The sequence below is a fragment of the Peromyscus leucopus genome, chromosome 6 (assembly GCF_004664715.2).
Source record: "Peromyscus leucopus breed LL Stock chromosome 6, UCI_PerLeu_2.1, whole genome shotgun sequence".
Lineage (NCBI taxonomy): Eukaryota > Metazoa > Chordata > Mammalia > Rodentia > Cricetidae > Peromyscus > Peromyscus leucopus.
This window is the reverse complement of record NC_051068.1, coordinates 82,888,821-83,010,716: the sequence shown is the minus strand read 5'-3', so window position 1 is coordinate 83,010,716 and position 121,896 is coordinate 82,888,821. Positions and strand designations below refer to the sequence as shown.

The following is a 121,896-nucleotide window of genomic DNA, read 5'->3' as shown; positions in this document are numbered from 1 at the left end:
TGGTTCTCTTGGAGGCAGGGACTTATTTTTGTCTCGATTTCTGCAAAACCTATAAAGTGCCCAGCACATCATAAATACTGATAAATACTTTTTAAACAAATGAACATCAACAATGGTAGCTAGTTTTTGTTTTTGTTTTTAGAGACAGGGTTTCTCTGTGTAACAGCCTTGACTGTCCTGGAACTTGCTCTGTAGACCAGGCTGGCGTTGAACTCGCAGAGATCTGCCTGCCTCTGCCTTCTGAGTGCTGGGACTAAAGGTGTGCAACATCACTGCCCAGCTAGTCTTGATGTAATGCCTCATGTCAACTATTGTTGTAAACAGAAGTTCACTTAATCCAATAACCCTAGAAAGGACATACCATTTTAATGAAATTTTATACAGGAGAAACAATGTATGTGTCTAAACTAATGGCATGATCACTCCCAGGTATGTGAAGGTTTTATTGTAGATATGAGAGAGAGAATAGCATCTCAGAGGCATCTGCTAGAGTCCAGAGCAGAAAGAGAAAGCAGTAGACTGAATATAGCCAGCAGACTGGACCTGGCCGGTGCTAGGGAAGCAGGAGAGGGAAGAAAACTCGTGGAAATAGCAGGGGCAGGAACTGAAAAGAAGAACGGTAAAAACAGCCAGGGTTCAAGAAGGATGAGTGGAGCGCCGGGAGTCCAATTAGTGAGAAAGAGGAGGGTTTATATTAGCGAGAATTGTTGAAACCAAGGTTGGATAAAGCACAGGGACAAATAGCCAAACAAATGGAAACACATGAACTATGAACCAAAGGCTGAGGGGCCCCCGACTGGATCAGGCCCTCTGAATAGGTGAGACAGTTTACTGGATTGATCTGTTTGGGAGGCATCTAGGCAGTGGGACCAGGTCCTGGGCTCGTTGCATGAGTTAGCTGTTTGAAACCTGGGACTTATACAGGGATGCTTGGCTCAATCTGGGAGGAAGGGACTGGACCTGCCTGGACTGAGTCTATCAGGTCGATCCCAGTCCTCGGGGGAGACCTTGATCTGGAGAAGGTGGGAATGGGGGGTGGGCTGGGGGGAAGGGGAGGGGGGATAAAAATAATAATAAAACCAATTCTATTAAAAAAAAAAAGAAGAAGAAGGATGAGTCGCTGTCAGGAGGGAAGCTCTGAGCTGGTGGGAGTTTGAGCAGAGGAGCAGTGAGCAGGGCTAGGTTGCTAGTGTGGACTTGCAATGTGAAACAGGTCCTGTGACACTGAAGGAGCCTGGAGGCCAGCGTGCGCTTTGATCGCTAGGAAACGACTCCCTTTGATAGACAGTAACTGGCTTCACAAGTTCCTGAGGAATACTGGCTTTTATCTAGCTGCCAGAAATCCTCCTCTAGTCCAGGATGAGCTCATGTCTAGATATTTGGACTGCCTTTTGGAGTTCGGGGAACTGGAGTTTCCTTTGGACCTGACGTGTGTGTGTGTGTGTGTGTGTGTGTGTGTGTGTGTGTGTGTGTGTGTGTGTGTGTGTTACTTTTGTTAAGTCAGGGCTGTGTAGCCTTGGTTGGCCTAGAATTTGCTGTGTAGACCAGACTGGTCCTGAATTGACAAAGACTGCATTATCTGGCCACCATGCCCAGCTGGTGATGAGACAGAAAGCAGTCAGGTAGTCTTAGGGTGACAACCCTGGCTTAGTCAGTGTTCTGTTGCTGTGAAGAGACACCATGGCCACAGAAACTCTTTTAAAGGAAATATTTAATTGGAGGCTGGCTTACAGTTTTAGAGGGTTAGTCCATTCTCATCATGGTGAGAAGCATGGCAGAAGACAGGCATAGTGCTGGAGAAGTAACTAAGAGCAATGTCCTGATCCATACAGAGACTATGCTGGGGGGTATGACTGCTTTTTTTTTTTTTTTTTTTTTTTTTTTTTGGTTTTTCGAGACAGGGTTTCTCTGTGTAGCTTTGCACCTTTCTTGGAACTCACTTGGTAGCTCAGCCTGGCCTCGAACTTACAGAGATCCACCTGGCTCTGCCTCCTGAGTGCTGGGATTAAAGGCGTGTGCCACCACCGCCCCGGCTATAAGACTGCTTTTTAAACCTCAAAACCCACTCCCAGCGACACACTTCCTTCAAGAAGGCCAACAAGGACACCTCCCAATCCTTCTTAAATAGTGCCACTCCCTGATAACTAAGCATTCAAATATATAAGCCTACGGGGGCCACTCTTATTCAATCCACCACAGTCACCTAAAGCAAGTAGTTTTTCTCCAAGGTCCTGTTGGCAGTTCTGTCCTTGCCAGAGACCAGGGATATCAGAAGGGAGATGGGTTTCCACATTATGGCTCTTCTCTGAAATGAACGCCCCTGCTTTGGAAACTATACTTAAAGACCTGAATGAGACTGAGAAGAAATACCTGGACACTTTGTGGGTGTCTGGAGTGACTCCTTCTCGACACCTCACCCCAGTTTCATCCACCAGTCGTTACAGTCCCCCAGACTAGCAGCTCAGTGGTGGGCGTACCGCTTCTCAGGGGCCACCCTTGAGGTACGGGAGCTCTGCCTTCTTCCTCTCACGCTTCCTACAATAAAACTTGTAAAACTCACCCTCTGTGGACTGTGGATTTCATTTTTCAGATTCAAGGGAGAAGAACCTGAAGGCACTGATTCAGTGGGCTTCTGGCATCTAAGCTCTTGGATTGAAGCCCATCTGAGCAAGAGACAAAGCTTCCCTCAACTCAAGGACAGCACCATCCCGAATCATATGTCTATTGTTAACTTTTTAGAATATATAAATCTTTATTGTTAAGCAGGATATCAAATTATGACTTTTATAGAAAAGTAATAGTAGAGACTAGCAAGATACCTCAGAAGGTAAAGGAGCTTGCTGCCAAGGCGGACAACCTGAGTTTGGTCCCCAGGACCCACACAGTAGAAGGAAAAAAACTCAGTTGTCTTCTGATTTCTACACGTAAACACACACACATACACACACACATACACACACACACACACACACACACACACACACACACACACACGCTGAATAAATAAATGTAAAAAGAAAGTGATATTTTAAGCCATGGATAGTTCACCAATCAAATTAATAATGAGAAAAATGGATTTTGTTTATAGATGTATTAAGAAAAAGTGAGAAATAACTTCTGAGAATGGAAGGGATTTCAAGGGAGGAATGCCCCCTTTCTTTTCATTTTACATTTCTGGAGATTGACCCAGAACCTTGAATATACTAGGCATGTGTTCTGTCACTGAGCCACAGCCTTAGACCTTGTTTTTGAAATGAAGTCTCACTACATGGCCCAGGCTGACCTGGAACACATACACATACACATTCTCTCTCTCTCTCTCTCTCTCTCTCTCTCTCTCTCTCTCTCTCTCTCTCTCTCAAGTTGGCCTCCGACTTGACATCCTCCCACCTCAGACTGTTTTTGTTTTATTTTTATTTATGTGTGAGTAGTTCAATTGTGTGTGTGTGTGTGTGTGTGTGTGTGTGTGTACCACGAGCCTGCTCATGTGCCCACAGAGTCCAGAAGAGGGGTATAGGATAGATGTAAAAGAAACTTGAAGTAATAAAATTGATGTTATAAAGGATTTAGTAATAGATTTGCTTAGGAGACATTAAATCACACAAGTGGAATTATCTAAAGAAGCAATGCCTTGCGGGGCCGTGGCGGCGCACGCCTTTAATCCCAGCACTCGGGAGGCAGAGCCAAGCAGATCTCTGCGAGTTCAAGGCCAGCCTGGACTACCAAGTGAGCAAGTGAGTTCCAGGAAAGGCGCAAAGCTACATAGAGAAACCCTGTCTCAAAAAACCAAAAAAAAAAAAAAAAAAAAAAAAAAAGAGGAAGAAGAAGCAATGCCTTCAAAATACCAAAAGATAAGCTGCATGTTAGCCAGGCCTCTTAGACAAGTGAAATTTGGGATGCTAGGATGTAAATGTTTATTATTTATCAGGATTGACTAGCTGCCATTAGGTCATATCTGCCATTAGGCATACAGCTCAGAGAGTAGCTCACAAGGGCATCTTCAGGTCACAACCACCATCAAGTCCTGCTCTACAGTTAAGTCCCCTGTGTTCTTAACAGGAAAGACATGGTTTTGCCAGGTGGGCAAGAAGACCCTGGGTAACAGGCATTCGAAAAACGAACAACACCGGTATACTTAAAGTAATTCTGGCAACAGGTAATATTTTTGCTTTTAAATCTCTTATGTGCCTAAGTGGCCAGGCTTGTAGTATCTTGTCTATGTTTAAAATGATCGAAGTATAACCTGGGGCTGAGACCTGAAAGAGACTGAAGTATGGCACTGTGGGATGCATAAGCCTAACATGTATATGAGTTAGTAAAATCTGTCAAAGCCAACTCTAATTGAGGCATTAATCACAGTCTGACAGGCACTTTAGCACAGTGTAAAGGGACATTTCCTGTCTTGTCTCTCTGGGGTGAGAGCTCAGGCTTACTACTAGCTAACTCTTACACTTAAATCAACCCATAATTCTTATCTATGCTCAGCCACGTGGTACCTTTTCTCAGTCCAGCCTTCTCATCTTGCTTGTGTTTGCCCTCGACTCTCTGACTCCGCCCTTCCTCTTCCCAGAATTCTAGTCTCTCGTGCTCAATCTCTTCCTGCCCAGCTATCGGCCAATCAGCTTTTTATTAGCAAATGAGAGTAATACATATTCATAGTGTACAAAAAGATTGTTCTACAGAAGTAGAGAGCTTTCCTTCCTTCATCTCTAGGTGTGAGGAGGGATTTTTGACTAGGAAGGCATATTTCTGCAATAGTACCTCCTGAAACTCGACAGTTGTGAGCCATCATTTGGGTGCTGGAAACCTAACTCAGGTCTTCAGCAATAACAGCAAATGCTCTTAACCACTGAACCGTCCCTATGGTCCTGTTTTGGTTTGTGGAATGCCCTGTGTGTACGCCCATGCATATGTAATCGGAGTGATTGTCTGGCTTATATTAGTTTTTCCTCTGTATCTTTTATTTTTTGATGCTGTGATTTCTTAATTTCAGTATGTTTTCTCAAGGAGTCTTTCCTACATTAAACTTTGTTACAGCTGTTGTTGCCGGTGATGGTTTCTCCCCTCCTCCTGACTCTCATTCCAAACCTTCTCACAGTTCTCTTCTAGGTAACCAGGCAGTTCACAGCCAGCAGATGGCACTGTAGCAGGAATGGACAGAATTCTTAGGTTTTTGACAACCACGCTCTGGTGATTCAGGGCAGCACTTTTCACCCAGACTCTAATAAAGCAGACTGAATTGTCTACAATGAAAGCTTCCAGCTTACAAAGCAGAACCTAGCTTTGTCTCCTGGACCCCACTCCATCACTAGACGGATGCCTTTCATCATCTTGTCAAAATATCCTCAGAGAAGCCATGATAGGGCAGATTAGTGAAATAAAGTGCCTGAGGTGACCCCAGGATGATTTAAATGCAGGAGATAAAGCAAACTATCCTGATAGTTTAAGGAAAAGAAAAACCCATTCTAGCAAACAGGAAGTCATCTGAATGCTTCTGACAACGGACGGAAATATGTGGCTTTTGTTGTAAAGTTCCTTACTTGGTTTACAAAATTTAGACGCAGTTTGGCTAGATTTCCGCCAGAAGAAGCCACGCAGCAAGGGCAGTCGAAGAAGCCTGAATAACTACTGTTGCGTGCCCCGCCCGCCACGCCCTCATACTCTCGTTGGGTTTCAGATCTTACAGAACATAGTACTACTGCAGAGAGTAGAAGTAAAACAACAAACAAACCAAAAACTGTATCCCCAAGAAGACAGGTTCAACTGTCCTGACAGTGGGGCTGTTTTCAGCTTGCTATTGCCATCGATGAAGTGACCCTGCTGTAGTATACACACCTGAGTCACCACATACACACACACATACACACACACACACACACACACACACACACACACAGCAGCAGCAGCAGCAGCAGCAGCAGCAGCCACAGCCACAGCGCCGTAAGTCATCCGGCCTTTATTTTTCAAACACACGGCAGCCGTCCAGTCTGGGAGCCACACAGGCACAAGCTGCCGACACCTGGTTGCCATGACCACAAAAGAAGCCTCGCCGGCCACGCTCGCCCCGCGCTACGTCGTCGGGACGCAGACACTCACTACGCAGGTACGCAGACACGACGCTGGCAGGGTCCGTAGCTCGACGATCTGCTAATTACGTCTGATTGAGTTCGGCGTTCTTCTCTCGGCCCTTGCGCTTGCGTACTACGGCTCGTTCCCGTCACCGCGTCCCGGATCGGGAAGTGTCAAAGTGGGAGCTGGGATCCCCCGCCTTCGCCGCCGCTACTGCTGAACCCGCACCCTTCATCCCGGCCGGGCCCTACCGCCATGACGAACGGTGAGAGCTGGGGGCCGGAGCGGAGGATGGCGGTAGAGGATTGGGGGGGGGGGGAAACGTGGCGGGCGGGGCTTGACTGACGTGGCCGTTCCCCGCCCCCTCCCAGCCCAGCCCCCCTGGGCCTTGGGGAGCCCCTAGCTCCTGTCGGGGTTCTTCTCCCAGGTTCCCTCTCCTCACGTCCATCGGTGATCTCAAGCGCTGCCTAGTGCCCACACCTGACTTCTTTTTGGTTATTGCCCTTTCTCTCTTTTCTTTCCTAGAAGTTAGTTCTGGCCACTGGGGAGGTCGGTCACCATAGAATTAGTGCTGTTAGTCCCCAGGGAATAGAGGATGTCATCAAGTTCCCCAAAGTCTCATACTATTGGACAATAGGCTGCTTGAGAGGACCTAGGAATGGGATCAAACCCCCCACTTTGCGGGCAGGGTGAAAGGAGACTATCCCCAAAGTTTTTTTTTGTTTGTTTGTTTGGTTTGGTTTTACTTGTTTGGCTTTAAAAGTCCCAGCTGGGTGGTTCCATCCGGAACCTCTGGCTCATGTTGCCAAGGGTGGATTTAGGAGCCGCCGTTCGTTACTGATGGAGCATTTGCTCCCCCTGTTTATCGCACCTGTTTTTTCCAGGCTGCTTCAAACAATTTTATAGCCATGGTTTCCAAGTTCTAGAGGAGGAATGAAGACCTTTATAGTCAGTCTTACAGGAAAAGAAGTGAGAAAGCGTTTAAGGCACTGGGATTGGAGGGTCTCAGGAAAGCATTTCTCACAGACTTCCATAGACTCGACACTGAAGAGTCAAATGTCACGTCCTTGTGAAGTTTGGCATTATCTACAAGAACTTATAGGAGCAAAAGAGTAGCACATGAAGGTGTCCATGAAAACTGTGAGTGTACTGGTGTACTGGAACTAGCTGTGAAATAGTTCCACTGGAGAAAGATAGTGTGGTCCAGAACTGGGAGGAACTGGCAGACACTGGGTGTGTGTAATATCCATTTGAAGCATTCTGGGTAGTCAGTCTTACCATAGTACAGAGAATTAGAAAAGGAGCATCACCCAGAGGAAGACATACTGTGAACTAGGAAATAGAACATTCTAGTGTAGTGGATAAATTTTACCTTTATATAATTCATTTTGCTTACCTATATAACACATGAAACAGAATTAATAGCTTTCCGTGGTGTCTAAGCATCAGACACATTTTTGTTTTGTTCTTTTTGAGACTGGACTTTGTATGATGTGTGTGACACACCTCTAAGCCTGGCGTGGGGAAGAGGGAGGGAGGCAGCCAGACCACACATTTAAGGTCAGCCCTGCCTCCATAGCAGGACCCTGTTTCAAAAACAGAAATAGGACCTAGCCTCCCTTTGTAGCTTAGGCAGAGCTTTGCTAATGCCATTGTTAAAGGAGTGCATCATTATGGATGCACTTTTTGGATATCAGTATTTCCTATCTCTTTTCCCATATGCACACTTTGTGTTCTGGCAGGAATCTGGTTTGTAAGAGGTGACTCATGCTTGAAGTATCAACTGAACATAGCGAAAGTGTAGCCATATGAAGCCTAACTCCTGGAATTTCCATTAAGCTTTTTGGTCTGCCTAACATGCTTTATCAACAGATGCAGATCTGAAAAACTTGGCTGAAGATTGAGCTTTCCTTCATCAGATGAGTGATTTATACCAAGAACATATGTAAATCTTTATGCTCAGACTTTCAAGATTCTTAAAACCTGGAACAAGCAGCACTTACTCCCGAGATGTAGGTCCACACAAGTCCACAGGTTTTCAGTTTGTGCTGAGGGCAGGCAGTGAAGTGGCGAAGGGGCCGTGTCCCCCCCCCCCCCCCCCCGGGGAGCAGTGCCAGCTCTTGGCCCCTTCCTGTGGAGAGCTGGCACTGCTGTTGAGGAGATCTTGGCCCTGAGCTCTGGGCAGGCTCACCTCTCCCAAGCTAGAGCAGCACCAAAGGCTTTCTCTTCCTCTTTGTGTGACAGTGTACTCCTTGGACGGCATTCTGGTCTTTGGTCTGCTCTTCGTATGCACCTGTGCCTACTTCAAGAAGGTACCTCGTCTCAAAACCTGGCTGCTCTCAGAGAAGAAGGGCGTTTGGGGCGTGTTTTACAAAGGTAAGGTCTTCTTCTCTAGACCCAGAGAGGAGATAGATCTTTCTCGGCAGCGTGGTTCTCTAAACTACAAGGCAGGGGGCTGGGGTTGTATTTGGATTCACCTTTATGTGTGAGTGTGTGTGTGTGTGTGTGTGTGTGTGTGTGTGTGTGTGTGTGTGTGATGTGATGGTGTGTTTGCTGATTCACCTTTATATGTGAGTGTGTGTGTGTGTGTGTGTGTGTGTGTGTGTGTGTGTGATGTGATGGTGTGTTTGCTGATTCACCTTTATATGTGAGTGTGTGTGTGTGTGTGTGTGTGTGTGTGTGTGTGTGTGTGTGATGTGCTGTGGGTGTGTGTTTGCTGCCGCGCACACCTGGCTAGCTAGCCTCTGGGGGCCTCCAGGAGTTGCCCTGCCTACTTATCTTAGAGGTGCTGTGAGCACAGATGTGTGTGACGCTGGCCAGCTTTATGTGGCTTCTGGGTTTTAACTCAGGTCCTCACGCTTGTGTGGGAAGTGCTTTGCCAGCGTCCATTAGTAATGTACAATAGTCATTTCTAAAGTTGAGGGAGGAGGTACATTTAAATTTGCTGTTACTTAAGGCACACTTGTCTATTTGACTGTCTAGGTAACTTTGTATTCCAGGACTAAGTGACAGCACAATGGCAGATGTGGCCCATACTTATAGTCCCACTACTGGGGAGGCCAAGAAGCCAGCTTGGACAACATAGTAATACTCTGTATCCTGGGGTGAGGTGGGGAAATGTTACAAGTTATATAATTTTAGGCTGGCCTGACATTCCTCTTAGCAGGAGAATATTTTTCTACCTATTTTTTAAAAATTTTATTCATATGACTACTTTGTCTGCATGTATGTCTTGTACATCACATGCATGCCTGATGCCTGAGGAAGTGGTGAGCCTCCCTGTGGGTTCTGGGAATCAAACCCAGGTCCTTTGAAAGAACAACAGGTGCTCTTAACTACTGAGCCAAGTCTCCAGCCCATCCACTGACTTTTTTTTTTCTAACAGAACACATTGGGACCTTAATTTTAGTTTATTGAATTCATCTATCTGTCTAATCTCTCTATCCACATTAACTTGGTTATTTTGGGCACCCTTTTTTTGTTTGTTTGTTTGGTTTTTCGAGACAGGGTTTCTCTGTGTAGCTTTGTGCTTTTCTTGGAACTCACTCTGTAGTCCAGGCTCACAGAGTGCTGGGATTAAAGGCATGTGCCACCACCGCCCTTCAAAGATTTATTTATTTATTATGTATACAGCATGTATGCCTGCAGGCCAGAAGAGGGCACCAGATCTAATTACAGATGGTTGTGAGCCACCTTGTGGTTGCTGGGAATTGAACTCAGGACCTCTGGAAGAGCAGTCAGTGCTCTTAACCTCTAAGCTATCTCCAGCTATCTCCAGCCCCGGGCACTTTCATCAGGAATCCTATGTAACTATTTTCTTTTCAAAGTAGGGTAAAACAAGGATAGGCTTGGTGACACATACCTATAATCCTAGCCCTCGGGAGTTCAAGTCTGGCCTACATTGCATAGTGAGCTTTTGACTCCAAAAGGGTTAGGGAGGCTAGGCATGGCAGCACACGCCTTTAATCTCAGCACTTGGGAAGCAGAGGCAGACAAGCAGGTAGATCTCTGTGAGTTCAAGGACATCCTTGTTCTGCCTACAAATCCAGGCCAGCCAGGGCTGCAGAGTGATATTCCATCAAAAGGTAAGAAGGGGGAAGGGGATAAGCAATTCATGCAGAGCCTAGAGCGTAATGAACCATTTAAGAACATCCCCAGGTGCAGAGCCAGGCGGATCTCTGTGAGTTCGAGGCCAGCCTGGGCTACCAAGTGAGTCCCAAGAAAGGCGCAAAGCTACACAGAGAAACCCTGTCTCGAAATATCAAAAAAAAGAAAAAAAAGAAAAAAAAAAAGAACATCCCCAGACTCACCAGGCAGTGGTGGCACACACCTTTGATCCCGGCACTTAAGAGGCAGAGGCAGGCGGATCTCTGTGAGTTGGAGCCCAGCCTGGTCTACAAATCAAGTTCCAGGACAGCTAGGACTGTTACACAGAGAAACCCTGTCCTCAAAAAACAAAAAACATTCCCAGACTCTGGAAAGCTTTGGTCCTCTTTAGAGATTTCAGAACATGGCTTTGGAAGCAAGGGTTTTGTGAGGAGCCGGGTGTAACTTAACTTCTCTTCACTTTTGTCTCCTAGCTGCTGTGATTGGGACCCGGTTGCATGCTGCTGTTGCAATTGCCTGCATTGTAATGGCCTTTTATGTCCTGTTTATCAAATGAATTCCAAAGTATCCCACTCATCCACCGCCAACCAAGGGGATAAAGATGAAGAACTTGTCGGGAACCTGGACCAAGTGTAGGAGAGTTCAGCCAAACTCATCAGCGCCCCTAAGATGACACGGCAGCGTCTGCTGCCGTATGCGGCAAAACTCATGGTCACAAACATGATTTTTACTCCAGGGGACTCCAGAAAGCCACCTTCTTTGATCTCTGTGTTAATCAGCCCTCAGCAGCAAGCATATATCTCCAGATAAATCACACCCCTTGGTGATATGATTATGTACCTCCTGCTTAAAAACCTGGGCTGGGTGATAGCTCAGTAGTAGAGGATTTGCTTACTATTGTCAAGGTCCTGGGTTTGATCCCCAACACTGAAAAAAACAACCTGTAATTGGTCATCTATTTTGCTCTTCAGTCCCTCATCAGAACCTTTGAAAACTGAGGCTCATTAGGGAAGAATATAGGCTGTGTTCAGACTTCCTGGAAGGGAAGACCTTTTTGGTTTGGGATTTTTTTTTTTTTGAGATACAATCTCTGAATATCCCTGGTTGTCCTGGAGCTCTCTGTGTAGACCAGGCTGGCCTGTAACTCACAGAGATCTGCCTGCCTCTGCCTCCTGAGTGCTGGGATTAAAGGCATACATCAGAAGATAATTTAAGGCTTGACTTTATTGGCTAATTTGAATATGGTGAATTGGGGAGGGAGAGTGGGACTGAGTGGGAAATAGGAGTTATAAAAGGTCAAGAAATAGTTTGGCTTTTGAAATGTGTATTTTCTATGACCATCTGGGAGTTTAAGAGAGCATGGTTCTCAGTGTAGAGAGAACAGATTGCCATGTGCTGGTAGCTTGAGGGTTTTCCCAAGAGAACCCAAGAATGTGCATTCCAGGGTTGTTGGTTTGGAGACTAGGAGCAGTGAGTGAGACAGGAAGCATTTTCTGCTCACCAGTCTCCTCAAAGAAGATTCCACCTGACCAACTGATATGTAGAAAATGAACCAACTCTTACTATTTCCTAAAGCTTTTGTAATACTTTCTAAATTACTTAGTGCTAAATACTGTTACTCAGTTTTAAATACCAATGCTGGGGGAAGGAACTATTGAATAAATAATTGACTAATATATTTGAAGTTCTGCTAGAAGAGATAAGTAAATTAGTATATCAATTCATATACTAGTAAATTCATCTAGTATAAGAATTTATTGTAATGAAAGTATATATAGATGGGAATTCTGTCATGTTATAAAAGACACAACTTGTTCTTTAATCTGGGTTACAGCAATTTTTAATTGTGTCTCTGCAAACTCACTTTTCTTCATACTGCAGTATTTCACTGGTGTATTTTACTGTAAGACCATGAGAAATTGAAATGAGAGGAGGCACTGATATTACCATATTGGACAGCTCTCCATTAATAAAATGAGTGTGTTACTGAGTAAAGGAAAACAGAACTTCCAGCTGAGTATTCAGGGATTTTCCATGGAATGTGAGGACTTCTGGACAGATGATGTTAGATAACTCAACGTTTGCAGGGAAGATTTTTCCATTCCTTCCTCCTTATGCCTGCAAAAGAATCAGCTGTTAGGTGAAAAGTCTACAACAATCTAAAAAGAGAGAGAGAGAGAGAGAGAGAGAGAGAGAGAGAGAGAGAATCTAATACTAATAATACACAAGGGTATACACAGATGTTCCAGTTGAGTTGTCCATCATAAAGCCTGAGTGGACAAGCGCTGTGGCTCACTTGCAGGTGAAGTGAAGTTCTCTCGTCTGCACGTGCTGCAAGAACAAAGGCTGCTGGGAGGCTTTGGTTCCCATGCACCTGAGTCTTTGATTGCAGTGGTATAAAGCACTGCGTGTGTGAGCGTCTCTCTTCAGGAATTGGTCCGTAGGGTGAACGGCAGTGATTGCTGCTTTCCATGGTCATTCCTGAGGATTGTACACAGGAGAGAGAAATCTGATGGATCTACAGAGATCCTGGGAGTGAGTTAGGGACCTGTTGACCTCCTGGGTGTCCTGTGGGAAGCAGGTTCAGCACCAGTTACTTTGTATTTAATTTGTATTTACTGACTTGTTTTCAGATGGGGCTGATGGCTCCGACTTGGGTCTGCAGAGCACCTTCATTTCTTAAACAGCTTTTCATTCTGCAGCTTCCTTCAGGGCTCCTCTTGGCCTAAATGCCTGAGTTGGTAGATTTTAAGATGTTTTCTTAAGAGAATGTTCCAAAAAGTACATGAAGAAGCAAATGCCCTATTTCACTTCTTGACTCTTGACTTTATGTAAGCAGGTACATAGGAGCCTGGTGTACTCACTGTTTAGGCTGATGTGTCTCATTTTTGGCAAAGAAAAGAATGATAAATTTTTCCTCTAGGGGAAGTTCTTTAGGGGGTAGAAGTTGGAGGGTAGCAATATTGCTTCAGATTCAGGTTCATCACCATGAATCCTGCTCACCAGGGTCAAATGAAATCAGCTCCTTTTTATAGTTGAAATACCATTTTTTATTCACCATTGTTGGCACAGTCCTTGAAAATAAACCTTTTTCCCTGTGCTTGCTGCGTGCTTCGTCATGTGTGTTTATTGAACTTTTCAGTGCTCCCCTGGGTTCTACCCATAGCGTAGTATGTTGGCTCACCTGAGTGAATATTGTCATCTGATGAGTTCGCTGTGAAGGTTACAGAAGATACGATGGCCAAGCTTTTTCCTGGGGGAGCTGAATATGGGTCAAAAATGAAGTCTATTCAGTGAGGTAGGTCGCTCCTCTGATACATTTAACCAGCAGGCCCACTATTAAAGACAAATTATTGGTGAGCTTCATTTTAAAAGGTTCCCAGGTTAATCACCCAGGCCCTTAGAAAATAAATGAACCAGTGGGATTCTGGAGCATATGATGGGTACTTTCCTCCATGTCTGTTTATTGAAGGTGCCAAAAAGACTGGCATTAAGTACAAATTAAAGCTCCGGCCAGGCAGTGGTGGCACACACCTTTAATCCCAGCACTCAGGAGGCAGAGGCAGGCGGGTCTCTGTGAGTTCAAAGCTAGCCTGGTCTACAAAGTGAGATCCAGGACAGCCAGAGCTGTAACACAGAGGAACCCTGTCTCGGAAACAAAAACAAAAAAGTTACAGCTTCAGAAATAATTTTCTACTAATGGCTAAAATTCTTGTACTTTGCCACCCCCACCCCTTACTGAAAAAGGACAGAGAAGAGGATGAAATATTAATAAGATCTCCATGGTGAGAGGCACATCACCATACCCCCGGCTTTCCTGAAACTTAGTATATAGACTAGACTAGCCTTGAACTCAGATATCTGACCTGCTTCTGCCTTTCAGGTGCACCACAATGTCTGGCAAAAAATCAGATCTATTTTAACGGAATAAATGTAAATGAAGGCTCAGCATCAAGTTTTGGGCAGCCAGGAGACTCTGTAAGTGAGGCTAGGTATATACAGTCCTACATTCCTCCATTTTAAAGATGCCCCGTTTCTTTACTCAAATAGCCTTTGATTAAGTGTTTGGTTCAGTGGGTAAAGGCGCCTTCTACCAAAGGTGTCAGGCTGAACTTGATTTCAGGACTGGAATGGTACGAGGAGAAAATCTACTCCTTGAAAGAGGTCCTTGACCTTCACACATGCATCATGACACACTGCTCTCACTCTGCCAATAAATACATGTGATAAATGGTATTTATTGTCAGGGAGAAGGCTCGCCTGAAGAGTGTTGGTGTGATGCTCTTATTAGTAATAATCCAGGGTTGCTAAGCCCATGGTAAGTAAAATCATCCACATATAAATCTGAGACTGGATCATTTCATAGCTAGAAACTGGTGGTTTTTTTTTTTTTTTTTTTTTTTTCAAGACAGGGTTTCTCTGTGTAGCTTTGCACCTTTCCTGGGACTCACTTCGTAGTCCAGGCTGGCCTCGAACTCACAGAGATCCTCCTGCCTCTGCCTCCCGAGTGTTGGGATTAAAGGCGTGCGCCACCACCGCCCGGCGAAACTGGATATTTTTTAATGTAGGGCAAAAAAAATATCAAAGAAAAAGTAGACGGGGAGATGAACATTTACATTTTATATAAACTCATACATAGTAAAGGCTTTCTGCCTGCCTGTAATCGCAGCACCCAGAGGCTGAAGCGGAAGGATCTTGAGTTGGACACCAGGTTGAGGCACTTTGACTTTTTTTTTTTTTTTCCGTTTTTGTTTTTCGAGACAGGGTTTCTCTGTGTAGCTTTGCGCCTTTCCTGGAGCTCACTTGGTAGCCCAGGCTGGCCTCGAACTCACAGAGATCCGCCTGGCTCTGCCTCCCGAGTGCTGGGATTAAAGGCGTGCGCCACCACCGCCCGGCGGCACTTTGACTTTTAAACAAAACAAAGTGCAATTCTGTTTATGGAAATCGGTCCTTTTGTTCTGGGACCTCCCAGCCACACGGAGGCACAAGAGAGTGCTCTGGGTAAACACGCTGTGCGGAAGCCGCCTGACCACTCTGTGGTTCCTCCCAGAATCCTTTGGGACAGGACGGAGTATTTAAAAGAGGGTGCAACTTCCGCTTCCTCGCGAGTGGGAGCGCGGCCGGGGTCAAGGACGGAGCTGTTTGGGGTGGTGCTGCGTGCGTGGTGCGCGTGGGCTGAGTGTGAGTGTGGATGTGAGAGTGTTTGTGCGTGCGTGGGGCGTGCGAGGCGAGTGTGTGTGTCCGCCCCGCGCCCCTCCCCCGCCTACACCTTGATCTTATTTGATCGGGTCGTGACCCCCGCCCCGCCGGGCCGACCCGAGATGAAAAGCAGCCCTCCTGCGAAGCCCCCTCCGCGGGGCGCTGTGCAGCGAGGCCCCCTGGGCGGTGGCGGTGCCGCGGTTCCCGAGGTCTCGGGATCGGTCCTGCGGGCCCGGCGCTCAGAAGTGATGAATTGATCAGATAGACGAGGCCGGGTCTGTCCCGGCCGCTGATTACCGAGGCGATTCTGATCTGAGCCCGACCCCAGGACCCGATCGCCTAGCCCAGGACCCGGCAGCCTAGCCCGAGCTCTGGGGCCTCGTCTGCTGACGCGCGGAGACCCAGGGTGAAAGCGCCCAGAGCAGGCGTGAGGCCGCCGCCTGCAGATGGAGGCCTTTGTTCCCGCTGCGGTTTTCCATCCCCCCCTGTTTAGGCTGGGCTGGCTTGGTGACTTCTTTGTTATCAACAGCGTTTCACCGAGGGCTAAAAGGCACTATGCACTGTTCAGCCTCCGCTGAGGATTGTGTCCGTTAGAGGACGTAAACTTGAAAACTGCAGGATCCACGGGCTTACTCCATATAGTGAACTAGAATGGGATGTGTAAGATTCAAGGCTTATGGGTGGATGTTGTGTTTTGTATTAAGACAAAGTCTCTTATCTTTGTTTTTCAGGCTGGTGAACTTGGTTTGTAGCTGGAGAGGATCTTGAATCTCTGAACTGCCTACCTCCACCTCCCAGGCTCAGATTACAGCCACTTTGCTAACACATTTAGCTAAAAGAAAAAAAAAAATTATGTGTGTGTACCGTGAGATTATGGGTACTTGGTTGTATGTATGTGGCCTCCCCCGCTCCCGCACAATTGTGGGCGCTTGTGAAGGTCTGAAGTTGACTTCAGGTCTTCCTCAGTCATCCCCCATTTAATTTTCTGAGGCAGATCCTGTCCCTGTATGAGGAGCTTTGTCTTAACTAGCCATTTGTACACAGACACACACACACACACCCAGAATTACAGGTGCACTCACCGGCTTTTATGTGGATTTACAGACTCTGATCTTCACTCTTGTGGCAGATACTTTATCCACTGAACCACTGCCCTAGCCCTAAAGTAATTTTAATTGACATATACATTGTACTTATTTTATGGGTACCAGGACATTTGCACATTGTGTAATGTCTACATTAGGGTAAAAGTACCTGTCTCAAATATCGTGTGTGTGTGTCTGTCTGTCTGTCTGATGCGTGCGCACACTTTACATATAGGATACATTGTTGTTTGTTATCACCTCACCTTGTAATAGAACATCAGAACTTATTTCTCCCGATGGATAGCAATTAGCCAACCTTTCCCCCATCTGTCCATCACATTCTCCCTGGCCTCTGCTCATCACTGTTGTACTATCAACCTGTAGGAGAGCAGCTTGTTTACGAGTAAGATCCTGTGTGTGTGTGTGTGTGTGTGTGTGTGTGTGTGTGTGTGTGTGTGTGTCCTTTATTCAGTGTTCCCCACTTCCAGATACGTTGCATACCAGGATTCAATCCTTTCTCCATACTCTATTGTGCTGACTAGTTTTGTGTCAACCATACACAAGCTAGGGTCATCTGAGAGAAAGGAAACTCAAGCCAATCTTAGGGAGGCATTTTCTCAATTGGGCTTTTTTTTTTTTTTTTGAGACACGGTTTCTCTGTGCAGCTTTGGAGCCTGTCCTAGAATTCACTCTGTAGACCAGGCTGGCCTCGAACTCACAGAGATTCGCCTGGCTCTGCCTCCTGAGTGCTGGGATTAAAGGTGTGTGCCACCACCGCCCGGCTCAGTTAGGCATATTCTTAATCAGTGATTGATGGGGAGGGCCCACAATGCCCACCCTATTGTGGATGGGACACCTTAGGACTGGTGGTCCTGGGTTCTATAAGAAAGCAGGCTGAGTAAGCTATGAGAAGCCAGCCAGTAAACAGCACCCTCCATGGCCTTTGCATCAGCTCCTGCCTCTGGGTTCCTGCCCTGTTTGAAGTCCTGTATTAACTTCTTTCAGTAATGGACTACCATGTGGAAGTGTAAGCCAAATAAACCCTTTCCTCCCCAAGTTGCTTTGGCTGTGGTGATTCATCAAACAAATAGAAATCCTAATACAGTTGTGTACATATAATACATTTTGTTTGTTTGTTTTGTTTTTTGAGACAGGATTTCTCTGTGTAGTTTTGGTGCCTGTCCTGGATCTCGACTTGTAGACCAGGCTGGCCTCGAACTCACAGAGATCCGCCTGGCTCTGCCTCCTGAGTGCTGGGATTAAAGGCGTGTGCCACTGCCGCCCACCCATATAATACATTTTCTGCATCTCACTTGCAGACATTCTACCACTGAGCCATTCCTTTTTTATCTTAATTGTGCTGGTATGTGTGCACAAGTGCTCGTGGGCACGTGAAGGCCAGAGGATAGCTGTGGAAGTCATTGCTCCCCAGCGTGCAGGCTCCAGGACCAAGCTTAGGCTGCCAGGCTGGGCAGCAAGAACTGTCGCCCACTGGGGCATCTCAGCCCATATATGATGCCATCATTTATTCACTGATGGGCATTCAAGTGAATTCCATTTCTTAGCTATTGTGAATACTGCTGCCATAAACATAAGACTGTGGGAGTGCAGATACCTCCTCAAAATACTGACTTCACTTTCATTGATGCAGAACAAGTAGTACACTTGCTGGGAAGATCCTATGGTTTGGTTTGGTTTTGAGACAAGATCTCTCTGCCGCAGGGCTGAAGCAGTCAGTCCTGGCCCGGCATCCCAAGAGTAGCCAGGCCTACAAGCATGCCACCAGTCCTGGCTGGTAGTTGTATTCTTTCTTCTTTTATATTTTTGGAAGTGAATCTATTATAGTCTTGGCTGTTCTGCAGCTCACTACGTAGACCAAGCTGGCCCTGAACTCAGAAATGAGCTCGCCTCTGCCTTCCAAGTGATGGGATTAAAGGTGTGTACTGCCAAATGATCTGATTACAAGCATGCACATTTACTCGCCTAGTTTTTATTGAGTGCTGGGAAAATCCAGGGTTTTATGCATGCTGGACAAAGCACTCCACCAACCGAGCTACATCCCAGACCTTTTACCAGTACTTGCGATCTGTGGTTGTCTCAATCCCATCCTAACTACAGTGGGATGATACCTGATGGTGGACTTGATTTGCACTTCTAAGATGGTATCAATCTTCCATATACCCATCGGCCAATTGCATGCTGCCCTATTACTGCTTTCTATTGCTGTGATAAATTAGTGCTTTCTACTGCTGTGATAAACACCATGACCCAAAGCAGCTTGGGGAGGAGAGGGTTTATCTTACACTTCCAAATCACAGTTCATCACTGAGGAAAGTCACAGCAAGAGCTCAGGCAGAAACCTGACAGTAGGAACTGAAGTAGAGGCCATGGAAGGAGTGCTGTTAGCTTATTTTCCAGGCACACGTTCAGCCACCTTCTTAGACCTCCCAGGACCACCTGCCCAGAGGGGGCACTGCCCGAAATAGGCTGTGCCTTCCCATATCAGTAATCAAGAAAATGCCCTATGGGTCAGGCATGGTGGCCCATGCTTTTAATCCCACTCTCAGGAAGCAGAGTTAGGTGGATCCCTTTGAGTTCGAGGCCAGCCTGGTCTACACAGCAAGTTCCAGGACAGAGTTCCATGATGAAGAACTGTCTCAAAAAATAAAAAAATAAGAAAGAATAAAATACCCTACAGACTTATCTACAGGCCAATCCGATGGACGCATTTTTTTTCAGTAGAGGCTAAATGATTCTAGTTTGTGTCAAGTTGAGAAGAAATTAAGGTTCACATAGAGGTTTGTTTAATTTTTAAACAGGGTCTCATTCTGTAGTCCTGGCCTAGAACTCACAGAAGTCTGCCTGCCTCTGCCTCCTGAGTGCTGCGGTTAAAGTTGGGTACCACCACACTGGCTCCCATGTGCTTTCTTAGCAGCTTTCTTTGCTGAGGGTCAGTTGGCTAGATGTGGAAGCTTTATTTCTAAGCTTTTTACTCTGCCCCATTGGTCTAGGTATCTTTATGCCAATACATGCTGTTTCTATGGATACCTTTATGGTATACTTTTTGTTTTGTTTTGTTTTTTTGAGACAGGGTTTCTCTGTGTAGTTTTGGTGCCTGTTCTGGATCTCACTCTGTAGACCAGGCTGGCCTCAAACTCAAAGGGATCCACCTAACTCTGCCTCCTGAGTGCTGGGATTAAAGGCGTGGGCCACCGCTGCCCAACTATAGTGCATTCTTAATAGAGGTACCATAAGCTCAAGATTTGGCTATCGAGGACGGGAATGCATGTGTGCAGGTCCATGTTTGGGTGCATATGCACATAGATGTGGTGGCCAGAAGCACTGTCCACTCTTTGTTTTTTGTTTTGAGAAGGGTTCTCTGTGTAGTCCTGGCTATCCTGGAACTCACTCTGTAGACCAGGCCTCAAACTCAGAGATCCACCTGCCTCTGCCTTCCAAGTCTTGGAATTAAAGGCATGTGCCACCACAACCTGACTTTTTTTGTTTAAAATTTATTTTTATGTGTATGAGTGTTTTGCCTGCATGTATGTCTGTGTATCACATGTATGCATGGTGTCCACGGAGTCCAGGAGAGGGTGTCAGATACCCAGGAACTGGAGTTACAACTCTTGCTGCCATGTGGGGGCTGGGAATCAAACTCTGGTCCTCTCTACAAGAGCAGCCACTTGCTCTTAACCACTGGACCATCTCTCGAGCTCTCCCTCCCCAGCTTTTTGAATGTGAGTTCTGGGGATTGAACTCAGGTCCTTGATTTTGTAAGACAGTTTGCACCTGAGACATCTCATCCTCACTTGGAGTTTTTGTAGTTACATATGAATCATAGCCTTGTCTTTCCTAGGTCTGTGAAGAATGTTATTAGTGTTTTGAATGGGATTGCATTGACTCTGAAGAATGCTTGGACATTTTAACTGTTGATTCTTCCAATGCATGAACACAAGATGTGTGTCCGTCCTTTGCAATTTCTCTCAGTGTTTATAGTTTTCATTGTAGAGATCATTCACATCATGGTTTAAATTTATGACAAATATGATTGCTTTCTTGATTTCTTGTTTACATAATTTCCTAATGGTACACAGAAATGCTACTGTTTTTGTTTTTTTTTTTTCCTGTAATGAGGATTGAACATGCCTTGTACATGCTAGGTAATTGTTCTATCAATGAACTATATCCCTTACTCTTTTTATTTGAGACAAGATCTCATTAAATTTCCCAGGCTAGCCCGAACTCATTCTATAACCCAGGAAAGGCTTGGAATTATAATTCTTCTGCCTCAACCTCCCGAGTGGCTGGGATTACAAGCCTGGATGTTGATTTTTATCCTGAAACTGAATTGAACTTACTAGCGCTAATAGATTTTGGTGAAATTTTTAGGGCTGTCTACCTGTAAGACCATGCCATCTGCACCAGTGACAGTTGGATTTCCTCCCCTCCAGTTCAGATGCTCTTCAGTCCTCCTGGCTTTCTCTGGCTAGGACTTCAGCATCATACTGAATACAAGAGGTGAAAGTGGATGTCCTTGCCTACTCCCAGATCTTAGAGGGAAAGCTTTCAGCTGTCTCCCATTCAGTAACATGCTGGCTGTGGGCTTGTTGTATATGGACTTAATGGTGGGCTCATGTCCTTCTATACCTGATCTCTTTTGTTTTTACCCTGGAAGGATGCTGGATTTTATCAATAACTTTTTCCATCTGATGAGATGATCATATGGGTTTTATCTCTCAGTCTGTTGATGTGCTGTATCATGTTTATTGTTTTCTACATATTGACCTATCATCCTTGGCCTGAATCTCATGTGATCGCAGTAACAATCCTTTTAATGTGCTGTTGGGTCTGGTTAGTATCTGGTTGCATTTTTCTTTGTTTTTAATCACTGTTCTGTTGCTGTAAAGAGACGCCATGACCAAGTCAACTTTTTAGAGAAATCTTTTCATTGGAATATTGCTTACAGTTTCAGAGGGTGAGTCCACGACCATCACGGCAGGGAGCATGGCAACAGGCAGGCAGGCCTGGTGCTGGAGTGTGGCTGAGAGCTTACATCAGATCCGTAAGTCAGAGGCACACAGAGACATGAGACCAGGCCTGGCGTGGGCTTTTGAAACCTCAAAGCCCAGCCCCAGGGGTGCACCGCACCTCTTCAACAAGGCCAGACCTCCTAATCCTTTCAAAACAGTCCGCCAACTGGGAAGCATTCAAATATATGACCCTAGCCAGGGGAAGCAGTGCACACCTTCAACCCCAGTCCCTCTTCTTCAAACCACCATAACGCTCATTACAGATAGAAACTTTATTTTTTCTTTTTAAAAATGTGTGTGTGTGTTTGAGTGTGTTAAGTTGTGTGTGTGTATGAGTATATAAATGTATGTGTGTTTTATCTGGTATCAGGCTAATGCTGCCCTGAAAAATAAAATTGTGAGAATTCCTTCTTGTTCAAATTTTCAGAATGTTAAGTTTTTATTTTATTTGAGACAGAGCATCATACCAGAGATATCTTAGGCTATATAGCCAAGGATGGCCATAAGTTCCTGATATTCCTTCTTCAGCCTCCCAAGTACAGAAACTTCATATCTGAGGAGACTGGAAGGTTTGAATATAAAGGAAATATGGTAGTTCCTGGAAGAATTTCCCTTTGTGTTTGAATTATAAATGAAGCAATAGTGTCAGACTTAATTAGAAATGGAACTGTATAGTACACTATTTTTTTTTGTTTATTTAAAACACTTTTTGAGACGTTGTCTATGTAGCCCAGGCTGGCCTTGCACTAGCAATTCCTCTGTCTCTACCTGCTGAATGCTGGGATTATAGGCACATACCACTGTACATATCACATAGGACAATATTCAAAAAGTCATTGGGCCACTTTTTGCCCAATCTTTTTGTGACAACAGGTTCTTATGAGTGACTTGTATTGTGTGTGTATGTGCATATTTGTGCAGATTCATATGCCTCTGTGTGTGCACCCATGAGACCAGAGGTTGAAGTTGGGTGTCTTCCTCTATCTCCTGTGTGCCTATTGTTTGTTTGTTTGTTTGAGACAGGGTCCTCTGACATAACCAGGAATTTAGTTGATTCAGCCAGACTGGCTGCCTAGCAAGACCCTGGGACCTTCCTTTCTCCCCGACATGTTCTGGGGATCCAAACCTCAGGTCCTTCTCACGCCTGCACAGCAAGCAGTTTATCCACTGAGCCATTTCCCCAGCCCCATGACTTGTAAGATTAGAAACCATGTTATCGCATCAAACTTTAGGGACCTTGAAATTTCAGCATCAAGTGTTTGAACCATGCTTATGAAAACTGGCGATATATCGCCACAGGCAAAGTTAACACAGAAAAGAGAGTTGACTTCCAGGCAGCAGAGAGTCAGAAACTAGAGGATGGCAAGGAGCAGGACCAGGGGAAAGCGGATGACTAAACTCAAGAGATCTAAAGTCTGTTCATGCGACTTTAGCAGTTAGCCATGTGGCACATTTAGTATCGTAGTGATAACTTGCTCATTAAGAGAACAGGTCGGGGGCTGGAGAGATGGCTCAGAGGTTAAGAACACTGATTGCTCTTCCAGAGGACCTGAGTTCAATTCCCAGCAACCACATGGTGGCTCACAACCATCTGTAATGAGATCTGGTGCTCTCTACTGGCCTGCAGGCACACATGCAAGCAGAACACTGTATAATAAATAAATAAATAAATCTTAAAAAAAAAAAAGAGAGAGAGAGAGAACAGGTCATGTCTACTTCCTGTTTCCCTGACACTTAGAGCAGATGCCACTAATGTGGCTCTGGGTGGCTGTGACTTTACAAACTTGTGAACTAAATACTAGTGTCCCTTCCAAACTGGTGTTCTGTCCTAAATCCTTTTGGCAAAATGACTTTCCAAGTTGCAACAGGACTTGATTCTAGAATCAGGGGGTTTTCTTTTAAGAGCGATCAAAAGTGCCATGGGCAGCAGACACTCCAGGCTTCATTTTGAACAAACCTATTTAATGAAGAAGGGGCAGCCGGATGTCCCACCATGACGAAATTAACCCAGTTCTCACCACTAGGTGGAGAAGAAGCCACCATCATTTTTTCGGGAGTAACCTCCATTGGTGGCTGCCGTGTGAGGAGACACTGTGGAGAAAAGGGAATGGGGTGAGCTGGAATTTTAGACCCTTTGCCCCCACCCCCTTTTTTGAGTCCTTTAATCAAATGCATTTATTGGTACCGTGAGAAGATTCTTGTAAAGACGGGAAATTGGCATATGATGGACTGATGGAAGTTAAGATCTTCATTCCCAGATTCATGTCCTATGCCTGCCCTGCTCAAAATGTCACCTCGACAAAATCTGAACAGCTGAACTCCCTAGTTCTAGTATCAGCATGTCCCCTAGGAGTGCTCCGGTAGGTGACAACTTAATCACCAATTCCCGTCCCCTGTGGTCTCCGATCCTCCTGCCAGCCAGTCACCCCAAGCCTGGTCCCTGGAGGTTCAGTGACACAGTAGCACCCCCCATGTGCCACCCTGACTTCTAACCCTCACCTATGGATCCCTGGATGCTGTGGATGGATTCTTTCTTAGGGTTGATCCAGTGTCTGATGATGTTAGCCCGGGAAGTGATGGGGGCCGCAGGGGAGTGGAAACATTCTCCAGGAAACTGGATCTTGCTTTTGGAAAACGGTGGGAGGAGAACAGGGGAGAGTGACATCAGCCAGAAAGAAAACATGAGAGGGGAGATGATATCATAAGATTTCAAGTCCAAGGCCCTGTGTACCTTCTGGAATTATCATCTTTTTTTTTTTTTTTTTTTTTTTTTTTTTTTTTTTTGAGCTGAGGATCGAACCCAGGGCTTTGCGCTTGCTAGGCAAGTGCTCTACCACTGAGCTAAATCCCCAACCACCTTCTGGAATTATCAAAGCATTTGTTTGTTTATTCGGATGGACCTAACTGGATAGATGAACTATCCAGATGAGGATTTCTGCTCATTTTAGAAAATGAAATACAGAAATGAGGCCTAAGGATGTTGCTCGGGGGTACAGCACTTGCCTGGCATGCATATCCTAAGTTTGATTCCCAGCACATTTAAGCCAAAGACAAAAACAAACTATTCTGCCCATAAAACCCCAACTACGTACTTGTTCGTATTGCCACATGTCGTTTTGGCTTATGTCACTGATGGTAGCTTCCTTAGGGCGGAGAGGTTCTTCAGCACTTACCCATGCTTATCCTGAATGGTCTCCTGGTGCAACAGTATCTCAGTTTTGTTCTTGAATGCCCCAGTGTGGTGGTCATACAAGGCTGCTAAGCGGAAATCCAGATCATCCTTTGGCATCTACAGAGGAACCAGTCCTCCGACAGTTTACTTGGCTGTTTTGTGCCTTAACCCTAGTCAGATTGTATCCAAAAGAGCAGAAACCCACCAGCACCTAACACTGTGTTGTGCATGATGGTGACTTCGTAACTCTTGTCCACAGGAATGATCTCCTGGGGTTAGGCTAAGAGTGGTAAGCTCACTGGTGACATGGAAAAATGGTCTTTGCGTTTGATAAACCTTATCTCATTTATGGTTATATCTTTTTGTTTGTGTTTGTTTTCATTTTTCAAGACAGGGTTTCTCTATATAGCCCTGGCTATCCTAAAACTAATTCTGTAGACCAGGCTGGCCTCAAACTCAGAGAGATTGCCCCTGCCTCTGCCTCCCAAGTGCTGGGATTAAAGGTGTTCGCCACTACCACCCAGTTCAACCTTGGATTTACTACAGTGTGTGAGAAGAAATTTGATAAAAATGATTTGGAGCAAGCCTTGTGACTTAATAGGTTGGTTTTGGATTCGGTAAGACCTTGATTTGGAACAAAAGGAAAGATGCTGAGGCATTTCAGACTACCTTAGAAAAGGATATTGATGCTAAGTGTGCTGACATATGTCTGTGATCCCAGTACTCAGGGAGATTGAGAGTTCTGGGCCAGTTTGGGCTAAATACTAAGTTTGGGGTCAGCTTTGGCTATGTAGCAAGGTTCTATCTAAAAAGAAAATCAATTATTAATTAAAATAAAATAGAAGATATTTTTTGAGCCTGAAGTGGATACAAAAAAGAAGTAGTATTTCAATGCTATGTACCTTGGGATCAAAAAAGCAGGCGTCTCGCCTCATGGAGGTAAATGTGGGAGTTGAGTTGAGCCGACTCCAGGGTTCCTGCTGCTGAGCAAGGTGAGTTGGGTTCTTAAACGATGATTTCTGCAAAAGAGAAAAAACATGCAGGACTTGGTTACAGGAGGCCTTGCTGATGCAGCATGGGTCACGTTCATCACCGTGCTCCATCTGAGGCCTTCCTAATGCTTTGTGGGCCATGTTCATCACCGTGCTCCATCCCATGTTACTTGAATCTCAGGACAGCCACAAAGAGGAGTGATAACAGGGGAAGGCCTCTCTAAGCATTCTGAGTGAGAAATGACTGAAATGGACTGGGGACGGGAACACAGGAGAAGCTGGCAGGTCAGGATACTGAGAGGAGAGGAGAGGAGAGGAGAGGAGAGGAGAGGAGAGGAGAGGAGAGGAGAGGAGAGGAGAGGGCTCAGGGACATATCATCTTTTCAGATCAGAAAGATGATATGTTCATGTTTAGAAGTCCCAGGTTTGGAGAAAAGATGAAACTTCTAATTAAGAGAAAACTGGAAGAGCATGGCTTGCTGGAGAGCTAGAAACAATTGAGATAGATCAAGTTGTCCATATGCAGAAGTAGTTGAAGCCTGCAGAAAAAGAGCCTGACCAGAAGGGTCTATGGGGACAGTATTTTCACTCCGGCAATGGGAGACAAAGTCAGAAAGTGTGGTGTCTAGGTGAGAAAAAGACTGTGCAAGAAAAGATAAGTCATGGAAAGGAATGTCAGAAAGAGCTTAGTGAACACTACTCAGTTCTATAAACACCCCAGACATAAGTGAGAACAACACAAAGTTAGTTCGTGTATGAAACTGACCATTTTCACAACCTTATCTTCAGTTCCAAGCATGCTGACCTAATACACATAAAACTATGCCCTGATCAAACCAATGACTGATTCTAGTAAGCACTACCATCTAGCCTCATCTCCCTCCATGTAGCAAAGTACTGTGTGACTCAACTCAGTTCAATCTTCGAAGGTTGAACAGTAGGATCAGGCAAATATGTAAAATATGTACACACAGTGCAAACATAGGTTCAGCTATCCCTGCTGTGGCCCTGAGCAGCTCGGCCACTTCCCTCAAAGGCCATACAAGACTCACCATCTCCTCTACTGGCACAAGGGGATTGCCTTTCACTAAGGTTGAGTGGCAGAGGCAGGCGGATCTTTGTAAATTTGAGGCTAGCCTGGTCTACAGTACGAGTTCCAGGACAGCCAGGGCAACACAGAGAAACCTTGTCTTGAAAAAACCAAAAGTAGAAAAAAAGAAAAGAAAAGAAAGAAAACCAACTGTCAGTCACTGAGGCCAGCCTGCAGACCTCCTTCCTTTGGTCACAGGGAGAAGTCGTTCACTCAGAAGGAAGCGTCCCTGACCCAGCCCTTCCCTGTTCTTTGGACTTGGACCATTCCCCATGCCCTCATCTGGCCCAAACATCTCTACCATCCTTTTATCAAGGTGTGTCTGCCACATTGTCACTGTCTCCACAGATCCACACTTCTGAAAGGGTCAACCGCTACTGTCTCCCCTTCTCCACCCTTCAAGTCTCCAATCCTTTGTAGTCTGGCCTCTCTTCCAGTGCCCACTGAAACTGGCCTGGCTCTTGAGCAGCAATCTCTGTGGCTACTAGAAAGATCTTTGCTAGCCTTGACCTTATTTGATTCCTGAGATTTCTGGCATTGTAACTCTGAATCCCCACAAATACTTCTCCATCTTATGAGGCCAACTCCTTCTGGTTTAGCTTTGGTCTCTGGCTATTACACCTTCTTTCTCAGCTCAGTCTTTTCTCTGCTTCTGATAGTGTTCCTTCTTGTTTTATTAGCTCCCAGACATATGTCTTCAATCCCAACCTCTCAAGCCTGCCTACCACAAAATCATTTAAAGATTTCACAGGCACCACAGAAACATCCACCTGATTGATGCCAACATCTTTCTGCCCAAACCTGTTTCCTTTGGATGCTCCATCTCAGTGATGGTGCCAATTAAGCCCTCAGAAACTCAGGAGTCTATCTTATATTTATCCATTTTCTTTGGCCCATATCGAGTTATCAGATCCCACTGCCCTATCCCTTTCATCCTTCTCAAACATCCATCTTCTCGCCATGACACTGCTGTCCGGTATCCTTCTTCAGGATTGCTGCATCTGTTTCCAAGCTGAGCCATTTCTGCCTCACTCCATTGTACCCAGTCCACTTCTGTGTGTGATTTTTTTAAGAGCCAGAAGAGCCTGCATTCATTGATCACCAATTCTGTGACAGTCTCTGTACATTAGCAAATACAATCTTTTATTATCAGCACACACTAACCATATAAAACAGGATTCATCATATTTTTTGTACCTCCACAAAACTCTGACCATATTTGTCCCCCGTTATCCTTTCTTGTTCCTTTTCCAAACAGCCCCCTCTCTATTTTCATGTCCCTTTTCCCCCTTGCTGTGTTGGGGATCAAATTCATACTGGGCAAGCGTTCTACCATGCATCTACTCCAGTCTCATGTATTTAATCTTAAACTAGATTATGCATATGTCACATCTGCCTTTCTAAATCTGCCTTGTCTCCCTTGTTATGTTGCACCCATCTCCCCGAAACATATCTGTTCTTTATGACTGGACGGCACTTGGTCGTGTCTGTCTAGCAATAAAACCGGAAGCTTTTCTGCATCCTGCCTGGCCCTGCAGCCACTTATAAAATAATCACTCAGAGGCTTATATTAATTATAAATATTTGGCCAATGGTTCAGACTTATTACTAACTAGCTCTTACACTTAAATTAACCCATAATTCTTGTCTATGTTTAGCCATGTGGCTTGGTACCTTTTCTCAAAACGACAATCTCATTTTGCTTCCTCTGCATCTGGCTGGCTACTCCTGACTCCGCCCTTCCTTCTTCCCAGCATTCTCAGTTTGGCTTTCCCACCTAACTTCCTACCCAGATACCAGTGAATCAGTGTTTTATTAAACCAAGTGACGAATCTTTACAGTGTGCAAGAGCATTATCCCATAACATTTTCCCAAATACCTGGCAGCTGCTTCTTAAATAATTGACTCAGAAGCTTAATATTATTTAAGAAGGGGCTGCCAGGTATTTGGGAATAGGCAGGCAGGAGAGAAACTTCCACCTACATATCACAATTTCTTTATCTATTCATGTGGACAGTACCTAGACTGGTTCTTTAACTTGGGTATTGTGAATATCAGTGCCATAGTAAATGTGCACAGGCCACTATCTGTTGATTCAATTCCTTTAGGTATCTGGGAGTACCACAGCAAACTGTCTTGAGACTCTAAATTTTGCTTTCGATATGACTACACTCTATTCACATAATAATCAAGGATGTAACAAAAGTACATGTCTATCAACAATGACATATTTACAACTAACTCGTGGAGCTGAGCACATGATACTCTAAAGACCAGTCCTATAAATGTTAATGGCATATCCCCCCCCCGCCATCGATGAAGTTTACCCACATAGGCCACCAGTTTTGTTTTTTAGGACAGTGTCTGATATAATCTAGGCTGGTTTTGAACTTGCTATGTAGCTGAGGCTGTAGGCCCTCCATTTTGCTTATACTCATTTAACACACGTTTACTGAAGGGCATGCACATAACTGTGTATGATTCCTAACATACACTGATGGTGACACTCCAGTGCTTGAAATCCCATGATTCTGTTCCCAGCACCTCCAGGCTGATTTCTAGCCCGCTAACACAATGCTCACAATGCTCAGCCACCAAGGTCTGGTCTCTCAAACCCATCACCCTATGTCTTCTATTTCACACCAACAGTTAGCTTGTCTGGATTTTCAGTTCCCCAGGCCACTCTGTCTCTCCTTCCCAGGCATATGCATACCTACTGCTTCTTTTCCTGAGCTTTGATTTTTTTCTTTTTACACACACACACACACACACACACACACACACACACACACACACCACACACACACACACACACACACACACACACACACACACACACACACACGCACGCACCTTTCACCTGTCCCAGCTAACTCATCTAGACACACTCACCTCTGAGAAACCCTCCTTGAGGTTCCTATTCTCAGGACATCCCACCTGTGACTCCTTCACAATACTTGTGCCACTGCGGGTCGCACATTTTTGTGTTTGTTTGGTTTTGTGTTTGGAAACAGGTTCTCATAGCTCAGGCAGGCTTAGAATTCCTGGTTCTTCTGCCTTGACCTCCCAAGTGCTGGGATTACAGGCATATGCTTGGCTTGTCTACACATTTTTACTGATGCTTCCTTACTAAGCTAACTGGACATTAACTATATCTAATTTTAGACTATGTGCCCTCAGTGTTTAGCAGAGTGTCTGGCATATAAATAACAAATATAGACTGAAAGGAAGTGCTTTCGTATTGTTATCAAGCTCAGATTACCACTTAATTCACTTTATTGTGCACCTCTTCAAATATCCCAAATACTTACACTAGCACTGAACACAAATTAAACACACACATAGACAGATGCGTTCCTGCATCAACCAGAGGACAGAGGTATCGTGAAAGCTTGTTGAAGTATGACCTAGCGTCTTTCAGAACATTCTTTTCTCTGAAAAGTCCACATCTCATCTGTCTTTGGAGTACAGATTTCAAAACAAGAAAAAAATGGTAGCCGGGCAGTGGTGGTATACACCTTTAATCTCAGCACTTGGGAGGCAGAGGCAGGCAGATTTCTGTGAGTTCGAGGCCAGCCTGGGCTACCGAATAAGTTCCAGGAAAGGCTCCAAAGCTACACAGAGAATCCCTGTCTAGAAAAAAAGCAAAACAAACAATCAAAAAAGCCAAAAAAGAGAAAAAAAATGGTAACTTGGTGGAACCCAGCTTTCCCGTCACTTATATTAGTCACTGCTTTGATGGACCTTATTCTACAGTAGAGTTCACTTCCCTCTGCTCAAAACCACTTCTGAAACGTTAGCAGACCCAAATAGCAAGGAGACAGGCAGAAAACAGTTTTCTCTGGCATTCGGTGGTCTCACCAGAGTTAGGGTACCAGGAGTCTCCTGGAGACCCCACTGGGAATTTGCTGAGGAAACTTCAGTACCTTAGAAGCCCGCAGACTTCCCAAGTGTGAGTCTTCTTCACTTAAGGTAGGGTGCGAGAAAGATTCCTGAGAGTGAGGCATACTTAAAGGCCCAAAGACTCTGGCTTAGTCCCAGGAGATTAGCGCAGCCGCAGCACAGACCTGTCTCGTACAGGATCCCCGGTCCCAATTGTTTGGAACGCCCAGTTTTTGGTTGCCAGGCAACTACCCCTCCATTTATGACAGAGATGTATTTCCTTCGAGAGATGCGCCACCTGGCGGTTCAACTCAGAAGGCTCCTTGGGAGGAGGCTGTTGTGAATGCCGAGGAAAGGAGACCTGGATGTGAGCCCTAGTTGGAAAACGCTGGCCTCCCAACAGCTTGGGAATCCCGCAAAAGCTGACGAAGGAAGTCCTTTAGGATGACCCAGAGGTTTCCTTCTCACTCTCACCTAAAAGACAGCTTCTCCATTTTCAAAGCAATGAGAGTCCGAGAATGTCAAAACCCCCAAGATCTCACGTGTCCTGATTGGAAAAGTGTCGGTTAGGTCACTCTCCTTGCTGTTTAACTATGCAGACGTCAGCGTTGCTCATCGACCCGGCTGTAAAAACATGGATGGATTTGGCGGGGTGGGAGGATGGAAGTAGCTTTTGCAGTTAGTGCTGGGGCCACTCTAGGAGACAATCCCTCGAAGGTAGTGATGACGTATGTCTTCCCTTTATCATTTCACATGCCACGTTTACAAAATAAGAGATGATTAGAAATGACCTCTGGCCAGGAAGAGCAATAGGGGCGAAATGAACTGCCGCGGATGCTTGGAGGGTTCTTCTACCGCGTGCTTTACGTAAGCCTGTTGGGTTAGTTGCAAACCCTGGCGCGCGAACTCCCACGCCGCGCGCCAGCGGTGGCGGCTGCCATGGAGACCGGCAGGTGAGCGGCAGAGGCCCGCGTGGTCCCTGCCCCACCCGCGCTGAGCGAAGAGGATGCGGTTGTCAAGGCGACGTGGATAGGAGGAGGAAAGGACCGAGGGAGGAGGAAGGATGGGCGGCCTTGGCGTAGCCGCAGGGAGGTGACTGAAGCGAGTCCAGCCCCTTGCATCCTCCCCCTGTGTACCTCCCTCCTCTTTTTTTCCTCCTTCTGCCAGCATAAGCAGCTACCGCAGCACCTGAGCCGCTACAGCCGCTGGCTCAGGACAGCGCTATGGCTGAGCCTGGTCTCAACCCTCATCCCTCTGCCGGAGGCGGAGGAAGAACTGTAAGGCGCACATCTCGGCTTATGTGGCTGCTGCTCTGGGCTGGGACCACCGTCCAGGTGACCCTAGGAGCCGGACCCGAGCTTCACGCCTGCAAAGAGGTACTGTCCACTCCACCCCCTTGACCTGATCTCACTTTGGTCAAAAAAAGCTTCGCTCCAGATGGAGACCTTAGGGATCCAGGCATAGTTTCAGGGGCCACAGAGTTCAAATTTCTCTAGGAATGAGAAGTAGGGGTTGGGGGGAGGGAAGCAGGTTGGCGTTGTCATGGGGGAGGCCAGCCCATTGGAGGACTCCCAAAATAGATCACCCTCACAAGCTCTCAGCTCTGGCTCAGCAAGTAAGGTCCGAAGGAGTCGTCCCCAGAAAGAAAGAGAAAGAAGACAGGAGTTGGTTTCCAGATGGGATGAAATTACCTAAAAAGTGGTCGATAACGCTGAGAGGCCAAACAGAAAGAGGAAAGGGTGAGAGTAAAGTTGGGGAAAAGCAGGAGACGAGTCGGGAGCCTTGAGGTTTGAGGGTGGGAAGCTGGGGAGAGCGCCTTCTGGTGTTAACACCCAATTGCCCTCCAGCTGCCGACAGTGATCCTGCTCTTCCTGTTCCCCTGCACGCTTTGCTCAGTGTTTGGCATGTCCCACCTTTGAATTCTTTAACGTGTTTCCTCCCACTCTCTCTTCTGAACTTCTACTAACATATGCCATAAGTCTTTTTCAAGGTGTCTCTAAAACGTTAGCAAATAATTCAGACAGTAGGTAGTGAATGTCTTCTAACAAAAAAAAAAAAATGCTTTTTTGAAATTTGTTTTTTCTTGGGGGGGGGGATATGACATTAGGAATAGCAAAATTCAATAGTTTCTATATTAGTGAAATAATATTTGGTTTGTGCTCTAAGTGACTTAAAAACATATGGTAGAGGCAACAATAAAATATTTACAAGAGCTATATCGGGGAAGGCAGAATAAAATTTATCTATACAAAATGTAAGAGATTTGAAAACATGTTAAAAGACTAACATTGTAGGAGTAATGCTAAATGTCAAACCAGGCTAAAGTTTTGAGGGGTTAAAACAGTCCTTTTAAGTCACCAATGTTAATTAACAATGCTGATTCAGTTCCTTGAGGAGTACTAGTAGTATGTAGAGGTTCTAAGCACTAGCCTGTCTACAACATAACACACCATGAACGAACCAAGGGGGATTTTTACACGAATAAAGTTTGACTTAAAAGATTGATTAATATTCAAAGTAACCCATCGGGATGGAGAGATGGCTCAGTGGTTAAGAGAACTTGCTGTTTTTGTAGAGGATCTGGGTTCGGTTTCCAGCAACCACACGGTCATCTCTTAATTCCAGTTCCAGAGGATGTGACACTCTCTCTTGGTCTCTGAGGGCCCTGCTTGCATACGGTACACTCATAACATAAAATAAAAATATTTTTTTAAAAATGAAGTGACCCAGGGCTGGGATGTAATTACAAGGGTTATTTTAACCTCTCAAACCCTAGCTAGGTTTGACATTTAGCTCTCCCTCTTCAGTGCTAGACTTTTGACATGTTTTCAAACCTCTCACATTTTGCATAGTTTATAGAGTGCTTGCCTAGAGCACACGAAGCCCTTGGTTTGATTCTCCAACACTGAATAAACAAGACATGGAAGCCTATGTCTGTAATCTCAGCACTTGAGAGGTAGGGGCAGTGGGATCAGAAATTCAAGTTTATCCTCAGCTACATAGTGAGAGACAGGCTCCAGAGAGTCATCCTCTGGCCTTCATTTGGGACATGTATGCTCATATTAATACACATGTCATCAATATACACATTCCATTCTGGGGGAAACAGCGGTAACTGGAAAGTGACCCCAGGCAGTGGGCTTTTTAGAACATTTACTTGTCCCAATTATTATACCCTGGCTCTGGCCGTCTACATATTTACCAAGCCGCTTCATGATAGATTTTAAAAATAACCAAGAACATGATGATCTTCCCAGTGACATTGGTTCACTGGCCCTGGTGGCCTGTGGTCTAATTCCCTTACCTAAGAATCAAACACTGATATTTCCTTCGTGGAAATTAAGAATTCTACCATTCAATAGCAGATTATCATTAAGACCTTTGTCCACTATGGACCATATGAGACACTGAAGGCCTTGAACACTTATACCATCTTGGTTGAGAGGGAGGGACGAATATCAGCTTAAGAACTCTACTTTGTGAGCAAATGTTGCCTTTAGACCTATTTAAACAAGGAATGTTTGCCTAAGATGGAGTGAGCTGAAGGCAGTGGATAGGTGTCCAACATTCCACAGTTTGGGAATTGTGGAATAGACAGTCTGATAACACCAACCTCAGAGAAGACTGTCTTGAGGACGGAAAGAAAAAAAAATATATACCTCAAATACAAAATAGAATTACTTCATCCCTGCTTCTTGGCTCAGATGCTTTAGTTAGATCCACCCCTCTGGCCAGGATGAACTGGCTTTGGAGGCATGCTCATTGGCCGTGGGCATCAGCTGCCCTTGAGCGAACGGCCTCTAAACACCCTCGACTCTAAAATGATGAGGAAGACGGGAATGAGTCCATTATCATGGAGTTCTTCATGAGGCAATATGATCCAACTAGTTTGGGGGTTTCCAACACTAAAGGGTGAAAGTCCAGCTCAAGGGAGACTCACCCTTCCCCGTTCTTGATTATCACATGAATGTCTCTAGAGCCTCTTATCAAGCCAGGGCAGTAATGCTGTCTGTCACAGGCTCTCTAGAGAAGCTGAAGCAGGAAGAGGGGAGACTTGGCTTGAGGTTCTCTTGAGGTGGCATGGCGCTGGGAGCACAAGACGCTGGCTGTGCGCCCGGGGTTCGGCACGCCTGTCACAGGTTTACGACAATCGGGGTCACCAGTGGAACAAAACATCCTGGGTGATGTTTGTCCACATGAATCACTTCTTTAGCCCTGTGCCGGCCCAGGCTAAGTGCTGACTGAGAGCCAAACAAGGTTTTTTTTTTTTTTTTTTTTTTCTTAGTGCAACAAATCTAAATCAAAGGAGAGGGGCAGAAAACTGCCTTTGACATGATCTGCCTAGTCCTGAGGCTGCTGTGCTAATTGCTCCCAGAGGGACCCAATCCATACCGAAAGGCCCAGGGGGTCCTAGGAATCTGGCAGACACCAAATGGAATAAAATTTGTTGAGTGAGTGACGTCTGTGCCATTTAGTAAGGAATCAAGATCATTAATCCCCCCGACAGCTTCAGATTCCTGTCCTGTAAAACGAAGGGAGTCGTATCTCTCTCACAGGGCTGTTGTGAGGACTGAATTGAACTAGACAGCACATGTCAAATACCTAGTATGTACCCCCGGGATATCGTGGGCCCTCAAGAAACACTGGAGGCAAACACATCATGCACACAAATAATAACATGTAAACATTGACCTAAGGCTAACGTGTGGTCAGCAGGAGCGGTGAAAGAGAGGTGAGTGGACAAGACCCTCACCAGAACCACTGGCGCTTGGCCTGCCTCTGGAGGAACCAGTTGCACTCACTGGCAGACGTGGAGGCTGGGTGATTTCTAGGTGGAGGGAGGAGCCTGAGGAAAGTGGAACAGATGGAAGAAACAGAGGGAATTGCAAGTAGACCAGTTGGCTGAAACAGGGATCGATGTGGGGCTGGTAGGCAATAAGATCAGAATGTTAGAAACCAAATAGAAAACCCATTAGGATTTCTGGCCAGGATAATAGCCTGCTCAGGGGAATAAGCATGGATATGGTTGAGGGTTAGGGCTGTAGTTCACTTGCCGGAGTGTTTGCCTGACTTCAAAAAGCCCTAGGTTTTGTTTTTATGTTCAAGCTATCTGTGTATTATTTCTCCTGTAGTTGTACATAAAATGCTTTTACGTTTAAAAAAAGGACAAATACTATAGAATTGTATTACATGAAATGTATAGAATATACAAATTCATAGAGACAGAAAGATTAGACGTTATCTCAAGATGGAGAAGAAAGGAATACAGAGCAATGATTTCCCAAGCACAGAATTTCTGTTTTGTGTGATGGAAAAGCCCCACAAACGGACAGTAGTATCAGGACATAATATCATGAATGTAATAAATAAAATACAATTAATGTAATTAATGAATATTATAAATATAGTTATTGAATACTGTGAATGTAATCAATGAATACCACAAATGTAATAAATATCATGAGTGTAATTAATGAATATCATGATTGTAATTAATATCTTGATTGTAATTAATGCCACTGAAGTGTGAACTTAAAAATGGTTATAATTGCGAATATTATGTTCATTTAAAAAAATAAGGTGGAATGTAATCACCACACATTATATGTGTGTATGAAATTGAAGACAGCGATGTTCTAAAATAGAAAGTGGTGATGATGTCATGGGCTTATGAGGATGCTGGACTAAAAGTCTATCAAATTATGCAAACAGGCAAACTGTATACTATGTGAATTATTTGTCAGTAAAGATTTTATAAAACGTAAAAAAAATAAAAAATAAATAAATAAAAAAGCCCTAGGTTTGCCGGGCAGTGGTGGTGCCTTTAATCCGAGCACTCGGGAGGCAGAGCCAGGTTGATCTCTGTGAGTTCGAGGCCAGCCTGGGCTACAGAGTGAGTAGTTCCAGGAAAAGCTCCAAAGCTACACAGAGAAACCCTATCTCAAAGAACCAAAAACAAAAACAAAAAAAGCCCTAGGTTCAAACCCTAACATTATATAAACCAGGCATAGTGGCTCATACACTCTTGTAATTCATTTTTTAAAAAAATATGTGTGTTTTTGTGTGTCTGTGTGGGTGTGTAAGTACAGGTTCCCTTAGAGGCTAGGAGTGTCAGAGGCCCTGGAGCTGGAGTCATAGGGTGTTCCTGTGAACTGAGCTTGAGTCCCCTGTAAGAGCAGAATGTGCCCTTATCCAATGAGCCACCTCCCCAGTGCCAGCCCCTCCTGTCATTCTTAACACTCTGGAGGTGGAGAGGGGAGGAATTCAAGGTTATCCTGGGCTACACAGAAAATTCAAGACCAACCTGGGCTCCCTGAGACCTTGTTTAGAAAATAAAAGGAAGAAGAAAGAGAGAGAGAGAGAGAGAGAGAGAGAGAGAGAGAGAGAGAGAGAGAGAGAGAAGGCGATAAAAGGAACCGAGAAGAACGTGGTTGAGGTGGATAAAAGCTCAGCGCAGGAGGCAAAGCGAGGAAGCCAGTTCAGGGTTTACCTGAGCTATGGAAGGGACTGTGCCAGGTCAGTGTCAGTGTCATAAATGCAAAGGCCTAGAGAGGACAGACAGGCTGAAGGGAGAAGCTGGAGGGTGTAAATGGCCGAAGGTGTAGGCTACTGCTGAAGGGGTAAGGGCAATTTTTTTTTGTCAGGATTTTAGCGTAAGGGTTGGTAGTGGTTGCTCGCTGAACTGCAGAAAGAAGACAGCCTTGGTGAGCAGGGCGATTGGTCCTTTTCCTCAGTGCCCGGTTCCTAATCAGCTTCTACAGGGTTGAGTCTAGGGTCTTCACCACATTACTGCCCTACAGTAGGATTGAAGCTCCTGAGCTTTTATCTTTTCTCCTGGAGGCTAGAGCTCCGCAGGGCCGGGGGCAGATCTACAGAGTACCCAGCACCTCGGAGCTTTCAGGAAGTATTCCACAACAGTGGAAATGAGTGAACATGACTCCTGTGGCCCTCCATGGTAACACAGGCCTTTAATCCCAGCTCACTGGGGAGGCAGAGGCAGGTGGATCTCTGTGAGTTCAAGGCCAGCCTGGTCTACAGAGCTAGTTCCAGGATGGCCAGACTACATAGTGAGACCCTGTCTGGAAAAACAAAACAAAACAAAAAACCAACAACAACAACAAAAAGTGAAGAAAGCAAATGAGTCTTGAGGTTAGGAGCCACTGAGTCTGGATGTTTAGAGCACCTATCACTAGTGACCAAGAGAAGAATATTATCAGTGACTAAGGAACAGTATCTTGTTGGGATCTGGACATTTAAGAATCAATTTGTGATTTGCCTGACTCAAATCAAACTAGAATAATAATAATCAGACTTATTTAAGACATTTAAAAAGTGGTACATCTCGCCGGTCGGTGGTGGTGCACGCCTTTAATCCCAGCACTCGGGAGGCAGAGCCAGGCAGATCTCTGTGAGTTCGAGGCCAGCCTGGGCTACCAAGTGAGTCCCAGGAAAGAAAAAAAAAAAGTGGTACATCTCATGGGCACCTAACTTGGAATACACAGACAAGGAGGGAAAATAATAATGATAATAATAATAATAATAATAATAATAATAATAATAATAAATAATGTATCTGGAGTCCCATCACTCAAACTACCATCCTTGTGTGTCCCTGTGAGGGAGACAGAACAGTGGCATGGAGTGTGAGGTGTGGATCAAGCTCAGTTCAACTTCCCAGCTCTTCCACTCGTAGCTAGGAGGTTATTTGATCTCCTCATGCTTCAGCTACTTCTCTTAGATAAGGGGGTGTTGGGAGCCAGGGACACAGTTCAGTATAGGACACTTGTCTGGCTGTGTGAGACCCTGAGTTTGATCTCTAGCACTGAAAAAAAGAGATATTAGTAACACTCCTTTATTATGACAATTTAAGTGAGTTAATACATGTGAGGTGCTTAAGACAATTGTTTGCATAGTAAGTATTCAATAAATGTTAATGGGTACAGCCATGTTTTAGAGAAAGTAGAATCAGCACTGTCCTATAGTAATAAAGAATTAAGAGCCAGGGCTGGAGAGAGGGCTCAGTAGTTAAGAGCGCTGGCTGGTCTTCCAGAGGACTAGGGTTCAATTCCTAGCACCCACATGGTGGCTCACAACCATCTGTAACTCTAGTTGAAGGAGATCCAATGCCCTCTTCTGGCCTCCACAGGCACTGGGAACACACTTGATTCACAGACATACATGCAGGCAAAATGCCCATACACAGGAAAATAAAATAAAATCAAAATCACTAAGGACCTAAGGGTGATAGAAGTGGGTCGAATTGAAAGCTGAGTGTGGTGTCACACATCTTCAGTCCTGGGAAGCAGAGACAGGGGGGTTACAGAAAGTTTGAGACCCTGCCCCCAAGCCAAAAAAGCAATGAGTGTGGTGGGTATGTGGGTAACCCCAGTATGCGGGACAGAAGGGCTGCCTCAAGTTCCAAATGAGCCTGGGCCACATCGGGAGTCTCAGGGCACCTTGGCTACAGTTAAACCCTACCTGAAAACAGAACAAGCACATATAGAAAATCAGGAGAGGGAAATAGATGTGAAAGGTGTTCTGGGGAGAGTTGGCGGAGCTTGGCAAAGAGTCAGGATGACACAGAGAGTCAGGAGAGTCTGGGGCTATAGTCCTCTACTCGGGGGCCACCAGCTATGGGAGGCGACTGGCCACAGTATGTCTAGGAACCTGAGGAAGGAGATAATTAATTTTTTTTTCAGTAATTGAGTAAAACCAAAATTTATTATAAGCCACAGTCGTTCTAGGGTCCTCCATGATATATATATATATATATATATATATATAGCCTCCATGGTTCTGTGGGTTATAGTCTGATTGTTCTGTATTTTATATCTAGAATCCACTTATGAGTGAGTACATACCATGTTTGTCTTTCTATGTTTGGGTTACCTCACTCAGGATGATTTTTTCTAGTTCCATCCATTTGCCTGCAAATTTCATTGTTTTTCTCTGCTGAGTAGTACTCCATTGTGTATATGTACCACATTTTCTTCATCCATTCTTCAATTGACAGGCATCTAGGTTGTTTCCAGGTTCTGGCTATTACAAATAGTGCTGCTATGAACATAGTTGAGCATGTAGGAGATAATTAATTTTATTTCATTTTAATTCAGTGAAAGTTAAAATAGATATTCAACTACTGAAAAACCTTTAAACTTAGTTTAGGATAACTTAGGTAAATGAATGTATTTTCTTTTTTTAAATAATTTATTTTTATTTTAAGTGCATTGGTATTTTGTCTACATATATGTCTGTGTGAGAGTGTCAGGTCCCCTGGGAGTGGAGTTACTGACAGTTGTGGGCTGCCATGTGGGTGCTGGGAATTGAACCTGGGTCCTCCAGAAGAGCAGTCAGTTAGTGCTCTTAACCACTGAGCCATCTCTCCAGCCCCCAATGTATTTTCTTAACTGCGGTTTTTATAACATTCAAAACAGAGATCAAAAATTTCTGATGCGGATTTGGTGCTGAATTGAGCTATATTTTGATTTGTTTATTTATTTATTATTATTATTTTGTTGTTGTTTTCTCGAGACAAGGTCTCACTATATAGCTCTGGATGTTCTGGAACTCACTATGTAGACTAGGCCGGCCTGGAACTCACAGGGGTCCATGTACCTCTGCCTCCCGAGTGCTGGGATTAACGGTGTGTGCCATCACCGCCCGGCCATGCTGTATTTTAGCAAGACAGTGTTTCTCTAGCAAGACAGTTCTGGCTGTCCTAGAACTCACTTTGTAGACCAGGCTGGCAATGAGCTGTATTTTTATACTTGTCAAATTTGAAGACTGAATATAAGAAGAGTATCTCAATAATTTATAGTGACTCTAAACTTGTATGATCTAGATAGTATCTAAATATAACTTATTATTAAAATGAATTTCACCTTTTTCATTCGTTTTTACATTTCTGAGAGAAAGTAAAAATCCTGTGGGAGACTTGCATTCCTATGGGAGTTTGCTGGCCTGGAGGTGGCAGGTCGTGTGCGCGGTCTCAGGCTCTTCTCCCACAACAGCCACATAACCGAGGGTCACCTCCGGCCTTCAGTCTTTGTCGGGAAGATGGGAGGAACTTGCTTCTTTTCACAATTGCTGGGAGGATTAAGCAAGATAATTTGCAGAAAGTGTTTGGCAAAAGGTGTTGTATGTCCATAAACGTGCTTGTTAGTCATTTATGAGCTACTTTTAACGGACTTTAGAGGACCATGAGATTGTCCTATGTGCCATTGGTGACGAACTGGAGGAGCTTGCCTGGCCAGTCTCTAATGCCAAATTCTCACCATGACTGTCCCTGCTGCCTCCTAACGCAAGCCAGCAGTTTCTCCTCACTCTGGAGCATCATTCCTCTCCTCCGCCGAATCCCTTATTTATTTATTTTTAGACAGTGTTGCTATGTGGCCCAGGCTATTTTCAGAACTCAGCATGCTCATGTTAGCTTCCCCAGTGATAGAGTTGGGCATGTAGCACCATATCCAACCCAAAGAGTGCGCATCAGCTTCCAAGTGTATTATCATTTCTCTTACTTAAAAACTAAAAAGAAAAATAACTGTACAATGAATATACACTGATAAACATTTGATCACGGGAATGGAGAAATGGCTCAGAGGTTAAGAACATTGACAGCTCTTCCAGAGGGTCTGGGTTCAATTCCCAGCACCCACATGGCAGCTCACAACCTTCTATAACTCCAGTCCTAGAGGATCTGATACCCTCTTCTGGTCTTCATGGGCACTGCATGCGAGTGGTGTAGACCTATATACACGCAAAACAGCCTTACACATAAAAAGAAATAATAGAAATTTAAAGGTCTGGCAGTGGTGGTGCACACCTTTAATCCCAGCACTCAGGAGGCAGAGGCAGGAGGATCCCCGTGTATGACTGAGGTCAGCTGGGGGTTGTAAGCTTACTAATCTAGGATGCCTCGTCCAGATGTTCGACAGGTGGCAGGCTGTTAGTGGTTCCTGTGTGCCTTACCTTGTTTTTCATTTTCAGTAGCCTAGCTCAAACTGGCTTATACTATGGTCTCAGAGTTCCAGGCAGTGAGAAAGCATGTGTGTGGCTTATACCCAAACAAACACACATAAATAAAATAAATTTGAAAGTGATTTTTTTTTAAATGACCAAAAGCAACTTGGGAGGAAAGGGTTTATTTTAACCTATAGGTTATGGCTCACCATCAGGAGAAACCGTGGCAGGAATTCAAGGCAGGAGGAACTGAAAGGAGCAGAAACCATGGAGGAACGCTCCTTCCTCTCTGGCTCTTTCAGCCTGCTTTCTTATGCAACCCAAGACCACCTGCCCAGAGGTAGCACCAGCCGCAGTGGGCTGAGCATTCCCACATCCATCATTAATCAAGAAAATGCCCCACAGACACGTCCACAAGCCAGTTTTTTTTTTTTTTTCCTGGAGCTGAGGACCGAACCCAGGGCCTTACGCTTGCTAGGCAAGCACTCTACCACTGAGCTAACTCCCCAACCCCCACACAAGCCAGTGTTGTGGAGGCAGTGTCTCGGGGGGAGCTTCCCAGGTGACTCTAGTCTGTGGCGAGTGACAGCAACTAACCACACAGTAGCCTGGGTTGACCCGGAACTGGCAACCCTCCTTCCGGTTTCACTCATCGAGGTCAAATCCGAAATGAACATCGTACACAAATAGTTTAGCTGTTCGCTCCATTGCCGTTCAGTGAACTCAGCCCCCGTCTCTCCTCCCATCTCGTTCCCTTGCTTTCTTTTGTGAGGCCAGGGTTCACTGGATAGCCCAGGCTAGCCTCAAACTGCTCATCTCCTGCCGCGACCTCCAAGCGCTGGGGCTGCTCCAGGTGGGAACCACCACGCCCAGTGTGGCATTTCCTCCACTCTTAAATGATGTTTCTAGAAATGGGGATTCCCTAGTCAAAGGGTGGATTACATAGTTGATGTTGCTCAAGAGTCCTCAGTTTCTCTTTTGGAGAAATTACGTAAATTTGATTTCCCATTAAACGTGGATAGCCTCATCTCTTCTAAAGTTGGCGTTTATTAATGAAAAAATGTGAAATTTAATCCAGGCTGGGGGGTTGTTAACACTTACTTTCTCACTATAAAAGTAATCCACACCCAGAAGGTGGCATGGGATCCCCTGGAACTGGAGTTGCAGGTGGTTGCGAGCCACTGTGTGGGTGCTGGGACTGAACCCGGCCACCACTGTGTGGGTGCTGGAGCTGAACCCAGCCAGCTCCTCTGTAAGGAAAAGTGCTCCTAACTGCTGAGATGTCCTTCAGCCCTATTTTTCTTTAAAAATTTTTATGCGTGTGTATGCATTTGTGTGTGTGTGTCCCCACGTGTGAGTGTGTCCATGTGTGAGTGTGTGTATAACACGAAGCACCGTGGCAGTCAGAAGACAGCTTGTGGAAGTCAGCTCTTTTCTTCCGCCATGTGAGTCCCAGGAATCGAACTGATGTTGTCAGGGGTGGCGGCAAGGGCCTTTACCTGCTGAGCCACCTCAGGCTGAAGCCTACATTTTAATTATCCATCTCTTCTGACTAGAATGCACACTAGCTATGGGCTAATATCTTTGCGTACTTTGTTCATTGCATGCTTCTAATGCTTATCACACAGTAGGTACTTCACTTTCTTTTCCCGAATTAACCCCCGTTTTTGTAGATAATGAAATTGAGGTACACAGAGATATTAGCCTGTAGGAAGACACTCAGCCAGAGAAAGGGCAGGAGCTCAGGCAGGGGGCTTCTTAGCCGTCATGCTGTCTGCCTGCGCTTGCCTCAAATCCAAACAGTCCAAGTGGTATACACTGCAAAGAACCCCCAGTTTCTGCTTGGGTCTACAAGTCCCCCAAAACAAACCTCTGTCAAGACTCCCACATGATAATCTTTTTGAAATACTTTGCTCCCAAAAAAACCCCATATATGTCCTTAAAAAAAACTGTCCATAAAAATTGCATCAGAGTAGCTGTCCTATTTATATTTTCTTGTTTTCATTATGGTAGCTCTTACTGTGTGTGTATGAGGTACATGTGGCTCCCAGAGGACAACTTTGCGGAGTTGGTTCTTGCCTTCCACCTTTACGTAGGCACCATGGATTGAACTCGGGTCATCAGGCACACACGGCTAGCATTTTGATGGCTGGGCCATCTCACCGGGCCTGCGCTTGGATGTATGTATCATAAAGTATTGCAGCGAACGTCTCACGGTCGATTCCAGTCACGTATAACAATGCTCCAGGAAATATCCTCTTACAGGTCGACGGAGATTTTGTCTATCTCTGGAATAAATTCTTAAAAATAAGACGACCGTGTCAAAGAGTGTGCTTCGCATTTCTATAGGAGGCGAGTGTCTCAGCAGCAGCGCTTCCTTTCAAAGACATTATCAGCCTTCTCCGTGACAGGCTCAGGGGAGACGCTGGCTGTGAGAACTGACCCCAGGGAATTACTGAGACAAGAAGGGCAAGGCTGGAGGGCCAGTCAACTTTATCAGGCTACCAGTTGTCTAAATCAAGAAAGTCAGGCAGTGGTTAAATTTTCTTAATTAAATAAAAAATAAAAAGAGTATGTCAAGCTCCTGGGGCGTGCTTAGTCAGTACTGTTCCTCTGTATTTCTTTCTTAAGCGCCTCCTGTGTGTTGGACCAGATTAAAGAATGGAACAGATCATTATAGTGAAGGCTTGACAGCCGCCAGAGACAAGTACATCTTCATACTCCACTCTGCAAGCTCCTTTAAGTCTGAGAAGCCTGATGTGTGGTTATCATCTGTTCTTTACCCTTCCCCTCGTCAGGGATTACTAAGTACAGTTTTTAAAGACCTGGATAACTACGCATCATGAAAAGGAAATAGATTGAGGCTTATGGCTTTCTACTTCTTTTATTTTAGTGTGTGTGTGTGTGTGTGTGTGTGTGTGTGTGTGTGTGTGTGTGTGTGTGTAGTGTGTGTAGAGTGTGTGTGTGTGTGTGTAGAGTGTGTGTGGAGTGTGTGTAGAGTGTGTGTGAGAGAGTGTGTGTGAGAGTGTGTGTAGAGTGTGTGTGTGTACAGTGTGTGTGTGTGTGTACAGTGTGTGTGTAGTGTGTGTAGAGTGTGTGTGTAGTGTGTGTAGAGTGTGTGTAGAGTGTTTGTGTGTGTGTGTGTGTGTAGTGTGTGAGTGTGTGTGTGTGCCCATGGGTGAGCGCACCAGGGTTTGTCTTTGAGAAGGCCAGAGGAGGACCTTCCTCTAACTGGAGACTTCCTCTACCCGTGCCCTGTTTTATTGCCTCGAGACCGGGTGTCTCACTGAAGCTCTTTGTTTCAGTAGGGAGACTAGTTGGTGAAGAAGCTTCCAGGACCTGCCTGCCTCTGACCTCTAAATGCTGGGATTACAGCCACGCACAGCTACACCTGGCCTTTGTTTTGTTTTTTGTTTTTCGAGACAGGGTCTCACTGTGTTGGTTTGGAACGTGCTGTATAGATGAAGATGGCCTCATATCGGCGTGGTCCTCCTGACGCTGCCTCCCATGTGCTAGTGTGAAGGCATGAGCCACAGGACCAGACTGTCAGGTCCTTAAAGTCTTGGCTGGATGGAGAACCTGAGCTGTGAACATTAGGGGAGATCCACCAATGGCTCACTTTGTGAGAAAAAAAAAAACCCAGAGTGTTAGCAGAACATTATATATGTATATACACATGTGTACACAAAGACGCGCGCACACACACACACACACACACACACACACACACACACATATGTATATGTATGTGATTAACCTCTGCAGTCACTCTACTATCAGGAAGCGCAGATCTTTCCGAACACATCACTGTGACTTGCTAAAACACAAAGAAGGCTGTCAGCCATTAGAAAAGCATCCTGAAGAAATGGTGGAGCCGGCCGTGGTGAAGCACGCCTGTAATCCAGGGAGGCAGGGCCAGCCAGGTCACCTGGCGTTCCTTAAGAGTACCCTACTAACGCCTGCCGCCCTTGATTCAGGAGAGCTGATTCCATGAACTTGGACAGCCTTTGGGATCCGCACGTCTGGTGAAGGAAGGAGATGCCTCTTCCTCTGAGATGTTCCGCATATGCCCGTCAAGCGGCAGAGCGGTCCCTTAATGTCCCCTTCCCTTTGCTGTGGCTCTCGTCCTCCACCCTACACAGGTTCTGGATTTTTTTCTTCTTCTTTGGACTTTTGAGAAATATTGTCCACATCGGTACCTGGTTCCAGAGAACTTAGCGTTTGAAAATATCAATAACAGGTTCTCTCTAGAAATTGCCGATTATCATTGTTTATTCTATAAAATACTTACCTTTTCTCTGATATTTAAATTTTTTTAAAAAAATTATGTGGTGTGTGTGTGTGTGTGTGTGTGTGTGTGTGTGTGTGTTTGCAGAGAAAGTGCAAGTATGCCACAGTATGAGTGTGGGGGGTCTGAGGACAACTTGCAGGAATCTGTATGTTCCTTATGGCAGAAGGAACATACAGATTGAACTCCAGTTATCGGCTTGACGGCAAGCACCTTCACCCCCTGTAGCCATCTCACTGGCCCCTTATATTTCATAACTTTAATCTTCCAAGGTTTAAAATAATTTATGCACCAAGTTATTTACTTTTTTGTTAGTTTTTTGAGACAGGCTTTCACTCTGTAACCTTGGCTGGCCTAGAACTCACTATGCAGACCAGGCTGGCTTTGAACCCACAGAAAGCTACCCGCCTCTGCCTCTGGAGCACTAAGATTAAAGTCGTGCTCCACCACACCAGCCTCTAAGTTATTTACTGAACGTGATGAACAAAAAACAAAAACAACAAATACAACAAAACAAAACAAAACAAAAGACACAGAGAACGATATGGCAGGAACTCCACACCTGAAGATCCATGGCTGTTGAAGGAACAGGCAGTGGCAGGAAGTTACGGAGTGAAATGAAGTGTGTGACAGAATGAGGTCAGACGGGAGCCAGCAGCGGCCAGGCAGACACTGGGGACTGGCTCCGGATCCCAGTCCAGCAGGCTCCTAGACTCAGGCAAGCTGCAGCATCTCAGCGTTCACTTATCCAAGAAACTAATCAGCTTCCTTGGAAAGGGGTTTGCAGAAATGGGGGGGGGGGGGACCATCACAGTAATCGGCTTTGGTAGTCCGATGTCCTTGTGACAAAGGGTTATAAATCACGTGGTTTAAAATAGCCAGGTGCATGCCATTGAACCCAGAACTCCTGGAGGAAGAGGCAGGCAGATCTGTGAATTTGAGGCCAGCCTCATCTACCTAGTGAGACCTTGTCTCTAAAACAAAACTGGGATTTCTAGGCATGGTAGTTAGTTCCGGCCTTCAATTCCACCCAGCACTGGGGAGGCAGAGTTCTAGGCCAGCCAGGGTCACATAGTGAGACCTTGTCTGAAAAAAAAAAGAAAAGAAAAGAAAAGAAAAAAACCAAAACTACTGGAATTCTCTGAGTTCCAGAAGCCGGAAGTCACAAGTCCAAGTTTAATATGGCAGCAGGGGTCCTCCACCCATGAGAGCCACAGAGAAGAATTCTTCCTTGCCTCCTCCCTGAGTCTGGTGGTTGCTGGCCATCCTGGTGTCCCTTGGTTGGCAGCCTCTATGAGGCCATGGTATTATTCTTGTGTGTGTTGCTGTCTTCTCAGAAACTAATGATACCAGGCACTAAACAATGAATTTAGGGCTCATCCTAATTCTTTCTTTCTTTCTTCTTCTTCTTCTTCTTCTTCTTCTTCTTCTTCTTCTTCTTCTTCTTCTTCTTCTTCTTCTCCTCCTCCTCCTCCTCCTCCTCCTCCTCCTCCTCCTCCTCCTCCTCCTCCTCCTCCTCTCCCTCCTCCTCCTCGTTCTTCTAGACAAGTTTTCTTGGTATAGCCCTGGCTGTCCTGGAACTCACTCAGTAGACCAGGCTGGCCCCTAACTCAGATATGCCCCTGCTCTACCACCCAATTGCCAGGAATCAAGGCATACACCACCACAGATTTGGGCTCATCCTAATTAAAGATAGCCTCAGTTTAACTAATTATACCTACAAAGATATTGTTTTGACTAAAGTTACATTCTAAGTCCCAAGGGGACAGGATTTTATGTAGAAACACTGGTATACCAGTGTGAAGTATGGGAACTCTCCAGGGCCAGAATGCTGGTGAGGGCTGGGCATGTAGAGCTCAGCTGACAGAGGGCTTGCCTGTCAGTCACAAAGCCCTGAGTCCCTCCCAGCACCGAGGAAATTGGGTGTGGTGGTGAAGGCAGAAATATCAGGAGCTCAAAGGTCATTCTAGACTACATAGCAAGTTCCAGGACACATGAGACTCAAAAAGAGAGAGAAAGAGATAGAGACCAAGAAAAAAGTTTTTGAGCAAAGTCAGTGTAGATTTCTTCCTTAAAAACAGTATTTATTTCATGTGCCTGTGTGTGTCTAAGTGTTTGTATGTGCATCCCATGGTGTGTGTACCATACATGTGCAGGAGCCCTCAGAGGTCAGAAGAGGGCTTCCAATCCTCTGGGACTGGAGCTGCTGGAGGTTATGAGCTGCCCTGTGGACGCTGGGAGCCAAACCTGGGTCCTCTGAAGGAACAGTATGCGCTCTTAAACAGCCAGGCCATCTCTCCAGTCTCCATCAGTGCTGGTTTCTTAGGGAAAAGGGAAAACTCTTGAGAGTGAGGGTGGGGTGTCTAAGGGAAGAATACCTCTCAGAACAAAACACTGACTCAGATAAACAGAAAAGTCATTTCTGTGGGCTAGAGTGTTAAAGAGAAGGTCACAGAAGAAGTAAGGGTTGGGGAGCTGGAGGATGGCTCAAGCAGTTATAAGCACTTGTTGCTCTTGCAGAGAGGACCCAAGTTTGGTTCCTAGCACCCACCTGGGGGCTCACAACCACCCAAGACTCCAGATTTTGAGTTCCAGGGGGATCTGATGCGCTGTTCTGACCTCTATAGGCACCAGACATACATGCAGTGTAGCCCTGGCTGTCCTGGAACTCGCTTTGTAGACCAGGGTGGCCTATCAGTATTTTAACAATGGAATTACTAAAACCAGCTTTGAGTGAGGTAGGACCGTCTTTGTTCCAATCAGAATTCAAGAACACAATTCTCCTCTTAATGGAACTTTGGAAGTCGTAGAAATGGAGCATATTTTTTAAACCTCTAATTTCTTTTGTCTCAACTTAAAAAGGGCTCTGGTGCTTCATGGCTGCGTATTAACCATTCTGAAAGCTGGCACGGGTCCGAGCAGCAGGGAAGCCCAGGCGGCTCGTTTATGGGTGGTTATAAAATAAAGGAGTGGCAGTCTCTGTCCGTTTCCTCCGGGGACTGAAAGGCAGAGCAATCCTCTCAATGCCTTCCTGGAAATTAGGGGTGTTTGGCATTCTGCCTCCATTTTCTTTTTCACCAAATTTCATTCTTGGACCTAAGCCACTTCCACTCCGGCCAAGTGTGAGGTGCTAGTGTGCACTCAAGGCCCGAGCGATGAGCTGGGCTCAGGGGGTTAGGGTGGGAATGGGTGGGCTGCCGGGTGGCGGGCAGGGAACATGGGAACAGCACGGGTGTGGGCTCACAGATTTCAGCTCGGGACAAAAGGAGCATTTCACCTGGTAGCAGAAGCCACAAAGACTGAGGACCTGGGAGAAGGGAGTGGGTTAAGGCTCTCGTGTCAGGGTCCTGTCTGAGTGAGGGCAGTGGTCCACACTTGTAACTCCAGCACTCAGGAGGCAGAGGCGGGAGGATGGCTGCAAGTTCGAGACCAGTTTGGTCTGTGTGAGTTCCAGGCTACTTACCAGCCAGGATAACGCAGCCGCTATCCTCTTCCCGTCTCCAAAAAAAAGTCTTAAGAGAGAACAAGAGCAGGAAAGATGCTCCATCAGTAAAGGTCTTTCCATACAAGCAAGAGGGCATGTGTTCCTGTCTCCAGCACCCGAATAAAAAGGGGGTGCCCAGGAGTGTGCACCTGTAATTCCAGAGCTGGAGAGGAACAGATGGAGGATCCCTGGGTCTCGCCGGGCAGGCAGTATAGCCAAATCAGCAGGCTCCAGGTTCGTTGACAACTCTGTCTCAAAAACAATCCGGTGGACAGTTATTGAAGAAGGCACCCAACATTCACCTATGACCTCCGTATTCTCTCTCTCTCTCTCTCTCTCTCTCTCTCTCTCTCTCTCTCTCTCTCTCTCTTGCACGCATGCACGCACACACACATTCCATTCTTTCTTCTTTTCTACGAAACTGCTTCCCCCAGAGGTACCTCCCCTCTGCATAGTGGATGATACAGTTTCCAAGGAAGACTGAGGGTGAAGGGTGGCCGGGCTGCTCCTGTCGCTTTAGCCTCGGGGGGCCTTCAGGGTTTTGCCCTGCAAACCTCCTCCCCTTCTCCACGGGAGCCCAGTGCTGAGGCCTGACTCTAGGCCTTGAACCAGCCTTTCCAGACCTAAGGGCCCTGACTGCTCTCCATTGCCCTCGGTCTGGATGCCACTGTCTCCTACCACCAAAACTCCCCCAAAAATAAAAGCGGCTTCTTTCAGATTGTAGGCCAGGCATGGTGGTCCATACTTACAATCTCAGCTCTCATGGGGGCTGGGGAAGGTCAGGAGTTCAAGGTTATTTATTCTTGGCTGCATTGCTAATACAAGGTCAGCCTAGGCTACATGACAGCCTGTCTTATAAAAAAAAAATCAAAACAAACAAAGAAAGAAAACAAAACAGTTGGAGACACAGCTCAGCGGCAGATGCCTTCCCTGGCATATGACGTGCTCCTGGGTTCCTAAAAGAAACGAAAACGGTCTTGCCAAGGCTCCCAGAGCTCAGCCCTCTGTAACACAAACAAGCATCTGCCTAGTGAACAGCTGGCATGCATGCCCATCCTGTTGGCTCACAGATAAGACAGGTGACTGCCGGGCCTACTCTCCAGCTGCTGCTCTCAGCATGTAGCTGATCTCTGTAGAGTCCAGCCAGCCTTTCCTCCATCACTACAGGCTGAAGGCCGGGGGCAGCTTTAAAAGCGCCCTCACTGCCTTTTCATAAAAAAAAAAAAAAAAAAAAAAAATGTTTTTACGTGTACGGGTGTTTCCAATGCTTGTATGTCTGTGCATCGCATGCATGCCTGTGCCTAAGGATGCCAGAAGAGGGGTTCAGATCCCCTAGAACTGGAGTTACAGATGGTTGTGAGCCACGATATAGGATACTGGGAATTGAACCTGGGTCCTTCCATCTCTCCAGCCCCATACCCTGGCAGTCTTATCCTAAGAGGCCAGGCCAGCCAGTTTTCTTCTCCCGGTTTAAAAGCAAAAGATGCAGCTGGATGGGGGCATTCTCTTTGGAGCTGTCTCCCCGGAGGTCTCATCATTTACAGAAGAAGAAACCTGAAGGAAATTCTGGTTTAAGGAACTGTCTCTGGGTACCCTTGTCTCCCTTCCCTCTGTTTCAAAAATGGTGCTGTGTGGGGTCTGAGGGTGTAGCTCAGAGGCAGAACTGCAGCGTTTACAAGGTGCTGGCTGGATTCATCCCCAGCTCTGGGAAAAAAAGAGAAAAAAAAAAAAAACCGAGGTTAAGGCCAGCACAATGGTACTGTAATCCCTGAACTTGGGAAGAAGCAGCAAGAGGATCAAGAATTTTGGGATAGCCTAGGCTACATATCAAGTCTGAGGTCAGCTGGGATTTTGTGAGACCTTGGACATCTGAACATAGAGGAGAAATGTATTTCCTGCATGAAAAGTGACAATGGGCGTTGGGCGTGTAATGTAGTTGGTCAAGTGCTTGCCTAGGACACACAAAGCTCTGGGTTAGCCCCCAGCATTGTATAAACTGTGTGTCTTGGCTCATGCCTGTGATCCCAGCACTTGGGAGGTGGAGGCGGGAAGATTAGACGTTCAAGGTCATCTAGCTATGTGGAATACCTGAAACCCTGTCTCAATAAATACATAATCGATATAATTTTTAAAAACGTAAGCACAATGGTTGGGGGAGGAAGAAAAGTTTCTGGAATTCCTACAATTGCATATGATACCCAAAAGGAAAACAGGACCATGCCAGTCCTCCATGCCCACTGTCAGCTCCAAGCAGGCGACATCCCAGGTCCTCTTGTCTCTGTCTCAGAGTGTTTGGATTACAGGCATACAGGCTGTGCTTTGATCTTTTCATGTTCTACTTTTTTCCCCATCTAGAAGCCATCATTAAATTTAACAGCACAGGACTAAGAACCATGCTTTTCTTTGTCTATGAAAATTTGATGTGTGGACATTATACTGAGGTAACCATGTCCTTCAAATATTTCTGTGTAAGGTAGAGTATCCATAGTGTACCCCAGTGTGGGCCGATCTAGAAACAGGGTCTCTGCAGATGAAATCCTGATAAGAACATTAGGGTGGGGCTTAATCTGACTTCTGTTCTTAAGAAGGGTTGGAGAAATTTGCACTTAGGGGTGCACACAGTGAAACTGCCATGGGAAGACAGGAATTTCACAAGCTATGGTAGCACCTGTCTGTAACCGCAGTGTTCAGGAAGCTGAGGCAGGGGGATCATCAATTCTAGGACAGCCTGATTTCATAGTTAGACACTGACTCAAACCTCCCCCCCCCCACAAAAAAAAGTAGTACACTGTTAATAAGCCAACGAACACCCAGCTTCCTGGTGGTCCCCACAAGCGAGGACAGCAGTGTAGAACGTCTTCCCCCTGCCCGCTTCAGGGGCTGTCTCCTGCTGAGTTCTTGATTTCAGACTTGTGGTCTCCTGAACTGTGCGGCAGCAAAGGCTGGTGGTTTGAGGCCGCCCCGATGGGGGGGGGGCGTTCAGCAGCTTTGGCCGACTGCCACAAGCATGGTGGGGTGCAGCAGTTCACCATTAGCAGGGTGCACCGAGAAGAGGCCCACAAGGACGTGCGCGCGCGTGAGTGTGTGTGCGGATACATGGAGGCAGAGTACACCCTCAGGTGCTGTTCCCACAGGCAGTACCCACTGACGTCGTCGTCGTCGTCGTCGAGACCGTGTGTCTCACTGGCTGGGAACTGGCCAACTCGGTTAGGCTGGCTGGCCTTCAGCGCCAGCATCCACCGGTCTCTGTCTCCCCAGGGCTGGGGTAGTAGCACAGGCTACCACACTCGGGCCTTCATGCTTGCGAGGCGTGAGCTCCTTACAGGCTGAGTGCTGCCTCTAGCCCAGCTCCCCGTTTTCTCTCCGTCTAGCTCCTTATTATTTGGAGTGCATTCTTTAATTAGTTCTTGCGGCGCTGAGGATCTAACTCAGGGCCGTCCACAGGCTAAGCAAGTGTTCCGTTTCTGAACAACACCCCCAGCCAGCCCGCTGAATATTTTTAATCTCCTAGAACAGTGGTTCCCAATCCTCCCAATGCTGCCTGCGACCCTGTGGTAGCTCCTCATGCTGTGGTGACCCCCCCCACCGTAGATGTATTTCATTGCTACTTCATAACTGTAATTTTGCTATGTTGTGAATCATGATGTAAATAGCTGATGTGTGAGGGGGTCGCGACCCACCGGTTGAGAACCACTGGCGCAGACGCAGTTGTGTTAACCACCTGGTGCAGCAGGGCCGTCTGCACTGGGTCAGAGTGGGTTAAAGACCTCAGCCAGTTCCAAAACCATATGACACGTTTCCAGACCTCTGTGAAGTGTCTGCTACAGGCCAAGCACAGACGCTCAGAGGTCGTCCGTCAGAAACGGGAGTCGACGACACCGCTATTTAAGCAGGTGTCGGCCTCAGCCGCAGCCGCCCAATATGGCAGCTGCCCGTCGCTGCTGGGTGCTGTGGAGGACAGCGCTCTCATCTTCTAGAAGAATCCGGGCCAGCACCAGGAAGGGCGGGAAAGGGGGCCAAGGTGGGCTGGTGGGATGTGAAGAGTGAGCAGAAAGACTAACGGGGGTGTGCTGCGGAATGGGGGTGGGAGTGGGGGTGGGGGTGCGCTGCAGAATGGGGGTGGGAGCGGGGGTGGGAGTGGGGTGGGAGTGGGGGTGGGAGTGCGCTGCAGGATGGGGGTGGGAGTGGGGGTGGGAGTGCGCTGCAGAATGGGGGTGGGAGTGGGGTGGGAGTGCGCTGCAAAATGGGGGTGGGAGTGGGGGTGGGGGTGCGCTGCAGAATGGTGGTGCGCTGCAGAATGGTGGTGCGCTGCAGAATGGGGGTGGGAGTGGGGGTGGGGGGTGGGGGTGGGGGTGGGAGTGGGGGTGGCACACAGTGTTCTCGCCTGATGCTTTCACCGGTTAGAAACCCAAGTCTCTCCAGGGGATAAATGGTAAACATCAGATTTTTGATTTTTTTTTTTTTTAACAATGAATATTTCCACATAGCAATAGAGTCAGAAGTCCAAAGGCGATGTGAGAAATGTCTCCATTCTTTTTTCCTTCCCCAGTGTGTATGTTTCAGAATTACGATCACACTAGCTAGGGCACAGGGAGACTAGATTCTCTGGCTTATGGACTCTGGGCCCGGAAACTGTCAAGCTACAGGACTCTCCTCTAACCCCGGTGACCTGCCTGTCTTTCTTCCTGGATCTTGGCCCCAGCAGAAGCGGAACCTGCTTAAGCATAGTCAGGGCATCTGTCTACCTTTGGATCGGCTTGACCACAGAAAGTATTCTACTTTCATTTCTGTGGCTGTGAAAAACACCCTCACAGGAGCCGCAGAGGTGGCTCAGTGGTTAAGAGCACTGGCTCTTCCAGAGGACCCAGGTTCAATTCCCAGCACCCACATGGCAGCTCACAACTGTCTGTAACTCTAGTTACAGAATATCTGATATCCTACACCAAAGCGCATAAAATAAAATTAAATAAATTATTTAAAAAAAAAAACAACAAAAAAAAAACACCCTGACAAAAAGCAACTCAGGGGAGAAAAGGTTTATTTTGATTGACAGTTCCAGGTTCTAGCCCATCATTTCCTGGAAGACAAGCAGGCAGGAACTTGAAACAGCTGGTTACATCACACCCACAGTTGAGCAGAGAGAAAGGAACTTGTACACACACACTTACCACCCAGCTGGCTTTCTCTACTATTCTACAGTCTGGGACCTAGATTCAGGGGATGCTACCGTCCACATTAGGCTGGTCTTCTTCCCACATCAATCCTTAATCAAGACAATCTCCCACAGAGATCCCTGTGCGCCAGCAGGATCCAGACAGTCCTTTGTTGAGACTCTGCTCGGGTGATTTCAGATTGTGTCAAGCTGACGATTAAAGCTATCACAGGAAATCTCTCATCTCAGGAGGTTCAGCCACCTCATTCTCCCGGTGACCGGCAGGAGGCTGGGCCAGATCTCGGTTGGCCACACTTGGCAATGGCCGAGGATGAGAGTGCCCGCAGAACGGCCTCCGATCTTTATTCTGAACTTCTTTTACAAGCACAGTGGAGACCCCCTCAGTCACCAGCGCAGTTTCCATCAAATAAAACCCAGGTGTCTCTTCGGGCCTCCGCTTCACAGGCCTGTGAGGTTCAGATAAAAACCTCACGAGTTAGAACGAGACCCTGTTCCTGTCACCTCCTCTCACTCAACCAGCTGACTAGGATTTCTCCAACTCTCCCGTTAACGATTCCCCGCCCCCCCATGGGCCAGAGTAATCTGAGAAAAGCAGGGCAGGCAGGGTCAGCTCAGGGTCAGCTGCTTCCTGGGGTAGCAAAACGCTGCTTCAGAAAAGTCCCCCTTTCCCCAGCTCTGAAAACCCTGCCAAAGAATCTTCTCTCTAAGGGAGACATCATATATGTATTCTTAATTTAGTATAAATGAAGTTTTTGAACATCTATATGAAGAAAAATACTTTGAAGATTGGGCTTCACATAGCCCAGGCTGACCTCAAACTCACTCTGTAGCCAAGGATGACTTTGACCTTGTGATCCTCCTGCCTCCACCTTCCAAATGCTGAGATTATAGGTGCGTACCACCACATCTGGTTTATGTGGTGCTGGGATCGAACCCAAATTAGTTCCTCAGGGTAGCATCAAATGACAATATTAAGTTATTTCGAAGTGATCTATCCGGCTGTGAAAAGATGTGGAGGAGCCGCTCTGAAAAAGCTGTATGTACCCTGCAGCACCATCTCTGCGACCGGATGGACTGGTGGTTGCCAGGAAATGGGAGGAAGGGATGGGCAGGAGTCAGCACAGTGACACGCTGTATAAGGTAGCATCGTGTATATGATACTACAGAATGGACACACAGCATTTCACATTTGTCCAAAGCCATGGAACGTAAGCGGTCAACAGTGGACCTGAGTGGTAAGGAGACATCCATGGCTTCATCCGATTGGGTTGGGGAGGTCGAGGGTGGAGTTTCTGGGAGCACCCAGAACATCAATTTTCTTCTCGGTTTTGAGAACTTACGATGGTTGTTTGCTTGCTGGAGGTTGTTTTTGTTTTCATTGTTTTGTTTGGGGCTTTGTTGTTTTGTTTATGAGTCAAGGTTTCACTACTTAGTCTTGGCTGGTCTAGAAGTCACAGAGATCCACCTGCCTCTGCCTCTCTGAGTGTGGGATTAAAGGTGTGCATCAGCACACCCAGACAGGGTCTTCCGTAGCCCAGGCTGGCCTCAAACTCCCTGTGTGATACAGGGTGACCTTGAACTTCTGATCTTGCTGTCTTCACCTCTGCAGTGCTGGGATGATAGGCATGTGCCATCACACCTGGTGATTGAACCTGGATCCTTCTTCATTCCGGGCAAACAATCCACCGAGCTACAGCCTCCGCCCTGAGAACCTACAGTTGGTTTAAGAAAATAAAATTATTTTTTAAAAAGTTTTGAGGTCTTCGGACTCTTGAAAGCACATGTGGGTGTCCTCTGGGGTCTAGGGTCTGAGGAACAGTCTTCCAGGAGACTGAGGGTTTGTAGTGGCTGGGAGGTATTTGCTGTGTCTGCAGTGGAGTTAAAGGCCTGTCTGTTGACTTGTATCTGGAGATGTGCATCCTTCAGGCTGAGGTTCTCTATCTCAAACAGCCAACATCCAGACAGGCCATGTCCTCGGACAGGTTCGCACAGTCTTACCCTCATTGGCCTTGTTTTCTCGAGTTTGGTTAAGAGCTCAGGTGAAAACAATCCAGGGGAACACGTTGCTCTCATTAAAAAGCAAGAGAAACACATCTTTAAAATCCAGTCTCAGAGAGCCCTGCCTCCTAGACAGATGTGTGCCCTCCTACCTCCTATGAGAAAACGGTTGGGGTTTTCTAAAGGGGCATTTTGTTTCTTGGTGACAAAGCCTTTTCAATCCCAGGGATATTTACAGCCAACCCTGAAAAGCCCTCTGCACCTGGCCGCAGTTATGGAGTGTCAGCAGCCAGCCTTTGTCTTGGAGAGATTAGCTTTGGGGAGCTGCTGGCGAGAAAGGACAGATGTTATTCCATATGTATGAGAAGACTGAGATTAGCGAAGAAGAGGGTGAGTCAGGGCTGGGAGATCCAGGCAGGCAGGGCACTGCTGACAGGCAGCTATGTCAAGGGCTCCTTAACTTGTTCCGGCTCTGATAGGGACACCAAAAACCCAAGTGCTTGCTAGGGACGCCCTCAGGCAGGTCCTAGCAATAAGCGGCCGCCTTCTTCTTCTTCTTCTCCTCCTCCTCCTCCTCCTCTTCTTCTTCTTCTTTTCTTCTCCTCCTCCTCCTCCTTTTGAACTGGAAGGTTGAACCTAAGCCTCATACAAGTTGGGTGGGCAAGGACTCTATGCCCCCCTTTCACCCACTTTTTTTTTAACACCCAGCTTCCAAGAACTTCCCTGAACAGATTCTCACAATCATCCTGAGAGATGGGCGCTGCTGCCCAGATTTGGGGGTGTGGGGCGAGCTGTTTGGTCCTCTCAGCAAAGTGTTACATACCCAATGTATAGACTAGGGAGATCTGATGCCCACAGCCCTGCAGGGTGGGTTGGTAGACAAGAGCAGGGTCCAGACCTCTGGGCTGGAATCCCATCACCTTACATAGCTCCAGAGATGTTCAGTCATCCAGGCACTCAACAAACCCCGTGGGCAGCCGCTATATCTGCCACTGTTCCGGACATCCGTGCTACATCTGTGAACAAGATAAACAGCCACGTCCAGTGGAGCTCACAGCTGATCTGGCATGGGGATGCAGCAGTGAACAACCAGGTTATAAAATGGGTTTGAAGGTAGTAAGTTCTATGGGGAAAAAAAACCCACGCTGGATCCAAGGGAGCAGTAGTCCAGTGAGTTCTAGGGGAGGGGACTGTCATTGTCAACAGGAAAGTTAATCAGCAGGGAAAAAAGTAGCAAGACTTCAGGAGGGCTGTGGGGGCTACAGATGCATGAGATGCCAGTGCCCAGCCAGGTGCCCAGCCAAGTGCCCATCAGTCAGTGTCTTATTATCACTACAGTTCCTTCTTCCTTAGAAGACTGCTCAGGGTCTCCCAGGAGCCAAGGCTGTGCTCAAAACAGACCGTCCATGCTACAGACAGATTGGATAGCGGGGCAGTGTCCAGGGCAGGGTGGAGCCCAAGGCCTGCTTTGTGCAGTATGCCCCTGGGATGAGTGAGGGTGGCCTCTTTTGGGTTTGGGTCAAAGGAGAAGCCGGAAACCCAGAGAAGAAAAGAGCAATGCTAAGAAGCAGCAATCTAAGGCCAGCGTTCTCCCAGACTCCTTAACCTGGGACCCCCCAGTGCTCCTGACGCCATGTTGCTAGGCAACCTCACATGGCGGAGGACAGCTGGTTAGGACCAGGCAGCTTGAGGCCTGTTGCTGGGTGCCTGTTCTGAGGGGAGGAGATCTTAGATGCCAGTGGAGGACACAACTGGCCAATCAGGGCAGAGGAAAACGCTGAGGTGTCCTTAACCCTGCGGCGCTCCTTTGGTACCTAACATTCAAGTAAAGACGCTGGTATTCTGCGATGAGATGTAGCTCAGTCGGTAGCTTGCCTAGCATACTTGAAACTGGCTTTGATCCAGCATAAAACCAGGCCTGGGGCTGGTGACATGGCTTAGTGGATAAAGGCACTTGCTTCCAAGCCTGACAACCTGAGGTTTATCCCCGATTTCCTCAAGTTGTCTTCTGACCTCCACGTGCATGTCACAGCAAGTGTGCACCCCCACCCCCACCCCACACATACGTACACACACATACACAAATCAAAATGTAAGATATAATTAAGAAATGGGCACTGTGCTATGCGCCTGTGATCCCAACACTTGGGAGGTGGAGACAGGGGGGATCAGAAGTGAGTCCCTGGCCAGCCCAGGTTGGCACCTTAATTGTTCTGTAGTGTGAAACTTTCAGTGTAAACAAAATTTCACCCAAGAAGTGTAAACATGTGACTCCATTAAAAGGACAGCTTTCTACTGCCCTTTGATGGGGCCGTCTTTCTAAACCCTTGGGTTCTGGAGCATAATTTGAAAATTGCTTGGTTGAAGTATTACAACCTTGGTTTAGTAAAATATTAAATGACCTTAGCTTACTAATCTATCATGACAGGTTTTTATGTTTTTCTGGGTAGAGAGGAAGTGATAGTTAATGAAAAGTATGGACCAGCTGCCCAGAAAAACATACATGGCTGAATTCTGCATCTTGTCACACACAGAAAGTGGTCTAGAAACCACAGGCTAAGAACCATATCTTGTGGGAAATTAGCATATCAAATGGGATAAATAATTGTTTATTTCTTTATGTACAGGAATAGTTTGCCTGCATGTATTTTTGTGTACAATGTTCTGACCCTCTGAGGTCAGAAGGGCATCAGATCCCGTGGAACTGGAGTCATAGATGGTTGTGAGCCACCATGTGGGTGCGGAGACTCGAACCCTCTGCAAGGGCAGCCGGTGCTCTTGGCCTCTGAGCCCAATACTTAATACTTAGAACACTGAGCCCTGAAAGAGGGAAGGTGATGTAGAGATCCAAGCATACTGTCCAGGACATTTCTGATGAGCAGACAGACCGCCAGAAGGTTGGTCCTGATGTGTCAGTGGTCCTGAAAGGGCGGGGATGGGGAAGCAGGCGATAAGCAAAGAAGTGGCTGCCCTCCCCCGTTTCCAGTTGGACAAGCTGGAGAGTGATAGATAAAAATCCTCCTACCCCGGCCTTCCCAACGGACAAGGGAGTTAAGGTTGTCACGCCCCAGAGCCTCAGCCCATGCATGCACCACAGCTCAAGTTGAGAAATCCTAGTGCAAAAAGAATAAAGAATGGTCGTTCACGAAAACATCCAGCTCGGGATATGTCTGGAAGTCTCATGATGGGGACTTAGGTTTCACATTGAGACGTTCTCTGATTTTCCAAGTTTCTGAGCAGAGTGGAATTTATTCCTACTTCTCAGTAGCAGACAAGTCCTCCTGACAGAGGATGAGGGGGTGGAGGGACCGAGAGGGAACCAAAGGCTTCCACGACCTGGCATAAATCCATGGGCTCTGCTCCAGTCTCGGATGGGTGCTTTCTGAGCCAAGAAGCAACTACTACCCGTTGGCCTGTGTCCCCAGCTCTGTGCCACTTGACACGGCTTAATCTCCAAAGGGGGAAATGATCTCCTTTTAACTGCTCTTCAGGGACTCTGAGAGGAGAAGGCGGGTGAGCCTGGGGGTGAGGGGAGGGTGGGAAGTATCCTCCCCCAGAACCCAAGGCCTTAGTCCCAGTTGGCTCTAGCAAAAACTCAAGTTTGCTTAAGAACCTGTTCTTGAGAATCGCCCCTCCCAGCCGGGACAAACCCTGGCCCTGCCGGCCTGCTTCCTGGGGTGAGTGGGACTGCACAGCCATGGCTTTGGGGTTCAAAGACTCAAGGGGAGACTCCTGCCTGGTTCTAGGTTCTCCCTGGGGAGAGGGGAGACAGGAGTTAGCCCTTGTCCACCACCAACCTCTCAGTAGCTGTTAATAGTTCATTCAATAACATTCATCCACTAAAATGGTATGGTTGAGATCTGTGCATCACAAATGTGTGTACATTTTACTGTAAACAAATAATAGGCTCTGTATAAAATGATCCCCAATGGGGAGAATAATAGACGTTATTGGGAAGTGGATGAAGCAAGAACAGCAGAAAGTGGGAAGGTTTTTTTTGTTTTTGTTTTTTCTGAGACAGGGTTTCTCTGTGTAGTTTTGGTGCCTGTCCTGGATCTTGCTCTGTAGACCAGGCTGGCCTCAAATTCACAAAGACCCACCTGGCTCTGCCTCCTGAGGGCTGGGTAGGCCACCACCACTGCCTGGCAAAATGGGAAGTATTAAAGCAGGGTAATGGGCATACAGGGCCCATTGTACTATTTTGATATTTGGAAATCAAAATATTTAAAAGCTTGGTATGATGGCATTCATTTGTATTTCTATTACTAGGAAGCAGGAGGTAGGTGTATGATGATAGCAAGACCTCGTTTTAAAAAAAAAATCATAAAGACAATAAATTTGGATCTTACCATAATGCAGTTTTCACATCTTCAGCTACATCACAAGTTTAAGGCCAGCCTGGGCTACATAAGACATTGTCTCACAAGACAATAAACAACAACAACAAACTTTTTTAAAGACCAGTCTCTCCTGTAAGTTTCCCCTCTTGAACAGGAGTCTTAAAGAAACTCGTTGTCTTGAGCCTGATCCTTCTACTCCTGGAATCTACCCAAAGGAAACAGCAGGAGAGACACAAGGAGTTCACCATAAAACAAAGAGAACTTGGAGGAAACTCGGTGTCCGACAACAGAGAACGGTTGAAGAAGCTGTGACCTAATCATTAAAGACTCGGGACAGCATTCTCAACGACCTGAAAGCAAACAAAAAAGTCACAGCACAAACTGGCATAACACACGACCTTCATGCTGTACTCATTTACGATTCCAGGGACAAACCCAGGGCTCTGGGCGGGCTAAGCGTCTGCTCCACCTCGGAGCCACACCCCGGCCCTTCACTTTGTGGAAACTCCACACAGAAGACTGGAAATGCAGCTCACCAGCGGAGCATATGCAAGACCCCTGAGTTCAAGACCCACGATCACCTGCCCTGCTCACCCCACCCAGCACGCGCATATACAGAAGAATAATCTGGGAAGAGATACAGCAAAATGTTAAAACTAATTCTCTCAGGCCACCTTTCACCCAGCTGGCAGTGCACATTTGTGGGGAGCTTGGTACACTGGTAAATGACCTACTTCTGGGTCTCCATCAGGGTGAGTTTTCTTGCTGTGGCCAGCTGAAAGTCAGCTTGGCATAAAGGTCCATAAATAAAGGAGTGAAGTAAAATTGGGTGTGGGATTAATTATTTTTCTCCTGGTGGGCTTATAACAGATCTATTTTTTTCTTTTTTAAAAATTTTTATTGCATTCTATCATCTGTCTGTCTGCCTGTCTGTCTACCATGTGTGCACATGTGTGTACAGGTACATATGCACATGTCTATGCATGTGTGAGACTGAAGGCTGACATTGGTATGTCTTCCCTGATTTGTCCCCACCTTATTTATTTATGTTTTTCTGAAACAGGGTTTCTCCATGCAGTTTTGGTTCCTGTCCTAGATCTCGCTCTGTAGACCAGGCTGGCCTCGAACTCACAGAGATCTGCCTGGCTCTGCCTCCCAAGTGCTGGGATTAAAGGTGTGCGCGAGCCCGGCTCCCACCTCATTTTTTTGAGGCAGGGTCTCTCACTGAACCTGTAGCTCACTGATTCAGCCCGATGAGGTAGCCAGAAAGGCCAGGGGATCCTTGGACTCCATCTCCCCAGTTCTGGGATGATAGGCAGAAGCCACCATGCCTGGCTTTTTAAAACAATATATAATGTTTTTATTGATTCTTTGAGAGTGTTTTGTTGTTGTTGTTGTTGTTGTTTTGTTTTGTTTTATTTTTTTGAGACAGGGTTTCTCTGTAGATTTGGAGCCGGTCCTGGAACTCACTCTGTCACCCAGGCTGGTCTCGAACTCGCAGAGATCCACCTGCCTCTGCCTCCCTAGTGCTGGGATTAAAGGCAGGTGCCACCACCGCCCCATGATTCTTTGAAAGTTTTATACATTGGCCTGGATTTTGTGGGTTCTTGGGAACTAAACTTAGATCCTCATGCTTGAGCTCCAAACACTTGGCTGATTAAGCCATCTCCCCAGAACCCCCGCCTGCCTTTTGACTCTGCTGCCAATACAGGCCATCTGTGAGCAGCACCCTTGGCAGCTCGGCCGGGAGGAATGCCCTGGCAGGAAGATGGCTAGGGTAGGATGCCCCCACTGCCACTGGGTCACCTAGTCTTGTCCCTGCGGTGTTTCCGCTGGCCATCTGTCCTCTCTAGTCTGCTATTGCGGGTGTTATTTCTAGCCCAAAGCTAAGTGTCTGCTTGCTACGGCTTTCAAGCCTCTCTCAGTCAGAAAAGAACCAGTGTTTTTCAGTGGTTAGCGTCACCTTAGAGTTAGAGACCTGTTTCTGTCATTGTCAGAGTCCTTGGGCACCAAGCGCTTCTGCTGGGGAGATGGGGGCAGACAAGAGCAACACTGTTACATTTCTCTTTGATGTCTCCTCCCCACCTCATTCCCATCAGCACACCACAGGGTTTTCACATCTCTGTGAAAACTGGGACTCTCAGCTCCCGGAGCTTCGAGACTCCTAACATCGAGAGCGTCTGTCTCCCTAGAATGTGGGAGACCTGACATGTTCCATGTCACCGGTATTGCCAGAGTTTAAATATTCTAACTGTAAAGGAACAGAACGTCTGCAAACAAAACATTATTTTAGCACTTAATACTTTTTGCACAGTTGCAATAAGAATGCTTTAAGAATTTGCTAAGAGCTGTCGGGTAAGCCTCAGGGAGTCCCGGCTCCAGGGGGCACAGCCAGTAGGACCACGTGATGTGTGTCACGTTGTCTCCCACTGCTCATTCTTGGTGTAAACACTTAGTTCAGTTAGTCAACTCAGTGATAATTGAGTACATTTTTTCCCCTGAAACAATTGGAGCTGTCTCTCTTGAATGCAGACTTGCAGGTTTCCATGGGAAAGCCTCTGTAACAGAATAACTCTGAGGCTGGGCATGTTCTCCAGGATTGATGGCATACACCGTTTGAAATTTAATTTTTAAAACATCTAGCTTAGAGTGGTCTTGAATTTGCAATCCTTTTGCCTCAGCCTCCTGAGGGTTGGGATTCCAGGTTTGTGCTACCACACCCAGTCAAAACACCCCCCCCCCTTTAATTTATAGCTCAGGGCTGGTGAGTTGGCCCAGTAAAGGTACCTTCAGCCAAAGCTGAGGACCCGAGTTCAATCCCCGAGCTACACACGGTAGTAGGAAAAGACTGACTCCTGAAAATTGTCCTCTGACCTCTAACACGCATGCACACTGAGTCACACACATAAGTTAATCACTTAATGTAATTTTTAAAAACTTGTAATTATTAGTTTTACACATACCACAATTTTCCATCTTAGCCATTTTAATTTATTTATTTGTGTGCATGGGCGTTTTACCTGCATGTATATCTATGCACCCCTTGTATGCCTGATGCCTGGAGAGACCAGAGCAAGGGATCTGATCCTCTAGAACTGAAGTTACAGATGGTTGTAAGCTGCATGTGGGTGCTGGGGATCAAACCCAGGTCCTGCGGGTGAGCAGCCAGTGCTCTTATCCGCCAAGTCATTTCTTCAGCCCCCATCTTAGCCCTTTGTAAATGTTCCGCTCACTAGCTTTGAGGACGCTCATACTGTCATATTGTCATCTGCAGTTTTCAGGAACACAATCCCTCCTTCTCTATCCAGTCCCCGGCAACCACAGTTCTGCTCTCTCTCCGATTCTGACTGCTCGGGTTCCGAATACATGTGAACACATACGGTATTCTTCGCTTTCTGACTCGGTTCTTTCCCTTGGTGTAATTGTTTTACTCTGTGCCATGGCCAGGCTGAACCGGGAAGAAGGGCTTCTGGACAGCAGCCTACTTCGCTGTCTTGTCCCCTTCACTGTTCCAGCCCCTGTCAGGTTTCTACTCAATGACTAAGTGTGGTGTTGTGTTCCCCCAAATATTGTGCATGCTAATAAACTTATCTGGGGTCAGAGACAGAGCAGCCACAATATTAAACATGAGGATAGGCAGCGGTAGCACACGCCTTTAATCCTAGCATTCCAGAGGCAGAATCATGTGTTCAAGGATACAGCCAGGCATGGTGACACATCATGCCTTTAATCCCAAAAAGCCGAGCCTTTAATCCCAGGGAGTGGTGGTAGAAAGCAGAAAGGTATCTAAGGCGTGAGGACCAGAAACTAGAAGCATTTGGCTGGTTAAGCTTTTGGATGGTTAAGATTTTAGGCTTCTAACAACAATTCAGCTGAGACCCATTGGGATGAGGCCTCCAGTCTGAGGAAACAAGACCAGTTGAGGATCCGGCCATGTGAGGTAGCTGTGGCTTGTTCTGTCTCTCTGATCTTCCAGCTTCACCCCAATACCTGGCTCACAGGTTTGATTTTATTAATAAGATTCTCTAAGATTCCTGCTACAACTAAGTGTCCGCATTCCCTGCGTCTCATCTCTCACTTACCCTAGGAGAGTATCCGATGGCCTAGCATGGGCCGTATGCTGTCCCGCGGCAGGAGAGCCGCTTCATTCAACAGTCCCACCAAGGCGGTCCACCTAGTGCCCAGTCCTCCTAAAGGGACCACTGTTTCCAGCGGAGGTGCTTTGTCTGCATGTATGAGTAAGCATCACATGTATGTGGTGCCCATTGAGGTCAAAAGAGGGTTTTCAGTCTAGAACTGAAGTTTACAGATGGTGGTGAGCCCACCACGTGTGTGACGTGTGTGCTAGAATCAAACCCAGGTCCTCTGGAAGAGCAGCCCATGTTCTTAACCACTGAGCCACCTCACCAGGCCCACACCAGCTTTTTTTCTTAAGATTAAAAAAGGTTGATTACCACTGGGGAGGCAGAGTCAGGAAGATCTCTGAGTTTGAGGCTAGTCTGATTACCAAATGCTTGGCCTACATCAATCATCTTGATTGAATTTGCCTAGTCCACATGAGAATATATATATATATATATATATATATATATATATATATATATATATATATATATATTCCTTCTCTTGATGGTTAGACCCCACACTAAGGCACCCCACAACCTCAACTCCCGTGTCCCTGTTTTTCCATGAGGTAACTGAGGCTTGGAGAAGCTGAGCACTCTGAAACAGTAGTGGGGTATCAGGATTACCTCTTACTTAAGGCACCCCAAAGAAGCCAGAGCACTTATGGGCCTCCTGCTACCTGCATTGTGGACCGTATCTTTATGTCACCAGCTTTTCAGGGTATACCTTCCCTGTCTCCCACAGTGAATGCCAACAAACAGCCCGAAAGGATAAAAATGTAGATCACCAACAACCTCTAAGATTTAGTGTGTTGACCTGATAATCATTTTAAAAGGGGAGAGAAAAGAATAAGACACACTATTTGAAAGAAAAAGAGGAAGATGGAAGGGATAGGTTCCTGATTTTGTTTGTTTGCATCAGCCTTGTGCAGCTCAGGCTGGCCTCACACTCCCTATGTAGCTGAGGATGACCTTGAACTTATGTTCCTTCTTTGTCTGCATCCCAAGTGTTTTGGAATCACAGACTTGTACCGCCACACCATACAGTCCATGAGGTACTGGAGATGGATCCCAGAGCAAACACTGTTACCAACTGAGTGGCATCTCTAGCTCAGGAAGGACAGACAGATTTCCATTCAGATACCATCCTGACCTGCTGATATTTTCTTCCATAAGTGTGTTTAATACCTGGATAACAAGGACTAAAATATTATGTGAGTGAATTCTTTTTTAGGGGTGGGGGCATTTCAAGACAGGGTTTCTCTGTGTAGCTTTGGAGCCTGTCCTGGAACTCACTCAGTAGACCAGGCTAGCCTTGAACTCACAGAAATCTGCCTGCCTCTGCCTCCTGAGTGCTGGGATCAAAGGCGTGCGCCGCCGCCCGTCAAGTGAATGAATTATAAAGCTACCAACAGATAGTTCAATGTCAGGCAACCTGAACTCCAGTGAGAAGGTTCTCCTCTTTCCTTTCCTGAGGGCCCAGGAGCATGACTTGGTTGGGTGGTGGGGAATGGGCATGGATTAATTAAAAGTCCCCACCCTCATTTCTAAATTCTTTTATTACTTCTCTAGGAACAGGAAATAACCAATTTCTGTTGTGTAGACACTGAAGTTTGGATGTGTGTCGTGTACCTATGTGTGGAGGGAGGGAGAAGTTACGTGCTGGCCAGATTACTGTGTGTGTGTGTGTGTGTGTGTGTGTGTGTGTCTGTCTGTCTGTCTGTCTGTCTGTCTGTCCTTTGTTAATCTGTGTAGTATGCCAACTGTATACTTTCAAAAGCAGATGATTGGGTAATTGAGATACTGTCGATTCGATAGTGAATTGTGTCAAATTGATGGAATCAAGAATGTCTAGGACATGGGGTGGAGGGATGGTTCAGTGGTTAAAAGCTCCTGCTGCTCTTACATGGGGGCCTGGGTTCGATTCCCAGCCCCCACATGACTGCAGCTGCAGGGGAACTATCTATCACCTTTGCCTCACTTCTTCAGCACAGGCATGCACGTGGTGCACTCACATACAGGCAGGCAAAACATTCATACACATAACATTGAAAAACTCTGGAAAGAAATGCCTAGGACATTCGTGAGGCACACTGTCGAGTGGTGCGTCTGTGAAGAAACAACTAGAGACGGTTAACAGAAGGGAATACCCACACGGAAGGTGACTGGCACCAGCACGTGGGCTGGGGTCCTTGTCTGAATAAGGAGGGGAAAGGAGAAGCCCGGGTGAGGGACGGCATTCCCTGTTCTCTGCCTTCCGGTCCACTGGCATGGGGGCAAGCAGTCTAGCGTTCCTACTGCCGAGTCATCCCCACACAGACAGACCATGTAACCTCGGGACACAAACCGAAATCGACTCCGGCTCCTTAAGCTGCTCTCCGCCAGCTCTTTGGCCATAGCAATGAGAAAAGTCACTAAGATCCTTGAGGAACTGATATCGTCACAGGACAGTGAGCGGAACTGAGGAAACGCGCCAGGTCCCACTCACTGCTCTAACTGTGCCTAAGCTCATCTCCCACCGTGTGATCTTAAAGCCCGGTGGAGTTTGCAAACAGCTGCAGCAGAGCTGGCAACTTGGGATGCTGTGACTCTCCCCAAGTGGCGTGAAGAAAATTAACACATATTAAAAGGGAAGTTTTCAAAGGCTCAGAACTACCGCTCTCCCAGAAAATCTCCCTGCCTCATAGCACCTGGTGACAGCAGATGAAAGCCAGTGTGAAGGAATGGATTTGGCCCGTGTGCCTTCAAAAGGCCAAATGCAATTAGAGTGAATTAAAATAATCTGCTTGAGTAGATTAGCTATGTTAACACCAATTCTCGGGCCTCAGGAGCGAACCTCGCTTGGCCGCCGGCAGATGATTTAACTTTTAGACTTGACTGGGGGGCTGGAGAGATCGCTCAGCGGTTAAGAGCACTGACTGCTCTTCTAGAGGACACAGGTTCAAGTCCCAGCACCCACATGGCAGCTGACAACTGTCTGAACTCCAAGATCTGACACCTTCACACAGACATACATGAAGGCAAAAGCACCCATGCAAATAAAACAAAAATAAATAAATAAATAAATAAATAAATAGTAAGAAACTTCTAGACTTGACTGTGAAATTTGGCCCAGTGTGAATTTTGTGTTTGGTCAGGCCTATAAAAGTGGGAGAGGATTCCTACTGGCATGCTCTGAGTTCTAGCTCAATGACTTACAGGTTGTGTGACCTTGGACACGCTAGCCATTTCATCCCGTGGACAGCCAACTTTACAATGGAGAAAACAGCTTCTGCCATGTTTGCCTCCTAGGAAGCTGTGAGGCTCAAATGAGGTGGGCGTTGGAAACTCCGAAAGCTCCACAAATGGCCAGGGCCATCGGGTTCACGGCTAGAGTCCCTTCTGCCTCCTTAGCAGATCTCTACGGAATATGCCTACTGTGGATTTTACTTAACCCTCGTTCTTGCACCAAGACCCTTTGAAAGCATCATTTTTAGGACTGAACTCACGACACATTTAGTTGGCCTACTCATCCCCCAGCGACAGGATATTTATCTCTGAGACAAGGAAACAACTCAAACCATGAGGAAAAGGAGACCCAGAGAGATAGTAACCCTGGGCACAAAATAATCCCCATCCTGATGGTCTTTGGTGAAACTGACATTTAAATCCAAAGCCATAAATTCTGATAAAACATTAAGCTTCAGAAGATGGGTGTGGTGGTGCACATCTGTAAATCTCAACATTTGAGGGTGAAGGCAAGAAGACCTGGGAATTCATGGATATCCTTGACTATGTAGAGAATCCAAGGCTAGGGTCGGTCACCGGATGGCTCAGTAAAAGCACCTGCTGCCAAGCCTGACAACCTGAGTTCAATCCCCGGGACCCTGTGCTGCATAGTGTCACGTCAACTTGACACACGCTAAAGTCCTCGGAGAGGAGGGAACCTCAATTAAGAAAAGGCCTCCATAAGATCAGGCTGTAAACACACCTGTAAGGCATTTTCTTGATTAGTGACTGAGGAGAGCCCATTATGAGTGGGGCCACCCCTGGGCTGGTGGTCCTGGGTTCTATAAGAAAGCAGGCTGAACAAGCCGTGGGGAACAAATCAGTAAGCAGCACGCCTCCATGGCTTCAGCATTAGCTCCTGCCTCCAGGTTCCTGCCCTGTTTGGGTTCCTGTCCTGACTTCCTTCGATCATGAACAGTGATGTGGAAGTGTAAGCCAGATAAACCCCTTCCTCCCCAAGCTGCTTGGGTCATGGTGTGTTATTACACTAATAGTAACCCTAACTAACTATGGCGGGAGACTAGAACTTGAGTTTTCCGAGCTGTCCTCTGGCCTCCACATGTACACCACAGCACCTGCACCCACTCACACACAAACACACACGACAAATCAGTGTAATTTTTAAAAAGGGAGTTCAGGGCTCATGGGTCAGCAGTTAAGAGCTCTTACTGCTCCTTTGGAGGACCCAGGTTCAATTGCCAGACTCACAACCATCTGTAAGTCCAGTTCCGGAGGACCTGATGCCTTCTGGACCCTGTGGGTATGAGGCATGTGCGTGGTGAACAGACAGACAAGCAGAGCTCTCATATACACAAAAATAAAAATACACACAGTTCCAAACTCAACCTGGGCTGTGTGAGACCCTGTCACAAACAAATAAATAAACAAACCAAACATTAAGGCCACAATTCGCCGATCTTCCGTTCTGCATCTTCTTCCGGAAGGTGAAAAGGTCAAGTTCAGGTTGCCGCCCAAGCCACGCTGGTCCAGCTTGGACTTGTATGTGCTGGGCTGACAAAATGTATTTGGCAAATATTCACAAGGGAGGAAAAGGAAAACATAGTCTACAATAGTTCTTTCTTCCTACTAAGTTTCCGGAGTCCCAGAATTGGAAACACCGGGCTCACCATGTTTCAGCAAATCTGAGATCCTGCAGCTTCTGAGAAGACACACCGTTTTTTAAACCTAGCACATGAGAAAAAGCTGCAGTCAGTTCTTCTGGCACAGTGCTTCTTTACCGTCTCAGCACTTTGATCTTATAGGTGTTAAGTGGAAAGGTTATTCGTCTTAGGATAGCTAACACAGACTATGCTTTTTACCAAAGTAAACTTTGATAGGCTAGCTCAGCAGACTTCAGCCTGTCCGGTGGTCAGCCTCAGCTCCTGGCGATCAGGCGTGCTGTAGGGTCCTGCTTTTGCGTGGCTGGAAGGGGGACATTCATCCTGCTTTGCTTATAGATACCGTAACAATACGAGATAAGCGTGGACCGTGAAACACTCGGCAGAACCAAGGGGATCAGGACTGTGAAACACTTCTCTGAACAAAAGCCATCTGTTCGCGGGCGGTTTGATGGGCGGCCTGAAGGCCCAGAAATGCTGAGGTGCTTGCCACATCAGCTGTGTCGCCTTGCCCGAGTAGTGCTTCCTGGTGTTTCGCTACATGCTTGATTTGCAGGCGATGCTACCGGTGTCGGGCTGGTCTACTCCAGGGGAAGCAGCTGGACAGCGAGTGCCCTAGCACGGGGAAATGCGGACAGGTGTGCGGGAAGACAGCACCTCCCCTGCTGGCCTGAAGATGACGTTTCTGTGATGCGATGGGAGTTTTCAGAGTCCTTTTGTGCAGAAGGAGAGCTGGGAATAAAACTCTGTGTGACAATCGCTTGTGTGTGTGTGTGTGTGTGTGTGTGTGTGTGCGCGCACGCGTGCGCGCGGGCGTGCGCTCTCTTGTGTGCATGCGTGCGTGCGTACGAGCGTGCGCCAGCCTTTACATTTAGAATGGCCTTGTTCTTGAATTCTACTGTTTGGACAAGAAAAACTCTTCAGTTGCTGTTGTTGTTTGGGGTTTGGGGACAGCCTTACGTACCCGGAACTGACCTTGGACTTGTAATCCTCAAACTGAGAGCTCTGAGCATGTGGCACAAGCACCCTGCCAGCTGGGCTGCGTGGCGACCCTTAGTCTATCCTCAGTCACCCCATTCCTCACCTCCACGGGACATCATGCGTGCACAACAGCAAAGAGAATCACATACATGCACCAATGCACTTCTGAGGGGCTGGGCCACAGCCAGGTCGGGGAAAAACGATTGAAATTAATGTAGTTCTCCTAGGGGCCTTGGAATCTTTGGGTGCCAGGGTCCTCGGGCCGTCGCTGTCACGAAGGGTGCCAGTAGCCCTCGTGCTGGGCAGGAGACTGTCCCTGCTTCGTCACTGACGATGGACCCTCTGCCTTCCGCTCTTTCCCTTGCAGTCAGAGTACCATTATGAGTATACGGCGTGCGACAGTACTGGTTCCAGGTGGAGGGTCGCCGTGCCGCACACCCCAGGCCTGTGCACCAGCCTCCCGGACCCCGTCAAGGGCACCGAGTGCTGTAAGCAGCCTTCCTGTCCCAGGGGCTCCCTGATACTTAGGCCTGACCTCGAACCCAAGCCTCTAGCCACACGAAGCCAGGCTCTTCCTGCCGGGATAGACGCCAGATCTTTCCTCCAGTTGGTTCCACCCCCAAGCCTTCTGGAATGTGGTGCAGAAATCTTATTAAGACACGTGTAGTGGCAAAGGCCTTTAAGTCTAGTTCTTGGGAGGTAGAGGCAGGTGGGTCCCTGTGAGTTAGAGGCCAGCCTGGTCTACAGAGCGAGCTTAGGACAGCCAGGGCCTTGGAGAGAGACCTTGTCTCAAAAACCTAAAAACAAAAGCAAACAAACAAAAGAAATGTTATTTAATAGATTCAAACTGAGTATCTGAATTTGCTTTTACTTTTTAATTCAGATCCAACGAGTACAATATAAACAATTCTAGATGTCTGCCACTCAGTGTGCCTTTTTTCTTTTCTTCCTGTCTGTGCATTTCTCTGTGATTTGCACCTACCTGCCTCAGCAGTCTGGAGGCAATATTGCAATTTGCTTTTGTTTGTGAAAAGGAGCTGAAGAAAATGAACTTACGCAGGTCCAGGCTCTTTAAACGCACTGAGCATCAGTTCAGGGAGCAGGACTCTTGTAATGTGACCCGAAGGGCAGTGGCTGCGGCTCCCACCCACCTCTACGACTCAGCCTTTACAGCTTTCTATCCCCCCTGTGCCCTGTTCTCGTAGGAATGCAAAGGGAATAACGATAAATATCCGGACTAGAGTGGAGGGATCATTGAAAGAGTTCAAAGGAGATTAAAACCAGACATTCAAATTCCAACCTCAGTTTAGCACAGTGTCTGGTCCACCCTCTCTCTCTCCCTCCCCCCTCTCTTCTCCCTCCCTCCCTCCCTTTCTTCCTTCTTTCTTTCCACGGGTCTCATATAAATGAGGCTGACCTTGAATTCCCACCTTCTCTTCCCAAGTGGTAGGATTACTGGCAAGTCACCACCTTGTCTGACTTTATAATCCTTTCTTCTTTTTGAAAATATCAGCTTTATTGAGACACAACTACTTTCGCTAGGTTGTTTTATTTTTCTCAATTGAGAAAGGATTCCTGTGTAGCCTTGGCTGGCCTAGACCTTGCTATATGGACAAGGCTGATCTTGAACTTACAACAATTCCTCCTCTGCCTCCAAAGATGTCACTTCTTACAGACCATAAATCCCACCCCTTGTTAGCAAATTTCAGGGATGCTAAAATCTTTGCTAAACTCTTTTTTGTGGTTGTTTTTTTTTTGTTTTGTTTTGTTTTTATGGGTTTGTTTGCTTTTTGAGACAGGGTTTCTCTGGCTGTCCTAGAACTCAGAGATCCACCTACCTCCGCCTCCTGAGTGCTGGGATTAAAGGCGTGTACCACCTCCGCCCAGCTGTTCCCAGCAACTCTTAACCATTCACGTTTTGGGGGCATTTAGAGACTGAAAAGAAAGTTCTCTCTGCAGTCTCCATGGCAACCACAGATCTGCCTTTTGTCTCTATGACTTTGCTCTTGTGGCCATTCCATATAAATATCATCACACAAGACATTCCTTAGCCCTAAATTTTAGTGGTCCAGACCCCTAGATCCTGACCCCGAAGTCCTGGCTTTAGATTGCCTCCAGCCCCATCACCCCTCCAGAGACCACAGTGACCTCAGCACCCCTCCCCTGTCCCTGCCCTGCTTTCCAGCTTTCTCTTGCAATGCCGGAGAGTTTTTGGATATGAAGGACCAGTCCTGCAAGCCCTGCGCAGAGGGCCGCTACTCCCTTGGCACGGGCATCCGGTTTGATGAGTGGGATGAGCTGCCTCATGGTTTTGCCAGCCTCTCGGCCAACTTGGAAGTTGACGACAGCATCTCTGCGTCCACGGAGAACTGCACTTCGTGAGTCTGGGAGCCAGCGCACAAGCCTCGTGGGGAAGGGGCCTCGGGGCCTCCTGAGGCAGGTGGGAGGAGGACACCACGCTCCCTGGAGGTGGGGGGTGGGAGTGGAGGCTCCTGGCCGTGAGTGCTCCCTTGACCCATTCTAACCTAGGCTTACTGCTGACTGGCAGACATCTGTGAGAGGGAGACACTCAAAGAAACAGAGGCAGGTAGATAAGGGATGACAAGCATCTGATGGCCCAGCTGGTTTAAAACAAAGTCCAATGGGATTTCCTCTGTGGAGTTTTGAGTCAGCAAATAAACTTCATTAACCCCATTAGAACACAATGTACAAAGTGTTGGTCGTCTCACTGGCTTTGGTGCCAAACGTCTAAATCTGGCTTTGCATGACATGTTGTGGGTTTAGAGGTTCACGAATGAGAGCTTCTAACCCCCTTGAGACCCCATGTCTTAGTTGCTTTTCCATAGGTGTGAAGAGATGCCATGACCAAGGCAACTTATGAAAGAAAGCATTTAATTGGGAGCTTGCTTAGCATTTCAGAGGGTTAGTCCATGTAGCAGGCAGGCAACGCATGGCCCTGGAGCTGCAGCTGAGATCTTACTTGTAATCCACACCTCCCAGTCCTTCTCAAAGAGTTCCACCACCTAGGGACCAAGGATTCAATTATATGAGTCTGTGGGGGCCAGTCTCCTCCACATCCCAGTAACTAGGGAAATTCCCAGCTTAGGAGACCTTTGTCAGTCATTAAAAAGATCAGTGCCCCCTCTCCACGGGGTTGGGAGGCTAGACAACCAAATATTTACTCCAGGTGTGCCTTTCAGGGACCTGGCCCTGTGCTGGATGTTCTTTATAAAAGGTTTTTCTTGAACCTACACAGGAGTCCAGTGAAACTGGCATTGTGATTTCCATTGCAGAGTGAAAAACCGGAGGCCCAGTGAGGTTAAGCATTCCATCTTAGTTTCCTAGCTCAAAATTGATGAGACTACTGGTACTCAGCCACAGTCCCAAACCAAGCTTTCTACTGCTCTGCACTGCCCCCTTCAAATCACATGATTATGTGACAGGTAGTATCGGGCTCCAGGGAAGAAAACATCAGGATAGACTGTTACACAAAGCAATTCTGACAATAAGTATGAGAGGGGAAAAAAATATTCTTTTATACCAAAGCAAGCAAATGGACTAAAAGAATTGCGTTACACTTGGATTTCTCATTTCCAAGTTTGTTTTTGTGCTGCTGGAGGTTGAACCTGGGGCCTCACCCATGCCAGCTCTCACTCCTGCCTATCCTGAAATCTCTCAGAAGGACCAGTGTTGGAACACGGCGGACATTTAATCATCCAATTATATTTTACTTGTTTGTTTTTATTGAGAAAAGATCTCTCTACAGCCCTAGCTGGCCTGGAACTCATTATGTAGACCAGGCTGGCCTAGAAACTCACCTTGATTCACCTGCCTCTGCCCCTCTCCCAAGTGCTGGGATTAAAGGCGTGCGCCACCATGCCCAGCCAATCATCCAGTTTTAATATTACTTTAGAGTTCAAGTCTACATGTCACAATAACTGGGGGTGGGGGCAGATATTGAACTAGAGAAGATGCAAGTGAGAAATGGAGGGACTGTGGGTTAAAACAGCCTGGCCCCCATCCTGTGTGAGCCCTAATATCAAATGTCATTTGATGTGGGACGAGATACAGATTATCAGTCTATCCACCCCTTCACTTCTCAACCCAGGAGGAGGAAGGGTCCCACCTCTCTCTGGGGACTGCAGTGAGAGGGTAGAAATCAGTATCTCTCACTGCGGCAGGATGTGTGTAGATTGATAACGGCCTGCATTTTCAAGGCACAGACCATCATGGCGCCTGGATCTTAAGGCATTCACAAATGTCTTTAGGAGTGAGAGAGGATTTCTCTTCTGTAGAAATGGCCACCTGGAGAGATTTCAAAAGTCAGTAATTGAGCTGATGCTACAAACACAGCTCTTCGGCTTTCCTGCGTGCAGTCTCACTTACTTCCCACTTAGCTGGACCAGCCTCCCCCCACTCCCCCTGCCTGATCCACCTTGCAACCTCCCAACTGCTCTTGTGCTTCCCTCCCTGCCTCCTCCAGGCTGCGTCCACCCAGCAGCCAGAATGACGAATACATGTCCAAACACAACAGTTTCCTGCTCAGAACTCTGGGTTCTGAGGCCACCCATTGCTCTTGGGATAAGATCCAGTAACTTCCCACAGCTCTGTTCTCTGCCCGTTTTGCCTGCATCTCTTGAACATCTTCCTTGCTGTGGCCACACCAGCTGCCAGGATGCTTTCCGCCTGGAACCTTTGAGTAGCTTTCCTGTGGGCCTTTTCCTAGCTGTCTTACTTGGCTCTTACATCCCAGAGTAAAGGTCACTTCCTCAACGACACCACCCCTGAACCAGGAGACTCCTAAAACAGACTCTGGTGTCAACTTGTCATTCTTGTTACCATGCTTAGCATGGTGTTCCTATGTGATTAATTGTATTAGTTAAATTTCTGTTCCCTCAACTAGGAACAGAATTCAAGCCCTAAGCAGGAGAGCACAGAATGTGTTTTGGTCTTTGCTGTGTCTCCAGCATCTAACATATCATTTGCCACTAAAGTGACACAGAACTAATCACAGGGAAGAGGACAGACAAAATGAACAGTCTCCATGTCTGTCAGGACTTCCAGAGTTATCCATGGCCTGGGCGTAGGTCACAGGACAAAGGCACTGAAAATAGTCTGCCATCAGACACCGAGGTCTCGAGAGGGAATCGGAGCAAAGAAGTGTTCTAGTTCGATCTCTGTTGCTGTGATAAAATACCCTGACAAACAGCAACTTGTGTGGGGCCGATGGTGTGTGGGACACATGTTTATTTCTACTCACAACTCCAGGTTACCGTCTGTCACTGAGAAGCAAGGCGATAGGAACTTGGGAGAGCTAATCTTATCATATTCACAGTTGAGAGCAGAGGGAAACAAACACAGACGTGCTTGCTTGCTTATGATTAGCTGGATTTCTGCACTCTTACATAGTGCAGGGTCCACTGCCTAGGGAATAGTGCAGCTCACGATGGGCTGCTCCTTCTACATTAATAAACAATCATCCCCCATAGACACGCCCTTGGATCAACCTGATCTGGATACTTCCTTATGAAGACTCACTTCCTGGAAGCTGGAGAGATGGCTCAATGGTTAAAAGCACTTGACGTTCTTACACAGGACCTATGTTCAGTCCCTAGCACCCACATGATAGCTCACAACTGTCTGTGACCCCATGAACCTGTGCCCTCTTCTGACTTCCATGGGCACTGCACACATGGTGTGCTTACATATGCAGGCAAAACCCTCACACACATACAACTTTTAAAAAAGTCTTCTCCAGGTGATTCTATATTATGTTTGTCAAGTTGACTCTTGAAACTAACCAGCACAGCATGGGATATGGTGTTGAGTATTAGTGGATGAGAAAGAACAGCAGGCCAAATACTGTACCATGAACAAGCTCACAGCTGTCTGGCCCAAGGCTAGTCTAACCTCAATTTCCTCCTCTTAAAAAAAAATAATGATAAAGCTGGGTGTGGTGGCGCACACCTTTAATCACAGGTCTCTAGAGGCAGAGGCCGGTGGCTCTGTGAGTTCAAGGGCTGACTGGTTTCCATAGTGAGTGCCAGGCAAACAGGGGCACTCTGTGAGACTATCTTAAAAACAAACAATGGTGCTAAAAATAGTACTCTTCTGTTGTTGTTGTTTTTGTTTTTCAAGACAAGATTTCTCTGTGTAGTCCAGGCTGGCCTTGAACTCAGAGATCTACCTGCCTTTGCCTCCTAAATTCTGGGATTAAAGGCATGCACCAACCAGGTCCAGCTAATAGTACTGTTCTTAAAGAATGTAGTAATGATTAAATAAGAGTGTACATGTAGAAGTTAGAGCCAGGTATGGGTGTTTGAATAGGAATGGCCCACAGAGACTCATGTGTTTGAATGCTTGGCCCATAGGGAGTGGCACTATTAGGAGGTGTGGCCTTGTTGGAGTAGGTGTGTTCTTGTTGGAGGGAGTGTGTCACTGTGGGGAGGGACTTGAGGTCTTACATACTGAAGCTATGCCCAGTGTGGGACACAGTCTCCTTCTGCTGCTTGTGGCTCAAGATGTAGAGCTCTCAGCTCCTCCTCTAGCACCATGCTGACATTCTTCTTGCCATGATGAGAATGGACTAAACCTCTGGAACAGTTCAATGTTTTCATTTGTAAGGGTTGCCATGGTCATGGTGTCTCTTCACAGCAATAGACACCTTAACTCAGACACCAGGTGTTCTGACATATACCTCCGAACCCAGCACGTGGGGCGTTGGGGTGGGAGGATAGAGAGTTTCATGCTGGGGCTGCATAGTGTGGCCCGGTCTTAAGAAAACGAAGGTGGGCTGGAGAGATGGCTCAGTAGTTAAGAGCACTGGCTGCTCTTCCAGAGGACTGGGTTAGAGTCACAGTGCCTACCTGGTGGCTCACAACCATCTGTAGCTCTAGTTCTAGGGAATCCAGTGTCCTCTCTGACCTCTGCAGGCATGAGGGAGGCATGCATGTAGTGCACAGACATACACTCAGGCAAAACACCCATACACATAACATAAAATAAAATAAAATAAAATAAAATGAAATAAAATGAACACATCTAAAGGAATTTTAAGAAGACAGCAAAGGCTTAGAATGTGTGGCTTAGTGGTAGGACGTGCCAGCACAGTCAAGGCCTTGGATCCAATTCCAGATCCCCAGCACTGATCAAGGGATGGAGGAGAGGGATCTAGAGCGATGGCTCTGGCGTTAGAAATCAATCAAGGGCTGGGGATTTAGCACAGTGGTAGAGCGTTTGCCCTGGGTTTGGTCCTCAGCTCTGGAAAAAAAAGAAATCAATCAAATGTTGGTATTACTGACTATGAAGTGCCTTCACAGGGACAACACCAGCAAACACTAAAACTGTGATGCATTTTGCAAATGTAACCCACTTACGACATTCTTTTTAATTATTCATCAAACTTCAAGAGTTATTTATAGCTGATACTGTGGAGTATGTTAGCATTAAATGTCTCTTTCAACACTGTTAAGTTAGCTGGGTCGTTTTGGAAGAATTTGATTGGTTTCCATTTTGATTATAATACTGACTGTTGCTGAGCAGTGGCGCACGTCTTTAATCCCAGCACTCAGGAGGCAGAGGCAGGCGGATCTCTGAGTTCAAGACCAACCTGGTCTACAGAGTGAGTTCCAGGACAGTCAAGGCTACACAGAGAAACCCTGTCTCAAAAACAAACAAACAAACAAAAACAAAACAAATGACAGCTGATTGTAAGACTATGTGGGTTGGGCAGACATGGGGAACCACTATGTAGTAGTAGCTTAAGATTCTCTTAAATTGTGAAGCAGCTGGGAGTCTTGGGCAAAACAGAAACTGCAGAATTGTCTCATTTGCCCTTTTCTCCCATTATTTGTTTGATCCCCTGAGGTCCCTGGGTACCAGGGCCCAGAGCTGGAGACTGAGGGATACATTATTATGCGAGACAAGGTTGGTTTCTGTCCTCTCAGAATCCACAGGCTAGCCAGGAAGACAGGTAGATGAAGAATTAAAGTATGGCTGGAAGAGGACACCAGATTGCAAGAAAGCTTCAGAAAACATGCGCAGCTTCACCAGCAATCAAGGAAGTAAGATTTAAAGCCCAACTCGACACTAAATTCCCTACCACGTCATAAGGCTACATAAAGTCTTTAGTTCCAAGTTTGTAGAGGATGCGGAGCGGCAGGGAGCCTCTGGCATTGCCAGCCGGTGTAAACTGATGCACCGTCTGGGGAACAAGGTGCCAGGAGCGGGCAAGGTGGCAGTAAAGCTGGTAGTTTGCACCCTGCGAGCCAGCAACTGCCCCCAGCACTCCGATCAGACGTGTCTAAGAACACAGAAACAAGAGTGTTTACAGAAGAATGTGAACAGTAGTAAAAAACAAAAACAAAAACAAACAAACAAACAAACAAAAAACCCTAGAAGCACTCTAAATGTCCAGCAGTCGTAAATAGAGGTGGTAAGTAAGTAAATAGATAGATAATAAATAAATAAATATGAAGTAGAATAAAGACTATTAGACAGCAGATAAAAGGAAGGGCTAGGATTATATAGCTCCAAGAAAGAGCACATATATAGCATAGCTCAGACCCTGGGTCACACACACACACACACACACACACACACACACACACACACACACACCCCACAGAAAGAAGAGCTGTATGCATGAGTTTGGATGAATCCCACACCATTACATACAAACCTCCCTCCTGACTAAGTTTTGGAAAATAAAGTATGATACTATTTTCATGGCATTTAAAAACATGTCAAACACCACAAGGCAGTGTGTTGCTTAGAGATACATACAAAGAACTTCGTGAGAATGTTAAGTAGCAGATTCAAGTTCACCACCCCTCCTGGTAGCTGGAGAGAGAAACGCTAGAAGAAAGGGGAGGAGCTGGCGAAGGCACACGGTGGCTTCGGCTGCTGCACTTGACTCCTTTGCTTTGCTTGTAATAATGTGTATTTAGTCTTTGACAATTTTATATACGTAATGTATTTTGAACACATTCGTCACCCATGACCACCCCTTAAACCGTTTCCACTCCCTTCGGAACCTCTCTTATTCCCAACATGTGAGATAAATATCTATCTACCTCTATCTCTATAAGACCCAGTTTAATTAGAGCTGTTTGCATGTGCAAGCATGTGACGTTATTTATGGATCAAAGGTGACTTACCAGAGGTTAGACCCATACAGAAAAATGACCCCCTCCTATAACTCCTTAGTTAGGGGTGGAGCTTCGTCTGTCTCACCCTCCTCCATGCTGGAATGTTGACTGGCTTGATCTTGAACAGGCAACCACAGCTACTATGAGTTTTGAGTACAACACTCATGCCATGTCCGAAAGACAGAATTTCACAGCATCCCTCCCCATCCTCTGGTTCTTACAATTTTTTTTTTTAACCTCCTCTTCCACAGTGTCCCTCACTCTCGGTAGAGAAAGTCATATAGCTGTTCCATTTAGGGCTGAACATTCAACCGTCACTTGCTCTTAGCACTTTGACCAGCTGTTGAGTCTCTGAATTGATTCTTGCCCACTGCAAAAAGAAGCTTCTCTGACCGAGGTTGACAGCCCTAAATGGAACGTCTATGTGACTTTCTCTGTCACTGATGATTTTTCTCCCCAACAACCTGCATAGCACCTTCCAATGCTATGAAAGCTATACCGGATTTCTTAAACTATACGGTAGATAGATATATGTATGCTTATTTTATCTATACATAGTTCTTAAGTGGTTGCTAATATATTAAAATTTTAAGATAGATTTGGGATTATGGAAAGAAAAACAGACAAAGCTTAGGGCAATCTTGTAGAAGCAGATAAAGTCAAGGAACACTCTTTTTTGGTCAGGGTATCACTATATATCCCTGGTTGACCTGGAACTCACTATGTAGACCAGGATGACCTTGGACTCATAGAGATCTGCCTGTCTCTGCCTCTGAAGTACTGGGATTAAAGGTGTACATGGCCATGCTTGACACAAGGATGACTTCTTAACATTATGTAGCATTTATTTAATGATCAGATTATGTATTTATTTATTTATTTATTTATTTATTTATTTATTTATTTATTTATTTATTTATAAGACTGGAGGAAGAATTGACCAAAGAGAAGGAGGAAGAAGCTAGTTTGAGGGAGAGGGCAAACCCAGGGGTAGAGAAAGTTTGGCACAGGAACTGAGAGAAATTCCATAGGTCTGCCATAGAAAGCGTAGGCCAGGAATGTGTGCCCTATCCCAAGAGCAACAGGGAATCATCACGGTTTAGAGCACTGAAGTGATTCGATCATGTTTTCCTTCTGGACGTTTCCAACCATAGTGTGGAAAGGGATTGGAGGGTGCAGGACCAGACACAAAATAAAAGTTATTCAAGAGATAATGTGGTAGAGAGCAAGGAGGAGCCACTGGGCCAGTGGATAGAGTGAGCCGGAACACACAGGACAAAACTGACCATCTCTGGTTCTCCTGCAACCTGCTTCTGAGGAAAGCAGTGTACTGTATGTAACATTGTAAGGTGGTGTTTCTGGAAAAACAAGTAGGGTTAGACTGGATGAACTTCTGAGTTCTCCGGGTTATGTTTGTTTATGGATCTTGACAACTTTGGGATTAAGCAGTTTTTAATTTGAATCCCAGACTTGTCACTTGAAGGCTTTGTGGTATTTGGCTAAGATACTCTCCAAGCCTCCATTTTCTCATCTATTAAATGGAAAAAAAATGGTTCTTCCTGTTACTGATGAACATAAATCATGGATATGAAACACGCAACTCAGAGCTCGTTGATGCCAAGCTTCCCATGGCTGGCTTTACCTGCCATCCACCATAGAGGCACACCAGCTAGTTTCACTGTCTTCTTCTTGTTGACTGTGCCTCAGGCCCTTTGATCTGACCCAGAGCACCTGGTGTTGTTATTCTTCCCTGAGCATGTCAGGTCTTTATTAGTTACTGTGAAGAGACACCAGACCAAGGCAATTCTTAAAAGAAGATATTTAATTGGGGGCTTGTTTAGTCCATGACCATCATGGGGAGAAGCAGGCATGGCCCTGGAGCAGTTGCTGAGAACTTCACATCCTGATCCACAGGCAGAGGAAGAGAGAGAGGGGAGGGGGGAGAGAGGGGGGAGAGAGAGAGAGACTGGCCTGGCATAGGCTTTTGAAACCTCAAAACCCACCCCCATGACACACCTCCTCCAACAAAGCCACACACACCTCCAATCCTTCCCAAACAGTTCCACTAACCGGGGACCAAGCGTTCAAATATATGAGCCTCTGGGGACCATGCTCATTCAAACCACTACCAAGGTACAAGTTTTAGCTTTGACTCCAAGTCTGGAATTCCCCAGAACCCCCAACAGCAGAACATGGAACCTAACATGGCACAAAGCCTTGTGGGGTGTGCCGCTGCCATAACTCTCGGTCCCTGTTCTTTCACAGGTCCAAGTGGGTTCCCCGGGGAGACTACATCGCTTCCAACACGGATGAATGCACAGCCACTCTGATGTATGCTGTCAACCTGAAGCAGTCTGGCACAGTTAACTTTGAGTACTACTACCCGGACTCCAGCATCATCTTTGAGTTTTTTGTAAGCTCCTAGCTGGGAGGGAGAGAGGGAGGGAGGAGAGGATTTAGAGAGGTCAGGACTCGCTGAGGCTCAGATTCGTTCACAGGAATCAATCACAAATGTAGCCATGTTTGGAAAGCTTTTTGGTTTTCACTCTAGAGAAAGCTGTGAGCAAAATGAGCTGAGGCCTGGGGAGCTGAGGAGAAAGGGCACAAGGCACAGGACACCGAGGGTGAGGACAGAGCCTGTGAATTCCTCAGTGTTTCTTCCTGTTCAGACTTGTTATGACATGCAAGTGGCTGAACTGCAAATTCTTTCTCTGGCGTCCATGTTCAGACGTTGTTGTGTGTGTAGCTTATGTGTTCTCAGTTTGGTCCTAGAGGGAATTGGCGGCACCTCTTCCATGAGAACAGTGTTGTAGAGCACCGTGCAGCATGGAGTGAGGCCCTCATCTCCTCAGGAAGCTGAGTCTCTCATCCCAAACCCCTTCTGCCTCAGGTCCAGAATGACCAGTGCCAGCCCAATGCTGATGACTCCAGGTGGATGAAAACTACGGAGAAAGGATGGGAATTCCACAGTGTGAGTATCGCACCAGCTACACCCTAGATCCCAGAGGAGGGGCCAAGGACCCTAAAGGGGAGCTTCCGCTCCAGCGCCCATGGAGGGAGGAGTCTAAGATGTGGCAGATTCAGGGGTTCCTCTCCTCATGGTTGATGGATTAGGCTGTATGGCAGCCAGTTTGCTCCTTTGACTTCATCCTAGGAGCCAGAGCTTTCCAGCTTTGGGGCTGGGTTTTCTGTAAAACCAGAGAAAGATGGAATGCCGGTCTCCCTTACTGCCTGTCTCTCTGGTCCTATTATGATCTCTATTAGAGATGCTTGTAGAACATATGATGCAAGGATCTTGTATCAAGGATCAGGGAAGCCTGGGAGAGGGTTAGAAAAACAAAGCTTCGAGAGGCCAAGCTAAGGAAGAGGCAGGAAAGGGTCAGAATAGGCTCTCTAGGACCAAGGAGGCCAGTTAGCAATGCCCATGTTTGTGATGAATTAACACCTACCTTATGTCTTTTTTAAGGTTGAGCTAAATCGAGGCAATAACGTCCTCTATTGGAGAACCACAGCTTTCTCAGTGTGGTCCAAAGTGTCCAAGCCTGTGCTTGTGAGAAACATTGCCATAACAGGTACAGAGAACAGGCTTGGATCTGGGGTCTGCTGCTGGCTTCCTGGACTCTGGGCTACTAGGGGAGGATGGGCACGGGTCCCCAGGGCCTTGGTGTCTCTGCTCAATCGTTATTTTCTATGCCATTCTTTCTCCCTAGGGGTGGCTTACACTTCAGAATGTTTCCCCTGCAAGCCTGGCACATACGCTGCCAAGCAGGGCTCCTCTTTCTGCAAGCTTTGTCCAGCCAACTCTTACTCAAATAAAGGAGAAACTTCTTGCCACCCCTGTGATGCTGACAAATACTCAGGTGATGTTTTCGGGGGGCAGGATATGGAGGAGGAATGGGGTACCAGTAAACCCACAAAAGAAAGCAGGAGACCCATCCTATTGGCCTATTATTGAAGACAGTAATTCTTTGCTGTGGTTTTTGTTGTTGTTGTTGTTTGTTGTTTGCTTGCTTGCTTTGGTAGGGGAGGGATATTAAGATAGGGTCTTGTGTAGCCCATACTGGCTTTAACCTCAGTATGTAGCAGAGGCTGGCTTTGAGTTTCCTTCTTTCTTTTTTCTTTTCATTTGAATGTTTGTTTGTTTATTTAGAGACAGGGTCAGACTGTGTAGCCCTGGCTGCCTGGCACTCTGTAGACCAGGTTGACCTCACATACAGAGATCCACCTGCATCTGCCACCTGAATGCAGGGATTAAAGGTGTGTGCCACTGCGCCTAGCTTGGCTTTGAATTTTTGCTCCCAAATACTGAGATTATAGGCAAAGGTCACCATGCCTAATAGATTTTTTCTTTTTTTTGCTGTTTTTGTTGTTGTTGTCATTGTTGTTTTTGTTTTGTTTGTTTGGTTTGGTTTTGGTTTTGATTTTTGGTTTTTCGAGAAAGGGTTTTTCTGTGTACCTTTGGAGCCTGTCCTGGAACTTGCTCTGTAGACCAGGCTGGCCTCGAGCTCACAGAGATCTGCCTGCCTCTGCCTCTTGAGTGCTGGGATTAAAGGTGTGTGCCATGACCACCTGGCTCTAATAGTTTTTTTAAAAAAAACAAAAAACAAAAAACAAAACAAAAAAAAAAAACAACTATTCAACTTTTATTTTTGATGACAAGTAGTAATTTCATATGTATTGATGAACCAGCCTGCCTCCATCTTGGACTTGAAAGCCATCTTATAATAAAGACAAACTAGGTTCATTCCTGTTTATGATTAAACCTCTATTTCTCAAAGATTAGGCTATGCCCCAACTGTAGCCTTAACTACAGAAGGTTCTGTACTGTCCGTTCCAGGAAATGGCAACCATGTCTTTGTTACAAAAAGTTGTTATGATCATCTTGCAACGCTACCTTTGATTCAAAGGGTTATTATGACTGCCTTGTTATAGTCTTCTGTAACCCTGCCCATTTGCCTGCCAAATCCCCCATTTGGAAATCCCCTACCCCTGAGCTATAAAAATCATTATCTTGCCCAAGTCCAATGCTGACTTCTTGAACCCTACCTTGGGGAGAGACAACCCATGTACACAAATTTTAAAAAAGCTTGCTTTAGTTAATTTGGCCGTGGTTTGGGATGGTGGTCTTTCTCCTTGAATCTTGGGGATTAACAGTATGTGTGAGGTACAGTGTGATATTTCAGTTCTTGCCTACCTTGTAGAGCGATCAAGTCAGGCTCTAATCATAACCGTTTTTACAGCAAAGGCTGACGAAGGAAGCTGGGATCTTTGATCAGTCTAAGTGGTATCCACTGGACACAAGACGGGTTTTTCACTTCCCTCTTTTGTGTTGTTGAGACAAATGTCAATGCTCTAGAGCAAAGAGGGGAGGAACCTCCAAAAACATCCTGGTTTGAAAAACAGGACCTGGGGCCGGAGAGCGGACTCAGTGGTTCAAAGTGTGCACTGCTCTTGCATAAGACCTGAGTTAGGTTTCCCAGCACCCATGGCATCCATGTGGGGCTGCTCCTAACTGCCTGTAATTCCAGCTCTAGGAAATCTAATACATGACTCTTCTGGCCTTCCTGGGCACTGCACTCACATGCATATTCCCAACCCACAAATATACATTTTTTTAAACTTTAATCATTTCTTCTAAGAAAAGTAAAAAACAAGACCTGGTCATTTAAGGATATGTCAGAACACTGGTGTAAGATAGGTAATGTTACCAAAGAGCACTCTGCTCACACAGCCCAGTGCTGGGTGCATAGTCTAGACTGCAGGGTAGGCAGTGAGACAAGAAGGAAGCACTCTGCTCACACAGCCCAGTGCTGGGTACCAGGTCTAGACTCCAGGGTAGGCAGTGAGACAAGAAGGCAGAGGAAGGGGTCCAGTCTGCTCTTTCCCCTAGGAACCCTCAGCACGACCCCCAGTGCTGGGTACCAGGTCTAGACTCCAGGGTAGGCAGTGAGACAAGAAGGCAGAGGAAGGGGTCCGGTTTGCTCTTTCCCCTAGGAACCCTCAGCACGACCCCTTCTCCCCCTTCTTAGACAGAAACGCGTACAAACCCAGCACAGGGCCCTTTGGAACAGACCCACAGCCCTCGCAGACAGTCCCAGGTGTCACACAGGTGTTGGGACGTGGGGTTGCTGACCCGGGACCAGCCGTTGACCTGTGACGTGCTTACTTCTCCCGCTTCTGATGCAAAAGCCCTGTCTCTCTACACAGATGCCAAACGTGTGTGGTTTTTCAGCCAGACAAGAAAGTTTAGACCTGAGAGGGAGTTTCTCCGCAAACCTCTAAATTCCTGTTTTCCCACTCTAATCCCTCTTCCCTGCTCCACCTCTGTCAGCGGAGGCCTTTGTGCGTCAAGCTTTGGCTCAGTTCCTAACTCAACAATTGTGCAATGGCTGAAAGGATAAGGTCGTTGTGGAAAAAGCGTGCCGGTGCTGTGTGAGCTGATTTCTAGCGGAGAGTTGTGAGATTGTTAATCAAGGGGCTGAAATCTTAAAGCTGTTCTTCTGCCACCAGTTCCTCAGCCCGCCCCTTTGACCACCTCACAGCTTGAAGTTCCGAGAAAGTCACACATACTGGGAAAGCCTCAAAGAGAGCCTAAGAGCCCAGCTTGGAACATGCGTGCGTGAAGGCGGTGGCTGGAGATCAGTTCTCACACACACGTGTACCTTGAGTGCCTACAAGGACTGGCCCTGGTGCCGCGGCCAGAGCTGGTGCCTGTCCTCCAGGTTGAACCACAGAGCAGAAATCTGGCTATAGGAACACACAAATGTTGCAACTTTCCCTGGTACAATAGGGATCAGGCTGGGAATGCTGAGTGCAGCATGCCGTGGAGGCAGAAAAAACCAAGTGGGTGGAGGAGAGCCTTCACTAGCTGAGATGATGAATCTGCAGTTTCATGGGCTCAAGATATTTGGGGTGGAAACAATATAAGCCAAACTAGAAGGGTCATGGAATCATTTAGCATGATAGCTGATAGCTCAGGTCAACTCCTTTGTGCTATGTTAAATGCTAGTAGTCCATTTCCTAATAGAAGTACACGAGGCGTAAGAGCAGGGCCTCCAGAACACACTCGCCAGGTTCAAATCTCAGCTTCACCACTCACTAGCTGTGACACCTGGGTGTAGTAATACTCTCGGGACCACCAGCCTCCAAATAATGACTCAGAGACTTACTATTAATTATAAAAGCTCAGCTTTATCTTAGGCTTGTTCCTAACTAGTTTTTGTTTTTGTTTTTTTCGAGACAGGGTTTCTCTGTGTAGCTTTGCACCTTTCCTAGATCTCGCTCTGTAGCCCAGGCTGGCCTCGAACTCACAGAGATCTGCCTGGCTCTGCCTCCCGAGTGCTGGGATTAAAGGCGTGTGCCACCGCCGCCCGGCCTAGTTCTTATAACTTAATGAACCCATAATTTTTCATCTACCTTCTGCCGCATGGCTCATAACCTCATCTCTGTCGTGCACATCCTGCTCTCCCTGTATCTCACAGGCGAGAACATTCTCCTCTCTCTCTCTCTCTCTTCCTCTCTCTCTCTCTCTCTCTCTCTCTCCCCCTAGATATCCTGCCTATCCTTTCTCTTGCCTCGCTATTGGCTATTCAGCTCTTTATTAAACCAATCACAACCGCACAGTTTACAAATATCCCACAACACCTAGGGCGTGTCACTGTCCTCGCTGCACTTTCTATACACGATCTTAAGCCCGAGGAGCAATTGTGCCTCTATTTTTTTTATCTCTAAAATAGAAGTTAGTATAGGGACTGACTAATACAAGAAAGGATCTAGAAATGGGCTCAGTATTTTGAAATCACTATTTTCTTTTTTTCTTCCTTTCTTTCTTTTTTTGAGACAGGATTTTTCTGTGTAGCCTTGGCTGTTGTGGAACTCACTGTGCAGACCAGGCTGGCCTCGAACTCACGATGATCTGCTTGCCTGTGCCTCCTGAATGCTGTGTAATTGCTAATTTTTAATTTTAATGTTGGGGATAGAACCCAGAACCTGTACATGCTAGGCAAGTCCTCCTCCACTGAGCTTTAAAGCTAAGCACTAATTTTTATTATTTCATCAGGCATGTGCATGAACATGTGTGCATGCCACAGCCCACACATGGATATCAGAGAACGACTTTCAGGAAGGAGTCAGTCCTCTCCTACTACATAGATCCCAGGGATCAGACTCGGGTTGCCCACAGCATTCTCCTGCTTGCCTTGCCCTCTGGGCATTAATGTCACGAATTCATCTTTCACGAAGGCCTGTCCAGATACTCCTCTTACAATATGGAAACGTTCCCAGTGTATTTCACAACAATAGGCCGCTTGTATAGAAGTTCACACTCCATACAACAGGCTCTCATTGATTACTCAGAGCACGATGTGGGAGTGAGCGCCCCATTGACAAACGGAAGGTGAGTTCAGGGAGGCTGAGGGGCTTTGCCAAGAGTCTGAGCTGGAATGGGCACTGCCTTTGTGTGCATTGGGGCCTGTGTCTGCTGATCAAGTGTTTTCCTTTGATGAAATGGGTCTCAGAGAGAACATTGTACTAGAAGTGGAGAAAAAAAATATTGAGAAGAGAAAGGAGGTACAGAAAGAGGATGGGGGGGCGGGTGAGGGCGGGACCTGAGATAAAGGCCTTGCATTTTTCCCAGGAGCATTGCCCCTCAAGCCACGCTCACTCCCAAACATCTAGGTGACTTTTTCACACTTGACTGAGGCCCAGCTTAAACCCCTTGGTTTAAACCTGAGCTAGGAAAGTGAGGTCTGTCTCAACATTGGGGTTAATCATTTACTAAAGCCATTTTCTCAGTGAGCTGTGTGTAAACAGCTGGACCATCTCTGCTAAAACTTAGACCTGGGGTGTCAGGTTAAGCAAATGTTTAGCCAGCAGAACAAAGGTCTTAGGGCCAAATTCATTTTCTAACTTGCACTCTGCCAGGCCTAATATCCTGGGAACTGGCATGTGCTCAGCACCTCCCTCAGATCTCTCCTGGCCAAGTCAGTCAGCAACAGGATCCTTCTCCCTGAATTGGGCCTCCAGCTTGTTTACCAAATAAATGAGCTGGGAAGATTCCAGCTGTTCCCCAGCCCTTCTTGCTCAGCCTAATAAGACAGGGACAGAAGAGGTAGGGAGATTATCAGTCTTGGGAACTCCCAGTGCAGGCCAACAAGGCATCCTTAGCAGAGTCTCTGATGGAGGAAGTCCTCTGGGAGAAGAAATGGACCAGTTGAGAAGTAAGGGCCTCACTAGAAGGCGGGGAAGAGCTCATAATCCTTACTAAATCTCCTGGTGTAGTTGGAATTGTCTTTGGGTCATCAACCAGCTCCCAAATAAAGACATGGAGACTTATTATTAATTATGAGTGCTTAGCCTTAGCTTAGGGTTGTCCCAGTGGCTCTTTTAGCTTAATTTAACCTGTTTATATTTATCTACACTTTGCCTCAGGGCTTTTTACCTTTCTTTCATTCTGTATATCCTACTTTCCTGTTTTCTCCGTGTCTGGCTGGCCGGCCCCTGGTGTCTCCCTGGCATTTCTTTTTTCTTTCTTCCCCGCTTTTGAGCCTAAATTCCTCCTCCTACCTACTCTCCTTTCCTGGAAGTCTCACTTATACCTCTTCCCTTGCTATTGGCTGTTCACCTTTCTATTAGACTAATCAGGTGCCTCAGGCAGGCAAGGTAAAACAGCAACACATCTTGACATAATTAAACAAATACAACACATCTTTACAAAGTTAAACAAATATAACACATCTTTGCATAGTTAAACAAATATTCTGCAACATTTCCCCCTCTTTGTCTAAACAAAAAGAAAAGTTTTAGCTTTAACATAGTAAGACTATATACAATAAGAACAATTATCAAGTAAGAATCACATTTACAATATCCAGTTTGTTTGCATTTGGCAAATTCAGAGAAAATACTCATTATCCTATCTTGGTGAGTCCAAAGTTGTGTACCTAATTTACTTGCTATCCTAACTTGTATTACCCACACAAAATTATCTTTTTAGAACTCAAAACATTTTATTAAATAAACAATTTAAGCCATTATGATTCTCAACCTTATAAACTTTATATCTCTTATGTAAGATTTTTTTTCTGAATTTGGTAACAATGAAAACTATAATTATCTCATCTTCAACTCCATCAGAGATCAGAGAAGGATATAATATTACCCGAGTATACAAGAAGTGCAGAGCAAGCAACTTCCAAAACTATAGAAATGACAGAGACATCTGGCTGCCTGGACAGTCATCCAAGCATCCTCTGCAACATTGGGGCATCTATCTTCAGCTTGCAGGTCCAGCATATCTGACATACTTTTCTGTGAAGCAGGAATTTTGAAGGACTATCCCACCCTATCTTGGCAAAGTTCAGCAATCTTTTTCCTTTGTGTCCTGCTTGGCCAATTTGTACAACACACTGACAGCAGTCAATGCAAAGAAGAATTTCTTGCCCAGATGGCTAGCTTTGCCACAGTGAAAGCAAACTCCATATGGAGGTTCTTTAATGCCCACCATCCTTTTATGAAGTAAATTGGTGCTGCCAGGAGCAGATATGTCTCACTGTCATGAAAAACCTTAGGTTATTAAACATCTTAAATGTCATATTCTGTAGGTCTCTGAAGCATCTGAAGAACACCTATCTATCTAAAACATATCTTTAAAACATACCTAACATGACTACAAGTTTGATTGTTATAGATGACTATTAACCTGCATTTCTTAATTATCCTAAACAGTTTGTAATAATAACTTTCAAGGACTAGAATTTTATATTTTTAAAAGAACTGCATAGGCACAATACCTTAAACAAGAGTAGAAATATATAGCCAGGCGGTGGTGGCGCACGCCTTTAATCCCAGCACTCGGGAGGCAGAGCCAGGCGGATCTCTGTAAGTTCAAGGCCAGCCTGGTCTACAGCGCGAGATCCAGGACAGAAACCAAAACTACACAGAGAAACCCTGTCTTGAAAAGCCAAAAAAAAAAAAAAAAAAAAAATAAGAGTAGAAATATATATACAACATAACAAAAATAACCTTAAATTTGTATCAATATACAAAAATTCATGCCAATATAAAATATTTGAGATGAATAGTTGTATTTTTATTCTATATTCCTATATCCCAACTAAATGATGAAAAACATTCATAACCCACCAAATGACCAAAAACCACCCACCCCACCTCTTGGGAAAGTGGGTGTTGTGTTCTCTTCTCTAGACTGCTTCCTGTTGTCTGGGGCAATGGCGTCCCCAGAGAACTCAGAAAATTGAGATAATGGTCAAGTCCTAGGAAAACTAAATATAACATTTGTTGTCCAGTCTCTGTGTAATGGAAAAGTTCAAGACTTATCTGAACTCCTGGCTAGAATAATCTGTGAGGCTGGATCATCTCAGTTAGCAATATTGAAGTTCAGAATGCAGAACTCTGAAGAAACTGCAATATAGGAACTCTGAGAGGCTGAATCACCTGGGCCACCCATTTTCATTGGTGTCTGGTCCCCTTGCTCTGAAAACACACAAACGTTCAAAGGTAACACACATATCTGCATTAACACAACTATGGACTGTTCACTGTACTCAAGCCAACCAAAGATGACTTTTTTGTTTTATGTTTGAACAGGTAAAACTCTATCAACTTTGTAAGTTAGTTTGGACTGTATAACCACACCTCCATTTATTTACTTATTTATTTTGGTTTTTCGAGACAGGGTTTATCTATGTAGCTTTGGAGCCTGTCCTAGAACTCACTTTGGAGACCAGGCTGGCCTCGAACTCACAGAGATCCGCCTGCCTCTGCCTCCCGAGTGCTGGGATTAAAGGTGTGCGCCACCACCACCCAGCCCCAAACCTTCATTTATGCCATATGAAAGGATGGCATATAATAATAAATCATGAGGACTCTGTAACCAACAAGATCTATCATGTATCATCCAATCTCAGAGCTATTCCCATGTCAAGATATCAGCATATACGTTACCTGTCTGTAAATGGAGGCAGAGTCTTTCTGTCCTGACACCCTGCAGCTGCTTCCCAAATTACCACGCAGAGGCTTATCTTAATTATAAACATTTGGTTGATGGCTCAGGCTTATTACCAACTAGCTCTTACATTTAAATTAGCCCATATCTATTAATCTATTTATTGCCGTGTGGCTCGTGGCTCACCGGTTCTCTGTCATCTTGCTTCTTGGGCAGTCAGCTCATATCTGTCTTGACTCTGTCCCTCTTCCTCTGAGTCCTTAGTTTGAGTCTCCTGCCTGACCTTGTCCTGCCTTGCCATAGGCCAAAACAGCTTTATTTTCAACCAATGAGAGCAATACATATTTACAGTATACTGAAGGATCATCCCATAGTACTTGTCTTATAGTTTTTCTAGGTTTATTTCTTTATGTCTGTAGCCAAGATTTTCAGGGGCCTCCCCCAATCAAATCTGACCTCTATTAATTTTGAAGGAATCCACAGTCTTTTGTTTCCTGTGGACACAAAAGCATAAGCTCTCTCCCAAGGCAATACATTTTCTGAATTCCACTTTAATGTTAAGACATCCCCTAAAGTACCTGGGCTGGTTTAATTCAATAGTTCCTTTTACAATACCATGTCTCTCTGTAGCTGCCATTCACTCATCAGCATTCAAAAATTCAAAGTCAACAAAACACCATACAGGTTCCAGATTCCCTGTGTATTTTCTATCTTTACATGGTTTATTCTTTTTTATATTACTTTATTCTTTCCTTAAAGACTTTACTTAATTATTTTTAAGCTATTTATTTGTTCCTATGACAGTCTATACCCATTTTCTTTTCCTTTTTAAGCACCTATGCACACAGTAACCTTTTAAAATGTTTTTTTTTTTTCAGTCTGAACCTGTTTTACTGTGCACCTGTAAACGTTCTCTGACCCCGTGAGCCAATCCTTAAACTGTTAAGCAGCAGCTAAACCCTCCACCGAGGCTTTGGTGGTTGGCTCCACCCCCTCCTCAGGTTTTTGAGTGCTGAGCCTGAAAGCCACTGGGAGCCGAGCTTAACAAGAGCTGCATTTAACTGCCCCAGCTCTGGGAAGTCAATACCTGCACTGCAGCAAGCATTTTTACTTAGCTTCCTGGCTACTCAAGTGCTCTGCTGAACAGCAGTGTCTCTTAAAGGAGCTGCATCTGTTTTTGTTTTTCTCTCTTTCTCAGCTTTCTCAGGCCCTTTGTGGAAATTTGGACCCCAGGCTGGGCACCATCCTGGAATGGTTCTTAAATAAAAAGAATGTGCAAGCTTGCAGGCCATAATGGTGACGGCCATTTCTTTTCTTTTTTTATAAAAATATATATATCTTTATTGTTTATTTATATGTATGTGTGTGTATCTTTGTGGATGTATCTGCACCTACATGTAGGTTCCCAGCGAGGCCAGACGAGAACAGCACTTCCTCTGTAGCTGGACTTGAAGGCAGTCATGCACTGCCCGATGTGGGCGGAATGGAACTCTAGTCCCTGAAAGAACAGCAAGTGCTCTAATGGCTGAGCCATCTCTCCAGCCCCGATAATTGCCATTCTGAGAGTATCTGCATACAGCAGGCCAGGCATGGGCTGGCTCTAGCAATGTAGACACTATTTCTCCTGCGCCTTGGATGAGAGAGCTGAGAGAGGTTAAGTAATTTGCCTAGCGTGACACAGCTACTAAGTAATGAATCAGGACCCAAACCTGGATCTGCCCAGCTGCAATCTCATTTGATGACATCACGGCTGCCGATCAAGTACCATATGGAAGGAGAGCTCGCCTCACCCTTATTAAATGCTCATCCGCCGAGGACACAGCACTCACATTAGCAGTGGATGCAGCAGTTAGGAGCAGTGTAATGGGGAATCCCACCAAGCAGCGTGTTTTTGTTTGTTTCCCCCCGCCTCATGTGTGTGTATACACACGTCTGTGTTCATATATGTGCGGGCACATGTGCGTTAACACACGTGGGGGCCCAAGGTTTGACACTGGGAGTCTTCCTCCACTGCTTTCTGCCTAGTTCATGGAGACAGGGTATCTCAATCGAACCCAGAGAGCATTGATTCAGTTAGTCTAACTAGCTAGATTGCTCTGGGGATCGTCTCTACCTGCCTTCTGAGTGCTAGAATTGCAGGTGAGTCCTCACACCTACCTGGCATTTAGCATAGGTTCTGGGGACCAGACCTCCAGTCCTGACATTTACCCTTTAACCTGTCCTTGGTGTTTTTTGCTCTGTAGAAAGAAAATCGTAAGAGAAATTTTAAATTTGCATGAATTACAGATATTTTTCTGGGTAAAAGAAACAGCTTTGTTTTCTCTTTAGAAAAAAATTTCATACAGTATTTTTTGATCATATTTTTTTTCTCTTTCCAATCTTTTTTTTTTTCTTAAAATTTTTAAAAAGGAATTAGTTTGACTTTTGAGACATTTGTAGCCCTAGCTACCCTGGAACTCACTATGTAGACCAGGCTGGCCTGGAACTCACAGAGATTGGTCTGCCTCTGCCTCCTGATTGCTGGGATTAAAGGCCTGCAACACCCTGCCCGGCTCAGCTTCTAAAAAGGTTTTTTATCTTGGGTGTGGTGGCATACACTTGTTTTCCTAGCACCCGAGGCATCAAGATTGGGAGTTCCAAGTCAGAATGGACTATGGTTTGGAACCCTGTCTCTAAAATCAAAACAAAATGAAAACATGAAATCCATTGCTTTAAGGAGGATTCATTGGAATAGTTCTTATGTAAGAGATTCATGGTATTGTGTCATTATAAGGGGACCACAAAGAGCCCAATAAAATGGTAAGGATATGAGGTTCAGTGGTAAAATATGCATGACCCTGGGTTCAAACCCCAGTACCCCCAGAGTAGGATAAATCTGATAGCGTTTCTCAGCAGGCTAAGGCAAAAGTCAGAGCTAGGATGACAAGGCTGAGGGAAGTCAGGCGCCTTCATCTTGAGGCCATGGAAATTCCAACTTTGTTTGTGTTGGGTGGGTGGTCTTGTGGAGAAGGGGGTGTCATAGTAGGTCTTCTTCATGCTGGTCATATGCTAAGAGAATGTTCAGACAAGGTCTTAGGATAGGACATGGAGGGATGGCTCAGTGGTTAAGAGCACTGACTGCTCTTCCAGAGGATCCAGGTTTGATTCCCAGCACTCACATGGTGGGTGACTCACTACCATCTGTAACTCCAGTTCTAGAGGATCCCACACCCTCTTCTGGCCTCCTTGGGCACCAGGCACACATGTGGTGTACAGGCATACATGCAGGCAGGACAAACACCCTTACACAGATACATAAAAATAGTTTTTAGAAAACTGTAGCTGGAGTTTTCTCTCCGGGTCCCGCCAATCCCCGGCAGTCTGACAGCCCACTTATAAAATAAGCACACAGACTCTTATATTATTTAAACTGTTTGGCTTAATGGCTCAGGCTTCTTGCTAGCTGTTCTTATATCTTAAATTAACCCATTTCTATAAATCTATACCTTGCCACGTGGCTTGTGGCTTACATCTCACTTTTCATGGCAGCGGCTGGCAGTGTCTCTCCTCCTCAGCCTTCCACTTCCCAGAATTCTCCTCTCTCCTTGTCCCGCCTATACTTCCTGCCTGGCTACTGGCCAATCAGTGTTTTATTTATTAATCAATCAGAGCAACACATTTAACATACAGAACATCCCACAGCAGAAAACTATACTTTTTATACTTTTATACTGAAATATAAAAGGCCTAGCTAAGCAGCCTGGTCTACAAAGAGTTCCAGAACATCCAGGGCTGTTACACAGAGAAACCCTGTTCGAAAAATCAAAAAAAAGTTCTTGCCTATGCCTATATCCTGAAATGTTTCTTCTAATGTCTTCCTAAATGGCTCCACCTGGAGATCAACATGTTAAAGAAACAAGTCAGACACAGAGAGGGGAACAGCATATTTTTCTCATTTTGTAGGTACTAGAATTCTTTATAGATACAGAAATCCATTTACACACACATACATGGCATGAAAGCATAAGACCAGGGGAAGGGAGGAAGTAAATAGGAGACGAAAAGGGAAGGGGAAGAATAGAGTAAACAGGACAGGGTCTGAATACAGTGAAACCGCATGATACACCTAAATGTGTCCTCGTGAAGCCTGGCACTATGTACAGTGAATACACACCAGTGAAAAAAATTGAGTGGCATTTACGTAAAGATTTAAAGTTTCCGTCTTTATATCTAGGCTTTCTTTGTCCACTATTATTCCCAAATTCGATCAAATGGTTTTCATTGTCTTAGCATTTTTCTTTTTATTTTGTTTTGTAAATTTTTTAAAAGATGTTTACATACCTCCCTCTTGGCAAAAAAAAAAATGTATGTATAAAGCAAGCTGCCATTCCATAGACTCTTTAAGATGCAAAGTCATAATAATGTTTCAATGTCCTCAAATGATTAAAAAAATGTTAAAACGTGAAAAAAAAAAAAAAAAAAGGCCTAGCTAAGCAAGGTGGCTCACACCTGTAACCCTAGCCCTCCAAGACACTGCAGCAGAAAAATTGCTTCAAGTTTTTTTGAGGCCAGCCTAGACTTCATGGTGAGTTTTAGGTCAGCTTGTCCAAAAAGAAGGGGAGGAGGAGGAGGAGGAGGAGGAGGAGGAAGAGGAGGAGGAAAAGGCAAACAAATAAAAACAGAAAGCAAATACCTTCTGGAAGTTTGTGTGGTGACACACCCCTGGGCTGGGGAGTTACTGGTCACTGGCCAGTGACAACAAGCCCTGCTCTCTTATGTGACTTGAAATATTTTTTTCTCACTTTGGTCATTTAGAAAAAGGATCTTCCACCTGCAAAGTGCGCCCACCCTGCACGGACAAGGATTATTTCTATACCCACACAGCCTGTGATGCTAACGGAGAGGTGGGTAGCCCGCTGGAGCCCCTGTTCCCCGTTCCTTGGACTTGACCAGTGTTCAAGCTCCATTGGTCATTGAAACTGATATTGGAGAACCGCCCCACCCCCCAAACCTGTGTGATGAACCCAGGCTAGGGAGGGGCCAGAGGACCTGGCTTCATTCATGCTCTGGTCAGACTCTCCTTTTGCCTGTGTGTATCACTCAGTATTGACACGTGCTCTTTTCCAAACCCTCTCCGTTTTCGTTTGCTTGGTTTCTCCCATCCGCTTACCCCCTGGGCCGCACCTGCCCATCCACATCTGCTGCTTTCCACAGAGATCACTCAGTCTCATGCGCTGGCTGTTTCAGGTGAGAGGAGCGGGAACCTCTTCCTACTTCCAGCTCCCTGGAGAACGGCCTGACTGGTTTTAGTGCCCACTGTTTCTCCCGGCCCGCACCCACACTAGACCTTCCCCTCAGGAAAAGCCTTTCCTTGTAGTCTGGTTGTCCTTGGGCTGACAAGCCATGCTTGTGTGAACTGATGTGTCAGGCCGGGGACCAGAGATGACCGAGCTGCATTCCCACTCCGCTCACAGAGCTCACAGGGCCGCGGGAGGCTGCTGGCAGTGGTGGCGCACGCCTTTAATCCAGCACCTGGTCTACAGAGCCAGTTCCAGGACGGCCAGGGCTACACAGAGAAACCCTGTCTCGGGGGAAAAAGAAAGAAAGAAAGAAAGGAAGGAAGGAAGGAAGGAAGGAAGGAAGGAAGGAAGGAAGGAAGGAAGGAAGAAAAAGAAAAAGAAAAACAAAACAAAAACAACAAACAGGAGAAAGGGAGCCCCACTCCCATAAGGCAGTGGTGATGTGCAGGGCCTGAGAGAATCCTAAAAAACAGAACAGGCCTGAGCAGCCAGAGAAAGCCTTTCTGAAAATGCTGTTCAACGGTCAACAAATATTGAAGAGGGAGAGGGGGAGTTTTTGTTTTGATTTTTTTTTTTTTTTTTTTGAAACATAGTCTCACTATGTAGACAGTGCTGGCCTAGAACTCACAAAGATCCTCCTGACTCTGCCTGGGATTAAAGGTATGCATTACCATGCTCAGCTAATAAAAAGATTTTTTTTTTGACAAGAGTCTATAAATCTTTTCTGAAGACAACTGGTCACTATCTCCTCTATCATAGGCCCCTCGTTAGACACACCTTTCCTCCTCTGTTCAACATTTATTTGGCAGACAGTCGCTGGGTACAAACATGTGACCAGAACAGACTTCTCTACTATTTCTGGAGTTGTTGGGTTTTTTTTTTTTTTTTTTTTTTCGAGACAGGATTTCTTTGTGTAGCTTTGCCCCTTTCCTGGAACTCACTTGGTAGCCCAGGCTGGCCTCGAACTCACAGAGATCCACCTGCCTCTGCCTCCCAAGTGCTGGGATTAAAGGCGTGGGCCGCCACCGTTGTTTATTATGTATACGGCATGTATGCCTGCAGGCCAGAAGAGGGCTTATTTCTGGAGTTCTTATCTTTGCCCAAATCTCCAGTATCCCCCAATGCTCTTGTTCTGGTCATAGGCTAAATATTATGCAATGCTGAATCTGGCTTAATCCATTTTTGCAGACACAGCTCATGTACAAATGGGCCATGCCAAAAATCTGTGGTGAGGACCTGGAGGGAGCAGTGAAGCTGCCCGCCTCTGGGGTGAAGACCCGATGCCCACCCTGCAACCCAGGCTTCTTCAAAACCAACAACAGCACCTGCGAGCCCTGTCCCTACGGCTTCTACTCCAATGGCTCTGGTAACCGTCGCGTCGCTCTTACATCCCCGCCATCCTGATATCGGCTGCTGGGTGGGCCGTGCGAACGAATGCCCAGAGGAGCTGGCCGGATGCGCTCTGCCTGCCCTCCGAGGGCAGTGGAGGGCAGGCCAGTTCTGAGGACCAGGTTTAGGGGTCTGTAGGTCAGGGTCAGATTTAACGCCTGCTCCTCCTCCTCCTGCCTCACTCCGCGTCTGCAAACGTGACTCAGTCTTCGCCACAGAGACGTCCAGCATGTGACAAAGATGCTAACTAGAAAGTCCATGGGTTAAGGGGACCAAGTGGACAGAATCGCAACCTATAAGATACGCTGCAGAAAGGAGTCGGGGGGGGGGGGCGCGGGGGCGGAGGCGGGGCGGGCGTGTACCTGCTAGAACAAACGCATTTGATGACAACGTGGGGGACCGAGGGAAGTACCCAAATGAACGTTTGATAAGAAAGGGCAGTTGGAGCACTGGTCAGTGTCTGATCTGAAGGTGTTGTTTTGGGTCCCTCTGACCTGTCTTTTAGCCGCCCACCAGGTGGCTGCCGCCTGTCTGTCTGGCAGCGGTTTCAGATGCCGACTGCCGGGTTCCTCCTGGGTGACGGGTCCTCTGCTCTTCCTAGATTGTGCCCACTGCCCAGCAGGAACGGAGCCTGCAGTGGGATTTGAGTACAAATGGTGGAACACGCTGCCCTCCAACATGGAGACGACTGTTCTCAGTGGAATCAACTTCGAGTACAAAGGCCTGACAGGTGACCGACACCTCCCTCCACCCCACGCTGTCACTCTTCCTACTCCCACGGGGAGCCATCCATCCCCTGGAAAGTCCCACTCCTCCCAGCAGACAGGCTACCATCGCTTGGTTTCAGAGACTTGGGGCGAGGAGAAACATGGGCAAGCCGGTCGTGGTGGTTCAGGCCCGTAATCTCAGCACTCAGGAGGCCGAGGCAGGAGCTTTACTGCAAACATGAGGCAGTAGTGAGTCCCAGGCTGGTCTCTGTGTGACATCCTTCTCGAAACAACAACAATATTAAAAAATAAAACAAAGGAGGCTGAGGCAGAAGTATTGCCACGAGTCCTGGACAGCCCAGGCTGCAGAGTGAGGTCTTGTCTAGAGAGAAGAAAGAAAGGGGGGGGGGGGAGAAAGAGAGAAAGGGAGGAAGGTAGATAAGAAGAAAGGAAGACAGTACGTCAGTTAGGCGCTGGATAAGCACCGGGTCTGGATACCTTGAAGGACAGTGGTATTATCCCCTGAGTGTCACCCGATACACATTTGCCCCCGGGTCTGGATACCTTGAAGGACAGTGGTATTATCCCCTGAGTGTCACCCGATACACATTTGCCCCCGGCCTGAGGGCACTGACCCTTCCCTCTCCTTTTCCAGGCTGGGAGGTGGCTGGTGACCACATTTACACAGCTGTTGGCGCCTCAGACAACGACTTCATGATTCTCACTCTAGTTGTGCCAGGATTTAGGTGAGGAATACAAAGCCGGCGAAGCCGGAGCCAGCCTGGCCTCCTCCAAATCCCACGGACTTGAATGTGACATGGAGAGGGCTCCAGACTTGAGCTTTGTTTCACTTAGGAATCGGTCCAGAACAGAGCACACCATGGCCATGTTAACTGTACATTAGCACGTGTTCTTAGTTAGTTTTCATTTATTTTTGTTTTGTATGTGTATGAAGTGTTTGCCTCCATGTATGTATATGCCCCATGAGAGGCCAGAAGAAGACACTGGATTCTCTAGAGCTGAAGTTACAGGCAACTGCAAGCCACCATGTAGGTGCTCAGAATCAAACCCCTGTCCTCTGCAAGAGCGGCCAGTGCCCCAAATCACTGAGCAGTTTCTGCAGAGAACCCTGCCCCCCATGGTTAATTTTGAATGTCAGTTTGAGATTTGGAATCACCTAGGAGACATATCTCTAGGTATGTCGGGAAGGGCATTTCCAGAGAGGTCTAACTAAGGAGGAAGATCTATCTATGTGGGTCAAGGTCCTAGACTGACTAAAGAGGAGAAAATGAATGGAGTGTTGGCATGTGTCTCGCTGCCTCCCAACTGTGAATGCACCAGCCACTTCATGCTCCCGCTTCCATACTTACCCTTTATCCCTGTGGACTTCATCCCCTGAAACCATGAGGCAGGATAGACTCTCCCCCGCTGAAGCTGCTCCTTGCTGAGTGTTTTATCACAGCAGTGAGAAAAAACGAACACACTGCCTGTGCTGTACTGGCCTACCCCCTTCTCTCACTGACTGACTGCTGGAATCCTTTCTCCTCGCAACAGCAGAGAGAGTTTTAGAGACTGAAAAATAACACCACAGCAGGGTTGGAGAGATGGCTCAGAGGCTAAAAGCACTGGCTGCTCTTCCAGAGGTCCTGAGCTCAAATCTCAGCAACCACATGGTAGCTCACAACCATCTGCAGTGAGATCTGATGCCCACTTCTGGTGTGCAGGCATACATACAGATAGTATGTACTCTTACACATAAAATAAATCTTTAAAAAGATTTAAAAGAAAAAATAAGGCCACAGTACCATTTGCAGTTCATTTTTTATGCAATATTTACTAGATTCATTGGTGTATGAATGTTTTGCATACACACACACACACACACACACACACACACACACACACACTTGTATATACCCATGGATTTGATCCCCTGGAACTGGGGCTATGTATGGTTGATCCCTTGGAACTGGGGCTATGCATGGTTGTGAGCCACCATATTGGTGCTGGGAATTGAACCTGGGCCCTCTGCAAAATCAACAAGTGCTCTAAACCACTGGGTCATCTCTCCAGCTCATATACAGTTCATTTTTACTTGAGGCAAGAAGATTGAGTAGGATTGTTCTTACTGAATTTTTTTAAAGTATGTTCACACCCCGTATACTGTTGGATAGCGATACTATAATGAGAGATAAAGATAATTATCACTTGCATTTATTAGCCAAGGGAGCTACACATTGGGCCAGGTCAAGGTCATATATCTTGGGTGACATAATTGGACTTGGTTCCCACTGTTTCCAACCAACTCCCAGACCCTCGGCCTGACCCTTTCTGCTGTCTAGACTCTTTAATTAGCACTGCTTGGCCTCTGCGATGACTTTTAGTTTCTGTCCCACAGACCTCCACAGTCAGTGATGGCAGACACAGAGAACAAAGAGGTGGCCAGGATCACATTCGTCTTCGAGACCATCTGTTCTGTGAACTGTGAGCTCTACTTCATGGTGGTATGTTTCTTCTCTGAGCCAGCTGGGGGCTTCCAGGGGGAGGTTGGCCCAGCTTGCCCTAGCAGTAAAGCATTGTAAAGGACAACCATTATGGGGATTCCACAGGGCAAGAGCCCAGAGTGACTACCAGGGACCCCATAGTACTCAGGACAGGTCTGGCGGGTGTGACGACAGTCCACAGCATAGTGCTGGCTTCATTAGCCATCACGCCTTCCTCACTTGTCTATCCTGGGCTCAGGGCATGAATTCTAGGACCAATACTCCTGTGGAGACGTGGAAAGGCACCAAAGGCAAACAGTCCTATACCTACACCATCGAGGAGAACGCTACCGTGAGCTTCACGTGGGCCTTCCAGAGGACCACTCTTCATGAAACCGTGAGTCCCTCTCCATCCCAGGTGCAGTCTGTGAGACAGGAGGAATCCTGGCAAGAGCTCAGGCATGCTTCTGAGTGCATAATCTTCAGGAGCCAAGCAGAATGCTTAGTGTAGACTTCTCTAAATGATTTCCAGGGAAGATCACATTGCATACCTTCAATCATCTGTCCCTCCTTGAGTCTCCACCGTGGGTGAAGCCAGATCTGTGGCTATTTTTAAGACGCATCACTCTGACTTTCCTTCATTTTTGAGACAGGGTCTTAGTATGTAACCCAGGCTGACCTGGAACTTGTGACCCACAGCCTTATCCTTCCCAGAGCTCGATTACAAACCTGGCTTTATTTTCTTAACTCAAAATAAAACAGATTTATTGCAGAAAACATAATTGATCTGAGCTATAAAGTGGACCCTGTCAAAAGAAACAAAATCACCCATTACCCTGTTACCCAGAGATAGCCCAGTCTTAGAGTGTGTGCGTTCTCTGTCTCTCCCCATCCCTCGTGCTTAAGTGTGCTCTTGCTCTCGATCCGACCCCCCACTCTCTGTCGTTTTTAAGAGTCGGATCTTACAGTGTAGCCTAGACTGGTTGCCTTCCTCCTTGAGATCCTCCCGCCTCCGCCTCCTGAGGGTTGGGATTATAGGGTTGTGCTACCACACCCAGCCCTGGTCTTTCTTTCTCTTAAAATACGTGGATTTTCCCCCCCTTTTACAAAGAAAATCCCACCTCTGCTTCCCCCTGCCCCCATATATTAGAATTGTCTATAAATTCCCCTGGTGCATGGCATTTTCCCCTGGAACTTGAAATGGGTTAGTTCTGTTGTTAATGATACATTAAAAGCCATTGTCTTTTAAAAGTTAAACTCACAGTTTATTTTTAGTATTATTAATTTTAATTAACATACAAAGGATCACCACTAAATAAAGTGAGAAAGATGCTGCCCGGGTTCTTCCTAGGCATCACGGGGTAAGCTGGGGCTGGGACGTGGCTCAGTCAGGAAAAGCTCTTGCCATAGGAGCCTGAAGATCCGTGTTGGGTCTCTAGCACCCATGTAAAAACCAGGACACGAGACAGCTCAGTGAGAGACCCTGTCTCAAAAAAATAAGGTGGGGAGTGATAAAAAGAAAGTCTGGTGTCTTTCTGGCTTCCACATGCGTGCTCACATTATGTGCATGTACATCCACATGCACCCATATACACCTACACACAAGTAAATAAAGTCAAAATAAAAACAAGTTCCTGCTATTTCTGCGGTTGCTGCTGTCTCAGGCCTCTCCTTTCTCTGCTTTTGCTTCCTCGTCTCCAGGGCAGAAAGTACACTAATGATGTTGCCAAGATCTACTCCATCAATGTCACCAACGTCATGGGCGGTGTGGCCTCCTACTGCCGTCCCTGTGCCCTAGAAGCCTCTGATTTGGGCTCCTCCTGCACCTCTTGCCCTGCTGGCCATTACATTGACCGAGATTCTGGAACCTGCCACCTCTGCCCCCCTAACACCATCCTGAAAGCTCACCAGCCTTATGGTGCACAGGCCTGTGTGGCCTGTGGCCCAGGGACCAAGAACAACAAGGTGACAGCAGTCTGCCACACATGGTGACCTTTGCCCTCTGCTTGGGTGGGTGCTGGGTTCTGGATGGGATTTTTTTTGGTTTTTCGAGACAGGGTAGCCCAGGCTGGCCTCGAACTCACAGAGATCCGCCTGGCTCTGCCTCCCGAGTGCTGGGATTAAAGGCATGCGCCACCACCGCCCGGCCTGGATGGGATTCTTAAGGGGTTGATACCCACATGCTCCCCCTAGCAACACCCACCCCATCCCATGCTCAGGTTGTTGTGAAGGACACCAACCAGGTGTGACTGTGGGTGGTGAGTTCTTAGCAGGAGGTCTTGTCTTCCCTCTGTAGTAGACAAGTCTCATCTTCATCTGGTGGAGATTAGTGACCTTGGCGTCCAGAGGGTTATTTGGCATCTGCGCATAGACCTGACGGGAAGAAATCATGGGGTCTGTGGCTCAAATTCAGCCTAGTCCAATCCAGCCTGTAATCACGGGAATCTGCCCCCTCTCTTTTGGGAATGTGAGTCAACCTTTGCCAGGACGTACATATTGACATGGTTGACCACCACCAGGGGCTTCTCAGACAAATGGACAGAAAGATCTAGTGTGGAAAAAAATCAGTGCTACTGCCCTGTGAAGTTTCACATCCAAGAACATACCCGTATGGTCCAGGCACGGTGGCACATATCTGTAATCCCAGAACTTGCGGGGTAGAAGAAAGAGTCAGGAGCTCAGGGTTATTCTTATCTACACAGCAAGTTGGAGGCCAGCATAGAACTCATGAGACCCAAGCTCATTAACCAAAACTTAAAACAAGACAAAACCCCAAACAAAGCATATATGAATAAAGGGTCTTAGATACGCATTAGCACTTACAATCAATTTGTATTTTACTGATCAATGCCAGATAAACACCTATGAGACTTTATTCATTTATTTAAATTTATTTATGTATTTATGAGACCAGGTCCCGTGTAGTACAGATTGACTTTAAACGTTATGTAGTCCTGAGGGTGACCTCAAATCCCAGAGCCTCCTGCTCCGTTTATCTGCAAAATATGTACAATTATTACACAGACCCCTGACAATCTTTTAGGGGTACCTGGGACATTCTCCACAGCCTTCTTCCCCCTGGAGCTCCCTCTGCTGTTGTGGGAAGGAATGGCAATGTGTCAGGCTGCCTCTCCCGGGGGCCCTAACACACAAGAAACAGGAAGCAAAGCCTCTTCCACAGCTCAGTTTCCTACAGAGAACCCCACAAAGAGTGTGTTTTAAATGGCCATGTGTGTGCTGCACACGAGGGGACAAGTGGAAGTCTCTTGCTTGCCACTCTGGAACCCTTATTTCAGTCTTCTGCTTGAAAGAAAGGCTTGGCCAAAGAGCTCTTGCCCAGTCTGCACACGGCTCTAGGTCTGATTCCTAGCAGTACTCAAAACAAAACCAGACAGAGATTCTCCAGTGAATGCTGGCATCTGGGAACCTCAGAGTTCTGCACTGGAAAATATGTGCCACAGTAAATCAAAGACTTTGAGACCAGGGGACGTTTAATGGACACGAATGAAAATTGTGTCGGACGTATGAGAACAGGGATCCTTGGCCACGATAACTAATACAAGAGTGGCGTCAGTGCAAGGTTGAGTGGACAGTTGCCAGGCAGACGTCCTTGTCAAAATCCTTTGTGTAGATATAGGGACGTCCTTGTAAGAGTCTGCACACTGGTGGCTCTGTCAGCATCTTTCATGATAGCCGCCATGGGCGACTGTGTACAAACCCTCCTTGAGACATGTTCCTCCTCTGTGTGTCCACAACTGAATGGCAAGGGAGAGCCTATCAGTGTCTGTCTCACTTCTTTCAATGTCCACCTCGGCCCTTTCGTCGTCCTCTTCCATCCCATTCGGTCTGGAGCAGGTTGGGGACAGGTCTGTTAGACCACTGCGGCCCCGAAGGCCCGAGACTGCCTGCTAACCTGACCCTCCTCCCCTCAGATCCACTCTCTCTGCTACAGTGACTGCACCTTCTCCCGAAACACGCCCACCAGGCTTTTCAACTACAACTTCTCGGCGCTGGCAGGCACTGTCTCGCTGGCAGGAGCGCCCAGCTTCACTTCCAAAGGGCTGAAGTACTTCCATCATTTCACCCTGAGTCTCTGTGGAAACCAGGTAAGCCGGGCAAGCTGACGGGGTGAGACCTGAAAAATCGACTAGAGGCCAGAGATGGGCGCGGGAGGAAAAACACAGCATCCCTGAGGCCGCACTGGAAACGAGAGAATCAAAGAGGTTTAAATAACTGGAACTCTCTCTGCGGATTGGTTTTCCCTCTTAAAATTAAGATCAGAGATAGGTGTCACTTGTTTTAGAAGTCTGAAAGGGTCAAAGTGAAGCCTCCAGGGTAGCAAATGGTGATAACTTGGGAAATGAGAGGGCAAAAGCCAACCCCACGTAGCCAGTCTCGTGCAGGGAGTTAGGAGGGGTGATGTGGGGAATCTGGGACGGTGTGACCTTTTACTCCTGCTTCAGCCTCCCAAGGGCAAGGTGTACATCTCCATGGCTAGCCAGGTAAAGTCATTAAAGACTAGAGGAGCCAGGCGTGGTGGAACAGAGACAGTCCGGGACCTCAGGAGGTTGAGGCGGGAGGATCTGGAATTCAAGGCCAGACTATGTAATGCATGGTCTCAAAAAACAAACAAACAAACAAACAAGCAAACAAACCTGGAGGCGACTCCAATTTCCTTCTCTCAATACACGTTTTGTTTGGTTTTATTTCCCTCTTTCACAAAACAGAAGGGAGATGTTGAGAATACAGCTGAGCAGCTGAAGGGTTTAGCAAGCATAAGGCCCAGGGTCCACGCTCCCAGAACTTTGCCTCCCTCCAAAAGTTTATCAGTTAAGACACAGGCTTAACCATTTTGAGGCCTTTAGCAGCTAGCAATCCCACCTTTTGGGGAGCCTGAGACAGGGTGATCATTAGTTCTAGGTCCTGCTGGGCAATTTAGCTAAAGTTCATTAAAAAAAAAAAGAAGAAGAACAAGAAGAAGTTGTGCCGAGCGGTGGTGGCGCATGCCTTTAATCCCAGTACTCGGGAGGCAGAGCCAGGTGGATCTCTGTGAGTTCGAGGCCAGCGTGGTCTAGGACAGGCATGAAAACAACAGAGAAACCCTGTCTCAAAAAAAAAAAAAAAAGTTGGGGGATTAGATGTCCTGCCTCGGGTCCTGGGGCCTGTTTGAACCCCTGGGAGTATCTGTCTAGACAGTGCTTCCAAGACAAACAGCTGAACCACAGCACCGAGGGAGACAAGAAGGGTACTTAAGCCATCCCAGACGGTCCAGTCCATGTCACTGGCCTTGGGGATCAGTTGACTAGCTCAGCTTCTGGGTAGAGGATGGACCCAGATACAGAAGGACCCTTGGCCAGTTGGCTAGAACTCCAAAGCAGGTGCCACCACCACAGTCTAGGTGACCCCATGGAACAAAAGGCTGGAGACTTCTGGACAGAGCCCTTCTCTTTACCACCCCCTCCACCCCCCACCCCCCCCTCACCCCACCCCCCCTTCAGTCTTGTTAGAGCTGTTCCACTGCAACGTGTGGTGGGAAAGCTGAACTTTTTAGAAAAAAAAAGAAAAAGGTCCCTTTGGGGACTCGTCTGTGACCATTTGCTTTCCCCCACATTTCCCTACTAGGGGAAAAAAATGTCGGTGTGCACAGACAACGTCACTGACCTCCGGATCCCTGAGGGTGAGGCCGGTTTCTCCAAGTCCATCACAGCCTATGTCTGCCAGGTGGTCATCATCCCCTCCGAGGTGACGGGCTACAAGGCTGGGGTGTCCTCACAGCCAGTCAGCCTCGCGGACCGACTTATTGGTGAGTAACCCCCAGGCTTGCTTGACTGTGTGTGTGTGAGATGTGTGTGTATGTGTCTGTCTGTCTGTGTCTCTGTGTGTTTGTATGTGTGTGTGTGTGTTTTTGTGTGTATGTCTCTCTCTCTGAGTCTGTGTTTGTGTGTGTCTGTGTCTGTCTCTGTGTGTTTGTATGTGTGTGTGTGTCTCTCTGTGTTTGTGTGTGTGTGTCTGTGTCTCTCTCTTAGTAGTGTGCATATGTCTCTGTCCCTGAATCTGTGTTTGTGTGTGTGTCTCTTTCTGAGTGTGTTTGTGTGTATGTCCATGTATCTGTGTGTGTGTGTGTGTGTGTGTGTGTGTGTGTGTATATACACACGTGTCTATATGTCTTTGTCTCTATGTGTGTCTGTCTTTGTGTGTGTGTATGTCTTTGTGTGTGTGTCTTTCTCTCTGTGTGTGTATGTGTGTTTCTTTCTCTCTGTGTGTCTGTTTGTGTATATGTGTGTGTGTGTGAGTATGCTTGTGTGTCTCTCTCGTGTGTGTATGTGTGTGTTTGTGTGTGTCTCTTTCTCTATGTATGTGTCTGTGTGTCTGTCTGTGTTAGAGAAGGTGAGGCGGACAGGCTAGAAGATACACGGTCCTCTGTTTTCAGTTCCATTCCACGTGCCCCTGGCATCTCTGATCAGCCTCGGGTCACGTTTGTGCGAGCTGCTCGGTGGTATGGTTGGTGGTTGACAGGTCTGGAAAGCACTGAAGTCTTTGCCAGCTGACGCTGTGAGCGAGAGCTAATTGGGGGCTCTGATTTGACAGGGGTGTCGACAGACATGACTTTGGATGGAATCATCTCCCCGGCTGAACTTTTCCACCCGGAGACCTCAGGGATCCCGGATGTAGTCTTCTTTTTCAGGTGAGGCTGAGAGACCAGGCAAGAGAAACCTCAGACTCTCCCACAAATCCGCACCCATCCCTCTCTATTCACCTCCTACTTGTCAAGCCTGGGCGTGTCCGAGGTCTGGGGCTACCGAGTCATCAGAGTCAACGCTGGCTGTAACTTGACCTGGGCCTTTTGCATATTACTGGGGTCATTATGCACTGAGGCAGGAAATATGGAAGATGTGCCATGGACATCCCTTCCCCGAAGGAGGGCCCAGCATGTGCTAGCCTTTTCTTTCTTAGGCCAATGCACTGCCCCCTTGACTAGATCTCCCTGGTCCCCCACTCTCTCGCATAAAGACCAAAGTTTGGCCCTCCCTGTTCTTGCTTGCCCAGTGAAGGAATCACCCCATGTTGACTCCATATAATGGCTCCCCAATAACAATGGAGAGGTTCCTTCCCTCATGGTGTCAGCTTTCACTGCAGATCCAATGATGTGACTCAGTCCTGCAGTTCTGGAAGATCAACCACCATCCGCCTCAGATGCAACCCAATGAAAGCTGCTCCTGGCACCCTGCAGCTACCCAGGTAATCTGGGGCGGGGGGCCCCCCCCGCGATGGCGACACGATCCACAGCCTCACCTTCCTCGGACTCATTCCATCCCAAGACCCAGAGATTATTTAAAAGGAGAAAAAAAAATCATGTTAGAGCCATTCATGGGCTCTTGGGGACACAGTCATGGCCCCTAGATCTTAACTCAAAATAAAAAAATAAGCCAGGTGTTGTGGTACAGCACTTGGGAGGCAGAGGCAGGTGGATCTCTGAGTTGGAGGCCAGCCTGGTCTACATATCAAGTTTCAGGCCACTAGGGTGACACAGTGGGACCTTGTCTCAAAGTGTGCTGGGCAGGATATTTTGATCTATTGATGGTTATGGAAGTGGAAAGAAAGTTTCCTCACCATTGTAAACATCACACACACAGCAAAGCACAGAGCTTATCCAGAAGCCAAGCATGGGAGTGCATGCCTGTAATCCCAGTACTTGGGAGGTAGAGACAGAGGGACCAAGACATTTTTGCACATTACTGGGGCCATTATGCACGGGGCCAGGGAGAAATATGGAGGATCTGCCACAGCCTTCCCTTCACTGAAGGAGGTCCCAGTGTGTACTAGCGTTTTTTTGTTTTTTGTTTTTTTCTTTTTGGCTAGGCCAGTGCATTGCCCCCTCGAATAGATCCCCCTTGTCCTCACTCTTTCCACCTAAAGCCCAAAGTCTGTGCTCCAATTGAGGGTGCTCTCAGCCACAGAGTGAATTCAAGGCCAACCCAGAGTACATGAGATGCTATCTAAAAAAACAAAACAGAACACTCTCCACCACCTCAGATCCCACCACCACAGATACACAGACGTATACACAGAACACCAGGGGCTGAGGACATAGCTTAGCAGGGAAAGTACTCGGTGCAGAGGCACAAAGACCTAGGTTTGCTCCCTAGCAACTCAAATCCAAAGTAAAATGAATTCTAAGCACGGTGTCGCACTTGCAATGGCGGTGGTGGCTCTCTGGAGATCACTGGCCAACCAACCTCACCTAATCAGCCTGCCCCAAGTCTCAGTGAAAGACCCTATCCCCCAAAACAAAGTGGTCATCTCCTGAGGAACAACACCAAAGGCTGACCTTGACCTTCACAAGCACATACATGCACACGCACAGCACATATCTATCTGTGCCGGAACTCCATTTCAACTACAATCCCTCAGCCAGGTAACTGTGTAAAAGTGGCCACTGTAAAATGTGACATGTCCCTGGGGAGGACAGGAGTCTTTTAGGGGGTGGAACTGTAGCTATTCGAGGACTCAGACATATTAAATTGAGCTCTCATTTGACGTCAGCAAAAACAGGTAGGGAAATTGGAGACCAAACTCTCAAGCTGGCCATGGTGGCTCCTCCATACATTTCAAACAGATGGGAGCCCAAGACATGGCATTGCTGTGTGTTTAAGGCCTGTCTGAGCTACAGAGGGAGACTCTGTCTCAGAAAGAAAGAGAGAAAGGAAGGAAGGGAGGGAGGGAGGAGGGAGGGAGGAAGGGAGGGAGGGAGAGAGGGAGGGAGGAAGGGAGGGAGAGAGGGAGGGAGGGAGGGAGGAAGGGAGGGAGGGAGGGAGGGAGGGAGGAAGGGAGGGAGGGAGGGAGGGAGGGAGGGAGGAAGGAAAGAGGAAAGGAGGGAGAGAGGGAGGGAGGGAAGGGAACACCTGAGTTAAGGGCAGATTGAGGAAAGTATTTTAGAGAGAGAGAGGAGATGAATTAGGCAAGAAGTCAAACAGGCATTCAACCAGATCTTCCCATGTAAATGGCGCTTTTCCTGTCCTGATTACCCAGTCCCAAATAACCAATTCAGAGGCTAAATATGAACTATAAATGCTCAGCTGATAGTTCAGGTGTGTTACTAGCTAACTCTTACATTCAAATTAACCCATTTCTATTAATCTAAGTATGGTCACATGGCTTGTGGCTTAACCCATCCTCTAGCATGTCTTGATTCCTGAGTGACTGGCTGGCATCTCTTGACTCCGTCCTCTTTCCTACCATCATTCTCATTTTGGCTTTCTTGCCTAACTTCCTGCTCAGCTACTGACCTGTCAGCTTTTTATTAACCAATGAGAGTAATACATATTCAGAGTGTAGAAAAGGATTGCTTCACAGCATTTCCTCCTTTTGTCTAATTAAAAAGGAAGGTTTTAACCTTAATATAGTAAAAATATATACAACAAAAACATTTATTAAGTAAGAATTACAGTAACAATATCTAATCCATTTGCATTTGACAAAATTTAGAGAAAATACTTAATTATCTATCTTATCTTGGTGAATCTAAAGTTTTGTATCTAATTTACCTTCTATTATAACTAAGGAAAGCTTTAATTATAATGATTTAGTCTTCAACTCCATCAAAGGCCCCAGAAGGGTTAAATGTTACCTAATGACAGGGACATCAGGCTGCCTGGACAGTCACCCAAAGTTCCTCTGTAACACTGGGGCACCCAACTCTGGCCTACAGGCCTGGCATATCTGGCAGACTTTCCTGTGAAGCAGGGAATTCTGAAGGACTGTTCTACCTTGCCGTGGCAAAGTTCAGCAGTCACCTTTCTTGCAATCTGCTGGTCCAGTTTGGACAGTAACTGTCAGCAATTGAGGCAAGGGCAGTTTCTTTGCCCATATGGCCATAAAGAAAGCAAACTCCATATGGAGTTTTTTTTTCACTGCCCAACATCTTCTTTGAAGTAGATTGATGCTGCCAGGAGATGTGTCTCATTGTCATAAAAAAAATAAATAATAAATAATAAAAAAAACTTATGTTATTAAAACATCTTAAATGCCACATTTTGTAGATCTTTGAAGTGTTTGAAGACCATCTATCTAAATATATCTGTTTATTACCTTGAAAACATACCAAGTTTGACTATTATAGATGACTATTAATCTGTATTTTTTAATTATACATTACATTTTTAATTAAGCTGCATAAACACAATACCCAAAACAAGAGTAGAAATATACATAAAGCATAACAGAAATAACTTTAAATTTGTATCAATAAATTAAAATCCATATCAATGTAAAATATTTTGAGATTAACAACTGTCTTTTGGAGTAAAGTAGATTCAATAATCTACCCTTTCCCCCATCATTTCTATATCATATCCCCCTTTTTTCTTTTAGAAAGAGATTGACTATGACCAATAACAATTTGTAACCAACTCCCCTTAAGTGAAAACAAATATTTATAACCAATATTTTGGGAATGTGGGCATAGTTCTCTAGACTACTTCCTGCTGACTAGGGGCACTGGTAATCTTTGAGGGATCCTGAGAAAATCAGGATAATTGTTAAGTCTTGGCTGGAGTATTTTGTGAGGTTGGATCATCATAGTCTGTATTAATACAAATATAAATATAAACTGTATATTTTACACAAGCCAGACAACGATAATTTTTTGTTTTATCAGGTTAAAATATATATCACATGTCTTGTAATTACTTTAGGTTTATTTTTCCATGTCTCTAGTCAGGATTTTAGGGGATCTTCCTCGATCAAATCTGATTTTCCTTAACCTGGAATGAATCCATAGCCTCTCATTTCCTGCAGAAACAAAAACACAACCTCTCCCCCAAATTTAAGTGACATACCTTTTGACTTAAATTTTGGAGTCAAGGTATTTTTAAAATATGTAGGTTGGTTTAATTTAGTAGCTTTCACAATCAAATGTCTCTCCACAGTTATTATTCACCCATTAACAGTCACAAAATCTAAAGGAAACACAATAAAATATAGAATCCAGACTCTGTGTATTTCCCATCTTTATGTCTTTTATGTTTTTTATTGCTCTATTCCCTTTTCAATGACTTTACTATTATTTTTAAATTGTTTTTTAATCTATGACCATTTCTTTCCTTTTCCTTCTCTCTCTTAAGCCTACGCACGCACATTTTTCAAACACACAGTGACCCATTTAGAGGCCTTTTTATATGAATCTGTCCTTACTGTGTATCTTTAACTTTTTGTCTATATGAGCAAAATCCTAAATCCACCACATAGCACATGGCTGGGAGATGTCTCTCTGTACCTTGGGAATCTGCCATGCTGCAGCTTAAGCCCACATGCCATGGCTGGGGGGGGGGATGGGATATGTGTCTCTGTACCACAGTCTGCATGAGAAACATGAACTAGGAAGCTTCTCTTCGCTCTGTTTTTGTGTTTATAGAACCCCCTACCCCCTTTTTTTAAAAGCTTTCTCAGGCTTTATATGAATGTACACCCATGTTGGGCTACCATAAGTAAATGGAGGTGGAGTTTTTCTGTCCCAACTGCCAGGTCCCAAATAACCAATTCAAAAACTGAATATGAATTATAAATAGCTCAGGCTTGTTACTAGCTAACCTCTTACATTCAAATTAACCAATTTCTATTCATCTATGTATTGCCATGTAGCTCGTGGCTTTACCTGTCCTCTAGTGTGTCTTGCTTCCTGGGTGGCTGGCTGGTGTCTATTGACTCTGCCCTCCTTCTTCTCATCATTATCTGTTTGGCTTTCTCACCTAACTTTCTGCCCAGCTATGGTCTGTCAGCTTTTTATTAACCAATGAGAGCACTACATATTCAGAGTATAGAAAAGAATTGTTCCACAGCATTCCCACCAATCCATCACCTGACAACTCCGTCTCCTTCCTACTTTGCTAGCATGTGCTCTGATGGGACCTGCGATGGCTGTAATTTCCACTTCCTGTGGGAGAATGTGGCTGCCTGTCCACTCTGCTCAGCCTCTGACTACCACACTTTTGTCAGCAGCTGTGTGGCTGGGATCCAGGTAAGTTGCCCTCTGCTTGGGAATGTACCAAGAAAGGAAAAATTGTGAGTTCTGAGGTCCCTGTTTTTCTCCCCAACAGAAGACTACGTACATGTGGCGAGAACCAAAGATGTGCTCCGGGGGCATCTCCCTGCCTGAGCAGAGAGTCACCATCTGCAAAACGATAGATTTCTGGTTGAAAGTGGGCATCTCTGCTGGCACCTGCACTGCCATCCTGCTCACCGTCTTGACCTGCTACTTCTGGAAGAAGAATCAAAAGTACATGATGGGGCGTTGGAATCTGTGGGAGGTCAGGGTTGGATCCTTGAGCAGGAAGAAGATCTGAGGGTATTACTGAGAATTTTCTTTGGAGCTGGCTATTGACCCTGAGGTTGGCCAGAGACTTTTAAAGACACCCATCCATTGTAGGCCTTCAATTTGAGCAGGGATGGCTATCTAAAAATAGCTATAAGATTCTCTAAAGAAAAACCAAGCCAGGTGTGGTGGTGCAGGTCCTTAATGCCAGTACTTAGGAGGCAGAGACAGGGAGATCTCTGTGAGTTTGGGGCCAGCCTAGTCTACATGAGACCCTGTCTCCAAAAAGGAAGGAAGGAAGGAAGGAAGGAAGGAAGGAAGGAGGAAGGGAGGGAGGGAGGGAGGAGGGAGGGAGGGAGGGAGGGAGAGAGAGAGAGAGAGAGAGAGAGAGAGAGAGAGAGAGAAGAAAGGAGTATCCTTGGGCTGAGGTTGTAGATCAGTGAGAGTCCTTGCCTAACATTCAAGAGACCGGGATTCAAAGGTCTCTTTGTTGTTTTCATTAACAATACAAAGGCAAGGTATAGTGGTTCATGATCCCAACGTTTGGGAGTTAGAGGCAAGAGGACAGAGTTCAGGGTCATCCTCCAGCTACCTATCCATTCCAGGCCAGCCTAGGCTATATGAAACCCTGACTCATAAACAACCAAACAAGGCATGGCTTTATAAATATTTCTGTTTTGAGAAACAACCAGCCTTGGGGGGAAAAAAAGATCATTAAACAGAGAGCCAAGATTCCTTCTGTTCACCTGTCCTTCACACTCTTTGCAAGGCTTCCACTTCCTTACATAGAGGTTATCTACGTGCAGCCCAACCATCCCCTCATGACAGGGGAGGGGTTATCTGTGTACACCAACCATTCCCTCATGATGGGGGAGGGGTTGTCTGTGTGCACCAACCATTCCTCTCAATGCCACACTCTCACACCTTGCCTCTTTCCTTCCCTCGTTTCACAGACTAGAATACAAGTACTCCAAACTGGTGATGAATGCTACCCTCAAGGACTGTGACCTGCCAGCAGCGGACAGTTGTGCCATCATGGAAGGGGAGGATGTGGAAGATGACCTCATCTTTACCAGCAAGAAGTCACTCTTTGGGAAGATCAAATCCTTTACTGCCAAGGTAGAGAGGGACTATAAGTGACCTGAGAATCAGCCTAGGGCGTGGGGAGGCCCCTGGGACAGAGTGGCCCCGCTCCACTGAAGACCTGTACTCTGCTCCTAACTCCCAGCACTGTTCCAGCCCCTCCTAGAAACCCCACCTTCTGCCTTCTGTATTTCACATCAGTACCCTCCTCCCTGGGGCCAAGGCCTCGTCCTGCTCACTCCTCCCTAGTAGATAGATTGTTAGGGCCTTTCAACTTCCAGAAGGAGTATTGAACCACCCGTGTGCGACAGTTACACACACACACACACACACACACACACACACACACACACACAGCGTGGCGGGGGGAGTTGGTTTTTTTCTCTCTGTGTGTGTGTGTGTGTGTGTGTTTTAGTAAAGAGGAAGCCACCTCTAGGTTCAGTTTCTGATAGACCAGTGGAGGGTGCTATCCCCAAGGTGTTGTGGGCCCCGACCTGAGAGGCTGAGTCCTAGCCCAGCCTAAACTGCGCCTGGTATGTGCTTCTGAGCTGGGCTGCCTGCCTCTGTGTGGGTGAGTTGGTGAGCGTGACGCTCATAAATGCCTCCAGACACCACTCTCCCTGGGCAGGGGGCCAGCAGAGGGCACCCGAACGATTCCTCCCGGGCTGAGCACACACCTGATTGCCGCACAAGGGAGTCTTTCAAACAGGTGTGGCTGGGGCGGGTGGGGGAGGACAGGAGGGGGCAGGGAGCGTGGTGAAGAAGGGGGCGGCAGTAGGTGTCCAGTGCCCGGGTCTGATCCTTTGTGCTGACTCGTCAGGGTGAGGCCCGCGGCCAACTCTGGGCTTGGTTTTTGTGTTTTGTTTCCTTCCCACCAGTGAGAGAATAGTTACTCTGGGGACCTCGTGGGTCGGTCTGGGACCTCGAGAACTAAGCAAAGATGCAAAGCAGGAATCATGATTTTCTTACTCTCTGAGTCTGTAACACAGCAGCAAGAAGAGAGGGCGGCCCGTTCCTATGTTCCCACCGATCCCCGGGAAGCCGGAAGTCCCGCAGGGTTCCTTCGGTCACCCGTTTTCCATTTCTCTCCTTTGTCCCCTTAATCTGCCCCGTGCAGCCGCCAGCTCCTGTCGCCATCTCTCTTTCAGAGGACCCCTGATGGATTCGACTCGGTGCCGCTGAAGACGTCTTCAGGAGGCCCAGACATGGACCTGTGAGAGGCCGGGGTCCTGCCTCGCCCGCCTCTCATCTGGGCGCGTCACCCTGCAGGCCTGGGGCAGTTTAGACGCCAGCAGCCTGCACTCGCCGCTGCTGGGAATCTCTTCATCGTGGCCTTATCGGAAGTTTGGATTTCAGACCCTTGTTTTTTATAGCGTACCCAAACCTTTCTCTCTGCTTGCCTCAAACCTACCAAATATACCCACACTTTGTGTATCGTTTCCTTGTTTGTATCTTGTGTCCTAAAATAGTTCACCCCCCGGAGCCATACTCTCTCCTCTGCTCTGGAGTGAAAATAGTTCCTTTTGAAGTATCGGACTGACGTCTGGCCTCCTGTTTGAGGGCAGGCGCAGCTGAAAGTTTTCTTGGTCAGATCAAGGCTTCGACTCACTATCTCTTTAGGAGAGAGGCTGGGTGAGGGGAGGCTGGAGACGGACAGTCTTCCCAGCAGCCTGGGTTCATTCCTTCTGGGTGGTGAGCTTGAACAGGGAGCAGTGGACAGTGTGGGGACAAGGTGAGTCGAAGCCCGTGTAGGAAAAGACTGGGAAAAACCACAAAGACAAGAAAGAAGGGGTTTTGTTTGTTCTGTTTTATAACCCGAAACCTCGTTTCCTTCTCTTCAGTGATAAATATTCTCACTAAAGGCAAAGGAGATGATTTATTTATTTATCAAGAACTTGCCCAAAGCCCTAGTAGACCTATTCCCCACAGCTGATTATTATTATTTTTTTAATGTCCCTTCCATCTCCTTAGGACACTAGAAAGAACCAGGTAAGTCGAGCTTTATCTTCTATGGACTTCACTGGGAGATATAAACACTTGCCAGTGAGGAACCGCCCATCCGTGAGCACCTCAGTCCTAGGGCATCATGGGATACAGCATCTTATTTGGAAAGAATGCAGAAGGCCAGGGTTTTAATGGGTGGTACGAGGGACTCCAGCCCATGATGACATGGACCAGTTATGGTCATGATATCTGCTAGGTCACAGAGGTACTAACTTCTAGAGTGCCCAGGAAGGGGCTGCATGTAAGGCAGATACTGACCAGTCTCCAGGGAGGAAAACCAGGGATGTTTTAAAGGTCTGCACCCAGCTGAGGGACTTGTCACCCCGGCCCCTGTCCTGTTCTCGTTTCCTTTGTGCACTAAAACTCTAGAAGACTCCCGGCCTCCATTTCTGGTGACCCCCCTTTGAAAGGTGAGTAGACTAGGTGCCGTCTCACGAACAGAGTGGGTTCCTTCTCCCCATCTCCTCCTTTTACTCAGCTATAATTGATGAAGTATCTAGAATAGAAAAAAACAGAAAAATTTCCAGTTGACTTTTTCTTCCTACTCCTGGGAATTCTACCTCTTTCATCCCATGCCAGAATGGCCAGCTCTTGGTTGAGCTCCAGTTCTCCGTGGTCTACACCTGTGCCCTTTCCCCAGCGACAGGTGATTGGCATAAAACAGAGAGGCATTTCTGAGTGGTTTGTCAGCCAAAGAAGTGGCTTGCTCGTCTGATCCTCATGGCTGCCCTGGTGATGGCTCCTAAGAATCAGAAAGAAATGAAGCCATGCCACGACTTCTGACCATCAGAGGCATCCACGGTGACTAAACATAAAAACTTTTCTTTGGGTATCCAAGCTGTCCCTGATTGTGTGATTCTCAGGCCTTGACCATGCTGGAATTATCTCGAGTGGATATGTACACATAGGCCATGAACTCATGGCTCGTCTCCTGCAGCCTCTTGGGTTTCTGTGATGAAGACCACAGGGGATAACTTAGACTATTCTGTAAGAACTAGAAAAAAGTTCATCTCTTTGGATTTCTTATTAGGATGTCTTAGAACTGAGTAGCCCAACCCCAAGCATCCTCAGACTGCACTGATTCTATGATAGCATTTTTAGGATCTCTCCTCTACCCCCTACTGGGGTGATTCCTAAAGGAAGAGGGTCACCTGTTGCTTCTCTAGCAGTTCAGCAACTTCAGATAATTTCAGTAGCTCTACTAATATATAATTTACAGACAGCATAAGTCACCCTTTCAAAATATACAATTCAGTGACTTAGTTTTCTGTGCTGAAGATGAACCCCAGGGCTTCTCACATGCTAGGCAAAGTGCTCTACCACTGAGCTACATCACGGACCATGAACATACAGTTTAGGACAGACACATTAGCCCTTGAGCCAGGGCTGTGGTAGTTTGCATAAGTTTTAGGGGCAGAGCATTGGCTCAGGAGATAGTGTGTAAACTCCATATGGATATCTAGAATCCTACATGATAATTTCATCCTGCAGTCATCCCTGTATTTGGCTGGGAATACAAATGAAGATTATGGTATATCTAAGGACCAGGGGATTTCTTATGCCATCAAAACTTTTTTTTTCTAACTCTATATTAAAGCTAAAATTGACTATATTTATATAACAGAAGCTTTGTAAAAGATTTTTCAGCTTTGTGAAATCATATTGGTGTCTCATCAGGATGGGTTGGATTTCCTTTTTATTCTGTATCCCACGCATTTATAGTTTGTTAGGGATGGGGGTTGCATGTCATTTTTTTAAAAAAATAAAAACATACCTTTTGAACTGTCTTTCTTGAATTATGGGGATGGGTAGCTGGATAGGTGAGTGGGAAATGGTGTCTTTGAAGCTCAATCAGAAAAGATGAACAGAGAAAGGAGCACAGACTTCGGAACAATATGCAGGATGGAGGCTAGAACATTCTTGGCACCCGTGGAGGAGTTAATATCGAACACCTCAGTTTCTATAATAATGAAATGATACCAGGACTGGGTGAGGGACAAAAGATCTCACAAGTCAAAGATAGCTTGTTAGGTTCCTTCCCCAGTCAGGCTTCTCTCCAGAGGCCCAGCCACACATGTCCACAAACACGAACAAACTTCGCTTCTCCTGGGAGGAAGTGGATTATTGCAGACTAGAGGTGGAGAAAGTTGTAGAGATACTACCTACGGACCTGCCATTCCCCAGGGTGGCTGGGTTCTTCTGATCCTGTACTTTCTTCCCCTCTAGTTACGTACACTTAGCACCCCAGGAGAACTGTACCCGCCACATGAGTTTAGGCTGCCACCGGCTCTGAATATTCCAAGGCATGAATTTTCTACATCGGTCTTTGGGGGAACTCTTTAGATCTAACAAGTCTCCTCCTCCTCCTCCAGCCCTTCCCACTTCTCTGTCACTAGAACCTTCTCTTTTTTCCTGGTTTTGCAAGACAAGGTTTCTCTGTGTAGCCCTGGCTGTCCTGGAACTCACTCTGTAGACCAGGCTGGCCTGGAGATCTGCCTGCCTCTGCCTCCCCGGCGCTGGCACAAAAGGCATGTGCCACCATGCCTGTCATTAGAGTCTTTTGTATCCTCTTGCTCCTCTTTATCTTTTCTTTTTGTTTTGGCTTTGATTTTGAGCCGCTATAGCCTAGAACTGATTATGTAGCCCAGGCTGGCCTCAAACTCATGGCAGTCTAGCATGCCAGATTGTGTTTTGGTCTTGTGGGCATGTGTAGATCTGTCATGTTGTTGTGTGTGTTTTTAAATTCTTACTCATTTAATTTTGACGTGTGTGGGTGTTTAGTCTGCATACACAAACTTGTGCATCACATGTATGCCTGAAACCTAAGGTGGACAGAAAGAGGTGTCAGATTCCCTGGGCTGGAGTTTCAGAGGGCTGTTAGCCAATATGTGCCTGCTGGGAACTGAACCCAGGTCCTCTGGAAGAGCAGCCAGTGCTCTTGACTGCAAAGCCATCTCTCCAGCCCCACTGTTGTGGTGGCTTTTTGTTTTGTTTACAAAATAAAAAGTACATTTATTCAGCAACAATGATGCATTGTAGAATTATACAGTAAAAAAAACAAGTTCCTCAGCATTCTCAAATTTCTTGCGGGTTACTCTTTGAGATTCAGGAACACTAAATTAATATTTACAGGAATTCTCAGCAATTTCAAAATTATGCTTATTTTAAACTACTTCTAAGATTCTATTCATACTTCACACTCTATTATTCAGATAACTAAAACTCCTGTTTAAAGAAGAAATGCTCTTGGTAGTGCTACAAAAGACAGCCTTGCTGCTGCTGTGAGATAGGATCTCATTTGTTCCAGCCTGGGCCAAGAACGACCTTAACTCCTGATACTTCTATTTTCCATTTCTGGAGTGTGAGTTCGGTAGATTCCCTGACAGGCAGACAGGGAGCGGGGCCATGACTAGATAATAAGGATGCTGAACTTCAAGATGGTTGGCTTCTTCTCCACCCTCCTGACTTGAGACCCAAGCCTGGCAGTTTAAAAACAAAGGTCTGAGGGGCCTTTTATCCTGCCTGGAGGGCCTCCTGCCTGTGGACTGGTCAGACAAGTTCAAGGCCAGACCAGGATGTGTTTGTGGACCTGTTTCCTTTGTCCAAACTGACCAAGCCTAAACTGGGAGAGGACACCTCTCTCGAAGACCCTTAACCTCCCCCACCCCGAACCCTGCACCCCCCCCCCCCCCCCCCGCAGCCCCAATCCCCTCCCAGTCCCTCACCTCACTCCACCCACTCAAGGACAGGCCAAGTTTTGGCTTCCCCCTGCTTTGCAGAGGGTCTTCTGTGTGTCTTGCTGGGTAGTCAAAGTCTTTCTTCTTAACTTGTTTGTTTGTTGTGTGTTTTCCAAGACAAGTTAGTCCTGGCTATCCTGGAACTCGCTCTGTAGTCCAGGCTGGCCTTGAACTCAGAGATCCGCCTGCCTCTGCCTCCTGAGTGTGTGCGCCACCACCGCCTGGCAAAAGTCTGTCTTTAGCGTTTGATTCTGTTTGCTGTCTGAGACTTCTCTGCCTCTGCCTGCTGTGCGTGAGATTTTTCCTGCTTTCTAATTCTGTAACTGGCAGAGAAAAGACCCTTACACAGTAACAGTGGGGAGTGGGTACTCAACGGCCGTGGTGCGCCTGTTCTCTTTTTCTACTTTATGGGTCCCTGGCATTGAACTCAGGTCCTCAGGCTTAGCCACCGGCCTTTGCCTCCTAGGCTGTCTTGCCAGGTTACCTGTTTTGTTTGTTTGTTTGTTTTGTTTTTTGAGACCGGGTTTCTCCGTGTAGTTTTGGTGCCTGTCCTGGATCTTGCTCTGTAGACCAGGCTGGCCTCGAACTCACAGAGATCCGCTTGCCTCTGCCTCCCGAGTGCTGGGATTAAAGGCATACGCCACCGGGATCAGGTTGCCTGTTTTTGTTTTCTTTTGTTTTTTTGAGACAAGGTCTCAGTATGCAGCCCCAGGTTAGTCTTGAACTCGCTGTGCAGCCCAAGCTAGCCTCAAACGAGATTCTTCTACCCTTACTCCCTGAGTGCTAGAATTTTAGGCACCCACCCCTGTGCTTGCCTTGGTGTCCTTTTTCTAACTCATACAACCTTCAGATGAGCAAAAAGTCTCTGTGGCTTCCTTGTCAGGCAGGACAAGCTGGTTGTACGTGACCTACCTCTATTTTGACTGGG

The 121,896-nt window shown here is 46.5% G+C and overlaps 3 protein-coding genes and 1 non-coding gene across 6 annotated transcripts; 3 read left to right on the top strand and 1 right to left on the bottom strand.

Moving 5' to 3' along the window:
• The first annotated feature begins 6,102 nt into the window (after positions 1-6,102).
• Tmem167b (transmembrane protein 167B) lies at positions 6,103-13,276 on the top strand. 2 transcript variants are annotated; one of them, XM_028879363.2, is made up of 4 exons: positions 6,103-6,334; positions 8,314-8,496; positions 10,266-10,278; positions 10,650-13,276. In XM_028879363.2, the coding sequence occupies exons 1-4, from the start codon at positions 6,325-6,327 to the stop codon at positions 10,810-10,812; spliced, it is 369 nt and encodes a 122-aa protein (XP_028735196.1). In that variant the 5' UTR covers positions 6,103-6,324; the 3' UTR covers positions 10,813-13,276. The 2 variants fall into 2 exon arrangements, with proteins under 2 accessions (XP_028735196.1, XP_028735195.1); XM_028879362.2 differs by lacking the exon at positions 10,266-10,278 and having other exon boundaries at positions 6,130-6,334; positions 8,314-8,445.
• A 2,000-nt stretch (positions 13,277-15,276) lies between these two features.
• LOC114700013 lies at positions 15,277-15,691 on the top strand. The gene has a single exon (XR_003735629.1).
• A 7,743-nt stretch (positions 15,692-23,434) lies between these two features.
• On the bottom strand, positions 23,435-31,104 carry C6H1orf194 (chromosome 6 C1orf194 homolog). The gene is made up of 5 exons (XM_028879367.2): positions 30,674-31,104; positions 25,568-25,684; positions 24,667-24,782; positions 23,993-24,117; positions 23,435-23,584 (listed from the first exon to the last, which is right to left on the bottom strand). Exons 1-5 carry the CDS (start codon positions 30,752-30,754, stop codon positions 23,514-23,516), a joined length of 510 nt encoding a protein of 169 aa, XP_028735200.1. The 5' UTR covers positions 30,755-31,104; the 3' UTR covers positions 23,435-23,513.
• A 582-nt stretch (positions 31,105-31,686) lies between these two features.
• Positions 31,687-119,018, top strand: Elapor1 (endosome-lysosome associated apoptosis and autophagy regulator 1). Of its 2 annotated transcripts, none has more exons than XM_028879364.2 (22): positions 31,687-32,005; positions 71,230-71,350; positions 73,048-73,240; positions 82,277-82,424; positions 82,902-82,982; positions 83,478-83,583; positions 83,722-83,871; positions 96,771-96,859; positions 98,444-98,621; positions 99,246-99,374; positions 100,007-100,097; positions 101,750-101,855; positions 102,094-102,231; positions 103,536-103,799; positions 105,767-105,940; positions 107,457-107,637; positions 108,423-108,519; positions 108,972-109,073; positions 113,724-113,850; positions 113,930-114,108; positions 115,098-115,263; positions 116,376-119,018. In XM_028879364.2, the coding sequence occupies exons 1-22, from the start codon at positions 31,853-31,855 to the stop codon at positions 116,442-116,444; spliced, it is 3,042 nt and encodes a 1,013-aa protein (XP_028735197.1). In that variant the 5' UTR covers positions 31,687-31,852; the 3' UTR covers positions 116,445-119,018. The 2 variants fall into 2 exon arrangements, with proteins under 2 accessions (XP_028735197.1, XP_028735198.1); XM_028879365.2 differs by having other exon boundaries at positions 116,345-119,018.
• The last annotated feature ends 2,878 nt before the right edge of the window (positions 119,019-121,896 follow it).

Excerpts from the sequence above, each read along its gene's own strand:
- Elapor1 (XM_028879364.2), top strand. The coding sequence starts at position 31,853 with ATGGCTGAGCCTGGTCTCAACCCTCATCCCTCTGCCGGAGGCGGAGGA. Across the intron at positions 99,375-100,006 it reads CGAGTACAAAGGCCTGACAG|GCTGGGAGGTGGCTGGTGAC; the intron begins GTGACCGACACC and ends CTCCTTTTCCAG. Across the intron at positions 109,074-113,723 it reads GGCACCCTGCAGCTACCCAG|CATGTGCTCTGATGGGACCT; the intron begins GTAATCTGGGGC and ends CTACTTTGCTAG.
- C6H1orf194 (XM_028879367.2), bottom strand. The coding sequence starts at position 30,754 with ATGCCTCACTCTCAGGAATCTTTCTCGCACCCTACCTTAAGTGAAGAA. Across the intron at positions 25,685-30,673 it reads GAAGTCTGCGGGCTTCTAAG|AAATCATCGTTTAAGAACCC; the intron begins GTACTGAAGTTT and ends TCTCTTTTGCAG. Across the intron at positions 23,585-23,992 it reads CAGCATCCAGGGATCCATAG|TGTCTCCTCACACGGCAGCC; the intron begins GTGAGGGTTAGA and ends TTTTCTCCACAG.